General features: G+C 40.0%; 1 protein-coding gene across 1 annotated transcript; it reads right to left on the reverse strand.

Moving 5' to 3' along the window:
• Window positions 1-2,172: 2,172 nt before the first annotated feature.
• ARHGAP8 (Rho GTPase activating protein 8) lies at window positions 2,173-86,791 on the reverse strand. Its single transcript, XM_065638176.1, has 14 exons — window positions 86,737-86,791; window positions 62,094-62,205; window positions 58,700-58,837; window positions 47,558-47,645; window positions 44,691-44,822; window positions 41,506-41,592; window positions 37,662-37,760; window positions 36,421-36,531; window positions 25,750-25,823; window positions 13,171-13,248; window positions 12,497-12,625; window positions 9,402-9,505; window positions 7,158-7,214; window positions 2,173-2,370 (listed from the first exon to the last, which is right to left on the reverse strand). Exons 2-14 carry the CDS (start codon window positions 62,128-62,130, stop codon window positions 2,173-2,175), a joined length of 1,332 nt encoding a protein of 443 aa, XP_065494248.1. The 5' UTR covers window positions 62,131-62,205; window positions 86,737-86,791.
• Window positions 86,792-110,556: the final 23,765 nt, after the last annotated feature.

Genomic DNA, 110,556 nt, shown 5'->3' on the forward strand with positions numbered 1-110,556 from the left:
TTGATGTTGCCAGATTTTTGGAAGAGGACATAGAGAAATGGAAAACAACCCTTTTACAGGACTTCTCAGCATTTAATCCCAAAGCTCTTTTCTAATGCCAGGTGCTCCTTCCTTTTACAGACAGCAAAACTAAGGCATATGTATTATGAGCAAGGTCAGAAATTAGCAAAATACCCAGGTTTTGCTGATTCCCAGCCAATGAGGGCAAATTCCTCCCCTGTAAGAACAGGGTGCTGATTCACTCAACCATGCTGCCAAGTCACTGACCAGCACCAAGTGTAATTGTGTTTGTTTTCTGTAATACAATGGGCTATGGTGCTGCCACTGAGAACTCGGGTATGAAACTGATGAGCTGCAATACAAAACTATGACAGCTTTACCCTTGGTAATCTCATTTTGCTGAAATACAACAATCACGAATCCTTGTTAATTATTCTCTTCATATTATGCACGATTTTATACTTAAATAGGAGTCATAGGTGGTTACTACTTACAGATATTCAAAGCCAAAAAGTTGTACTTAAGACATTTGAGGAACTGGGGAAAACGCACAACAGTGACGTGAGAAGTTGGTCGTAATACATCTTGTTCTAAAGCCTCTGTATTTTTCAAATTTTAATCATTGCCTAATGCTATAGATGACACCTACTGGGCAAATGAAGGCCTGGCACACCAGCATTCCACAGCCTTCTGAATACTTAGTTATTTCCCTAAACTGCTGACAGGAACAAATCCTCTTTACTCTCTGCAATCAGATTTTGTTGCACCCTTTACACAGGCAGGCAATTTGTAACTGCTAAGAGAAAGGCCAAAAGTACAAACCCTCAACTCACTAGAACCTACAGGATAAAAAGTGGCTTTGTGTCTGCAGAGCAGGGCATGCCTAAATTGCCCTCCTGAGACTATTACTTTTATTGAAGTCTAAATAGTCCCTCTGTTTTGTAAGCTTTGTAGAGAAGCAGGAAGACCAGAACATTAGGGAAAATACCGTTTACTTTTTCTTACCACTGGTTAATTTTCTTCTGTTTGTCAGGCAACTATAATGATAACTTCGTTAAAGCACCCCATTACCAATCAGTGTTGAAAAATGAAAGAAGCAGTGTGTTGGAGTTCATCAAATACAAGCAATATTAATGGCATAGTTAGAAAGAAAACACTGAAAATTCTCCTTCTGTGTTGGCTAATTATTCACATTGGGACTAATAATAGACTTCCAATGTATAAAATTGATATTAGGTTTATTATCCAAGTTGTTGCTCTTACTGTTTTCTAGAGAAACTGATTTGAAGAGCAAATTTCTATCAACTCAAACTGCAAAAGTATGCAGCCCAAACATCAGGGGTACTCTTCTCAAAGTTAGTCTACATTCTATATTATGCACTTACTGATATAATGCACTGATTAAATTCCAAGTACTCAAAGAACCCCATAAGATTATTGCTCCCCATTTGAACTTATAATGAGAAAAAAAATCTTCCACATACTTTGCATGTGCAGCTACAGTGATTAACTGCATATATTAGATATTTGCAAGCATAATTAGTTAGCTGTCTGCACAACTCAAATTACCCAGGAAACACTTGATACTCCATGGTAATTGCAAACCTGATGTGCCACAGCTGCCCACACCTTTTTGTGTAAAACCAGACACTCAAATATATGGAAAAATAGTTCAGAAATTTTAGTATCTTAAAAATTGATTCCGTCTTTATTAACTTAATAGGGAATTTTCTAACAAACCTGTATTCAAATTAAAAAAAAAAAAAAAAAAGAAGAAAGCTGTAAATTCAGGAGTGGTCCAAAACTTAGCTGTGCATGGTCCCAGAAAACAATGCCACACATAAAGTCTCCAGATTCCCAAAGAAATGACAGATTGGCACGTAGTGTCATGATTTTTTTTAACATACCAGTGTTTGCCAACAAGGGGATTCACTTTGACCTATTGGTCTTTGAATGTTCCTGTACATATTCTCCCTTCTCCCCCATGTGATGAGAATATATATGCTTCTCCCAACGTCTTTGGTATTTGGAAAGCTATAGAAACTTTACTCTGTATTGAAAGTTTTCTCGGCAGGAGAGAGCCCTGAATATAAAGGTCCCAGCAGCTGAGGCACAGAGGCCTTTCTTTCCCTCAGGATTTCATACTCTACTCCATTTTCCTTTCTGGGAGTATTAAGGTAAGATCTCACCAGGCACTGTTCGGGAGTTGAATATATTAGTGTAGAAATCTATCAGTAGTTCAGTGAAGAGATTCAGAGGTACCAGAGCACTCAGGGAGGCTGTTCCCTTCGACGGCCAGATCAGATTCAAACCAAAGACACAGGCCAGGCTGGATGCTGTCATTCTGTTATATATGCTCTCCTGTGAAACCTGGAAAAACATAAACATAAACAGGTACATGCAGACACGTGCCCCAGAGAGTAAGAGACAACACAGGGTCCTGTATGGAGGATGAAGCAATGATGGGAGTAGAGCCTGGCCACAGGTACATCACATTGGCTTCTTCACAGCCTCAGGGCCGACCATGCAGCTGAGAGCCATGAGGCCGCTGGAGTCTGTGTTTCTCAAGTACAAGACAAGATATTGGTAAGTCAAGCAAAAAGGCTGAATTGTTTCCTTATGGTAGGAAAACTAATTGTTTTCAATCCTTCTATATGGAATCTGTTGTTATCTCTGCTGGGGGGCAGGGAAGGACAGCAGAAGCAAACAGCTGTCCCATCTGCTTCAGTACAAAGTCCTCTATAGAATAAACCTCTAGGACTTCTAAAGTTGTTTGCAAGGATTTAGAAGGATTTTTTTTCTCCCACTGACACATCACTTCCAAGTACCTCCACATCCACCCAATTCTTCTGAAGCAATGGAGGTGAAAATGGACTGTAAGTAAAAAACACAGCGCTGAAATCTGTTCTGCAGCTGGATGATGTGTCCTACTTCTGTCTGTGGATGTGAGCCCAGAACTGGGTACCAGGAGTATTTTTTTCTCTCTGTGTGAGCTTGGCAGGGAATTTGTGTGTGTTTTGCTCTCTTGCATTGTATAGCTGGTATCTGAAGCTCAATATGGTCTGGGTGTCCTATCTGACAAGTTCTCTGTTATTAGAGAGAGAGAGCCAAAAAGCTGAAAGTGTTCTTGAATCCTCCTGACCTAGCTAATTCAGCCAGTTCTTCTCAGGCTGATGGTTGCAGTTGTTGATCAATAATCTGTCATGGGAAGACCACATAGTCAGGCTCCTCTGAAGCTGTCATCTCAGCACAGAATGTGGAATTACAGGGCAAAATCTCCTGTGTATTCTTTCTGGCTACAATTTCAAGTGGAACGTGAAAGCTAAAACTTCATTTCTCAGTGCTCCTCCATTTCTGTCTTGCCATAAGGCCTCCTGAAAAGGCAGCTCTGTAGTGCTGTGAAACATATGAGGGCACTAGAGGAAAACCTGAGAAACATTATGATTACGTGAAAACTTCTTACCATAGGCATGAACTCCAGTTGCTTCTACCCAGTAATGCAGGTTTCATTCCCCTCTATCTCCTACAGCACAGTCCCAACCTCCTCGGTGTTTTACCTAGCAAGGAGCTTGTTTGCTCAGCCATGAGGGGATATAACATCCTTTAGACATGCACAGGATGGAAGTCTTTTACTTGGGGGACATGAAGAAGCACTTACATGCCCAAAAACGTAGTATTTTCTTCCTAACTGTATTAATTTTTCCAATAATAGGAATTATTTTTCCCTCCGTGATGCTACTGCTGCTACAAATATTAAAGGCTTCAACTGTTTTTAAGGTCATGAAGCAGGGCTGGATAAAGGAAGAGGTATTAATAAGGAGATATTGGTACCATAAGCACTGTTTCAGAGGACTGACTTCACAATTTGAGAATAAAATGCCGTCAGATTGAACGGCAATGCCTGCCTCATGACCTTATGCAAAACCCTCATCATTCTCTCTGAAGTACGAACCACATACAGCCTGCTGACCTTCACATACTGCTCTCAATGCACTATTTAACTATACAGAAAAACCAACAAGCCCATCTTGTTCATTTAATCTGCTTCAGATGAGGTTAGCTCCAACAGGAGTTCATAATACCACAGCAATATCGCAAAAGCTAAGCTACTATCAAAATAACTGGTGAGGGAAAACAATTAGAACAACAATAAGTACCTTGTTAATAAGGAGACAGAGACCTAGGTATTACCCTGAAGGTAGCTGGACAATGAAGCTGGCGTTTGGATGCTGCCAAATACAACAATATTAGGGACTGCGCTCCAGCCCTTGAGTCAAGGGGTTCACACTGGCTGTATCCACACTGTGTAATGTTGTACTGTGAAAGCCCTCCAGATCGAGGACAAATTATTTTTTTGGTGTTTCATTCAGTTGGAAATATCTAAAATAACATGAGAGCAACAGTCCATCACATTGTGTTTTCTATAGCACAAACCCAAAGATATGTGCTGTATATTCTAAGGCAAGTACCTTAAATTTATACAGGGCAGGTACCCTGTGATGGCACAGAAGCATGTGGTGTAGTCCTGGAGGACAGTGGAGGGTGGAAGGACCCAAACCTGCTGTGGCTGTCTTTCCCCAGTTTTTGGGAGTGCTCCCTAACACACTCCATTCAGCAAGTCAGGTACAGTTGCTGTCTTCAAGCGCTAGTTGAAATGCACCCAGCTTAACCCAGCTGCTGCCTTTGAATGCCAACGTTTCAGCCCAAAGCAACAGCATTGCCACTTGCTGGTAGAGCTAGATTTGTTTTTTCTCTTTAAGTCAACTATTTCAAACAATGCTTCCAACTCCAAGATGAAATAATTTCTTCCCTTATCGCTCTCTACAACTCCCTGAAAGGAGGTTGCAGCATGGAGGGTGTTGGTCTCTTCTCCCAAGTAGCAAGTGACAGGACAAGAGGAAATGGACTCAAGTTGTGCCAGGGGAGGTTTAGATTGGATATTAGGAAACAAAATCTTCACGGAAAGTTGTCAGGCACTGGAACAGGCTGCCCAGGGAAGTGGTGGAGAGACCATCCCTGAAGGTGTTTAAAAGGCGTTTAGACGAGGTTCTTAGGGACATGGTTTAGTGCTAGAGTTAGGTTATGGTTGGACTTGATGATCCTGAGAGTCTCTTCCGACTGAAATGATTCTATGATTCCCACCTGCCACCACTCTGTGAACAATTCAAGGAGATGGTCAATGTTGAAATGATTAACATAACTACCCATGACACAGTCTCTCCCGTGAGAGAGAAAATCCTTAAGATAAAATATATGTCATCTGAAGCAGAGCTACACTGAGCCTTATCTCTGAGTCATCAATCAAGCTGACACTTAGGAATCCAAGGGAGACACGTTTCTTCACTCCAAAATGCAAAGCAATCCCTTCCTCAGCAGATACTAGAAAAAGTGTGCAACTGAATCCAACTCTCTCCACAATAACCTTTGCTGGCTTATCAAGGGCTGCAAGCAAGGAAGTCTTGTCACACCAGTCATAATGGTTTCGTTCCTCCCCCAGGGGATCAGGCTTCACATCCTCTCACCCCCCTCACTACTCCAATGCCAGATTTCTTTCTCAAACACCACAAATGCATCCACTTCGTCTACAAGACTATCATAAGCAGCTGATGCTTTCTTCCAACAACAAACCATGTTAAGGGCAGCATGCAGTCAGCCAACCTCTTCATGGGCTACCCCTCCAAATAACTGTACTCCAACGCTAGGTTCTAGCTAAGAAATACCCGTCAACTCTGTTTCAAGTGAAAATACACTTGCTCTGTCAATTTGACAAGATAATAGACGACATTTCTCCAAGGACCCAGATCATATCTTTGAAGAAATCCTCTGAACATTACATAGAAGTACTGCAACAAAGTATTACACAGCTCCAGTTTGTTGTTTTTTTCCCCCCTTTCATTGGAACATATATAGAAAAATCATTAAATAATGACAGCCTATAGTGAAAGTCACCTAGAAAGATAAAGCTTGTACATTGCAAAACTCATAACTGGGAATAAACACAGAAGATGTAGTGCCATATCAACAAATGCAAAATAAACATCTTCAATATCTCACAATAAACACCCAGCTCCCTCCAGCAAAACTGTGACGATTTTTGGATTCCACATACTTGTATTTCAGCACCCTCGTGGATACTGCAGGAGTGAAACCAGACAGCCACCACACTACCTAAAGAACTTAAACACTGAAATGCAGAGGGTAGAAACAGCCAATTACCACCATGTTTTAAAAATATAAGGACATCACCATCTCTTTGGCTTCTCAGTCGCAATGCTGAAAGGAACCTCACCAAACATTTTCAAAAGAAAATTACTGGATATTAAAACGCCCCCACAAACTGACTGGGAATATAAGTTTCTATCCCCCACTCTCAGCTGCCGTGCAGACGTGCCAACTGCTTGTATCTGCTCATGAGGCTTAGTCATCTAATCCTTCCCAATGTGCCTTGTCATCTCCAGCCACCCCCAAGCTTTGCTGTTGCTAATTACACTTTTCAATTGGACAAGCAATTGAGACAAAATATTAACTCAGAGTATTTTTCTTCCAGCTGGTACTTGGGTTTAACTTTGCTGCTTTGGCTACATATCGGAAGCACAGCACATGGGCCCCCAAACCTTGTCCATTTTTTCTAGTTGGTCCAAGTTTGACGTTTTGAATTTGGCAACAGGCGTGACTGTAAGGACAGAAACAAGCAGCGGAGAGGTAGAGGGTGGAAGCACAGGGAGGGGGCTGTGTCAGCTGGTATCATAATCAAAGACATGGTTGCAGAAGCACAATCTAGATAATATTATTGCCTCTACAAATTTTGCCGATTGTTTAGCTGTAGACTGTCGTGGAAAACTACAATTATAGTTTTCTACTAAATGGTTTCCGGCTTCAGAACTGGCTAACTGTGTCCCTCAGTATGCTTTGCCAAGTAATTTGCAAGAAGGCTTCTTTGAGCCCTTTAAGGTCTGCCTGCATGTTCGTAAATCCACTTCACTGCATGTCCAACATGAGGGTTGTAGAACACAAACACTTGTTTGTGCACACTCGTGTCTTGGGAAATCGGCTGAGCAAGAATGAACATTTTTTACAGACATAATTCAGGGACTGACTTGCGAAAACCAATCTTTGTTTCCCCTCTTGCACCTGGTTCCCTAATTCTGCCCAGGGACCTCAGTCCACTGCAACCCCAGGGGATCCTGCCAATCCCTCTCTAGCGGCCAGACACACTGCCAAGTGGAGACAGACAGCTTGGACCTTTCACAACACATTGGGCTCATTACTGGGAAAATCACTGCTAATCTATGGTTAAAGAATTTGGATCCATTTATGAAATTCAAGTCTTTTACTTCTGCAGGAGTTGCATTGTCTTGCTGTAGCACCCTTGGACTAGAAGGAGCTGTTTCATTAAGTAAGGGGGTTGAGACTGCAGAGAAAATGGGGAATTTTTTTTTCTTCTTCCACAAGCCTGCATCAAACCTGGAGTGTTCAAAACCTGTATCTAGTGATTACAATTCATCCCACTTCATGAAATTACCACAAGTACCTCTTGCACTACTCAAGGCTGAGCTCATGGAAGAATTAAATTGCCTCTTACATCTAAGAAGGTTGATGCTTGCAGGTAAAAACTAGGATTATTGGTAGAGTGCTCTGTTAAAGTTTGAATTGTGGCAGCTTGTGCAGCATGCCGATCTGCAATGAATAGAAATCTCTAGCTCCTAGATTGTTTCATGTTCCCTTGACCTTTCCAAATGCAAATATTCCCTGAGACATTAAGTGTGTAAAGCCATGGATCAGCAAAAATTGCAGATCTGAGCGCTAGTATCAACTTGACGCTGTGCTTTACATAACAAGGCACACTCAAAAATAACGCTGTGTTCTGGTGCCCAATTACAGAAAACACTATGTAGTACTTTTGCACACCTCATTAACACCTCAAGTGCACCGCTCTTAAGAAGTGCGTTGAGATGGTGCATCTATTATTGGAACAAAGTCACTTACACGATTCATAACGCTGAGGAGAGATATCAGTTGCTAAAATAACAGCAAACGAGGTGCGGATTTCCTTAATAGCTTTAGAGTTCAGCTAAGCAACAGTAAATGAACATGTGAGTATTACAGGAACCTTGCAAATGCTGTCTGAGTGAGGGTCAGATCAATACGTTTCCTTTAATCTTGCTTTTCTCTAGTGTTTTGATAGAAGAAGGGATTAAATGTACTTCTTTCTGAAATACGCTACTGGCTAGAATATGTAGCCCAAGAACAGTAACTGAGGGCTAACTCCCCCACTGGTGAAAATCAGCATCATTCCACATACACGATTGCTTTGGTGGGCTCTTAGGGCTTCTGAGGGCTAGACTCCAGCAGGGTTAGACTAGATGACCTTTAAAGGTCCCTTCTGAGCCAAACTATTCCATGATTCTGTGATCACTTTATTTAGGTGTCAACTACCCCACGATCCTCAATTTTAGGCCCCTTGGTTTGAAAAATGCAATCTGGAAAAGGCAATGCATTGGATAATGTAGAAGGGAGGGAAATTTACACTCCTGTTGCTGGCTTTTCCTGCACGTAAACTGGCAACCAAAGGATGTCACTAGGCTGACTGTAGAACTATTTGTAATGGATGTTCCCCAAACCCCCACACTATTGGGGTTTCCAGAAATGGGTTGAAAAAAAAATCAGCAAATTGAAAAGTAAGACAAAAACCACATGACTTTATTTATCCTGAAGCAGACCAAAAATCCTTGCAAAATGATGTCAAAGTTTTTACTTTGACACTGTAGTAAATTACAGCATGAAAGGCTATTTTAAACAGAAAATGTTATTTGTAAGATTTAATATAAAATGTTTTGCTGATTGTTGTTCTAAAGCTCATTAATATTTCTATCATTTTCTAAAATGACACTAATTTATTTGGTGTTTTAGTTGCCCAAGATCTATACTTTGGAGAAAAAAGGTGATTACACCCAGTTTTTCTCTGGCACTGAAAATTATACGACCACTATTTTCAGGCTTTTCTTCACTCCAAAATGGGAAAAAAAAACCAAACCCAAACTAAATCAATACTATATCACATACTTTTTTGAATGGAGTATGAATGTAGAGTCAGGGAGACAGGACTTTTAAATATTCCAGCACAGGCATAGTTCCATTTGAATTTACACAGTAGTTTTCATTAGATGTAAAGAATTTCAAGGTGAAGGGATGGCCAGACCACCGTTTAGCACTGACTTCCATTAGAACTGGAGAGTTCTGCATCCTGAGTTCACTCCACTGGCATGTACTGGACAACCACCTCACCACATTTTTTAAATTCTTCAGTGTCATTTTCTGTGGAGATTTTCAATGCTGAATTACCAAGAACAGATTTAGAAAGAAAAGACTGGCACTACTTTGGAAATTTTGTGTATACTCACCATATGGAGAAAGCATATCAGATATTTCAGAACAACGTAATTGTGTTCAGGAAGTCCTAGAATGATTTGTTTACATCTGGTGACTCGTAAACTGCTCTCCACACCTGCAATGTCAAAGTCAGTATTAATTTCACTCAAAAACATTGAAATATTGCCAAGAAATAACCCCTTATTTATATCTGCTGGAATTTAGATATCCATCTGTAAAACTAACCACAAAATTCAGCTCTACTAACCTCCAACACCAACATAACAGTTAGGGTTATCCCTTTAAATGACCCTACCATATTTTCTAGTAGTATATATATGGCTAAGACTAACTTTCAGAGTGTTTTCTTGATTCAGGGAAATTGCCAAAATATTTTTTTTGCCTGAGAGGACTTTCAAAGGTCTTGATTTAAATCTCATTATCTCTCCACGCACTGAATCCAGACATCTACATTTTATGCCCTGATTTTGTTCGTGCTGACACACAGTCCTGTCCAAAATGCTCTTTTGGCATTCTACTAACTTCAAAAACAGTTCTGCAGGAAACTCTTCCATCTCGGCAAAGATTTCAGATGGCCACTTGGGTGGGTAAGAATTTTCTGGAGATGAACCTAAGCAGGTTCATTAACTCATTTTTACAGATGGGCAAAACCAGAACCGGACCCCAAACTCCTTGCATCATCTAGACAGCCTGGGTGAAAGTTACACTAACACTGGATTATATTTCAAATGCTGTTCCAAGTGACTTTTTTTTTTTTTTTTTGTGGAATATCGTAATTATTTTAGCACAGGAATTTTAACACCAATTGGAACATGTCTAATGACGACCACCATGCCAGACTTAACCAGCCCATTTGCCCTGATGCTTTTTCTACATGTTCCATTTCTCTCTCTCCCTGTCACAGCCAGAGGTGCGCATACGTATGTGTGCATGCACAAAATTCCAGCACGGTAAACATTCCCTTCACCTGAATGAAATACATGAAGCTATACTTTGGTGAGCTGACATTTTTCCTGCCACAAAGCTATCAGTTCCCATAAAACACAATAATTTGAATCCAAAGAATTTTTTGTCAGCCTTCTGCCCAGTAAATAATGCAAGAAGTGTAGCAATATTGGGTAAAGGAACTCTTGTTAGCACTTTTCATGACCAAAGAAGTTCTTTGCCAATTATAAGCTTCAAGGTTTTATTATTTTTTTTAGCCAGTCACTCAGCTCATTTATTTCACAGCTCCCATCAATAACTCTTTAAAAATACATTTCAGATTAGACACTGAAAATAAAAGTTTCACTATAATTTCTAAGTACTGTAAAGAAGAGTTACTGTATTTCTGGGTTTGCAGGTTGAGAGATGTAATAGATACATCACACACTGCTCTGGCGTCTTCCAGAAGACAGAATGAAAATTTTCAAATCATCCCAAGACAGCTGTCTGCAATCACACCTCCTCAAAGCTCCCTTTCGCACTGTCTCCGCAGAGAACATGCCTTTGCTGCAGTCCAGCTTGGCTCTCAAGCTTAAGATCTTTTAAAATCTGGATATCACCACAGCAACAATACGAGACAGTGGACATCACACCGCATAACAAGAAAGCCCAAGGAGAAATTATCTTAAACCTCCACTTTTCGACATATTTGTCAACATTTAAAACACCAGGAAACAAAAATGACATGGAATGAACACTTCATAGCCGCTTTGCTAAGCAAAACCTCCCAGTGTTCCCAGGACAAAGCAGTGCTCTCAGATTCTTTTCAGACTTGTTCTCATTTTTCACTTTGCTCTATCACAAAGTAATATTAATATCATGTCCAAAAAGTCAGCACAAGATTAATTCAGTAAAAATTAGCATTTAGACGTCCTTTTTCCAAATTTCCCCTATTCATTCCTTTTCTGAGTGACTATCCTTAGTCCCTCCGTTTCTATCACCTTCCTGTGAACAGATCTGTTTTTCTCAATGCCCTGAGATATTTATTGAGTGAACAGATGAATCCTCGATTTGGAAGGTGGTGATCTTGTAAAGAGCAAAACAGTACAGAACTTCAGAGGATTCTGAACTTAACCTGATTAAGTATTTTAATGGAAATACAAGAATAAAATTAATTATATGAAACAGTATGTGCAGATGCTAGTGATGGGCACAGTATAAGAATTTTACCTAGAATACAGAATATCTAGGTACAGTAAACTTCCTGTATTTCTACACTTTGCAAACATGTAGCAATTGAGATTTATCCCCAGTCTGAAGTATTTTAGTGCCTTACCCCAACAGCAACAGTCATTACAGTGATGATAACCTACACTTTGCAACAGCATCAGCCCATGGTTACTAGAGGTATGCTAACAAACTCTGTTGGAAGCCATACTGCATTTAGACATAATTTCCTGAAAAAAAAATAGGTTTTGGAAAAATGTGTGCTTGTGACTGGAAGCCCTATGGGTGGCAAAATAGCAGGCTCTACAAGTACTGGGTACTAGCTCCCATATATCCTGAGACCTCAGATATTTGAGCCCCATATATTAGAGGGTTGCATTATAAACTTCTACTTCATGAAAAAGGCCACATAATTAAAATTTTATAATTCATAGTTCTGTGTGATATCAGATCTTTAGATAATCAATGTCTTCTCATGGCTTTAGATCCTTTCTTCCCCAATATTTTATCCCATGGGAATAGTTGCAATAAAAACGATCCCCTCCCCACAACCAAAAAAAAAAAAGGAAGAAGCATACAAATAACCAACTAAATCTTGTTTTCACAATTTTGCCAATTCTGCTGCTAAAACTAAAGCTGCTTTGATATAACTTGTACCACTGAAACTGCCTCATTGCTGTGCCGTGACATAAAAATGAAGTGAGAACTATGATCCAGTTCTTAATAATATGGTATGATATGTAGATAAACCAGTAAACCTTGTAAAAAAATGGGTCTTGGTAACCCTGACCACCTTGCTCTGGTACAGATTATGAGGTTGTCCATCCATGGTTGCAGTGAGGCACTAATAATATTATATACCCACAAATGTGCCATGGTTACCAAAGAGCAGTGATTACGAATTAGCCCGGTCGGTTCAACTTGCTGTATAAATTTTTCTAAAATTTATACTCACTGGTGATTCCAAGGACATGGTCATAACACTCAAACGTTAGTAATGGCTGAGGGAGTTCCCTAAGGAAAGTCTTTAGGATAACAGCAGGAATATGGATATCATGATAATCATCAAAATTCACAGACTTGCCTAAAAGGAGAAAAGGAAGAAAAAAGGTGTTCAACCGTATGTTTTACTTTTTCTTCAAACTACTACTTAAAAAACATTTCACAATACATTTTGAGCAGAAAATCTCTTGGCTTTCTGCTGCCAGTAATTCCTGGCGTTCTATTAATCTTGCTGTAAGAGATTCTCCCCACAAAGGTATTTCATAAAATGACTTCACAGGGAAATCAGTGACTTTCAAAATTACTTCACTACATTTCATAAATTATAGGTAAAATAATATTTCTTTGCCATAACCATGGCAAAATGACACAGAGACGTTGTACTTTGTAACTACAGGCACATGCAGGCAATACAAATGTTATGAAAAAAGAGACCATTTTTGACTCAAACCTTGTTTTTCATTAGCTGCCACGGATTTTGTAAGCTCTGGTCAGACATCAACTGATGACTTGCAGCTCAGTAAGTGTTAAGTGCCTGTTGCCATCTTTCAGGTTTCTGTACTAGTGCTCTTATTATTTTATGTTACAAATGGGTTTTATGATTAACTAATTATAATATAAGCTTACCCTGATTGTAGAGTTTCTGAACATCTTTGATAGTCTGGATGCTGGCTGACCTTCTGAAGAGGCCCTCTACTTGTAGTCCTGAAAAAAAAATTAATGCAGGCCTCATCTGTAAAAGTCGTCACTTTCTTCTTTTTCTGTATAGGTTCAGTCAAAAACAGAACACTGGGAGAAAGTTTGGGAACAAAGCCACTTGATACACACATTTTTTGGAAATAAAGTCCTTGAGAATAGAATGTAGGATGGAATCGTATTTCAGCAGCCTACAGCACTTTCTTTAACGTGTCTCATAGAAATACTACCACTCTTCCTTAAGAGTTTTAGAGGGCCTTGCTAACTATAATTTTTCTTTAAAAGTAGCTTTCAACTGCACCTAATGACATAGAAGCAGGAGATTTAGATTCACCAGGCTGCTTATGTACCCACTCTCAACTAAGCTTCTCTGAAAACTGAGCCCCATATCGTGCCTGTAAATCTGCTATTCTCCTTTTAAATTAAAGATTTAAACCTTCAGCAAGCTGAAGAGGGTATTTGCAAAGACTTCCTAAGCTCCCCCTTCTGTCAGTGGGTGAGACCACCCATTAGGCTGAGGAATGTTTCACAGGATCTTTGGATGGAGGAGCCTGTTTCTGAGCACTGGAGGGATACTGGCCTCCCCAGCCTAAGGGTATTTTGGGGCAGATGGCTGCTCCTTCCACCTCTCTCTGAGTCAGTGGGACTTAACAGTCTGCCTGCCCGCGGTATTTTGAAATACCGGATTCTAGTCTTGAGGCACTTCTGAAATATTTATCGTACATCTCCTGAAGGGCATCTATCTAATTTGCTTTCATGTCTTGGAGCAACTGAAATCTGACTTCAGCTACAGAGGAAAAACTTCAATAAAATGCATCCAATCAAGGATCTAATTTGGACCACAGCTTTCAAGATAAGTTATTTATCTGAATTACTTTGCAAAACAGGATGAGGACAAGAAGCGTTACTTTTCTTGAAACTTGTAGCAGTTCTCGCTTTTGGAGTTGGTAAAATCATCATGTCTCTATCGCTCTTATTTTCTCCAGTTTGTGCTGTTCCTTCCACCCAGCAGGTAATGCAATTTGGCTCACATATAGTCTCACTTGGAGATTGCTGCTGGAAGCAGAGTAATCTAAAACATCAGCCTGTGCCGGTCTGACGCAACACAAAATTGCTGATGTTTTGAGAAGAGTGGCAGACTGCCCACTGACTTGGAGGGACTGCTCTATGTGTCTTTATGTGCGTGTGGAAGATCAGACTGACTGTATTTTTTCATGCTTATCTTTCAGAAGGTAAGCAGTCAGACTGAAATCAATGTTTGTGTATTTCAACTAAAGCACACATGCACGACCAAGAAAACTTTATAGTGTTCTAGAAAAATGTTGAGTGATACATTAATAAAAGCTACCTAGTCATTCTTGTAAATTCACCCAGGTTGCATGTATATTTTATATAGGTAAAATTAGTAAATTAATACAAAATTTCTTAATGAACTCATTCCTTACAGAATAATATCTCGTTGTTCATATGAATTTAGATCAGTATACTAAAATAATTATGTACTATTGAAGTAAATTTTCATAGATACATTTCTGAGGCTTTTGCAAAGAACCCCAAACTCTACTTCAATGTGCTCCACTGACCAGATTTAGGGGCTCAGCTGGAATTCAGTTGAACACAGCTCCTAGTTACTTTCTAAGCATTTATGCCCTTGCTTCTTAAATTCCAGGATGAATATTAAAACTTTAGCCCATGTACTCAGTTCTGAGGGAGTATGACATCTCAAACTACAATATCCAAGAAGGACACGTGTGGTTACTAAAGGAACTAAAGAGACAATAATTACGATCTATTTGACCGCTTGCTTTATTCCCAACCACGTCATGTTTCAGTTGAATAAAGTTACAGCAAATGGCATCACTATAGTAAAACTGTTCCATTAGATTTATAGCATAACCTGTCTAAAGACGTGGTTTTGGAAGTGGCAGCTGTGAACAGCTGTTTCATCAAGGCATTGCCCCCAGCAAACTAGAAATACAATAATTTCTTGAGAATCTGTAGAATATTCTGCTGGCTGTCAGTGGACTAGAGGTTTTCTTTAGAAACAAGTCTTTCAGAAAATGGACATCATAAATGCTTGCAATTCAGTTTGCAGGAACTGGTTTAATAGTTAATGCTTTAATCTGATATGACTCTCACTATATAAACCACAAAGTAATAAATATCAATTTTTAACATGTTTATGCCTTCATTGGCTAAGCTTGTCAAGAGTCTAATTAAAGACATTAATCTGTAGTGTAGACAGCAGCTTGTCTGGCCCGGCATCCCATCAATGTTACTGTAATAGAATATAACACTAAACTCTTACTGGATATGTTTCTTAGAGGTTTGAGAGGGAAAAAAACAACTTCTATCCTCATCTGCAGAAATCTGGGATACGGGTGATACCTGTGCTTCTACCAGAACTCATTTTTCCAGGTCAGCTGAAACTGAATCAATATAAAGCAATTTGTTTGATCACAGGTGGCAATAAGCCAACTACCAAAGCAGATATCTCCAATGCTTCTTACATTTGTGGGTAACCTATCCAAATGACATGACACTAATTAAATGTATGTTAGTTCAATTGTTAGGAAAAAAGAAGCTATATTCTCCTTCTAAAGTAAAAGAACTACAACAGTAAAGAGCCACATTTTTTTTCCATCAAAGATGCTCAGACAGAAAATAATATAGCAATCTTTAAATAAAGTATGGGTCATAACTTCAGCCTACTAGTAAACAGAAATATGAGTCAACAGCAATTATGCTATTGAAGGGCAAAACTGATGAGCCTGGGTACAGAGACAGCCCTTTTGCAACATATTTTTCTGACTTCTGTGAAGCATATGAACTGAGCAGGATGATTTTTTTTTTGAAGTCTGTAAGTCTATTAATTGCTCTCAGTGCTTTCTGTGTTTAGGCAGGGCACAGAAAAGCTCACTGGAAACATGGTCTGAATTATGGTGTTTCCCACGTCACATAACCTGAACAATATTAGTGAAGGTGCCCAACCGGAGTCCCATAGTAAGAGATCGGGGAGAAGGAAACGGACATGAAGCCTCTCGTTGGTTATTCTACTGTGAGGGATAAATACACAGCCTTATATACAGTCAGGTAATACATCCTCCAAACTTGCCTCTTCCTTTTCAGACATGAGGGGAAAAAAGCCCCAGTTCTTGGAACTACCATAATTAAACTAACACAAGGTGCCCACACTAAAATAAAATCTATCACTTTGGTCTTCTTTTTCCAGACAAAATACATGCCAGAGCCATCAGAGTTACAGGATGAGGAAACAAAACTGGCTGAAGACAACCACGGTCATTGCAGCTCAAAGCATTCCTTTTTGTCCTTAAACAAAAAAAAAAATTAAAGTAGCCTATTTGATTTTTGCCAGTAGTGTTCTTCAATCAAATCCAATTTACAGCGTGACTCATGTCAGCTGTGTCTTTAAAGAGAATTTTTGTGTGTGTGTGTGTGTGTACTATTTTGCCATTAATAGCATGGGTAGCACAGTCCATAGAGAACACCAGCCCTGGAGCAGCAGCACTTGCCAGAACGCTGCTGGGGGATGATTGACATGAGCAGCCAGCCTGGGTTTTCCAGTTCTGATAAACACGCAGCTGCATGTCACTCACATATCCCATCAATGCTGCAGAGCCTCTGCTGAGATAACTCAGCACAAACTGCTCCCGGCCCCTCAGCAAAAAAATATAAATAGATATAGAGATCAGTGGACTTTTGCTACCGTGCACTAAACTGTCTAGACCAAAAAGAGGGAAATTTTATTTTAAATATTAAGTACTATACAAAAAGACACAGTATGTGACTAGTGAGGGAACCATCTGTATTCAATGAAAAGTGATTCTGCGATTGAGAACTTAACTGAGTAATTATTTAAATGTCAGTAATCATAAATGAAAACAGGCAGGCACTTCATTCCACATTGAAATAGGATGGCTTTTACCACAGTCGACAAAATTTCACAACGCAATGACACAACTGTGTCACATTCCGAATTAATAAACTGTTGCTAAAAATACTTCACCCCCTTCTACCTCCCCAATCAGTTGTCCCACAGGAAAGACACAGAACATCAAAACTGATAAAGAGAAATTAAAGCAACACATGCAGTTACATCACTGAAAACTTGTCAAAGGAAGAGAGATGAGAAAATGACATTCTTTTTCTTTCAATCATCCTTGATTTGAGGGTTGCTCGCATCAAAATTCTTTGTTAATTTGTCTGCTTTCAGAAGAGAAGTAGCAAAGAGTGAGCATCTGAATTCCTTCTGTCTCAAATTGAGTTTGGAAATTTTGTTTGTTTGTTTTTGTCTGGGGTCCTGCCAAATCTCAGGAAGTGTCCATCCTGATTTGGAAGAGGTTTTCATTCTCATTAATACAAATGATTTAGACATCTTCTGGCAGATTATCTAATTCTAGTAAGATTCCTTTTTAAAAATTAGAACAAATTTATTTCTAATATGAGGACTGATGAGTTCATTGCATATTTTAATTGTTTCTAACAATTTTCAGTGTAACATCTTAAATGCCCAACGTGGTGGCAACTGTGAACTTTTAGGCTTAAGACAAATTTGAGATTTTTTTGTTTAAAGGTAGAATACAGTACAAGTTTGAGGAGGAGATTGCACAGCCTTCCTTTCACTTGTACTCTGTGCAACGAATACAGAACAAGTGAGCATGATGTCTGCAACTCGTGAAGACGATTTGCACAGCAGGAAGGTGCCCAGCAGATCAAGGGCAGAGGGCAAGAGCGGGGACAGTTCCAGCCCCCCGAAAAGCTGAGCAGCAGCAGCAAGAATGTAGAACTGTGCATCCCCCCCCAGAACCCAAAGTGAATTTGTGTCCTTACAGTTTTGAACAGCATAGTGTCTAGCCTTTGGATTTATGAATGAATATTCTCAGTCTACACTTGGCACCTCAGAACATAATTTATTTACAATGCCTCAGCACCAAAACCACAAACTGTGCTTATGACAAGGGTCATTTTTAGTTGATGGCACACGAACCAGTCTTGGGATTTATCTCATCCCCACGAACCCTAGGTAAAAGCATTCATAAGAAAACAAAAGAGCCAAGAACTCAGAAATGTTTATATGGCCAATGTCAAGCTTTCCCCGTGTTGCATTTTTAAAAGATATTTGATTGATCACAAGAAGTGGAGGCCAGGAGGCAAACTCGCTAAGCTGCAGCAATCCAAACATATTCAGAATGCAAAACCATCCATCTCTACCCATTCTGACAAGCACCACCAGGATGTATTCATTCACATTAAAAAATGGAACCAAAACTTTCTCCGTTCAGCAAGATTTGTTGTGCTTCATGGAGGGGATGAGGAGGAAAGATCAATCACTGTTTATCACTGCTTCTGCTATCGAACAGATAAAGTACAGGTTTAGTTGTCACTATAATCATACCATAGCACATTTATTACTTTATCATTAAACTTCTATGGCATGGTTATTACCATTTCATTTAGAAGTCTTAGTCACCACCCAGGACTCTCCTGTGGTATCACGAGCCAACACTGAACAAAAACTTTGTGCTGCAAAGCACTTCCAGTCAACAAAAGAGATGAGGTAAGAGAGAAAGACCAGACAACATGGGCTACTGTGAGATAATTTTCCTATAGGGGACAGTTATCTTTTCTGCTTTATAATTCTGTAGTGCGATTCCTTCACTGTGAGTTTATTGTTCAATCACTTCCAAGCCACTGCTGATCTCACATGGTCTCTCTAGTGATCAGTTCTCTATGCAATTTTTTGTAGCTGTTTCCTTATATGGCCATTCTACAGAATGCAACTGTTATCAAATTTTGGAAATTTTAGTAATAATCCCAGCAGGTTATCTTAGGCTTTAAATTGTTTAAAACACAGACAACCATGCTCTCTAAAACAAACCACATTAATAATCCTACCTAAATATTTCAAATGCTATTTTGTATAAGACCAATACAAATGGCAGTATATTAATATTTAAGATAGGCTTGAGCAACATTCCTGTCCTTTGTAACCTATCCAGTATCTTCATGCAGGTTTGAACAGTGACGTTTATATCTGCCATAATGAATCAAAACTTCCCCTTCAAGCTATTGTCCGACCTCCAGATGCTGGGGAAATTGCAACCAAAATATGGATTTTGCCATGCAGTTTTATTTTTAGTGTGTACCAGTGTGTGTACATTCAAACTGCAGGTCAGAGTTCAAAAACTAAGAGAGTGTGGTGACTTGTACTAATACAGACCTAAATAAACACCAAAACTACCATTCACACACCACCAAGCTTTTTATTTATTACAATACCTTATATCCAGTCTGTAACCTGCTTTTCTAGAAAAAAACACATGTAAGTAAAAGACATGAAAGGCAACTTCTGCTGTGACATCTTATTAGAGTGTAAGAGCAGAAGTGCATTTCTGAATCCTGAAGCCTAGGAGGGATAAAACTGCTGTGGAGGCTGGGCAGCTCTGAAGCGTCGGTCTGAGCAGCACCAGCAGCTTCAGCCACCGGCAAAACCCTGTCCCTGGGCACTTTGGAAGCCATACACACAAAGATGCATCCTCTGTAGCGTGGCATTACTTATATCCCTGGTTACCAAAATGTTTGGTTAGAAGTGTGTCACGGTCTAACCCAAGCTAGCAATACAACCACGATATAGCTGCTCACTCACCCCCCTTCCCACCTCCCAAAAAGGGGACAGAATCGAAAGGGAAGGGAGAAACCCAGATTGAGATAAACACACTTTAATAAAATAAAATTATAACACACTACTAGTAAATATATATATAAAATAGAAATAGAACATAAAATAAAAGACAGTCAATGCAATTCCTCACAAACTCCGTCCACACCGAGCAGCCAGTCCCAGGAAGCAGCACCTGGTCCCAAAGCCGATCCCGGAGAGAGAAGAGAGGAAAAAGGCAGAAAGGCCCAGAGGCCTCTGCAAAACAGCAAAAGGCCAAACTAAACATCCCGAACAGAACTCTCCCGGCTCCGACAGAAAGACTGAAGAGAACATGAGGGAGACCAGAAGATTCCAACCCTCCTTAAATATAAAGCATGACGCTAATGGGATGGAATACTCTTATTGCTCAGTCTGGGTGTCAATCAAGCTCTGCCCCATCCATGCCCCCCTTCTCGATGCCTCACACCTGTGGGCAGAGCGCTCAGAGTGTCCTTGGCTCTCAGACCGGAGCAATTAAAAACATTAGCTCTGTGCTGGAGTGTTATCTGCTTGTTCTCAAACTAAGTCCAAATAATGACCATGTTAGTTATGAAAAAGAAAGGTTTCTAACTGCATGAAGAAAATTAAATCATTTACAGTCAAACCAGCACAAAGTGACAGCCACCATTTGCAGTCTCCCTTCAGCACTGAACAGGTTGCTGAGGACACGTGGGGGCATATTTACCAGAGAAAGAAAATTACTGCCCTGTGGCATAAACCGGGCTTTTTGGAAGAAAGGGTCTGTGAGCAAAGCATTTAGATCATTACTGCCAAAGGAATGACACCAGGTTAGAAACACTTAAGGATTGTTCTGACAAGAGAGTGAATATTTAATTAAGCAAGGTAATTTCTCATGGCATGGTAGAGATAAGGTACTATATTAAAAAAAAAACCAAAACTTATTTAGTGCAAGTCAAGCCTTGCATTTATAAACTAGACAGATGAACAGGTCATTGTTTTGAGGCTGAGCATAGGAAAAAAAAAACATCCTCTGGTTTGTTGGTTACTATTATAAGAAGATATAGTCACAAATGTGCTGTGGTAAACCTAACCTTCCTTTTCGGCCTGACTAAATCATCAGGTGGGTTCAGGATGCTACTGACACATTATTTCTGAAACTAAGAGCACTTCTCTGGTTTAGTCCAGAGGATGAACTCTGGAGCTTAATCTTAATGAGCTGATTATTTTCTTAAACACTCAGAACTCATTTTAGGAAATAAATTCTTACCTGTGGAGGCTAGCAGGAGCTGAAATTAAGCATTTAAAAAGTTCAGTATTAAAAACTTCAAAAACATTTTTCACTCTAAAGTGGAGCTAGAATGAAAGTGGTGAAATGGCTGCTTTCTCTTCCTTTGTTGACAAAATAACATGAAAATTATTATAGAAATTAGGAAACTCAGTTTATTGTGTTTATTGTAATAGTATCTGAGCCACCAGCCATAACAGATCTCATCTATATAATACAAACGGATGTAGAGGAATCTCTGCTTATGGCAGATTCTTTAGTCTCTGTTAAGGTACTGGGTGACTTACTAACTGGACCCAGTGAGAGTTATCTTGCTCAGAAACAGCTATCTAAATATGCAGTCAGATAAGTACATGAGGAAGAAACCCACACTCACTGTCATAACGCAAATTTGGCTGCTGGAGATGAGGACATGCTTGCTGCTGTCAGAGCCCACTCAATAACTTGGTACAAGAAGGGGGAATTGTACAGATGAGGATGCCTCCACGCTGGGAAGAACACTTCTGCCAACTGTATTGTCTGAAACTGAGGCAGAAAATGTAAACATCAAGCCAGAAAAAATGTGACATGAAGCAATCTGTCAAAGGGATCGGAGTCATTAAGGCGAAAAAGGCTGGATGAACTTTAGAGACTAAAAGTTTCCTTAGCCTGGTAGCACACTATTGCAGGTTGGTGCCTAGCTTGAATACCACCACAGCTCCTGCATCAGATCTGTTCAAGAAATAAAAGCCTGAGCAGTACAGAATGCACTTAACAGGTGACAGAGGGTCCCTGATGATTCAAGAAATCTTAGCCCTGTCGATGAAGCATGATTTTGCAGGAGCTTCTGTGATCTAAGTCATAGTTTTGGAAACTGATTTCAGGTACTTAGACATGAGAATGTAGCAATGGGAAGAAAGAGTGGAAATACCACACCCAGGATGAAGAACAAAACCCTCTCCTTGCTAATCCTGTGAGGCTGGAAACCATGCCAAAATCAAATGGAACAGGGTAATGACAGTGAATTTTTGTCACTTCCGGATGATGAACTGAAGCTTTCTCTGTGCTCATGGCCACGTCTGGAGTGCAAAGAACGCTGCCAGTCAGCCTCCCGGGGCTGTCAGCACGGAAACTGACACTCGCTGACACTGATGGCAGAACTGAGATATTCCAGATTTAGAGTTAAAATCATAGCAGACAGCAGGTACAACAGATACCTGCACACTTATAATCAAGTGCAAAAAAATGCATGTCTATCACCTACTGCTTAACAGCCGTGCCATGGCAGGTACTTGGCTTTCAAGCATCAGCTGGCTGAGAATGTCAGAAAACACTCTACCTGACAAGCCATCTCTCCTTAGAAATCTGATTTGTGGAGATCTCCTTATGATGGGGAATATGACAGCTCCAAGCAAACTGGGCTTGGTTGGAAAATGTCCATGTTGACACGGCCCATGTCCTTCTTTCCTGGGGGCACAGAAGGACAGAGAGCTGGGGTAAAAATGAGACAGTCCGGCTGGCAAGTGCATGGGCTGGGCTACGAGTCAGTGGCCAGCATTACCACGCCACTGACTTGCGTGGATGCCCAAAGTAGGACAAGGGCTTCGTTGGGGAGTATCATCACATTTCCTCAGAGACTACTCTTTACAAACTGTGCTGATACTGCACTGAACAGATGCATTTTTAGCCAAAAAATGATGAAGTTTGGAGAAAACCCAAGGATGATTACTGCTTTCAGAATAACAAACATTTCAACTAGGAAAAATTCTGCAATGATAAGGTTGAGCCAACTCTTTCTTTTACCACAACCATAAGAGCTAAAATTTGTTTTTTTTCCCTGTACTGCACAGTTGGCGTTGCTGCTTCAGAAAGCTGTGGGTATCTGAGCTGGACTCAGGAACTGGTGAGAGGGATGAGTATGGGACTCATGCAATAGTGATGGGACAAAACACTCAGAAAGAACAAAAGCAAGATATGGAGGAGGTTTTGTGTCAGATCAGTGTAAGAATTACTAGTTACTGATCACCAGCAGAATATAATGATGGGCATAAACCTCCTATTTCTTTAAAATCTTTAAATAGGTCCAAGGAAGTGTCAGATATGCAAAGCCCTCCTCCCAAGCACAGCCAAAATTTTAAATCAATTAACGTTTTAGTGACTAAATTTTCACCCAATTTCTAAATAATAATAGCTGTGAGAAGTAAAGATGTTAGTGCACATTCATCCTCATTTAACTCTCTTGACTCCTGTGATTAGTTAGGAAGAGGTATTTGCCTATTAAGATAAGCTAAATATATGTAAGGATGATTGTTTCGTAACAATTTAAAACATGAAAAAAGTCTGGCTTTCATCTCCAGATGGGGCATGCACCGATACACTACACAAGCTCTAATTATCCACTTACAATTATAATTACAGGGATTGTGTCAAGCTGCCAGTCACTTGCCTTCAGCAGTCTTAGCAGTGAACTATTTACATTCCCTGTATCCAACCACAATATCTGATACAAGCTACACCTGCAAAGTTTTCATCATTAGCACCAGCCTGGAAACAGCACATCCAAACAGTTTTATAGTAGAACTCCTGAATTTGGACCAAGAGTCTTTCGGTGAAGTCTACTAGGAACTCTTCATCTACTGCAGATCAGTAGATACCTTTAATAGCAGAACTGGCCTCACTCCAGCACTTGGCCTTGGCTGCTGCAGGAATTTTGAAGATCAATCAGCTATTTTAGGAGGCGAGGAGCATCCCTACAGATGCTCTGCTCCACTGCTTGCAAACTGTAAGCAAGTATCCACTGCCGTGGATATCTCTCTCATTCTCCTATGCATACCATTAATCAGCTTCACTCAAGGTATGAAATCCAAACAAAAATAAAACGGGCAGTTATTGAAAGTTCTTACAATATTTACCATGGGGGAAGGTAAAATATGACGAAGCATAGCCCAGCAATGAGGGCAAGACACTAAGTATCTAGTTTGTCCTCATTTAAATCAGTATGAGCTTGCACCGATTTAAATGAAGTCAGGATTTCTCTTGAGAATCAGCAATAAAGCTGAGGAGCAAAATTTTTCTTGCCCCACTCCCCCCTTCTGTCTTCACAAATGTGAAGCCTGTTCAGTACAAGTTTTTTAAAAGTTTGAAATTTCTCATGTATGGTTCAAATAAACTCAAACTTAGGCCAAACCCTAGTGGCAATAGTTAAAATGAACAGAGATCAATGACACATACTATTTGAATACTGAATGAAAAATTTACCTTGTTCAGGATGACAGCTCAAGGATGCAAATTAAGAATTGGGATTATTGTGGGATATAGGTTTTGGGTGAGCCTGTCTACAGAAGAATATAATCTACTCAAAATTCATATTTTATATTAATTGCGTGCTGTCAAAACAAATAGCTCTCTAAATGAGGAAAATCTCAGACAAAACTCATTTAACAGCAATACAGAGATCTGAGTCTGGTTTTTGTCTTAACAAAAATCATGCTGATCCTCAAAATTTGTTCAAACATTAACCAAACTTAATGGAAAAAAAAACCCAAACCAAACACATTTTATTTTCTTCACTTGACATACCTATTAAAATGTCACGCCCTTCTTGTAGGGTTCTTTTGTATCATCCCCAGTTCTACCACTGTCTACCACAGTCACAAGACTGTGTTATGCTGTTTCTGTTCTGTCACCTGTAACACAATGCACCTAGGAGGCTACAGATTTGGTATCATGAGATTTATTATAGCAAACATTTGTGAAACTCTGAGGTTTTGGAGCACAAAGGGCTATGGAAATGTTGCTGTGATTGCCTTAAAAATCAGAGACCAAAACGTAAAATCACATTATACTGGGGAAAGGAATGTCAAGACTGCAATCTTATCTCTGACTTTATTCCTGCATGCAGCTTTGTCCCTATGTAGGGAATACAGTGCACTTATCCTACAGATAGCAACTGGTATTTGGCCCTTTATGTCGGTCAGGTATGCATTGGGGAGCTCAGTTATATAGCCAGCGGCTCGAAGCCTACCTTCTCATTGCCCTGTACATGAAGGTGATATAGGGAACTCGGATTTGGGTGCTTACATTTTAAATATGGGTCTTTGTAATCTTTATCTCTATATAATATAACTATAGATACACAAACTGCAGTCAAAGGGTCTGTAAATGCCAATAGGAATATTTTGTGAAGGGAGGACTTCAGGCTTACTCCTGCAAAACACATTTTTTCAATGTGTTTTTATGGCTACTGGTTCTATAAAAACAGAACTTCTCATTGATTTTTCTGGGAGTTCTGCTTAAAACTAACAATATGATATAGGTTGATGATGTGTATTTCAAGACATCTTCTCTCATTTGCTATTCTCTAATTAATCCTAAGGGAATTTTTTTAACAGTGGTACAGTAATCTGGTAATAAGTATTTCCTACCCATTAAAGCTCTCAAGGCAGCGCCCAACCACCACTCAAGTTTTCAGGATATAAATGCAGAATCAGGCACTGCACGTTATACAGTTTCATACTACTATCCTTGTTCTGAAAGACACGTCCTCTTTTGACACAAAACTCACCTTTTCTTTTTAGGTAGGATACAGTTTCCTTCATTACTGGGGGGATTAGTTCACCTTTATTTTTGTCCTTGATACTGTTAGGAAAAAAAAAAGTAACAGCATTTAAATGGCATTTATAGACAAAAAGTTAAAATCAAGTCAGAAGTCTCAGCAAAACCCGAGAGATATCTAAGAGAATATATTAAATTCCACAAATTAAGGAGCCTGCACCAAACACAAGAGTACTCCATAAATCTAACAGGTGCTGAGTGAGTCACTCAAACAAGTGACTTCTATTCAAAGAGTGATTCCTAAACATCTTCTTCTTTCTATAACTGCAATGCCAGGAAGTAATAAATAAGTGCTATTTACTATACTGAAGGGGAGCCAAGGACAGAGCAGCAGAACGATGTTCCAGGCTAACTTTGCCCCTTCTCAAGATGGGTTTTGCTCTAATTTTGTTCCCCTTGCTTGACATGCCCCAGCTGGTCTGCGTTTAACCATAACGTGGTGACAGTGGTGGTGGCGGCTCTGATGCGATCTGGTCGGACACTGTCAGAGGAATGGGATTTCAAGGCAGCTCAGAGGCTGGTGAGGAAGGAGTTTGCCACGAATGCTTCATAATGAGTCTTGATCAAGGGATGCTGCAAGTTTAGGAGCCTTTTATCATGCAGATTTTTCTTTGTCATTTGTCTCTTTTTAAGCCACAGTGTATGTATAATTAAAAGGATATTGTACTATTTATTTTGAAGGCAAAGCGATGCAGCAAGATTATTAACGCTTTGAATGATTCCCATGAAATGAGATTTCTTTCTCTTTCATAAGTGAACAGTTGAGGCAAAAAAAACGAACGTAGCATTTTATTGATCTAGACAGTGCAGAAAATTCTGCAATTATCTTCCTTATTAAAAATAAAAAAGTCTTTGGCAGTTTAAGAAGTATAACAAAAGAGATGGTCAGTATCTGCTGAGTATTCTGCTACGTTTTTATAGTAATCAACAACAAAATCAAGGACCAATCTCAGATTTTAAAGTAGATGTAATATGTATTTATGTGTACAATTTCATATTTGATATTTAAAAGGTGACTAGCTTTACTGACGAAGTCTAAAGCACCAGCACAAAACAAGGCAGAGATCTGTGCCTGTATCATGAGAGGCTGCAAATACTACAGGCTCATCCACAGAAAATGTAAGATATGTTTATACAACACATAACATAGCCTTAACCTTGTGCTGCTAGCTGAGGTTGCACCTGCCGAAGACAATGATTCTTAGAGTCTTTTTCTTTTCCAAGTACTGTGATTTCTTCTCTTTCTGTCTAGGCTTGCGTATTACTTTCTAATATAAAACAACTGATAATAACTGGACTGTATTTGATAGTGCAACCCAATATTACGTGTTTGAACTACACATGAAAACTACTTTAAAATCATGGAGGGGTAGGGAAATTGTCAAATCCTCCCCTTCTCCTTATATTTGTTTTCCCTATGCCTATGAAAGGAGTTAGAAGAGGACAAGTAGACTGGTCAATTTTAGACCCCAAGCTCAAGGAGGCTGATCACTCTCAGCTTCAGATAGGGCGGCAGTGGGGCTGTTCCTCCAAGGGGAAGACTCAGAGCAGGGTCCTGACTTTGATACTGAATCACACTGTGGTTTTGCTTCTCTTACCGATAAACTGACAGGAGAACACACTTCATGCTATTCTGTCATTCACACATCAAACATTTTGACGTCATTCATCACTCCAGGGACACAATGCTGAGCCACCAGTGCCATTTCTTCCAGTTACACTTTTGTTGCCCGCCCAGTCCTATTCTTCCTCTTTCCTATTTTTCCTTCTTCACATTTTGTGCATCGCTTCCCCCAGTGCCATATAAAACAATACAACTTGTTATATGATTGCAACAAACTTGTTAATCCAGCTCCCAGAGCTCCTTCTACTCTTTCAAATATCTAGACCACCCTGCTGCTGGAAGGAAATCAATAGTTCCTTCAGCTGCAGAACTAACGAAGTTGATCTGCTACAGATTTGTATACTATGTCCTACCTGGTTCCTCATCATAGTAATCCTAGATCATTTCCTTTTGTCTTCTATAATCTCACTTCCCTTACACAATATTTTCATTTCCCCTCCTCTTTACCTTGTTTTCCTGATAACGTAAGGAGTATCTCATAATTAATGCCCTCTCAACACAAACTGGTATACCAGAGGACCAAAGACAACAGAAAACTGAATTTTTGCTCTAGTTTCTTTCCTTCCAGCCACTGATTTTTAAAAGCTTGTAGTATTTGTGAGAGCTCCACTCTTCTGTCAAATTTAGTTGACCTAAGCTCATAGCTCTTCTGCGAACCTAACTAAAAATCAATCAATTGAACAATTTTTTCCTGCCCTTTTTCAACAAAGTATCCATACCAGAACGTAAAGTGTAAAGAATTCAACACTGCTCTATGTACGGGTTAATACTACTGTGTGGATGCTACTGTATCTATATCTAACAGGAACTGTTTAGGAAACTTTCCTTAATGTAAACAAACATAAGAATTTTGATAGAAAATATAGCCAAGTTTCACAGAACCATGTTCATAACATGATAATTTCAGACATTTGACCAAATAAATTCTATAATGTACGCAATGCATTTGCAGAAAGAAAGACTAACAGCAAGGAATGAGTTTAATTCAGATAATCCTAAAGTATGATCTTTTATATGTTAGTAATTCTCATCATTTGCTGCTGCTTGCAAGTACGATCTTCAGATGAAATGACACAACTTCTGGTCCTTACAAACTGGTACCATTAATTTCAATATGAAATGGTACTGGACTTGCTGGAGTAATCATTCTCTGTAGTATCATAACAACATGATAATGGCCAGAAGAAAGATTTATGACCTGACTTGTAAGACCAAGTCCAACCTCAATCTTCCCCACTACTAGAGACATCTTATGAGAGCTAAACCAGAGGCCATAAGTACTTCATGAAAAAAACTCACTGACTAGAGAAGGCCATGGCTTGAAATGCTACCAGGACCAAGTTTATGACATAGTCCTCGGAGCAGCAGCCTCTTCTTACCCACAGTGACAATCAGGCACCTCCATAAAATAGCCTTCCTAGCAGCAAAATCCTCTCAACTTCTTTCACGATATGTATCCTCAATAACCTGACAGCAGAGTCAGGCATGCTGGTGACACTGAACTACGGAAAGTCAGTGTTAGTGTTACAACCATGCAGAAGTTATCACAGAATCACAGACTGGTTGGGGTTGGAAGGGACCTCTGGAAATCATCTAGTCCAATTCACCTGCTAAAGCAGGTTCACCCAGAGATCACACAGGAATGTGTCCAGGTGGGTTTTGAATGTCTACAGAGAAGGAGACTCCACAGCCTCTCTGGGCAGCCTGTTCCAGTGCTCTGGCACCCTCAGAGTAAAGAAGTTTCTCCTCATATTCAGATGGAACCTCTTATGCTTCAGTCTGTGCCCGTTGCCCCTTATCATATCGTTGGGCACCACTGAAGGGAGTCTGGTCTCATCCTCTTGACACCCACCCTTGAGGTATTTATAAACATTGATGAGATCTCCTCTCAGCTTCTCTACTCCAGGCTGAACAGACTCAGCTCTCTCAGTCCCTCCTCATAAGAAAGATGCTCCAGGCCCCTAATCATCTGTGTAGTCCACTCCTGGACTCTCTCCAGAAGTTCCTTGTCCTTCTTAAACTGGGGAACCCAGAACTGGACACAGTACTCCAGATGCGGTTTCCCCAGGGCAGAGCAGAAGGGGAGGATAAACCTTCCTTGACGTGCTGGTCACACTTTTCCTAATGCACCCCAGGATACCATTTGCTTTCTGGGCCACAAGGGCACATTGCTGGCTCATGGTCAACCTGTTGTCCACCAGAACTCCCAGGTCCTTCTCTGCAGTGTTGCCTTCCAGCAGGTCATTCCTGAGCTGTACTGGTGCCTGGGTTTATTCCTTCCCAGGTGCAGGACCCTCCACTTGTCTTTGCAGTGCTCTCAAACCAGCTCCAAGATGCAGGTGGTTCTCCTCTTCCCCCTGCCTTCCACCTAGACCCTAGAAAGGCAAAATTTATAAGTAACTTTGCCTCAATAGCATGAGCTCTCATACCAGCTTCTGCAGAAGTTGGTCACAGCAAAGGGAACAGAGCCATGCAAACACAGAACATGCGAACCCCCTACCCTGCTCTGAAAGGCAGCTTCTGTATCTGAATTATTTTCTCTCGCAGCAGATCAGTGTTGCATAACAACTCTTCTGCAAGAATATAGAGCAAAACCAGGCAGTGACTGTGCAACTCTGTTAATAAATTAGCCTTGCTAATAAACCACATGGGGAAGGAAGTTCTAGGGGTTCTTTGCACAGCATGCAAAGTTGAAATTCCTGGTGAAATTATATCCCCTGGTAAGGGACTAAAGAAGAAAAGGGGGTGAGAGATGAGGTCAGTAGCAAGGTCAATCTTGAAGAGCCTGCAGCAAATCAAGTTAAGGGGAAAAAAGCCAAAACCAAACCAACACATTTATTTTAGCCTTTCTAATAGGGGAGTTGTAAGACAGTCCTTGTGTGCCAAATTTTGTTTTGTGTATTCAGAGCAGCATCTTAAATATTTAGGGCAACTTTTATTAAAATTAGTTGAAAGCCTAATTCACTTGAATGGGAACATCATCAAGACTTTAATTTGCTCGGAAGCTGTTACATCTTTATTACTGATGATTTAAGCTCATGGAACACATTCTCAGTCTCTCTGAAGTTGCACTGATTGTTTTTGCTTTCTTACAGCTGCTCACTCCAGAGGCACCAAATAGCTACCCAGCAGCTCTTTATAAATGTTATCTAATTATTATTGTTACCCATAAATGTGTTTCCCATTTCAGTGTATAAATAGCAAACTGATTATTTACAGCACTTGCTCCTGCTGAGCACTAGTTTATCTGTCAGAGAGGTGAGACAAATAACTCGGCTATAATTTGTAATAATAAAACCTACACATCATTTTTCTTCTTCCAGGAAAAAAGATAGAGTTTCTGCACATCTACCATTTTCTAGAGGATTCCTGTTTCCCTTGAAGGAAGGGTTTCATGCCCAGTACAATGAAAGAGGTCCTCAAGATAAATGTTATTTTAAAATAGAGTAGGATATTCACTGAAAGGTTTGCTCTGTTTTTCGAACACTGGGGAAAGCTGGGATGGATATTTTCATAGCATTTCACAATGTGGGACATAGTGCTCAGTTTACTGGACTGAAGGTAACAGAAAATAATAGGGACATTACCTCAGCTAATGTAAATCAGACCGGCTCAGAGGTCAATGAAATTACACCTCTGACCTCTCTCGGTGAATCTTGTCAAGTAATCTGCATTTTTCTTGCCTTGTTCGGGATGGTGTGATGAGCAGCTGTGCTTTAAGATGGACAATGCAAACTGACATTGTAGATCAAGAACTACTACAGGCAATTTGAAATGAGAGATCTCTTAGACTTTCTGCTTAGGAGACAAGCTTAACAGAGCATTTCAGGGCGCAGTATAGTTTTCTGTAACTGATTCACAAATCTGAACTGTATTGCTGCAACATGCCAGATTCAAGAGGGATCTATTCCAGTAAAAACAGTGGCCAGGGAGAATGAGTACTCCTCACTATAGGATACATTAGTTACTGCAACACATTATATACCCAATGATTCATTTCTAGACAGTGGACAGTTATCACGAAAGGCATTTACACATTGTTCTGAAGTGTCATTAAGTATTCTTGGCTGACAATCTTTCTCTCTCTCTGCTTTTCCTCCCCTTTTCATTTTTTCCCTGCTGAGACATGCTGAGATTTGGTTTAGAATACATTCTTCCTCCCTGGTCACGCATGCACAGCATGCACAAGTGGAAAGATTATGACCAAAAGGAAAGCATCCTGAAATGTTTATGATAACAATTCAACAACAAAAAGCTGTACAGTTATGGCAATTTTGTACATTTTCTCTGCCCTTTCTCCCCATCCATGGCAACAGATAGAAAAACAAAACATTTTCTGTCTTCCCACAAAATTTTAGATTTTAAAACCAATCGGAGAAAACAGAACAATGTCAACAGCTAGTCAAGGTCAACTCTGTGCTCTGTGCTGGAGCTTTTCTGTAGCCTTCCTTGCTTACAGAGGCAATTGGGTGCAGCAACAGGGGTTTATAGGAGCTTGCTGAACATACAGCAGAGGACAATGATGCCGCTTGGCCCAGGTAGTTAACTTTTAATTCCTTTAAAGTATTGCAAATTTAGGAAGCTTTATTCGTGCATTTTAACCATATTTATCTGATTAAGATAAGCAGAGGGTTCCCCAAATTTTTCCTTGCCTTTTTAAACATAAAATCTTTACTAATGGCTTTTAGAATAAAAATACTATTTTTCACCCTGACACGCAGTGCAAACTAGCGAGGATATATTCTGAATAGCTAATTCCTTCTGTGCTACATTTTGTGTGTGAAGGTAGAATTGCTGAATGAAGAATGGTCTTGCTATATCAACACAATACGTGAACATTCTTTGAAATGTCTGGATTTATAAAAGCGATAGCTACTGGTGAGTAACAGAAAGTCATTTTCATAGTACTGTAGTACTCTCCTCTGTCAGTGTCGGATCACTACAAGCTGGGATGTTATACTCGAGGAAGTAGCACCGGATATTTGCCCTGCTCTAATACGACTCCCTGCTAACATCTGCTATTGCCCTCTATTGGAGACATGATGCGAGGCTCGATAAACCTTTGAACCAGCTCATTACGGTTGCTATTCTCCTCACTCTACCTGCACATAAGAAGCTTGAATTAGCAAGTTAGAGAAGGACATAATAACACTAAACATTCAAGTTATCCCATCCACTCTGTGTGGGGCGGGATAAAAACAGGTACATTCTCAAAGACCAGTCAAATCTGAGCATGGATTCCCATTAAATTATAACAGAAAAATTAAGTGGGGACAAAACTTCCTCAGGACGACTGTTCTGTCTGATATCCCCATGAAGATGAACATTAGTTTCAGTTGTGTTATTCTGTATTTTCCAGAAAACCACATAGCTTTCATCATGAGTTCGAACCTTTAAATTTGCAATTTGGTAACCAGGCAATCAGGCTGGGGATCAGAAGTGCCATGGAAAGACTATCACTCAGTAAACCAGGCAAATCTGCTCTGTACATGTAGGCATAAAGAATCAAAGAGGGAGACAGACAATCTTTTTTGGTTCCTCCTACTTTATTCTAAAGACATCCTATAAGCCGCCTTTGGATGATTTAACTGCCTTTACTAAGCTCATTTATAATTGTTTGAATTAGTGTAGTTTCAGGGGAAACTGCAGGACAACTTGGTACTAGATTCCAGTTCTAGCTGCAAAGACCCAATTATTGAGTCCTCACAGTGAGGAAGGTTTTCCACTTCACATCTGTGCCTAACATAATGTACACGCTTAAATCCCACACAAGTAAATGTAAATAAAGCTGGATGAACAGTTAAGATGAACCCAGCTTGGTGCGTGTTTATGTTTTCCTCCCCACAAAGAGTTTAGGGTGACACTGAGGGGTTAAAGAGATCAAATGCTGCCATTTTAATTTCAGATTTTGGATCCTGAGTAGACAGGGGTAACATCAGAAAGAAAAGATTTGAACTAACCTGATAATAAGCCCTTCAGCTCACTCGTAAATTAACCCAATTCAGTACAGATCACATTTCAAAGAACTTTACTCCCAGCTCTCACAGACCTTCCATGATTTTTAAATGTCCAGTTGTTTTATGTCATTTTGAAAATCTGACTCCATGAGGTTAAAAATGTCTTTGTGAGTTAACAGATTCCTCCAAGACGAGGCACTGGTCCCAGACAGTCATTTTTCAGTGTCTATATGGCAACTTCTTTCATCTTTGTTTTGCTCTCCTAACAAAACACGTTTCCCCCCTGCCTCGTCCCACCTGTTGGACAAAAGTCAGATATTTTGAACCAACATTTAGTCACTTTTTGCTCTTCTAGTTTTTAATTATAGCTCTGGAAAGCAAATGCATTAACTAATATAAACTGAGAAAAAAGTTAAATGAGGAAGTGCTACCAGAAGCGGCACTGCCCACCACTTTTAGGAAGGCACATTCCAAAGGGTATGGCTTTACCACCTTCCACACCCAGAAGGCATCAGGATACCATTATCAAACATCTTATTAAAATTAGGCTACCTATGAGAGCTTTGAATAAATCCCATTCACCAACCTCGTACTGACTGAATCACACAGATTCATCCCAGAAGTACTGAATCTGATGAAACCTCAGGCCTATGTGCCTTATAATTTCTTTTCTTAAACTAAAGAAAGATTCCACAGAGAAACGTTACTTTAATGACAGTAGCTCGCTCTCAGCAGCATCCCTGACAGTACAATCTTTACTAAGTGTAATGAAATACACAGCACACATATTCCCATTAGCCTATACAAAATAAAATCAGGGTATCCCTGTAGCTCTCTTCAGGAAAGTGGAAGAGATTCACCCAGGAGAAGACTTCAAACCCACCTCTTTGCTAGACAGGTCGGGAGGTCTCTGTCAGTTTGCCATTACGGTCTATAGAGCTCGTGAAAGGAAAGGGAATTAGCAAAAGTAATTCATTCATCAAGATGAACGTTGATACTTTTTTTAGTTCAGATTTTAGAAGCTCTCCACACACATCATTCCCTCTCCTCTGTTAAGTTTACTTTTCTTCACAAACACGGTTTAAATTAAATCCTTTCTTTCTAATTTAGAAGTCACAGAGGATTTTTTAATTTGTATTTTTTATAGGGTGATGCAGCACCATGTCTTCCGAAGAGGGAATTTGGACAAGGGTGGGCAGACAGAAGGAATGAATATCCCCACGTACATCTATTCCAGACACCTGAGTGCTGTGAGCTGCACCCACACAGGAAGGGCATCTGTCCATCAGTGCCAGCACTGGAATCCTCTGGGTCAAATATCATAGAATCATTTTGTTTAGAAAAGACCTTTAGAATCATCAAATCCATCTGCTAAGCTAACACTGCCAAGTCCACCTCTAAACCATGTTCCTAAGAACCTCATCTACGTGTCTATTAAACACCTCCAGGGATGGTGACTCCACCACTTCCCTGGGCAGCTTGTTCCAGTGCCTGACAACCCTTTCCAGGAAGAATTTTTTCCTAATATCCAACCTAAAACTCCCCTGGTGCAACTCGAGGCCATTTCCTCTCGTCCTATCACTTGTTACTTGGGAGAAGAGACTGACAAGTTACAGTAATTGCCTTGCTCTGTGTTTCCCCACCAACAGATCTTCCACAGAAAAGCTCTTCATAAGTAGCCACCCTTTTTATATTATACTTGGGAAAGCTAAGGATGTGTTTTGCTGATGGCAACGGACCTGGAAAGCAGTAGAATCAGGAAGGGTGGCCACCACATCCTCACCATGGGCAGCTCAGTGAAAGACACTGTTTAGTGTTTAGGCACAGTCAGAGAAATAAAATATGACCAGCAGATGGTTAAGAGTGGCACACAACATGCTGTCTGATCGCATAAGCCTGTGAGAAGTTCAATAGAGCCACCCGAGCAGCCAGGCTGGGCTGATCCCTGATCCCTGCAAACCGTCTCGGTTTTACTACTGAAGTGGTGGCATAAAACATTGTCCTTCTTAATGACCCAGTGGAGCCCACCTAAAAGATATTCTCTGAATTAGGGAAGTGAGTTATCCATGTTTCAAGGGTTAGGGTGAACTCTAACGAGATACCATAAAAGTTAATGTCATAGTAGTTCTTACGCAATAGATATTGATTGTACTAATTTCAGGCCTTCCAGAGAGGACTAATGCTTAACATTTAACCAGGGGAAAATTATATTTTATATCTCATTTACAGCTGAATCATTAGAACCAGAAAAGTAGACTGAGAGTGGGAGGAGATTCGACAAATGTCCATGTATCAGACAGCCTAAATTGCCTTTGCTGAATGTGAACAATATTCTTCAGCTGTTTCTGAGAAGGATGCCACAGAAAGATGACAGAAATGACTGTGGGTAGGAAGCTAGAAGGTTTTGTGGCTTTTTTTGTTGCGTTTTACCAAAATTGAATCTTGCCATCCCATTCCTTGTGCAAAGTAAATAATTTTTCATACCACATACAGTGCTGTAATCTACGTAAACAGCTGTCAGGGCATTTCTGGAAGAGAGTGATTTTATTCATTCCATAAAACTCTGATCAGAACAATATGTGAGCAACAAACCAACAACATATAAAAGCTCAAGCATCCATTTTAGCTTTATGCAGCCATTTTGGAGCCTGAAGCTTTGTTTTGGCTTTGCTATCCACCACGTAAATATCTCCAAAACACTATGATACTGCCAGCATTCACCAGCAACAGATTAGCCTGGGGCTCTGTCATATGTTGGCAAACTTCTGTTCACTGGGAGTAAAGTTTTGCAGCCATGCTGGCACTAACTACCACAAAGATACTGTAAACATGAAGACCAGGCAGGTCACAGGGACCAAGACACTTGTCCTGAATTCATAAAACCCATTGTCTAGCCTCATCGTTGCATGGCTTTCAAAGAGAATGTGAAACTACACATACAATAAACAAAATATTTGCTGACATTCTGTCTGGTGAATCTGCACTCCAGTGAAGGCTGCAGAGTATAGAAATCTCATATTTTAGAAATCTTATAGCTTACTATTGCAGGCTGACTCCAAACTGCTGAGTAGGTAGAGGTGGCCGTGGTGGAGGAACCTTAACCACAGGTGGCAGTTTTCCCTTCTGTTTGCTCCGAAGATTTTCATCATGTCTGCAAAAATCAAGAAATCATTGACTTTCTGTGCACCACAGTTGACAAACTATCTATATGAACAGCCATCAGTATTGCATATGATGCTGATTTCCTGACAGTAGTGTATATGCTGCTCGTCTTACAGAACTTGCATTTTATTTAAGCATCGGGGAAATCTTTAAGTAGTATTTGTGGTAGAATACTTAAGCAAGACAAAGAAGAGCTCTTTTGCCACAGCCAATAGAGTATAGTAATAAATGTGTCCAAAAAATAGGAACACACTATAATTTAACCACAAAATTCAAACATATTTGTTACTCAAAATATAACTCCCCTTTCTTTGGCAACCATGCTATCCAATTTGTAACCTTAGAGCTCTAAAGTATTTTTCTGTTATTCCGTATTTACACAAAAGGTGTGTAAAAACCCACCAGGCATCAATAACAGTCATAATCAAAGCTTTCAGTTACTTTCATTCAGCAGTGACATAAAATCACTTCCTGTCAGTACATCAAAGCATTTCCATGTAAAGTGCTGTGTCGAAAAGACTGTTATTGATACTAATACCGGCACTTGACAAATCCAGCCCTATGCATTTCTTTTTCTTTTCCTCTCCCACCCCCTCTCCGATACTCCTCCCTAACACACATACACACACGATATAAAAGTAACGGATCTGCTAACAATAGATGTATCCATAAAGTTTAAAATCAATCAACACTTTGCTGACTGGGAATGCTCTTAGCAAAAGGAAGTCAATGTGTTACAATATGCAAGCAAAGAGGTCAGGATTACATTTTTACCCATGAACTTTATGTGATACTCACAAGTAGTAATGACATATGGATTGGTTTTTTTAAACACTCACACAGAAGTTGCAATTATACTAAGAAAATGCTCCATAACTGAGATGGTGATGTTCCAAATCTGTAGAAAACCATACAGTGTTCTCTCCAAACCCCTGATGCACTTCAGCATGCCTTTGATGGCACTGCAGCTTTCAGAATTAAATCCAACTAAGCACAAATAGGTAAATTAGACTTTTAATCACTGAAGAAATAGGATTAGATTCTGCTTGGAATACAGTGAAGAGTATGCAACTCTACCCGAGAAAAGGTGAGACAATGTATTTTAAACGTGCCACATACCGGATGACTTCCTGAGGGATATTTAGCTGGTCATATTTGAGATGCTCTCTCAGGTCACTTAAATAGTTCAAGTAGGTGATTTTTTTCCCAAACTTATGGCTAAAACGAACAAACAAACGAACACAAAGAAGTATAAAAATCAGCATGGGAAGAAAATTTACGAAGGGTTTTGTTTCTGTTACAAAAATGTAAGTGCTGATGCAACTCAAAATTATACTGTAATTGAAGCAGCAGGAGACATAAGATGTATTTCATTTCATATGATCAAACATATACAGTGCATGCCTGAGAGTCTGATTTGAATAAAAATAACTGACTTCCATCTGAATGTTTTGTGATTTGCATAGATATGAAAAATGCTGCTTTAAAAGCCACTGAAAACCAGCTTTCACACAGCATTAGAAAGCTCACTAAAAGAACTGTTAACTTTGGACAAAATGTTACATAGCCAACAGAACAACATGTTTGTGCTATTTAGCTATTCCTTCCTGCCAAAAGACAAAATAATGGAGCTGTAGACACAAACTATAAAGTAGCAAGTGACAGGCCAGAAAAAAGGCTGGCTAGCTTCTAGGAAACATCCAGAATAACAAGATTTTTCTACAAGTTTTACAAAACAGACTTCCAAATTTGATGCACCAAGTATCACTAGTTAGATCTTCCATTTCAGCAGGAATACACTACTTATAGGCTGAGGAGTTCAAACAAGGTTCAATGATGCATTTATACACGTGGTCTGAAATAATTTCATATTTTTTTCCACAACACAAAATATCTGTCCTGCAATGAAGTGTGAAGCAAAATAATAGATGTTTATGATAAAAAGAATACTTTGCTGCAACTTACTTTTGATAGTAAACCTGGAGGAAAATTCTCTTGCATAAATAAATTCATCCCTGGAATGTCAAATAACACATACACACACTCCCTCTAGTGGGAGAGGTTTACAAATATAAGTCATTTCAGCATTTTAGAAGCTTTTTAATTGAAATGAGCTAAATTTTGCCAACAGGCAAGCAATTTCGGGACACTGATGGATATCAGTCTGCACACGTACAACTTCAGAGCTCTTCAGTGTGTCTTTTACCCCAAATAGTCAGCAGTTTCAATGCCTTACCTAAGCCATCAGCTAGCACAGAATTCCCTGTAAACAAACACGCCTGGTAATACAGGACATGTTACAGAACACATAATTTGTTACTAAGTCATGAGCAGTTAGGAATTGCTGTTCCTTAAAAATGCCACATCACCACCACCACCACCTAAATGTGTATTAATTTGGTAATAGGTGGGTGGCTTCTGTTAGCTCACACATAGAAATGTGCTCTTCTTACAGTTTTTTTGCAGTTCGGAAAAAATACATGTGACAAGACTACCTTCTTGCTCATTTCTTTTGGGATTGGAAAGGAGATCTGGAGTATGAAAAATTTTAAGTATTTACATTTTCTTAAATACTTTCAAATATTATCATGCTAAAAATATTACTTTTGCTCTTCACTCTAACAATTATATTATTCATCCACTTCTTAGCAAGCACATTGTTCATGTAAAAGTACTTAGGCCATTTACTAACAGGTACAAAATGTACTAACAGACCTCTGAAAAATAAATACATGTTTCTTGATAATGAAATTTATTTTACATCTGTGATTTTTATTGGAAATACTAATTACAAATGAGTCTGGCCTGTAATTCAGCAAAGCTAGGAAACAGAAAGTCCAGAGGATTTTTATCCCCTCTTTTTGTGAACTTTGGTTTAATATTGACATTTAAATAAAAGTATGATCTGCTAAGATAAGAGTATTCCAAACTGGAAAGAAAAGGTACTGTGAACAAATTTTAAATTGTACTATTCCAGTAAAAAAATAACATTAATAACTCTTAGTCGTCAGTGAGAGTACAACTTAGACAAATTGTACACAGGCACTTTCGCACTTGAGTTTTAAAATTATATCCTGATGGTTTCCCTTACTTGACAAACCAAAACTTGAGTCAACCCAAAGCATAAATGCATATGAGCATTTGGCAATTAAAACATTTTAAGGAATAAAGAGGGTTTCTTCCTAGCTTCAGCTGATTCCCACCTTGTGGCTTATATATCTTTTCAGAGTTTACTCATACTTTCAATTATTTTGTTGGTCCCAGTGTACAAATATCTTTGTTTCTGGTTTTCACATTTTAAGAACAGAGTAGAGTTGTACTAAATCAGGCACTGAGCAGTGGTAAAAGTCGAGTACAAACAGGAACAGCTAATCCTGAAGAAACCAGGGTGTTCAGAAGGTCGAGATGATGATGCATCTAAGATGACAAGCCCTGGTTTGAATTTTCTATGCTAGATATGAATGCTTAAGCTTAACGGGATCACTCATTTTCACATCCAAAGTAAATAAGGATTTAATTGCAGATGTATCATACTGTTCCAAGAAAAAAAAGTATTGATCTTATTTACACAGATGTGGTATGATTCAGGGAAAATAACTATTTGGAACAGGTACCTGTAAACTTTTATTTTGTAAGAATTAGCAGCTAACTATTACTCTAAGTCAAAGAGCACAGTTATTGTCCAGCTGTGGCTCCACTGAGTGCATTAACAGGCACAGATTGAAAACCATCTGTGTCCCAAAACCACTTGCCTGGAGCTATTCCTGAGGAGCTCTCAGCTGCCTCTGAGAAAGAAGTTGGTTTCACCTGCGTGTTGTAATGTCCATCAAGAGTTTTCCTAGTTTTATAATTATGTTTTTCCCTACAAAGCTCTCCATACAGCATACCCTCTTTACTCCTACAGCAAATCAGGAACAACAAAAAAAATCCATCCCCATTCCTGAGTTACCATAAGTTACTGGACATCCTGCTTCTGTCACGCTTTCCTCACTATCGGTTCATGTCCTGGATCTCTGGCATTTATATTACTGCCACTTAAAATAAAGATCTACAGTTGGTCTTCTTGTTTCTAGAACAGCATGTTCTGGAATTACTTTTAGCTGTAATTATTTTGATTTTTACATGTTCTGATCTGTCTAGAAGTTAGACTTCCCCTTTCTAATAATTAGCTTTCTACCAGTCAGAAATTGAATCAATTGCAAGTTACTGTAATGGACATTTTTAGTTGGTTCATCACGGCTTCTCAAGATAAGCTGTTTTCAACCTTCAGCCCTGAGGACATTACTAATATAATCTGCAAAATTTTAGAATTACTTTGAGAGTGACAGAAGTACTGGAGCAGAAACTAAGAAAGCCCAACCATCCCAGCACCTTGCAGTAACTGCCCATTGTTGCCAGTTCCTTATAGACACCATCAATTTTTACCATGCAAAGGCAAAGAGTGCACCAGTAAAATATATCCACCTTCACCATTATACCCTCCATCTCAAATTCTTATGGGCACTTCAGGGCTTATCCATTAACTTTGAACACACAAGTAGTATCATTCCTATTCATCTCAGCACTTAAGATCAGACTGAAGGTTAACCATTTATCATCTGCTTTACCGTACCACCTAGTAACTCCAGTCATGGACTCAGTTCTATTGTGCTAAGTGCTGTCAAACAGGACAAAAAAGTCATTCATGGTCCACAGAATAACTATGTTTTAAAGTGATATTTACTTTAACACACAAAAAATCCTACTATGAACTGAGGCTTCTTTTTCTTAGAAAGAAAAGAACTCTACCCTATTATTCATACCCAAGCTTAAGCTCACCTTACTCATTAGTTCAAGACAGTTTAAATGGCTATTGTGCTGTTACCCGACATATTTTACCTCAAGCTTTTTCAAAAGCAACTTATTAGAAAACAAACCGTCCTTAAACTAAATGGGAAAACGTGTTGAATAAACTGCCAAGTACCTTATAAGAGGCTTAAAGATATTCCACAGTATTTTTATGAAGTTGGTTGGATGTACAACATACAGTGCTTTAAGGTTTTTCTTATACCTAGGAAAAGAAAAATGAAATTGTTAGAAGACTTTTGAATATCACAGACAGTAGAATTGAATAGCTACAATTGAATGGGAGGTATTATTACAGAACATTATACAGCATTCTTTTCAAATACATTAAAAAGACCTAATTCAGAAGAAACTGAATGTAAAATGAAAAAAAAAACCGATTTAAAAAAATCTTCAGTTTTGATGATACAATAGTAGGCAAAGATAACACTATTATGTTCCTAACCAATGCCTGCTGTCTCACAGATTTAATATCGGGGGACAGAAGGGAAAATAGGCAACTTAAAAAAAATAAATTGATAAGAGAACGAAGAGTCTACAAAAAAATCTGTGATATAAAAAATTACTTCAACTCCCTTTATTTTCTGCTTACAGGAGTTTCATGTTGGAGAAAATGTCTAAATTTTCAGATGTAAATTTTTCACATAATATTTTATTTTTACCACTACTTTTGTCTTGTTTTGCCAGCAATTACTAATGGTGAAGCCTGCTGCATGCTGGTTTATATTGGATGGTCCCCTTTGTATGAAACAAAAACCCTTCTCCATTATAGCATTGCTTGATTCTACAGTGCCACACCATGATACATAAACAACAGATTCTGGTAGGATGAAACTGAAACAGAAACCAGGCTACACAAAAAGACTCTGCTCTTATTCGACATAATTACAAAATGAAACTGAGAAATGCATAATGAAATATCCTGCTTTTATATACAAATCGTTGCTTATTACTTTGCCAAGTTTGCTTCCCAGTAGGGACCACCCTTCACAATTGTTAACCATTCATCGTTAGAAAAACAATGATCATGGAAAAAAATGATGGTGGTCTCCTAAGAAAAGCTTTCTTGTAACAGGTTACGGTAGGAGTAGAGCGAAAGGGACCAGCTTGGCAATTACAACAGTTTTTCCTTTTGGGTTTTAATTGGGCCCATACATCTTTGAATGAAAAAGGCATCATTTTCACAAAGCCACCATTATATACAAGCAACCAACTATTCCTATGCAACAGGCAGTACTGTGGGTAAGAACCCAAAATCAACAATAAAAACTAACAGGCAAAACACCTGAGTTGCTTTACTGAAGTTTCCATTTTAAGTTTGTTTTGTACCTGCAAGCAATCGACATTAACTGTTGCTTCTATGGACATTTATGTACTTCATAGTTTCCTAGATAACAATTAAATACCCACAAGACTTCACTGAGCTTCTGCTGTAAACCTTCAAAGCTAGAACTATTCTTCTGAAACTATTGCTATTAAACATTTGCTTTCATGATGCCAGCTAATTGCTATCATCCCTTGTACTCTCCTTTGCTCTCTCCTTCCTTTGACCCCCAAAACACACACACAGAATAACTCTGAAAGGTACTATTTATCCCCCCTTCACCCCTGGCTAGTACAGCAGAACATACATGTTGGGCTGTGAATATTGCTTTGAGCTTCTCAAGGACAGTATGCTAAGATGTCCCAACTGTGAATAAAATGATGGGTGCACAGTTGCCTGGTTTTGTCCAGCTACCTGGGCTTCACTGGCCCTCTTTGGTTCTCCTGCTTTCTGAGTCTGGGTGGGGAAACAGAGAAAACAGATTTCTGGCATAAATGAAAGTGACTCTGTGCACTTGAGACTTCTGCATGTCAGAAGGCAACAAAACTGAAGAAGACATTGCCCTCATGATGCCTCTCCCCATACAGCAACTTTAAATTTGGCTTGGGATTCTCCTAGAAGGACAACAGTATGGTAGGGTAGGCTTCCATATAGTACTTTATTTTCAGGAATTGTCAGTGCATAGCAAAAACCAGCATTGTAGTCCAAATCTCTCACCAAAGACAAAAAAGAAAAGATCCTTTACCTTTCTTCTCCCTTACCCCAACCCCGAAAAAAAACAGATGAATGGTGCTAATCAGATTCAGAAACCTACTAGGAAAACCAAAAGGCTTCCCCAGTCTGTTGCTGAGTGGAGAGCAACATCTCATGAAAGCAGCTTGTGGCTTCAGATGACAGCTTCCCACCACAGCTCTAAGGGCTGCTATGCACAACCTCATCTTCTTGCTTAGTGGGTTTAGAGTTTCGGGAGGTTATTGTGTGGGATTCAAAAGAGTCCAAGCTCTGCCACTAGACCACCAAAAGGTGTTGTGCCTGTCTCAACCTCAATTTTCAAAGCAGGGTGTGCAGTCCTGTGAAAAGCTCAGGCATTTATATCCCACTCTAGTCTAGAAACATCCAATAACATTTCTCACAGCATCTTTTATGATATTTGCTTCTTGTTCCAGCTCCAAAATTGAAAAAAATCAGATATGTGTGATCCATCCTCCCAAAATGCACATGCACATACAGTCTTGCTATCAGGAAAGAGCTACTTGTGTCTATTTTTGCTTTCAGTCATGTTGCCCTCTTGAGGCCAGTTTATAAACATTAGATCAACTAACAACGTGCAAACAAGACTAAACTTCAACATGAACTTTCAGCTCTACTGCTAAGTGTGTATTTTCAGAGAATAGGCATCAGAGCTTTAGATTACGTTGTTAAAATGCTATTTATCTAGGAGCTTTGGCCTCGACTGCACCTTAACCAATTAAAATATGAAGTCATGTGCTGTAGCCGTTGTTACGCCAAAGGTCAGGCATATACAAGCATGTCGGTCCCTTTGGGGCTTCACATATAACCACCAACAAATGCTGCAAGGTTTGTGAGATATGGACTGTTGAAACCTAATCTTTCCTTTTTTGTACACAACATAGCCTTGGGATGATCAAAGGTTCAAACACAACTGTGAGATAATCAAGAATGATGACTAATAAGTTGTCACAGGTATCTTGTTAAATAGTGCATAGTAAAGGCAACGGCTCTTGGTTTTGTTCCCAAGGCTTTTCATAAATTTGGATAACCAAAGCAGCACTCAGGCTGTTCCTCAGTACTTCACAGAAGACACTTACAAGAAAACCAACAACTATATCATCACAAGAATTTGCAATGGCAAAATGAACTCAGCTGTGGGGAGATCAGGAAAGATACGTTTCCTTCATGGAAGCTAGTTACAGACATTACACAACCGAAAGAGTAAACCAAATATTTTGGAGACATACTTCCTATCAAATTCTTTGTAGGCTGTTTGTAACCATTTCAGAGATGGTTTATTCAGACTCTTCAGGCCATAGTGAAAGTAGACAACTGTATAATCATTCTCTACATACTGGTCCAGAGTATACTTTAAGTACCTGAGGAGAAAAATAACATTTTAGTTTTAAGACAGTTTACTGGACGAGATTTTTTAAAGCAGCAGCTGAGAAACAAAACGTGCTATTTTTGCACAGAAAGCTAGTGACTGCAAATTCACGTTCGCTTCAATGTATTTATCTAATAAATTAATCTTCCTCTAGTGGCAGTGTTGCAAATAATTCCACATCACTACAAAGCCCGAAATTTGAAAAGAATGCATTTAGTTACAAAAACTATGGTGCTCATGACTCGCTAAGAGATGAAGATGGAACTGTGTTTTCCAATAATTTTTTAAAAAGATGCATTTTAACTGACAGCAATTTCTATTTCACTTTCTTCTGGTCTTCATAAATCCCTTTCTTTTTGCCAAGCAAACACTGTCATTTTAACTTGTCAAAATTAAGAATAAATCTTGGGTTTTCCTCTCAATTTTAAACATTTTAAATTCTTGAAAAATCCATTAGCCCTAATTATTGCCAGAACGACTTGTTACTGTAAACTTTTTTCTTAAACATATTTGCCTTTCTCTTGTTGTGGGGACTGTGTTCATAGATCATTTCCCTTAAAACTAATTTAAAGAGCTACACTATTTATCTCATCTTGAAATAATACTGCATGCTTTATAAGCAGATTTCTGTGTGTTCATTCTGTTATGGTATAGTTTAAGATGCTTTTCTCTTTCTCCTAGAACTGAGAACACTCTATGCCCTATTACACAGCTCAATGATTCAAATAAAGCAATGATGGAGAAGTACAGTCTGGCCTCATCTCTTGCTGTGTCAGATTTCAACTTTCTCATGTCATTCTCAATGCTATCTTATTATTCTGTAACAGAGCTCCAGCTACTGCTCGTAATTGTATATAAGAGATTTTCATTCAATGAAATAGATAATTCCATGTGCCATTCATTAGGCTGTGGCTATGTGCAAGTATCAAGGCCACTTAGACTATCCACCTTTGCGTGGAAAAGCCCATAACTTCACTCTTACTCTTTACTCCCACAGTCTCACTTATCTGCTTATTTCCTCAGCCTCATTTATCTGCTTATTCCCTCAGCATACTGTACAACTTAGACTGCAAATAGCCTGGGACAAGGACTGCCACTGCAATTAATATAATGCTGTTTTGATCCCTGACTGAAGTATTAACAGTATGTAAATGGAAGAAGTAGTAGTCATTCAAGACTTTTTAAAAAAGAGTCTGAAATTAAAATATATCTAAACAGATATTCTTACATACAGAGTGCCTCGTGTTATCTTTTACAGCATATAAATTCATTGGCACATTGCATACAGGAAAGCCTGTACTTGTAAAAATATTTGAGTGTGGGCATAAAATAACCAGTATTTTTGTACAGTCTATTAGCTGTTCCAAGGCTGTAACAGAATTGCAGGGACATTACAAAAGCTTTACCAAATCAATTATTTAAGTGATTTCATCACAAAACACCTACCAGTCTGGGCCTAGTCTGCGGTTTTTCCTCAAAACTCAACATCTGGGTCTAACTACCGAAAAGCAGATCACTTGACAGTTAAATTGCTAGCTTCACGTCCAGACACGTGACTTCAGTTCTCTCTTAGCACTGACTTTCCAAGTGAATTTGATGTGGGCTCAGATACAGGAAAACATGTCAGTGTTCAAGTCCAGAAGAGTCTAAGGGCTGGAAATCTTAGTTTCATCAAGGTGCCTCCTCGCAGAACTGAGGAAGGCTCCTTCGATCTGGTAGCAATGTGGTTTGTCACACTCCTTTCTGTGGCATTTCCTAGAGATCACTGCAGGTAGCTCCTCTAGGTGAGGAGCTGACTGGTGTGGCTTTTCCTCCCAGGGGCTAACGCCATCTCTCTGCTACACAGGAAGCTCTGGCTTAAAGCTGTGGAAATACCCTAGGTGTGAAGAGTGTACCAATGACGCCAACATGGTCTCCATCCCATCTCTTAAATAACCTGCCTTCTAATCCCTCCCTGCTCCTGAAGAGTTGAGATAACAGCACTTCGGTCCTTCCCAAAGGTTGAAAGGTGCTCACACATTTTGGCAATGGAGGCTGCACAAGAGCTCCAAATAGGTTTAAAATGCTTAATACAGACAGGACCCTCACAGCAGAACAGATCTTGCAGTGACAAACTACATGTTCTGGTATCTTGCTGCAACAAGTTTATAAGGAAGAATGTTGTGATTTTACATATTCGTAACTTCTTTTAATACAAAACCCCAAACATTACGAAGTGAGATACATATAAAATGTTAAGCGTAATATACTGTACATAATACAGGTATTTTTATAAAAGAGGAAACCCACTAAGATTTAAATAACTAGACAACGCTCTTGTTGAGTGACTTAGGATATAAAGTATAGCAAATTAAGGCAAACACTGCTATTCATGAGAACATATGTATGGAGCACTAAAATACTAGAAATTCTCTTTCATTGGTCCTCATCATAAATTTGATTTTTAAAATACGATCAGAATTCGTTAATAAAAATCAAGATGACAAGTTAATTTCAGTGCACAGTGAATTGCTTCTTCTAGTCAAGATTCCAGGTGAAGTAACTGTGGCAGTTCCATCCACATCTCATTCACTTAATAGTAACACTAGTAGGTCTTGCATCCTTTTTTCATTTCATTCCTTGCCTCCTGCTTCTCTTCCCTGAAAGCTCATTCACCTGGAAACAAGCTAATAGAAGTTCACATATAAAATGTAAAGCGGTCCACACAGGAGATTGAAATAAACTTACTCCAGCAATCTGGTGTGATTGAGCTGATGGGAGGGGGGCATACGGCAGCAACTGAAGGTAATCACCTTCCTTCCAGAATTGTCATCACCTAGTGAAGAAAACAGTTAGTAAAGACAAAGCTCATTTACTTATGCAATGGGACCTCAGTGATCTGAAGGGGAATGGCTTGTATCTTGTGATATTTGGGGCTACTATCTCCCATCATTACTCAAAACATATTGCAAAACTTCACTGTCAAGTCATATGTTGCCTACAGGAAGTGATTTGGCCACGGCTGCAGTGACGTGGAGCAGCTGCTGGGCAAATGAGGAAGCCAAGGTGAGAAAGTCATATTCAGAGGTGGTTGATGGCACCCAGCTCCTGACAGGGAACACTAAAGCCCACCTGCAGCAGTCAGTTGTGGAAGAGAACAGGCCTGCTTTCTCTGGTAGTCTTGGAAGTGACCCGTGCTCCAACTCTTCATGCTTTCTTTCTGGAATTTATCAGAATACCTCTCTGCCTACAAGCACTTTGGGCATCTCCTTTGTCACACATCTAAGTCACTTTTTTTTTAAACTAACTTAAGCTTTCTTAGATACTCTTTTCCAGAAGCACTGCTACATTCAGATCACAATTAAAATAAAACAAGCAAGGCATACAAGCATGCTTTTCATAACCTGAAGACCCCTAAGTGTCCCTCTCTTAGTTCCTCTGGCAAAGCACATACTGCTGCACTCAAGTTCATTTACTCTTTGACTCGTGACAGCTTCACCCACACTGTGTGTATAGGCAAGGCAGATGTTCATGCCATGGCCACCCACACTCAAGTTCCACTATCTGGAAAGCCAGGCATGCAGGTTAAGTCATGATTGTACTGAAGGTAACTTGGCACTGGAGACTGTGAGGTGCTAGGATTTTCCTTTTAAAGAAATACAGAAACATCCCAGAAAAAGTTGACACTGCATTCACATTTCAGACATTTTTGGTATAATTTCAATGTTCAAACTAAATTATATTTAATACTTGCTTCTATTGCCACTAAAACATCAAAGTTTGGCTTTGATACCTATAGGAGTACAATAAAGTTCTGAATTAGGCATTTTTTATAATTCTGTTATTCCCCTTCCGCCCCTAATTAACTAAGTAGCTGTAGTGAATAAACAAATACAAAAAGAAGTAAAATGGGGGAAGTTAAATCTGTAACAGAGACAGTTAATGAATAAATAAAATTATAGGAGCATTTCTATGAAAACTGGGCAGAACAGCTTCAGACCACTTGTTAAGATGTTCTAATTTGTATTACTGATGTTGGTTCTGAATGAACGCTCCCCAGCTTTGCAAAGACACATTATCTAGGAAAATCCACCACAGATGGGAAGTAATATCTTTTCTTTCATCCAACTCAGGAAGAGGTGGCTGTCCTCACCTGGCAGGTTCCACGTTAAGAAAAAAAAAATCCTGTATTTGCTTTGTCCAGTTCCTACCTAGTTGTGCTAAACAGAGGTCATGATGGGACAACATCTATTTAAACCCATTCCATTTTAGGTGCAGAAGGAGAAAAGGCAGGGAAAAGGTGAGATTAACACTGAATGATTTAGCATGTATGAACACAGACTGGAAGACATCTGCATTATCAGTTCCAAGCCTGTGTTATCACCAGGAACTGCACCATACAATCCTTCCACTGATTTGTTGAGTTCTATCTTAAAAACCAGTTAGGTTTTTCTGTTTCTTGCGCCTCCTGCTCACTGCTTTGACAACTAGCAACCTGCCTTCTCAGTTCCAATCTAAAAGTCATAGTGAATTTGTACAAATCTGTTTGTGTGACAATGACATCATCCAGCTTCTCCTTCAGTACTATTTACCATTCCAAAGGACTTTCTAGACAATAATCACATCCCCAACCCCCAGCCTGTATTTTACTGCTTGCAGTAAGTTAGATCCACGGTCTCTTCCCAAACTCGCTGTTCCTTACCCTGTTCCAATCTGAATGCATCTTTTCTAAACACAGGTGACAAGAGGTAGATAATAAATCGCAAATGGACATCACATATAGGACTTAAAAATACTTCCTAATAATATAAACATCATTGTCTTTACTGAAAACCAAGATTAAGTATTAATTTAGCCTGACAGCTACAGCTGGATTATCTCTGATGGTCACTCCACTTTTATTCCACGGAAGATCCTCTCTTTTTTATTTATACAACCAGAGAACCTTTTGCTATTTGCTTTAACAGCTTTTAAAGATTTAACTCAGCTTAAATTTTGGCAATTATCACCTTACTTATATAGTTTTGACTTCCAAACCACAACTTTCTCTGTTGGCTAGATCCTTCTTCCTGTTCTTTTTTGGCTGACTGCTTATTTTTATTGTCTTTCTCAAAAGTGTTTTTTCATTCCACAAGGCCTGGTGTCCCTTCCCACACTAAAAATAAAATCTGAGTCCTGGGTTAAATAAGGTGCTCCAGCACAAATAGAGGAAGAATATGCACAACACCACAATTATACATACTCACGTATGTCTGCATATTGTTCTTAAACAGACCATAATTTATTTTCTGAAGTTATTTTTAAGCATCTTATTTGATATTCTCAGAATACTTATAAAAGCATTATAATATGACATGCATTAATATGAATGATGTACTAAAATGAAATTAAAACAATAATAAAATATTGTTCTCTAAAATGTGACTTATTTGTGAAAATACTGCTGTGTTACTATGCACTGTAGAATATTTTATTTGTTAGAGACAATCATTTTTATGAGCAAAATAAATCTAAGAAAGGTTTCCAGTTAAATTACTAAATGAGTCACTAATTGTTACTGTTGGTCGCATTCGACTGCTCGAATTAAAAGCCAGAGAAAAATAACCAGCTTTATAGAAGACTGCAAACAGATAAACTTACAACGTAAGTAAACATAATTGCTCAGTTTAAATAGAGGGAAAACTGAGGCAGAGAAAATTTCTCAAAATTACCAGCAGATTATCTCATTCTCCCTCCCAACAGTGCCACACAGGCAACAAGAGCACACCAGAAAAAGTGAACGAGAACATCAACTCCATTAAAAACTGAATAAAGCAGTGCCAGCTTCCCATTAGTGATGACAGCTGATCATAGAATCATAAAACGGTTTGGGTTGGAAGTGACCTTAAAGATGATCTGGTTCCAATCCCCTGCCACGGGCAGGGTCACCTTCCACTAGACAAGGTTGCTCAAAGCCCCATCCAGCCTGGCCTTGAACACTTCCAGGGATGGGGCAGCCACAACTTCTCTGGGAAACCTGTTCCAGTGTCTCACCACCCTCATGGTGAAGAATTTCTTCCTTATATCTGATCTAAATCTACCCTCTTTCAGTTTAAAGCCATTAGCCCTTGTCCTATCACCACACAGAATCACAGAAACATTTTAGATGGTAGAGATCCTCAGGATCATCGAGTCCAACTATAACCTACTATAACCAACTATAACCTAACTAAACCATGTCTCTAAGAACCTCGTCTAAACACCTTTTAAACACGTCCGGGGATGGTGACTCCACTACCTCTCCAGTTTTCTTGTAGGTCTCCTTTAAGTACTGAAAGGCCACAATAAGGTCTCCCTGGAGCCTTTGCTTCTCCAGGCTGAACAACCCGAACTCTCTCAGCCTGTCCTCACAGGAGAGCTGTTCCAGCCTTCTGATCACCTTCATGGCCCTTCTCTGGACTTGCTCCAACAGGTCCATTTCTCTCTTATACTGGGTGCCCTGCAGCTGGATGCAGGACTCCAGGTGGGGTCTCACCACACACAGTACAGTGGGAGGATCACCTCCTTCGATCTGCTGGTCACGCTTCTTTTGATGCAGCCCAGGATGAAAGGAAATAGGCAATTCTTTATCCATAGGCATCAATAATGTTTTGAACAACATCAAATTTTAACATGACCCATGGAGTGCTGATCAAAACAGAAGGAGGCTATCTCCTTGCCCTCTATCAGAAGAACTGTGACTCAGCACCCTAGGAAATGTCCATTGCATTTGTCAGAGCATTTGCTTCCCAGTCAGACACAGTTTGGATCCCATGACCTTGTGAATAGAATTTTTACCTAAATATGTGGAAGTGAAGTTTGAAGGGTAAAGTGGGTAGTTATCTGCACATTCAAAGGAGAGTGTAACCGGAAGTATGCCGATTTTAAATCAGCACTGAGTATATTTTTATCCCACAAACTCTGTATTTCTCTACTACTTAGACTTGAACAAGTTAGAACTGAAAGATGCTTTATTTTCTACAGGGGAAAAAGCAAACAAGAAGTGCAATTTCAGCTTTGCTCCTTGATGATTTTTCTTTCAGGTCAAAAATGTAGCTTCGTATTAATCTATTTAATCCACAGTCTAATGTCATCAAACACTTTTGGATAAAGGCTGGTAACTTCGACCCTCTCTGGAAAACGTGCTCCTCCCCTTATCTTTCTGTGCCGGTTTCGAGCTCCAGATATTCAGGAGGCATTCCCAAGACCAAGTGCCTGCACTGCTTGGGTACTCACACTCCTCTAGCCACCTACCTATGCCTTTTTAGAAGTCACTGGCTCAGACTCAGCCCTCATGCACAAAAATGTCTGAGGGACTTCTCTTGCCTAGGGGTACGAGGCTCTTGCCTTTGGATCAGGCACTTGCTATCATGCAGACGCATTCCTGGGCAGCCTCAAGATTCTTATCGGCCAGGATTATTATCAGCCTCAGGATTATTATCAGCCGTGCTGGCCATGGAGCTGCTCCTGGGAACGCAGCCTGGGGAAGCCAGACTCCTCCTCTATGCTCGGTGAGTAAAGAGGGGTGTGTAGAGCACACTATCCAGAATAAGATTTATGCACATTAAAATTCAAACTATCTGCTGGGGTTGTATTTGTCTGGACTTCAATGAAACAGACATGAATCATACATCGCTTCTGAGATCAAACTTTGCAGTAGAAAAAAACCAGTTACAGTAGGACACAGGAAAAAGCAAGTGGGAAAGGGGATTGTTCTTAATTAACAATTCGGATGGCACAGCACTTTTTAACTGCTTCTTGCAAATGAGGAGGGTTTTTTTCTAATGATATAGCTCATTCCAATTTGCAAATTAGATCTTTTGAATGGTGTAATTTTAGCATGACTTTTTAAGAGCTTTTGTTCTGATGATACTAAACATTGCTATTTTATAAATGAAAAGTGAAATACCACTTTACTTCACTGAAGCTTGTCATTATCACATTACAGCAAAGCGACATCCTAAAGTCAACGGAAGTTTTGCCATTGGTTTCAATGGGAGTAGAAGCAGGGTCAAAATCCAGGAGACTTGGCACGACAGTGAAAACACTTGCTCATATCTTTGTTTCTTTGATAGATTTTAAGCCAGAGAAAGTGAGCCTAAACCTAAATTACACTATGTTAAACGGCCAGACAAACTGTGCTTTCGAGCCTCCTCCTACTCTCTGCAACTCAGGGAAATAAAGGGTCACAAAAAAGCCACCATGAAGCTTCTGTGTTTTGCCTAGGCTGACTAATGGACAGCAAATACATTCACAACTAATCCACTGTGGGGCTCTGCCCCTCCATAATGGCAAACTTGTCAATCGGTTAAGAAATACACAGCCAAGATAACACAGCTGACTCCCAACATTAGCAGGAGAAGCTTATACCTTCGGCTGTAGAAATTTAAGTCCTCTCTCTCCTGGCATTGATCACCTCAGCTGATCATATGGAAACACACTACAATGGATATTAGCCATCTTAAAGATGAAGCATTAAAATACTCATTGTAGTGTTTACCCTTTGGGACAGAGACTGGATCCACCAAATAAATACAGATAACAACACTAACCCTAAATTCCACAAGTCAACTTGTCTTGATTTCACAAATTTCCCTTTTTGCGTTCATTGCTCTGGATTCTACTCATGTCCACCTGTTTATTTAAAAAAATAACTTTCTGTGAGAGGATTGCACCTGTACTGCATCTGGCTAATTCTGGAAAATGCTAAAATTGCAATTAAAATCAAGTACATGCTCAGGTGGTTTTCTAAATAGAAATGGCTATAAGTGAATGTCCAGGAGATTTCCTACAACAGGAACTGTGTTCATTCCCCTCAGAAAGCAAAGATTGCCCATCAAAGATTCCTCCATGAGCAATTTTTCTTTTTAATTTTGTCTAGGAAAAATACTTTGCCATAGCACATTTTCTTCAGATCAGCTGAAAGCAAAAGCATAGCTTGCTTCTTGATGTAATTAATTATAATATTTACATTTCATCTATGCTCCTCTGAAACTATGTGAAGTAAGTCGAAATAAGAGCAAGTTAAATCCATTCCTGAAGGTAACCTCTCTAACATCAGTATAGTTATATCTGCCTGAGTTTCTGGACTAGAGCAATGCTCTAGTCTTAAAATGGGCACTGAAAATCAAAACTGCTTTCAGTGATGCAAAACTAAGTATTCTGATAATTCACAGAAAGTGTAAAAAAAAAAATTAAGGAAAGTAAAAAACCAGCAAAATAGTCAAACAGAAAGGGAATATTATTTACATTTACTTGGTAAAGGGGAAATAGTACTAGGCTTTTCTTTTTAATAAGGTATATTTGGGTGTGGAATGAAGTCGTATATTGTCAGAACACCCAAAACTAGAAACCAAGTTCACATTCACATTTGAATTTGGCACTTTGAGCCATCATTTGTTTTAGCAAGCCTGTTGCTCTATTAAATGATGTTTAAAGTAGACCTGTTATATTTTCTCCCACTCAACAAGAAAGCACGTTCATATATTTTGATATAATTAACTCAGTTTTGTCTTTAAAAGAGACACTATTACTTACAAGCTGATGTTTGAAGAGGGGAATGCAGTAAATAAGGATTTAATTCCTTTCACATTCTGAGAAGAAAATAATTGGAGAAAGAAGTAGGAGGAAAACTGGTACAGAACGTGGAAAATAGAAGTTCAATTCCTGCCTAAAGGAACCGAACCCATGTTTCCATCACTCAGGCAAGTTCCCTCTTCACTAGAGAAGGGAATATTTTTTATTGATGTCGACCTTTATTTTGGAGCCCCTCTCATAGCAATTGAGAAAAAGACATGCCAATATTCAAATGGTTAGGACACGCTTTGTAAAGCACAAAGCCCACCTTAGAATCCGCTCTTGTGCTGCAAATAGGTTACGAACCAGAGCCCTCAGCTTCCTGTTTCAAAAGCTGCCAAGTCTTTGGTCTCTCTAGTTGATTTTTTGTTTTCCCCAAAAGGGTAGTCATGAAATGTCAGAGATACTGATTTCATGAACACCCTTTGGAAATATTAAAAAAAAAAAGAAAATATTTTAAGGAAAAAAATAATCTTTAAAGCCCATTCTTCCCAGTGGCAGTGCAATTTACAGACCACAGATCTGTTCCTGAAGGTATTGCAAGAAGTGGCAAAGCTGTCACTGAGATGGACTGAAAATTACTAGGACTTGTGTCTTAGGCTTATTAGGTATTTCATTGGAGTTTCTCCTTACACGCTCCAAAAGCTAAATTACAACTTCACCTTTCAGAATCTGATTTACATAATACTATTTTAATCAGTTGCTAATGCACTGGTTCAAAATTAGAAAGGGGCATGAAATCAACTGGATCTTGAATAAAAATATGGACAGTCTACAAAGACCCAGGCTGGATACCTGAAATCTTTAAATATAACTAGAAAAGCCATAAAAGGCTAAGAAGGGAAATATAGATTTAAAACAACTATGGACTTCAATTCCATTAAAGGTTTTGTCTAACACAAAAAAAGGATGTCACCGGCAGCTAACAAAAACAAAAGCATCAGAGACAGAATCCTCCTAAATAAGCATGTATTCAAAAAAAAGTACTGCAAAAAGTTGTCAGCAATCATATTATAGAAAATACGGAAGCTTGATGCGTCATGTATGCTTATATGTCCCTTCCTTTTTTACCCCAAAGAAAAATAATCTTGAGTTTCTTTTTAGGCAACAGATTGAATTTCTCCTTCAAAACAGAAATAAAAAGAACCAGCACTGCAGCACTAGTCCATTTACATATGTTTATAGTATTCAGCTGCATATTAATACTAGTGACACAAATCAGTCTGTAATTAATAAACAATTATTAAAGCTTACATCTTTTCAAAATGCCCCCTGTGCTTATTTAATTAATTGTATTTTCATACTGCACAAATACAACCCCAAAATCTCATTTGCACACAGTCGAAGGTATTGTTATGGAAAGCAGGTATGAGTCATTTTAATTTGCGAGATGCAAGAAGGAATTTTAGATTCTTTTTAAACTAACTGTTGGAGCCTAGATCACTGTAAGAGACGGATAAATTACTGCAAATATTTTCACCTAAATTCTTTCTTTTTCTTCAATCACTTCAAACAATACATCTCATTGTTTTTCAATCATAGAATTAAAACTGAAGAAACGGCTTTCAGAATTGCTTTAGAACACCTACTCCAAACACTGAAATTATGCTTTGTCTTATTCAAAGAGATTATTAAAACCATCACACACTAGGTACAAATGATTTAATTTTTTTTTTCGAAAGGGACTGGTCTTTTCCAAGATGGGAAGGAGATCTGAAGGACTCATCCCTTCCTCATTTGATTCTAAATCCAGAAAACGTTCCAACCTGACTCCACGCCAGTTAACACTGGAGACAGGGAGGTCTCATTTTGTGGAGGTGAAGCACGGCTTCCCATCATAATTCACCTGCCCTGTGTTCTGCATTCACACGCACACCTCTGCATTCTCCTGCTAAACCCCCCCATCAGAGCTGTTCCAGAGGGTGCGGGCTGCCTTCTGAAGCACGGCCCCCAGCTTGCGCTTCGCATTTAGATCGTCCAGTAGACTTGCAAAACTCCATTGTGCATTTCTGGCTGAAATTGCAGCTAAAGTCACTCTTTTTTGAGCTTAAACAATAGCTAGGGGACGTCTTTTCCCCTACAAAAGACTGCAGTATTAAGGACAAAACCACACAGAGATAACCTAACAATACAGCCAAGATCCATCTTGTGAATACTTCAGTTTTCTTCGGTGAATTCAAACCAGCAGTATACCCAATGTTTGGGCTTTATTCCAAGCAAACACTGATAGGGAGCAAGTTCCAAGATGAAACTTTAAAGGTCTCTTTAAAAAACACTATGGCTTTCACTACACTATACTGAAGCACATTCCCATTCTCTAACACAGGAATAAGGCATATGTGTAAGATGCAGCCAGGTGGGACTGCTCAGGAAAGGGCAGGCTGGTTATCATTCTGTCCCCACCACATTTTCTGTTTCACCATCAAGAAAAGTGCAAATTTTTAAAAAGAGCTGTACCAGTATATTTCATGTTCTCGTTCCAAAATCTTCCCCTTTTTTGTGTTCCCCCACCATTCCAAGTCAAATCACAGAGTCCTTCTGAGACTATGAAAGTTCCAGTTTTTGTTTGCCCTGGTAGTCAGTAAACTTTTATTTATTTATTTGAATCAGCAGGGAATGTCTTATTGGTCAGTTGAGGAGAACTGACTAAGATTTCCAACTTATCCCCTCTGCCCCTGGTAGGGAGGGATGGAGGAGCTTTGGCCAAGCACAGACTCAGGCGTTTCACAGCTCAGCACCCGGCAGCTCTGCTCATAGCTGCAAAAATGATAATGGTTCCTCCAAGGAAAATAAACACTCAAGGACCCTTTAGAATTAACACCAGCTAAACCAGACAAATGTCAAGTGTTTACAACTTCCAGGGCAGCTCTGAGTGAATGAAGAATAAGAAGCAAAACCAGACATACACTAAATAGCTGTGCATGATTAAAGTTGAAGCAGTAAATACGTGGCCCATCACAATTTGATGTCAAGTATACTAGCAGGAGAAAAAAAGTCTTGAAGATCTCTTTTAAAGCATTATCATGTAGTACTGCCTAACACAGCAGATGGAAGAGGTTCTTAGGTGGACAGTTATAGTGACTCTGGTGTATCCAGTGTGTCTATCAACACATCTATTTCACACTTTGTCAGTTTGATTTCAATGGTGTCACTAATAACCTTCACATCTTGGTATTTCCCCCATCCCAAAACTGGTGCTTTAGTGAGAAGCATCCCAGTGGGTTGGCAGGTAGTAGCTTTTGAATCATAAGAATGTGAATCTGTTATTCCCTTGTTTATGGATTTGAGTCTTATGTTGCGAGGTTAGTTTTGAAGAAGGCAAAAGGTAATTATTATCCTGTAAATAAGTAGCTTCAAGAAGAGAAGTTACTATGGGTAAAATCCTCCTCCCACTATACTCAAAGTCAAATTAGCAAAGTCAAATGGATTTCACTGCCCTAGTCAATCATAACTTCACTAGAAGACTGGTTTTGCTAAAGATTATATTCACCTGGATGGCTCACTAAAGTATGAGGTACAGAAAGTGCACACAATACAACAGAATTTAGACTTCATTAGGGTGAGCAGGGTTAAATATCACTATTTGTTTGTTATTGTATACATCTCTTTAGTTCAGGATTGTGATTATTAGTGCTATTTTAATAAGCACATTGATGCCAAAAACAAGCCAAAAGGAAAAAAATATGCAATGCATACTTTAAAGAGGTGCTTTTATATAATAAATGTGCCTGCATGTCTTACATGTTGCCAGAATGTTTTAAAAATAAATAAATGGAAACATTAAATCATCCAGTATTCAAATATGCTATGTACCCATAGCTTCTCTCCATGTCACAACAGAAAGCCAGGTGATAAATGCAGTTAACATTTACATCAACAGTTTCCTTTCTGCCTTTTATTAGCTTTCATACAGTAACCCATATCTCTTCACAGTTGCACACCCTTGCCAGGGCAGACCAGAAAAATTATTACATGGGGCTACACAACACTTCAGGCTGTTCAGAAAACAAAAGAGCTTATCAGTGAAACGAAGTATAGATCTGTTACAGCCACACTTAGACTTCAGATTATAATATATTGCTATGGTCATATTTTAAAGCAAGATAAAGCTCAAATATTTGGCTCATAATTCATCTTCAGAAAAGCACTGAGTTCACATATTACTATTCAGCTGCTTTTCAGGATGAAGGCTGAAAGCATCAACATGATTCCTATGCATCACCTTGAGGAGTAGAGTAAGAAAAATGTGGTAAGGACTCTCGTAACTGTGAAGCCGTAGTATTTTTCCAAACATACCTGCTAACTGGATGATGCCATGTCTCGCAACGTCATAGTAAGGGTGATTGATATTTAACTCCGGATCCTCAAGTGGCGGAGACGTGTTCGTTTCTTCCTGTTCTGATTGTGTATCTTCCGCTTCATCTTTCTGCAGTTCTAAAGGAGCAAGCAAGAATGCTTACAGTGCTAATGAACAAAGAAAAACTTTTGCCTCTGATAGATTATTGAAGGGTTGAATTTTAGCTCAGTTTGGCAAAAACACAGGCCTTTATCACCATTTGTTGCAGTTTCAGATAATTTTCTTGTTCTTTCCCCTTTGTAACATGTGGGAAAAGCAACCCTTTAATACCTCAAAGCTACTTTCGCATCTTCCTTAAGATTACTATCTGCTGTGATGCTCACAAAAATCTTGACAATGACTGGACAGCTGGCTAGCTGTGACCTTGCTATTCACAATGGCTGGTTTTGTCTCATCATTTCCTACATTCCCACAATCTGCTTGTTGCATCCATCTATAGCTTCTTGTCTCTTACTTCAATGTTGTCCAAACGGCGGCGTCAAAGTTTCAGTGCGCTAACGTGCGCATTGACAGCTACTCCACATTAATACCCTTTGTGAATGCTCCTCTGAGAGTGGACTCATTATTTTGCATAAGGGTAGCAAAGTGCAAACAAATTTCCATCTCACCTCCACCAAAATCCACCGTTTCCTTGAAATCCTTTCATCTCCCGAAACTGCAATAGGCATGGTAGCCAAATGTCCATCTGGCATATGTTCCAGTTAGAGGCCAAGCTAAGGTGTAAATGTCTGCTCAAAAGCCCAGTGAAATCAATGGGCATACTTCCCTCAACTTCAGTACACTCTGGACTAGATCTTCAAGTTCAAACCTATTCCGGACTGAAATTAGCAATACGTGGTCAATCAATCTTGTTCCAGAGATTTTGGGTTTGGTTTGGTTTGTTTCTTGTTGGTTCCATCCCCCACCAAGTTTTTTCCAAACCATTGTAAGATTCAAAAAGAGCTGATCTTAAGTACCTATCCAAATGAACACAGATTCTGGGATAATTACAGTCACAAACATTTCTATGCTATTCAAATGGTTTTCTAGAAACTGAGTGGAATAACATTTTATTGACACATAAACACACAAGTGTCTTGCTGGCTTAAGACAAGAAAAGGTACACGTAAAGAGAAAAATTAATGTCTGACAAGGTGCACCACCCCCTACTGTACATTAACTTATCTCTTATCATGCAAGCTTTAATAAGGAGCAATGACTAGTTTTGTCTATAACACTATTAGTGCCACTTCAAAAAGTACTTCAAGACTATTTTGCCTTCTGATCATCCACGTTTTTCATATGGCTTGACCAGCACACAAGACATTAGGTATTGATTTCAGCCAGACTTATGTGGCAGTAGCTAGTAAGTGTTAGAGAAAAACACTTGCTAAGTATTTCAGAGTGCTTTCCACTCACAGTTTCCCAGTATCTTTCTATCTTATAAACAGCCACACAAAAGCTTTATTGTCTCATTTTTATTTTTAACATGATTTGTACCAAAACCATGTTTCATAAGGATAAAAAAATGCCACTAGTGGCTGGGATTCTCAAAGACAAAGAGGAGCCAGGAACATGTGTACTACTTTTACATTTCTTTAGGTCTGAATTCACATTATAGCCTCCTCAGAAAATAAATCGGCAGTCCTATAGGAAAAAAAATATATACACCTGCTTTTAGAAATACGCCATTAGAGTCCTCCTTATACACACAAAAAAGTTAAAATTCTAATTATCATCTCCAAAATGTGTATTTTTTTACCCTTTAAATGTGTAACATACATAAAAAGCTACACTAACCTTAACTGAAAAAGTATTCTTTCACTTTGAAGAATGTGTTTGTGCCAAGAGACAGGAGGAATAATACAAACATAATGCAGGACATAAATTTCATTTTTTTCCTTTTTTGATATATTTCAGTTATGTTAAAACTCAGAACAAGAAAAACATTATTTTGTTTCGTAGCGGGTTTTTTTTTTCATGTCTGAGCACTGTAACCACCTAAAGCAACAAGAAGTTGTAAAGGGGAGGGGGAAGAAGAAATAGAAAATGCTAGTCTGTGTGGATGCAAAGCACAAGCTGTGAATCATTTACCAGAATCCTCAGAAACTTAATAGGCTTTATTAAAAGTGCTATGTATATTCAAGTTAAACACAACAGAAACAACCAGTATCCTAACTGCAGCCTTTGGTAGAGAGAGGCAGAGGCCAACTCCTTCTGTAAAAAAATTATTTTGTACTACGCATAAAAATAGACGCATCTCCAAAAAGCAGAGGTAAGGATTTGTAAACAAAGCCTGGAGATGTAGCAAAGAACTAGAGAGGCAAAGTAAAGACACACACTTATTCGTACTGCAGTTATTCACAGGGACTAAAGAAGTACCAACATCTCCTGAAAAGCTAGTTAACCCTAACCTAGTAAGAGAAGATAATTCTTTGTTTGGTTTTGTTTTGTTTTGTTTTTATTGTGTGACCAAAAGGACTGGAGCTCAAAAGCTGCTTCCTAATGAACACAAATAAAAAAGATTAATTATTCCAAACTGAGGGAGACTTCAGCTCCATTTTTCTCTTGCAAATGATAGAGGAGTTTATTGTCCTGCTCCATGAGGCATAGCAGAGGATCATCTGTTACTACTCACACTGTTACCACCATTCAACCCAGGCTGGGAAACAACATGAGAGGCCTGATCCACATGTCGCCAAGGCTGAGGGTAAAATTGCTTTCAGTGGATTTTAAATCAGGCTGTAGAAGTAAAAAGCCAGCCTGCTGCTGCTGAAAGGCGTGACATGGAGAAATCAGAACGAAGGTGAGGGACAGGGAATGGGAGGTGGAGGGGGGAAAAAAAAAAATAATAAGGGGGAAAAAAAGCAGCTCTGGAAGACTCTTGTTCTGGAGTTCAGCCTGGCATCCTCAAAAACTCCAGGAAAAAAAAAAATGTAACACTGATCTTTCAAAATGGTGAGGCCCCTAATGCCATGGTCATATTGCTCAGCTCGACTAACATCTTTGGAGATAACATGCAATACAGCAATCTCTATGCTCATTCAATACTTGTCTCTTTGGAGTAATGACTCCCATTTGTGCCACAATATGTGATGATGGTGATATTCCAATAGCCTAGAATTGCACTAGGAACATCTACCAATAATTCATAAAAGCTGCATGTATTAAACTAACCTTCAACCCTAATGGCTTTAATAGGGTACACATCAGTACAGCAGCTGTAACTCATACTGGATTGCTCAAAGAACTATTACAAAATGTTGGCGAAGCCTCTCACTTACTGAAGATGCTCTATTAAATCACCTGTAACTCTATACAGACGCCATTTGAAGTATAATAAAAAATATTTACCTATTTCAGCTAACTTCTCATAGTCAATCTCAGCCATGTTATCTCTTAGGAACAAGTCTATGCAGATCTCGCTAACCAATTCTTGCAGGATGAAATGGTCCTTGGGTCAATCCTACAAAAATAAACACAAGTAGCTGTCATCACAATGTGGTATATTTTACCCACTATACAGATATAAAAAGAAAAAAAAGAAACAATACCCCTGAAATCCTACCACCCAATTATTGTTGAGGAACGAGCTCATCGGATTTTGGTTACCATTTTCTTAAAACATAGAGTATTATAAAAGTATTTTCAAACAGTGGTCCATAAAAAAGAAAAGCTATGTATAATAGCAAGACTTTCAACAAATTGACCTGTTTGTTTTTTTTCGGTGCGTTTGTTCTACAACATACATACATATTACATATTTTTAATGATAAACGTCAGAACTGCAGATTAATTCACTTCTGGAAACAACTTAAATCTTAATGTTTTCTTAATTTTATATCTCTGGTGAAGGAGATAGGTATACTCCATACTCTCACACCAAAGTCACTTATTCTACAGCAGTTTTAAGTTTTATTACAGGAAACATTCTATACCTCACATTTCACATGGAAGAGGTTCATGAAAATTTCAAGTGAGCATTAACATATAAAAAACCTGAAAAAACAGCAGATCCTGTGTGTAATCGCTGCTTTTTGTCAAACGCTCAGCAGAGTGCTTTGTAAACAGAATACTAAGTAACACACCCAAAGTGAGCTTCAGGAGCAAAGAATATGATTTAGAAGATCTGCTTTCCCAAGCAGCTGCTCCAAAAGGCAAAATAAGTATTTCCTTTACATTAAAAATCCAGACTCATGCGTGAAGATGAGAAAGAAATTGAGCTTTTGTGACTCTCCTTTTAATTTAATTTAAAACCATGGGTTTATACCAGTTCGGTTTCAGCTAAACATGTTAAATAAAAAGAAACCAGGCAAATTCCTGGCTTGGCTGTTGAGAAAAGGTATACACAAGCATGTTTTTCTCCTCTGAGAAGGGATATACATGTAGTTTTCTAGAAATAAAGTGCGCATCAACAAAGCAAGTAAATATCTGATACTACAGGTATGAATTAGAGACAGATTCTAACCAACTAATGCAAAGTCTATTCTTTGGGTATTTCCTTTGCATCCTAGTATATAACTACAATTCCCAAGTACTACAGTTAAACAAGTACCTGCTAAAATTCATAATATTTAAAAGAGCTTCTGATGTCTAATGAAATTTTCCCATAAATTTTCAAAACATTTCACACACCTGATACTAATGAAGTAGTAATTATCAAAGGCAACCATGCATTTCGAAAACTTGCTGCACTGCAGGTAAAATATGAACATAGTTCTACCTCTTTGAAGATTTTCTAATGCTCACCAATTATTTTATAAATAGTTAACTTCATTTACAGGAAACTCTCAATGTAAAAGCACATACACAGGGAAAAGTCTCTTCAAGTTCAAAAGAGAAAATTTCACAATTTCTCACTCAACAACACTTTCCTCAAAAAATGAAAGCAATTCTGGGCCAGATATGTTTCATTTCACTTCAATTTTACCACATGGCATTCAAAATGATAATTCCATTGTTGTTTTTAAATTAAGATGCAAACAAAATACTTTGCGATTGATATTCCAACCAGTGATCAATTTGTTTATTATTATTCTGAGTGGTATTTAAACACTTCTAAAATTAACGATTAGCAACTAGTGTGATAGTTCATGTTTTATTTAGCAAGTAAATTGTGGCAGGTATTGCACATGATTTAGTAATTGACATAGTTTGCTCGTAAGTACTTGCTGTATTATCTGATCACGAGTACCTGTGATGGTCAAGAGTAAACGGTACCTATTCACTCTGAATTAAAAAAAAAAAAAAGTTTTTGAAGTAAAATGTTGCTGCAAAATAAGGAAAGTTAACTTTTTCAACTTTATTGAAAAATTTGGTCCCAACTTTTCCCTAAACAAAATGTTTACCTTTTGTAGGAATGTAATGTTACTGAGAAGTTTTCAAGGGCCTTGAAATTCAGCCTACAGCTCACACTTGTATTCACGCCTCTTTTAGCCTCCAACTCCATCCACTGAGTATTTCAAGCAGGCCCTTCAGCTCTTTGCTGAAGCTGGAACTTGACCATAATAAGCTCTTTGTGACTTTTTTTTTCTGTTACGTTTTTCAGTTTTCATAGGCTACTGTATTGGGTTTGTGTGGCAAGGTTTTGGTAGCGGGGGGGCTACCGGGGTGGCCTTTGTGAGAAGCTGCTAGAAGTTTCCCCCATGTCCTACAGAGGCAATACCAGCTGGGTCCAAGACAGACACACAGTTGGCCAAGGCTGAGCCGGCCAGCAGTGGTGGTAGGGCCTCTGGGATAACACAGTTAAGAAATGGGGGCGAGGGGAAACCTGCTCAATTGCAACTGGAAAAGAGGAATAAGAATATGTGAGAGCCACAACTCTGCAGACACCCAGGCCAGTGAGGGCAGAGGGGCAGAAGCCGCTCCAGGCCCAGAGCAGAGGTTCCCCTGCAGCCTGTGGTGCAGACCATTGTGAGGCCGGCTGTCCCCTTGCAGCCCGTGGAGGTCCATGGTAGCGCAGATCTCCACCTGCAGCCCATGGAGGACCTTACACGAGAGCAGGTGGATGCCCAAAGGAGGCTGTGACCCCATAGAGAGCCCACACTGGAGCAGGCTCCTGGCAGGACCTGTGGCCCCACGAAGAGAGAGGCCCAGGCTGGAGCAGGTTTGCTGGCAGGACTTGGGACCCCGTGGGGGACCCACGCTGGAGCAGCCTGCTCCTGAAGGGCTGCACCCTGTGGAAGGGACCCACGCTGGAGCAGTTCATGAAGAACTGCAGCCCATGGGAAGGACTCACATTGGAGAAGTTCACGGAGGACTGTCTGCCATGGGAGGGACCTCACACTGGAGCAGGGGAAGAGGGTGAGGAGAAGGAGCAGCAGAGATAACGTGTGATGAAGTGACCGCAACCCCCATTCCCCATCCCCCTGTGCCACTTGTGGGGGGACGAGATACAGAAACCAGAGTGAAGTTGAGCCCAGGAAGAAGGGAGGGGTGCAGGGAAGGTGTTTTAGGATTTTGTTTTATTTCTCATTACCCTCCTCTGAGCTGATTTGTAATAAATTAACTTTCCCAAGTCAAGTCTGTTTTGCCCATGACAGTAACTGGTGAGTGATCTCTCCCTGTCCTTATCTCAACCCACGAGCCTTTTGTTATATTTTCACTCCCCTGTCCAGCTGAGGAGGGGAGAGATAAAGTAACTTTGGTGGCTACCTGGTGTTCATCCAGAGTCAACCCACCACAACTAACACCTGCATTCAGCCAGACATTCAGAACCAAGAAAGCTAATGTTCACAGACTTCATCCCAACCAAATATTCCGCAAAGCTCTTGTAAGAAAATCGGGCACTATCTTCCTTCTAAAGTACCTATTTACACCAGGCCTTTCCATCCTATTGAATTTTAACTGTAAATTGTAGGTGAAATCATGTCACAAAAACTAGGCTATATCCTTGACACTAGAATGCTTTTCAGGTGACGTAATGAAAGTCTCAATGAACTGATGGAACAGGGGGAAAAAGCTATCTCTTTGAGCCCCCACTTGAAAAAAAAAAAATACAATCCTTCTGCTGCATAGCATGGAATAGAATCTAATTTCTCCTTCACACTAACTGCTAATGCTATGGTTAGAAGCAGTGGCTCAATCTAAAGAGGACAGATTTAAATCTCTCCCAAAACCTGCTGAAAAACATCTGGCTTTTGAACAGCGAAGTTACTGTACAAGTGAGAGCAACTATGATAGCGTTAAAACATTTGCAAACATTTAATGCACAAAGTTACGAGGAAGCTAGAAATAATTTAGGTGGAATCAAAGAAGAAAGGAAATGAGGAAGAAACCATCTGCCTGGTTTTCAGCTTACTGTTCCCTTGAGGCAGCAATTAGAAAGTTTCCAGTTACAAGACAAATTTACTGTAGCACCCTCGGAAATTGATTTCCCGTTGACCGCAGCATTCTCTGTTCCTAGGAGATAACATAATCTCCTTAATAGCGTTCCATGCCACGTATCGCCGTTTCTAGTAAACTGTCAGATTTAGTGCCTTCCCCCACCTCACCCCACCAAAAAGGCAGTAAAAAAAAGCCCCAGAAAGAGCCAAACTACAAGCCTTTCATTAAGAATAGAAATTTGGAAGTATTTTACAAAATACCACATCCTATACCCCTCCACAGGCAAGGTTGTTACTTACTGACATCACTAAAAGAGCATTACGTTATTGAAAATAAAGGCAGTCGCACACTAGAACGGCTTGATAATGAACTCGCATCTACAGATAGTCCAAACAAAGGTGAGGGATTCCTCCCAACATTTGGCAAAGGTGCAGACATCTTTGATGCCTATTCTTTTTGTTTGCTCAGCTGTCAGATATGTTCTTCTTCAAATATAAATAGTGTGCTTCTCCTCTTTTTTTTTCCCCCGATATTCTTGCCTTCCACTGATATTATTTGTTACTTTTAAAAGGTGTGACACAGCTCGCTGTGTAACATCAGTCTGCAATTTACATTTTGATAGCATGAGAATTCTACGTACACCCAGTATTTGCTAAGGAGTATTGTCTAAAAAAACAAGGTGAAGTGGTTTCAGAATATTATTTTATTATATATAATACTGTGGGAACTTTGCTATGGAATTTATAAACACAGCGACGCATGAGCTGAGTGAACAATACACTCATGAGAAGTGTATTCAAAGCACCCTGCTCTTCTTCCCAGAGGTTGTCTGTACCACATATTTTTCCTCAGTGTATTTCCTACACAATGGCTACCAAACCAAAATCCCATGTCTTCATCAGCAGTTTGTTTCAGGTATTTGACATCACTGATTTTCACATTCTTTATTGACCTACCATTCTTTGTTGGCAATATGTTGGTGAAAATCAGATAAAACATGTATAGGAAGTAGACATCCAGAGGATCAAGTGCCAGGGAGAATCATATAATCATAGAATATCCTGAGTTGGAAGGGACGCACAAGGATCATCGAGTCCAACTCCTGTCCCTGCACAGGACAACCCCACAGGTCACACCATGTGTCTGAGGGCCTTGTCCAGTCTCTTCTTGAACACTGTCAGGCTTGGGGCCGTGACACCTCCCTGGGGAGCCTGTTCCAGTGCTCCACCACCCTCTGGGGGAAGAACCTTCTCCTAATGTCCAACCTAAACCTCCCCGGCACATCTTCCTGACATTCCTTTGGGTTCTGCTATTGGTGGTCAGAGAGAAGAGTTCGGAGCCTTCCCGTCTTCCTCCCCTTGTGAGGAAACTGTAGGCAGCGATGAGGTCTCTCCTCAGCCTCCTCCAGGCTGAACAAACCAAGTGACTTCAGTCGCTCCTCATATGGCTTCCTCTCCAGTACACAGGCCTGTGGTTCTTTAAGCCCCCTTCATTATAAGGACTGACTTAGGTCTAGTTCTGCTAGTGTCAAAAGCCTGCCTTGCTATTTCAAGGTACCTAGACCAATTTTTGTGTCAGAAAATAAAATCAAGCGGGTTACCGTATTTCCACACATACAATGCATGGATTCGCTTTTAAAAAGGCAACTGGCTCAGCAGCAGAGCAGTTGTACACCCAAGCAAGGAACAGGAGCAGTGCAGGCGATGGCAGCGTTCCCTCGCTGCTCACTGCCTCTGCACAGAGCTCCCTGTCCCCGATCCCGGCCAGCTCTTTTTGTTCTCCCAGCTTCTGCTCCCCATTTTGTGCAAAAATGCTGTGGGGGTGGGCAACCTGAGGGAATGGAGTACACACTGACTCATTTTAAAATACCAGTACTTTTTAACATTGGAGTTATTTGAGATCCACGTCACAGATGAAAATACGGGAAATCCTTTTCTTCGGAGTTTCTGCAAAATACCAGACCATAGAAACTCTTAAGTTTCACTTGGCAGCAAGTAGTGGTTTTGTTTTGGGGTGGGTTTTTTTGTTTGCTTTGAGGTTTTTTTTGTTTGTGGTGGTGTTGTTGTTTTGGGGGGGTTGGTGTGGGGGTTTTTTTGTTGTTTTGGGTTTTTTTGTTTGGTTGGTTTGGTTTTGGTTGTTTTGTTTTGTTTTGGTTTTTTTAAATCTGTAGCTGCCCTACTAAGACTTCTAAGCTACTCTCATTCCTCTCTCCCACTATGCTCTCTTGCTTCTCTTCTTTCTTGGTGCCAGGCAGCTGTTTATACTCTATACGTAACCAAACAAGTAGCAGAGGTTTATAGGTTTACACATAGGACCCAGATTCCCCCAAAATATGGGAGGCGTTTGGTATAGTACTTCTGCTGAAAAAAAAAAAACCAAACAACCAAAAAACCCCAACAACAACAACAAACAAAAAACCCAAACAAACCAAACCAACCAAAACCCACAAAAACAACAAAACAAAAAAAACCCCTAACACTTTCCTGTAAAAGCTGGTGCCCCATTTGGCTTCCTAGCATCACGACAGTGGGCAATGCGCTGCTACTGCTGCACGAGAGGCTGCAGGTAGGGAGGGGATGTGGTACAGCCTTGCTTGCTGCTGCACCTTCACTCAACATCAAGGTATCATAGAATCATAATTTCGGTTGGAAGAGACCCTCAGGATCATTGAGTTCAACCATAACCTAACCTAAATCTAGCACTAAACCATGTCCCTAGGAGTCTTGTCTAAGGGAGCCTATAAACCTAAAGTGACATTCTCTGTTATATCTGACAGCAGCGTGCACCTTTTGGAGAGAATATAGGGTCTCAAAGTCAGGCCTACATGCAAGAAAAGGAAAAAAAAAAAAAAAAGAAACACAGAAACAAAATAAAAGCAACCACCAGATGAATAGATGAAACCGTTCTGAAAATAAAGGGGGGTCTCCTGTTTGTGGCAATGATTTCTCCTTCCACACTAGGAACTAGTACAGCTTCACCCTACAGCCTGGCCTCCTGTACTCTGCAAAGATGAGGTTTTGCGTGCAGCAAGCAAAGCTGCACGGCAGCTTCTCCAGCTTTGCACAGAACTGAAATACCCTTTTCAAAATGAAAATACTGGGAAGCCTGGAAAAGTAAATATTGTAGGGTTACTTCCACATGTCGATATTGCTGAGAAGCTGTTATTGAACCCTGAAATTCAGGAAAATTTAAACAGCTCAAATCCCAAATTAATTTTACTACAGTAATAAGTTCCATTGATTTGGTGCAGTAAAGATAAATATACACAAATTCCCATAACTGGCCACATTTCTCTGCAATGTCAAAACATCTTTAATCAAACTTTCCATGAAAAATTCATTTTCAAAGGAAAAAATAATTCAGCAAATTGGAGAAGAAAAAAGAATTTGAAGGATGATGATACACGGGTTGGTAAATTAATATTTACAATTAGAAAATTATTATTTCAAAAAGTTCAGTGCAAGTTCACAAAAGGCTACCCAACTATGCATGGGTATTTTGATTGACTTGAAAAGCATAATCACTATTCTTAATTGCATCTGTGTAAATTGATTTCCATATCACTTAACAGACAAAAATGTCATGCTAAAATTTAAAGCTAGAAATATTCCTGCAACTTTTCAGCATTTACCTTGTGCATAAATTTTAACATGGTTTGAGCTCTTACATGTTAACTTGACACCTCTGTTCTTCCAGACTTCACAAAAAAAGTAAAGAATTTATAATGGTAAAAACTACCCAACTCTGTACAAAGTAACACTGTGCTGAAGCATCGCTGCTCTGTCCCAGAAATAATGTAAGGCTAAGATGAAAAATATTATGTTAAAATGGAAGAGTAAAAATAAAAATTAAATGCATGTAGCCTTAAAAATAATCCAAAGACTTCATCCTTTCTCTATCACGTTAGTTTGGGGTGATTTGGAGCTTCTTTTCACATAATGATCAGGAGAGGCACACATAAAGGTTAATTCCTCCGACGGATTTAGACACAGCCTTGAAAATCAGAAAGAAAGGAAGACAGTCTCCCTGTCATGACTCCTTGCTCTATCATACCAAATTATACACTGATCAAATTTTCTACTAGTTTCATCTATTCACTGCTTGGAAAACAGGAAAACAGTGTTTACTTGGTGATGGTATATATTGTTCTAAACTTGGAAAGATGCTCAAGTTCATGCAGCAGTTTTTTCAGTATTTACTCCTGGATAAATAGTAAAGCACGTTTCTTTAATTATCCAACGCCCCGAACACCTGAATTGCTTTATTTCTTTGGAGTTTTGAAGCCACTCAGAAATGTGGCTTGGCTCCTGCAGTGCCTGGGCCACTCAGAGCATATCTGCATTGTAAATCTGAGCCACAAAAAAATAACTCCCCATGGCACAGCCACCCAGCATAGCCCAGCACCATCCAGAAATCCTGTCTGCTGTCTCAACTTGGCAGAGCAATTATTGTGGACAGCGTGCTGTGGGTACCTGGCACTTCTGTGGCGCTCACTCCCACAGTGCAGGACTTCCCTACAGAGGCTGCACCCCAGACCCCAGTTCTTTACTCCACAGCATTATTGTCTTAGATCTAGGGACTCTGGTTTTGACGCCGATCTCTGCTGGCAACTTGCCCCGGGCTTTTTGTGCTTATGCTCTGTGCTGGTTTGACTGAAAGTGAGTTAAATTTTCTTGGTGCAGTTAGAAACCTTTCTTTCTCATAGCTGGCATAGTCATTATATGGACTTAGTTTGAGAACAAGAGATAACACTCCAGCACAGAGCTAATGTTTTTAATTGCTCTGGTCTGAGAGCCAAGGACATTCTGAGCACTCTGCCCACAGGTGTGAGGCATCGAGAAGGGGGGCATGGATGGGGCAGAGCTCGACTGACACCCAGACTGATCAATAAGAGTATTTCACCCCATTAATGTCATGCTTTATATTTAAGAAAAGTCAGGACATTTAGTTCAGCTTTTTGCCATTTTGCAGAGGCCTCTGGGCTTTTGTGCCTTTTTCCTTTTTTTTCTTCTCGTCTCTTCAGGATGGGGATTGGGGTGCCACTTCCTGGGACTGGCTGCTTAGTGTGGACAAAGATCGTGAGGAATTGCCTTGAGTATCTTTTATATATATATTTACTAGTGGTGTATTAGTATTTTGTTATTTTATTAAACTGTGTTTATCTCAGTCCAACTTTCTCCCTTCCTTTTCGATTCTCTCTCCTGTTGGGGGGCAGGGGGGAGGCGATGAGTGAGCAGCTATCGTGGTTGTATTGCTAGCTTGGGTTAAACCACGACACGCTCTTAACACCCCCACTTCAAGATAGGATGGGATAATCCTGTCTTTAGTTCAGTCAGATGCCAACTCTCTGTTAAACCTGCTCCTCGCCAGCAATGGGAAGGAGTGGGAGTCAGTGACTTGCTACTTCCTGTTCCCTCCATGATGTCTTTTCAGTCATACTTCCATATGCCCATTCAAGTGGCTCTTTATTCCTCCTTTAATTCCTTTCACTTTGTCTTCCTGTCTTCCCATCCACCAAGTTCTTCCTTTCTCCTTCTTTCTGCCTAGCCTTCCCCTTTGTTCATCTCTTTGTTTTCCCTTCCACCATGACTCTCTTGTTTTTCACCTTCTCACTCATTCCTTCACTGTGGCTTAGCTCCTCTGTGCATAATTTTTCACCTGCAACTACCACCACCAAATCTGCTGGTTAACACAATCCTCTGCTTTGCTGATGTCCAAGTTCTCCTACCTAAAGCCTTTTCTCTTCTCATCTCTCCCACTCCCAGCACAATCAGATTTCGAGCTCTCAGGCTGCACAAAAACAAAGGTTGCAGACCCTCCAGGAACGAAGGGAACAAAGGTCCATAACGGCAGAAAAAGCATTTCTTTATTCTACTACATTTCTTACCCCTACTCTTCATATTGGTTAGAACAGAATTCTGTCTGAAACTTGCAGGCAGATCTTCTTTCATTTGTACAACTTCCTAAACTACTAAGGCTTAAGAATTCATCCCACTTTTATTTTCCTGCTTGAACTGTTCATGATGGAACCTGACTGAACGAGTATATGTATTTGTTTTTGTTCCCTTAGCACCTACAATTATACTGGCAACCACAACTGTAATTTTCTAAGCAATGGTTTCCATTTGTGGTATAATATTTGGTGAAGCTTGATGGCTCAATAACCTGGTAGGTAAATGATTTTCATCACTGAGTTACCAGCGTGAATTCAGTGTGAATACAAAGCAAACTCCATGTTCACCACGTGAATGTACAGCAGCAAAAATAGAAGAGACCAACAACTTAACAGAAAGAGTAAGCATTTTTATCAAAGGTGATAAATGTAATTTTGAAGCATCTCCTTAAGCCCTGTTGGTTCAAACCCTGTTTGGAACAAAAATTTATTAATGTTGAAGGGAGGGGAGGAGGTGCCTACATGCTATTTGTTCTGATGATAAATCAGACTTCAGTTTCTAGTGCCATCAACTGGGTAATTTTTAATCAGCACTGCATTCATTTAAAGCAAACTTCTACTGTACATAAAATAAAGCAACTTTTGCTACACTGTGCAAGAAAGTGATTTCTCAGCAAGGAGGATGGTAAACACTGTGTAGCATACTCGTGAAATGAGAAGTTTAGTTTTTGTTGGCTAGAATTATTTTTTCTCTCAGAGGGAACCTTCGGGGAGAACAACGTATTCATTAGGGGTTTTTTTACAGATACACGTTTGTATAGAAGAAAATTTATAACATAATTAACTAAAATAGTACAGGTGCTGGAGTGGGACAGAGATAGGAAAGTAGAGGGTTACTGCCTAGTGCAGCACAAGCACACCCTTCCTGCAGCAGGGGCTGTGTGCTGGTTTGGGATGTCCCTTATGGGCTCACCTGGGCCATCAACGACCTCCCTGGGATGCATAAACCCGACTCTGCCCGTTCCTGTCTTTCTTCTGAAAGCTGACTCTGGACTGCAGGCTGCCATGCAGACCTCGCACACATCATAAAACGTCTTCCCACAGGTACAAACTATATCCAGTCTCAAAGTGTACTGCAACTTGCCTACCTCTATAATGCTTGTGATCACCTCACCGGAGCAGGCAGGTAGACAGAGCAGGTTATACTCTGAACCTACAGACTGCCCATCACTTGTTTTCCTCCTCTGCTGGGAAACCAGTGATGCACTGTCATTCATTGACCATGCAATATGTAAGCACAGTCTCCCTCCCCTGCCCTGCCATAACTTCTCCGCTGGCAGAAGTCAAAAATCTATCTATGGGAAGAATTATGCATGTCACAGTGAAATAAAAATTGTTTCCCTACTGCTTATAAATATCTTCATGTATCAGCCATTCCCAGTTCTGAAAGCACTAATGTAAAGGGATTAATTCTACACATTACTGGCAAAGAGGTTTTGGAAATACTCTTTTGTTGTCTGAAACAGTGCAGCTATTTTCTTATCACATCCACTCGTTCACCTGGCACAGTGCGAGCACATGGAGAAAAAAAGAGTGCCTAATGTATAACCAATTAACAGAAAATCATGTAAGCTTGCTGTATCGTTAGGACAAAATTATCTGAACATGGATAAGTGGCTGCAATGACACACTACACCATCATTTTTTGATTCAGCGTAAATGTTTATTGACTAAACAAAGATTACTATAATGTAATCTAATAAACATTAATGATCAGTCATCTATGGAACTTGCTCTCTACATTAATATACTGTAACACACACTAATGTGGCAGAATTATGTTGGGCTGAACTAATGTTTAACTAGCGCTTCCATCCCAAGGGATTACGCACTTTCAATTGCAGACAAGTATATTTTTAAGACTGTGGTTTTTAATTAAATTAATCTGACAAGTTACTGGACAAAGGGTTAATGTATTATGATAAAAAAGGGGTTTTAATTGCATAATTATTCACTGGGGATTCCGCTGGCTGGAATAAATTAGGGCTTTTAAAATAAATTAATATTCTTTTTATATTTATGCAACACAGGCCAATGTTTCCAGTTCTTGTCAAGATGTAGCAATACCCACACTTAACATCCCGCCTTTCATCTCTGATCTGCACAAAAATGAAATAGTACTGTGAAGTACAGGAGGTGAGAGTTCCAAAAGCCATCTTATATGGTGAACATATAGCCCATGTTTAATTATAAATCTCAATTCGAAATTGAGTTAAATGATGATAACAGTACCTATCATTCCACTCTTTCTCCATTTGCACTGGATCATTTCTCAATCATTGCACTGAAGACCCAGTTAGTTGTTGATTTGCCCCAAACAATTATTTCTGCATTAATTCACAAGTATTAAGGTTAAACTTTTCCACTCAGACAATTTGCAAGTTATCATAACTTACTGTGCAAGGCAGGAAATTTAGTACTGTAAAGCCTGGTAGCGTTTTACTACCAGAGTTCAACACACCACGTCCACGGAGCTTCGAAGGCTGCCTGGTAGGTGCTTCAGATGAGAACTCAGTCATTGATCTGCTTGTGCTGAGGGGCGCAGCAAGGCCCAGAACGGTTCACGTGTTCAATACCATCAATATAATCAAGCAGCAACAACAGCTGCTTCAAACCTAACCCTAAACCAAGCTTCTATATTCAGTCCACCTCAAATTTCCCCTCTATTCACACTAGCACATCCCATCCTTGGAATCTTAATTTCTAAAATCACATCCCACGCTAGATTTCTATAGCTGCTCTGGAGTTACAACTGAACAAAAATTGGAAAAACTATTGTACAGTTCAAGAGCTTCAGCTGTTTTCTTTAGGATTGTAAAGACGATGTTAAAATGTTTCTTGTTCATTTTCCTACCAAAACTAAATCTCGCTAGCAAGACATTTTATTTTTGCTGGCTTTTGTAAACAAATTTTGTGATAGGTAATGTTTGTAAAGGAGCAAAAAGAATTCTTGTATGTGCAAAACTGCAGACTAAAATAATAAATTTGCCAGCCAAAACTGTGGAGTAATGGGAACTAGAAGAAGAAAAATAAATAGAAGAGGAAAAGGGAGGAAAAGGCAGACCTTTCCATACTAAATTGTAAAAGCCAAAAAAAAAAAAAAAAAATCCCACACCCAACCCTAAAGTTCAAGTTTGAAATATGGCTAAAAAGCTTCCTGTCCTATGTTCACTATACCCATGTCTTTTAGAGGTGTAATTCTCTTACCTGGTAGGGCATACATACAAAACACTAGCTCCAAAAAGACTAGCTAATATCTGCATGAGAAGTGTCTCGTATCATGGTTCAGTGATATATTAAGTGAGACTTTCAAGTTGCTGTACTGGATCAGAAAAACTGAGGTCACGTGAAAGAAAGAAATGACACAACGTAAATGAACTCCACAAATTCAAATCTGTTCAAACAATTTTGGCAGGTTAACGTTTTTATCAGAAAGATTTATGTGGTATCAAGTATCTCATGACCTCCTGAAGCTGACATAAACCAGATTTATGCTTTTTTGCTGCCTTGATGTACTTTGACTAAGTTGACAGAAATGGGACTGTGAATCACTGCATTAATTTTTATTGCAGTGTGATCTGCTTGCATATATATTTGGTAATAATGATTTTGGAACCACTGCCCATTATAAAGCCTTTTACCCTGAAGACTTCATCACCTTATCCAAATGTATTTGTCTATACTCATGCATGTTACAGAGCAGTTCTCAGGTAAAAGATTGTTGAACGAGAAGTGAAGCGGTAGCAGTAGCGTCGTGGCTGAAATGATGACTTATCATTATTAACTGCATTCTGCTATCAGACCCTTTCTATACCTTAACAAAAGTCAACTGCAAAAGAAATCTTGCCAATTCCCTACTGTTATGTAAAATTACTTGCTGTCATTGCACCTGGTTTATTACTTTCCTCTCTTTAACTGTACCCTCAAAACAGGCATAAATTTTCATCTTAAGAAAGAATCAAAATTTCTAACATCTGAAAAACAATAAATCCTATTTCGCACCTAAGAAATCTAGCACTAGTAACGTATCACAGGAATGATGCATATTAGCCCATTAATCTCCATGAAACACTACTAGAAGTCTCTTCAGTTACTTAACAACACTGGTATCCAGACCCTTTTGAACTTTCAAACATATGTATGCTAATTGCTACACAAATCTAAAAATATGACTGCATCTGTTATATACACACTTACTTCAACCTATGCTAACATCTAACAAGACCACATTGTCTATTCATTACTCTGTCAGCACATCAAAAAATGGAAAACATACAGAAATTTTATATTACTTACATGTTGAAGTAGTCTTTGGTGGTGTTACAGGCTGAAGTACTACTACAACAGCAGCAACACAAAGGTCTGAATTTAAGCAAAGCACAGAGGGAAGCATAATGGTTTTATTAAGTCAAAGAATGCAGCAAGGTTAAAAAAAAACACTCATAGGTTTTCAGGCACTCAAGCCTTTCAGGTGACCTGAAAGAGAAGCTTGTTCACACAGCAACTTACCATATTATGCATCTTCCAACAATATACCCTTTGATATGTTTAATAAATATTTAATAAGCAGCATATAAACAGAAGAGTGAAGAGTTTGAGAAAAAAGCAAGGGGACAGGCTACCCGTAAGTCAGCTATGGAAAACAGGAAGGCCATGTAGCAGAGAAGAACATACAAATTACTCATTAATGCAATTACCAGAAATAATAAGGTTGTCATAGGAGGCCCTTCTCCTCTAACTGCCATAATCTGAAATTTAACGTTTTAAATAAATACCTAGTTTTTCTTGAGCAACATTTATACCCGTTCTGAAGATGTGAACGCACAGCTTACCTCACCAGAAAGTCTACGTAACACACTTGCTTTACTGACGTGATTGGTAAGAAAAACTTTATTTTAGACTGATTTATTTTTCTAGTGTCTTTGTCTTAGTTTTTGGCCATAATCAATAAATGCCATATGAAACAACTGGAATGACTATTACTAAATGAGGTTTATGGGTTTTTGTTTCTTCGTTTTTTTTTTTTTGTTAAGCAACTTAGCTGCCAAACCCTGAAAATAATTCAGGGCCAGGATGAAGGGCCATTCTCTCAGAGGGTCAAATAAAATTATACATCACTCACCCACACACAAAAAAACCCCACCAAAACAACAGAAATTAAAAAAACCCCCACAACACAAACCATAAAAACCAAACCAAAAAACCACACGCACCCCCCAAAAAAAAACAACACAAAAAAACAACACCACACACAACCAAACACACAACACCCAAACTACAACAAAAAACCACCACAACTTTGCACATTGCTTACTAGATTAGTTTTCAGGAACAGTGACACAATCATAAACTTTGAGAATCCCACCAATGCAACAAAGCATTTGACAATGTATTCTGCCTCCTTCCAAACATGGATTTTTATCCTTTTCTTCAATTCTATTTACATATTAAGAACAAACACTTGCCATGCCTCAGTGTAAATGGCTGTATATCCCTATTAGGCCCAGGGTGAAGAAAACATCTGGGACAGCCACAAAGCACCAGCTCACATATACACTGAACAGAAGTCCAGCTAAAATGAATTATGTGCTCAAGGTTTTCATGAATCAATGCCTCAAAGAAGTATTACCTGCTTGATTAATTGGGAAGCAGTTCTGCCACTCCTCAACTGATCAGATCTTGCCACTCTTAGTTCGCACTGAAATATACTTTGCTTCAAGGTACTTTCACAAGTACTAGGATTACAATGAAATTTGATTTCACTCTCCCCGACTACAGCGAATACAACCAAAACCTTCTTGCACCCCATCCTGTGCCCCTCTGGTAGATACTTGGTGAAAACAGACAGGACTCTTCGAGGAGAAGCATACTATTCCATGTCAGTAACCATATCGCAGCAGAGCTCCTTATGAGCTTCTGTTGAAAAGTGTCACTTGAGAGTAAACTGCTACAGCTTTTTCATCCAGTCTTTGGTATAGGACTTGCAATGATTCCCCTCTGTCTTTTTTCATACATTTAGTCAGGCTTCTGTAGGCTTTCATGAGGTTTCTTAAACATTAATTTAATTTTTTCTTGTCACCTGACTTTAAAATCCTCCGGAAAAAAATGCTTTAAGTAAGTTATCCCAAGGGCAGATAAGGATCATTTGGCTCTAGAGCCAATTCATTCACACTTCTTGTCTGCTGGGAAAGAAAGAAAGAAGAGAGAGGAAATAAAAAAGAGAGACTGAAAGGTGAATTTATAATAATGCCATTTATAATAATTGGGCCCTACTAGGTTTATGGCTGCAACAAGAGGCTATTTTAATCATTCAAAGGCATCTTACAATTAAAATGGCATTTCTGTCAAAAAACTTTTGCCTACTGTTAGTACAATTAAGAGCAAAGATAGCTACAAGAAATTAAGGATAAAATTTTTCCCCAGTTTACAATTTATTTCTTTTAGTTGGTACTTTTAATGGTTCCTAGTTGATACCATTCTATACTTGGATATCCTCACAGGTTTTTCAGCAAATGGCCAGTTTCTTTTCATGGGTCTTTTGCAGAAGGGAGAGAAGCCTTTTTTAAGCGATATAAAAATAAGGGATGAGAAAAGTTACCAGGAAATAGGAAATGCAATATGTGAATCTAATTACAATTAATTACTTTAAAATTACTAGCTTTCATTGTCATTCTTCTTTCTATTTTAACTGCAGCAAATCATTAAATATTTATACATGGGATGTCACTAGGTTACAGTAAACAATCAATGAGACCACCATACCCAGAACTAAACTCAATACTCATAAAAGAGACCTATAATATCACTTGCATTTGTATAAGACAAATATGCAGTAATACAAGCTCTGCTTGCAAAGACAGCTGTTGAATCAAGCACAAAAATTTCTTTTTTTCCTTTTCATTTTTCCTGCAGCACTTTCCTTTGCAAGTCTTAATAATATATCTTTTATCCTCACTCGTAGACTTCTGACTGCAAAGATAAGGTTACAACTGCGAGTTTGTCAAGTCTGCTTAATCTTCTGTCAAGCAAAACGGTATGTATATTAAGTCCAGATGCAAAGACAAAGCTGCAAACACAACCACAAGTCACTCTGCTACCTGAACACTGTTGCAAAAGAATTTTCCTACCATTAGGCAAAATCAAAAAAACATTGCCAAATAAACAAGACACAACGGACATAGCAAAACATGGAAGATGATACTCAGCCTTCAGGCACTAGTTATTTCTGGCCTCAGAGTTTAACATGAAAACTCACGTACTGGTTTAACAGCATTCTTGCACACACAAAGTAGGATTCTGTGCCCAAGGAAATCACCACCATAATATACTGACCTTGACTGAATTGGGATAAGATCCACTTCTGTGTTGTCAGATATTTTCCTCCCAAGCATAGGATCACTGCTTATATTAAAAACTCTCTTCTGAGGAGTTCAAGCACTATCCATCTTCTGTGGCAAGTCACCCCCACAGCACCCAGCTTCAGCAGGGGACTCCCCAGCTTCCCACCATGAACAGAATCCTGGCTAACATTCAACAAGTAGGTTGAAGCTGCCAGTTCTCAACTTCTAAAACACGGGGTGCAAACACCATAAACCTAAACCAAGAGAATATTTTTCAGAAAAGTGACCTTTTCATTCCTGTTTCATTACAATAAGCGCTATAACCATGCAAAAGAGCATGGTTATATCGAACTGAGATTTAAAACTAAATCTGCCATGGTTTCCATGCTAACACTTACTGAAGCTAAATATAAATGCACTGCTGGGAGCATCAGTATTCTCTGAAGCTACAGAGATAAGCCCTTAGTGAACAGGCTTTTTTCAAAGTCAGCTTTGTAGGGAACACTCCAAACTTCCGAATTTCAGTCTCAAACTTAAGTTACAAGCAAAGGGCTTCTCAAGCTTGGGACAGCTTCCATGCTTTCATTAGTAATGTCTACCAGAAGAGAAGGGAGAGTGCCATTTAGAGGAAAAAAGCCCATAAAACTCAACTTTAAAAATTGTTTCCATTTATTTACATATTTTGTATGAGTAAACACATGAAAGATTACTTATATAACAAATAAAATGATTTGTGGGGTTTTTTTCTGCCTCATGTAGTAGGTTAAAATACTGAATGATAAGAGTGAAGATGGATATGGAAAATCTGTGAATGTAAATACCTTAGGTCTTTCCAATTTCTTGTATAGCAGGTTATGCATTTTTCCCTAAAATTCAATACCTTCTTGAAAATAAAAATGGACTCACTAGCTTTATGTTCTCAACCTTCTCTAGTTCTTCTTAGTTATGTGATAAAAAATACCAGGAAGTATTTCAGGATGTAGCATCACGCATTTATAGACCTTATATTCAGTCATCTAACAAACAACATGGAATAGGTTTTCTTTAATGTTCACACAGAGGTGGCTCTACAGCTACTTTGCTGGTAGGCATCTTGGAATATTTTTAGTAGACATACATGGGTGTGTGTGTGTGCATGAAGCAACAGAGGTTTGAGAGAGCAACATCAGACAGTAACAGTGTAGGTTATATGATATCAGGAGAATATTAAGAAAATGCAGATATTTATAGAGATATTTCCTTGGAGACTGGGAGTGGAGGTGGGGGGGAAAGGCCTATTTCCTTGTAAACAACCTTGTAATGTTTTTCTGCGCATCCCTTTTTGCACCTGGCCCAAGTTCCCCATGCTCATCAGCATGAGCCTATGATGGCCAGCAAAATGCCCATCAAGGGCTACCATGAGAGCATGCAAATGCCTGAGAACTCTGAAAGGAGTTTACAGCTTAGTTTAAATGCTTTTGTTTTGTTTTCAAGTGTCTATCTACAGACACTCAGTATACGTTGTAACTCTTTATGTTATCTTCATTGCACTATGCTGTCACCATATGTCACTAAGTCAGAGAATGTCACTGTATGTCACAGAACAACTAATTCCTGGTGAAAGTTCTTCTTGAATCTCAGATGTTCAGCTTTATCACCACGATCCTGGAGCATCACACCAAAGGCAGCATATTCCCTGATGGCTGTGGGAGCCATATAGAAGCCCAAAGTCTTCAACAGACTTACTCGCAAAGGTAGAAAAACCTAGTGAAATACAAGTCCTGCACAGCACACATCAGCTACAGTCTTACTAACAATTTAAAGTTAGAAGAATTATTCCCAGAATATATTAATGTAAAGAAGTATAAAAGACACCTTTAGAGTGAACAAATCAAAGAAAAAGCCTCTAAGGCAGACATTGCTGAAAGGCAATGGAGTTACACTACTGGGGATTTTCTTTACTATGGACAGGACTGGGATCATAGTCTAGCTGGTATCACCTGAAACTTCCAAGTCTGAGACCCTGTTTTCAGTTCTTCTTTGTGGTCTGAAATTTTCCAACCTCAAAAGAAGCATGACAGTAAGATGGGAGTTGAGGAAGGGTTACTGAAAAGGCTAAGTGAAAGAAATGGGATTTGAACAAGACAAGAGAGAGGAGATGAGATAAGAGAGAAGTTGAATGAGTCCCAACTGGGGATAATAAGCAGAAAATCTGTGCTCACTAATGTAGCTTGAAATGAAACTCAAGGTTTTTCTGTCCCACCATTTTTTTCCTATCATCACATCAGCTGTTACATCCTCTTACATTGCTTGGCCTCAGAAATAGCAACCTACAATTGCTATCAGTTATTCCATCACATCGAGACTTAGAAGTCCATACAGCTAATCTTGAGATTCAGCCTTGATGATGACCTACACTGGTGTCAATATGATCCTACAATAGAATTACCATGTTTTTTACAATTAAAAGTTTATATATGGATACAAAGCCACAGAGCTTGCTACAAGAATTTCAGTGCGCTCCCTAGGCTTGGCACACAAGCCTTCAGGAGTGCCAGAGATGAGTTTGCCTCAATGATGTGATTATAGGTCCCTACGCATATGTGCAAAGACTTATTTTTAATTACAGGCTCAGAACAGTATTTTTTTTCTTTCCATATAACTCTTTCTTTGGCTTCTGCATGGGATAATGTGATCTGAAGAGCCATCGTTCATTTCTAATGAAAAGATGATTGTCTTTCCTTCTCATTAAGTAATGTGGATGCAGTCATAGAGGCAAGGCTTGCATGCAGGGAAGCGGATAAGGGATAGTCTCAGAGCTAACATGGATGATCTGGAATCCACTTTTGCCTCTGCCAGTGACTTCCAGTGAGAAACTCTGCAAGTCATTATACAAAACTTTTCTCTTAGATGGTTTGAAGACTACCTATGAGTTAGCCAAGAGACATGTAAGTAATATAAACACAGGAGTTCCCTCAGGAGACCCAGTCCTAGCTTGCTCCCCCTGACTGACAGATCTGCCATGCTCCCTGAACGGTAAAACCAGAACTATAATCCTTACTTTTGGAACAGTTTAAAATAATGAAAAAATAGCTTAAAGGAATTATCTACATATAGTTGGGTTTCCCTGAAACCATTTGTGTATGTATAGATGCTTTGCTCTCCAAAGAACTAAGAATATGGAGACTAGCCTGACATATAGAATAGGCTTGACAATAAAAGCAAACTGAGTATAGCCACACATCTACAGAAAAATCCAAATAACATTGGAACTCAGTGCTGAGTGCCTGGCATCAGACACATAGTCCTTGATTCTCAGAGGCACCTGTAGCCCCAAGTGTAATAAATGTCAGCACTCGCAGGATTCAAAAGTTCCTACAAATGCATGGTTTGACCTATCGTATCCCATATTTGCATGATTAGAGGATTGTTATTTCTTACGTGTTAGTCAGCTCATGATACTTATTCCCCATCTGCAGCCACTGTCTGCACATGCTGTGAAAATTACTGTCATCATAGATCAAAGCCTATGCTTCCAAAAGACAGAGTGCGCAGGAGGAGGAAAAAAACTCTCAAAGAATATGGACTGCATCAGTATCATACAAAGTGAATTCAGTAACAAAGGATGAAGGATTCAGTAAGTGTGAACAAAGTAAGACTTCTACTACAAGCAGAGAAGAAATAATAATTTCTTCTTTATTTTTTCTTCCTTCAAATATTCTTGTTGCTTAAACCAGATATTACAAGTCAATGACTATATTTAGTTCTCTTTTAAAATTGCCTTATATTTCATAAAAGAGCTTATTTTAGTTAGGGTTAGGGAAAATTTGATGGTTCAACTAAGCTACTCTTTAGTATACTGGTAATACTAACTGCCAGCCTCTCATTTGATGCAAAGAAAGCTTTTTTGATAATTGTCTCCTTGAAAAGGCACCGAGTTGTCAGTTTTTAAGCTGTCAGGCTTGAGCAGTGTATACCTAAAACACAATTTGTGCCTTATCACAGTAATATCCAGCAGCGTTGCTAAAATAAAGGTATTTGGCAATACTTTTACAATTACTCTGTACTTTCATTCCTTTTCAGTCTTTGACGTTGCTGATTTAAACTTTACCATCATCAGTACTTTTACCCACACATTCTAAAGGTTTGTTTTGTTTTTTGCCCCCACACACACTTTTTTGGAGGGAGGATAAGGGAGAGGGATAAGGGGTGGGAGTGGTGTCAGTTAAAACCAGTGGGTTATGATGGTGTGGAGGCTGAGAAGAAATCTGAAAGCATTCCTGAGCAGCTACCTGCCTAGACCCCTTATTCCACCTCTCAGAGATGCATCCTACATCCCTAGCCACAGCAGCATCTTGGACTGTGGTTTATATGGTGTAGGGGATGAGAACCCTTATCCTGGTCTGTTAAGTCTCATTAAAAATAATTGAAACATTTGTAATTTTTAAAATGTAAATTATAGTTTCAATAAAACAATGCCTATTAAACAATGACTGCTCTGTTGTATCTGAATTTCAAAATTAAACCAATCCAGTCAGCATGGCATAAACACTTACAGCTATACTGCACACAAAACCTTTACACCAAGGACTGTTTTGACTCTGAACAATTTATCTGAAAAAACACTGTTAAAACCAATAAAAACCAATACCCATGTAGGATGTAGAATACTCAGCTTAGTCAGACAATGACTTCATGGCTCTATTCATACTCTTGAAGAAAAAAAAAAAAGCTTAAGATTTCATGGGGAGTACAAAAAATACTGTTTACAGATTTCCCCAGCGGTACTATTATGAAACATTTACCCAATCCAGAAGAACTTTAAAAATACAGTTTACATCTCTCCATGCTTATTTACTTTTTCAGTTCCTGCTCTAACAATGAAGAAAACCACACAGGGAATTCAGGTTCATTTCACTTCCTAAAGTTAGTTCCACCTACCTTTACTCCATATTTTTGTCTGATGACAACGGAATAAGTGACTTGTGTAAAAGCAACTTCAAAAAATAAATTATTTTGTTACAGGAAAAAAATCACTGCCTGACTTAGATCTATTCAGAGACCTCTCAACAAACTGCTAGATTTGAGGCTAACATGGCTCGCTCTTTCAGGCAGCTTACCAAACTCCATAACACACCAGTGGCAAAAATCACACTTACGTGCCAAAAAACCACCCAAAAGCAGGGGTCACTCCTTCTTGGAAGAGGCTTTGGTGTCAGAAGCAAGGCTCCTACTTTCAGCAGCCCTGACTACTGCTCTATGAGGAGCTTTACTCCTGCAACCAGCCACCTAGGACGGACTTGCAGAAGTAAAAGACCAGATGAAATGAAGTTCAGCAATCATTCAGCTCAGAGACTGAGTCATAGGCCAATAGCTCATTTGTGTTAAAAAGAAAAAAAAAAAAATGCCCAAACCCCAGCAAAGTCATCAATACAACACAGAGCATCAAGGACAGGAAACTCCCAGCTGTGCACTCAGTTACCCTTGTGGGAAAGGCACCTAGAGGGGAATGGGCCTTTCCCTTGCATGTCAGGGGAGCTGCTTACCTGCTGTGCAAGTGTGGGATGAGAGGCTAATCTTCTTTTGTCTGCCCTAAAGGATTTCACCCTTTTGGTGGATGACTTCTTGGAAGGGGGGGCTGGATGTGAGGAATTGCAGGAATGCTAATGGCAGAGAATGAGAGGAACCGGTTCCAGTCTGTACTCCCAGCCTACCACAGCCCTACCAGGAGTCAAATCGGCCTTAACTAAACCTGGTGCCACCTTCTGCCTGGAAAACTTACTGCAAAATAACAAGGTCATTGCTCAGACATTCAGAAAGGTCAAAACCAAAGTTTCACATACAACATGAATTCAGCTCCTTATGCACGTGCACACCAATACAGATTTTAGCTACATGCCAAAAAATATGATGCAACACACATAGAAAGAATGCTGAAAAATGAACAAAGAATATATCTACACCTACTATAATGGAGGTGACAAGGAATTCATTTTCAAAGGACTGGTAACAAAAAAGACGAAAGAGAACCCTACACGTACAACATACCAATATATAGCTAGAGATGCTCTTTAAGAGTTGTTTTACAGCTTATAGTATTGAACCTCAATCACATAATGTTTACCGTAATTTTTACCCTGGACACAGAAAAGTGTTTCTTGTGAGGTTTTACACTGACACGAGCTCCAATTCTGCAATAGGACTCACGGGCAGAAACGTTTCATCCTATGAAGTTTTCCCACAAAGTCAGTGGGGATGACCACAAGAAGACAAATTCACCTACCTACCATCAAACCCAGCAAACTATTTCACATGTTTTTAATGTAAGAAATCCTATTTGGCTGAGTCATATCCTTGTGCAAATAACCACTAGACTCAGCTTTCAGACTAAAATGTAAGCACTGGTGTAAACCGACAGCCTCATATCATACCTATTAGAGTATAAACCCATGTCTTGTTATGACCTTTGAATCTTATTAGTGTGAGAAACAATAAAAATGAAAACAGTCCATGGAAAGCACACACCAAAAGCCTGCCTACCCAGGCACCTTCTGTGGCGTGAGCCTGGTACAGCCACTACCCGATGGGCAAAAAGGGGGTGGGGAAATCCCAGACCAAACAACTGGTTGCTTTGCCTTTAGACAGGGCACCTTTCACCCAAAGGGCAGCACAACAGGTTGTTACAACAAGAAGCACAAGAGCACTTGGTTTGACATAGAATCATAGAATCATTTGGGTTGGAAGAGACCCTCAAGATGAAGTCCAACCATCAACCCAACTCTAGCACTAAACCATGTCCCTAAGAGCTTCATCTACATGTCTTTTAAACACCTCCAGGGATGGTGACTCCACCACTTCCCTGGGCAGCCTATTCCAAGGCCTGGCAACCCTTTCTGTGAAGAGATTAATCTTAATATCCAATGTAAACCTCCCCCGGTGCAACTTGAGGCCATTTCCTCTTGTCCTATCACTTGCTACTTGGGAGAAGCGACCAACACCCTCCATGCTACAACCTCCTTTCAGGGAGTTGTAGACAGCGATGAGGTCTCCCCTCAGCCTCCTTTTCTCCAGGCTGAACAGCCCCCTACACCCACATATACCCGTACACATCTCCCAAGCGCTCTCTGGAAGAGCCCCGGGGGTCTCTGCGAGGAGGCCCGGGCCGCGCTGCCCCGCCACCCCCCAAACCCCTCTCGGCTGCGAGTTTCTCTCCTCCCTCCGCGGGCAGCTCGGCTGCTTTCACCTTCCCTCAGCAGGAGGAAACCGCTGCCGCCCCGGGCGAAACCACCGCGGTCCCCGAGGATAAGGAGCCGGGGCGCAGCGGGTCCCCGGGGACAGACGAGCCTGGGCCCCCCGCACTCCTCGGGGCGAGCAGCCGGGCCGGGCCGGCCTCACGTACCTGGCGGCGGTGGGAACTCGCAGGTACCACAGCTGCTTCTCCCGGCCGAGACCAGGCGGGCGGGCCGCGGCAGCGCCGCCCCGGGGCCGGTCTCACCTGCGGGCGGCCGGAGGAGGGACGAAGCTGCGGGACGGGGCCCGGCGGGCGCCTCCGACGCCCAGCAGGCAGCGTGGGGGGCGGGCAGCTGTGGGGCCGCGCTGCGGCCGCCCTCACCTCAGGCCCGGGGCGGGGCGGTGGCGGCCCCGCTGACCCAAATGGAGGCGGCGTGAGGGCCCGGAAGGGGCTCCGCGGGGGAAGCGATATCTGCCCCGGGCTGGCGGGGCGGGGTGCCAGGGGTTCGGGCCGCACAGGTGAAGCGGGGCGGGTGGGAGGCAGCTCTTGGCAGAACTGCCGGCGGGTGTCGGAGACACAGCCCGGCCCTGGCCTTTCGGTTTCGTTTCCCGCAGGAGCGGGACAGAGGCAGCTCGGAGCCCCCCAGGCCTGCTGGGCGGCTGAAGCGGGGAGACAAAACCAGATGCCAAAGGAAGATGTGTAAATTAATCTCCTTTTATTGCCTCTTTATTGTTGGGGCGGGGCGGGGCTGGGGGGGGATAAATCAGTTATTAAGTTTTCAAGCTTCACCATCTGACTACAGTGGGGAGCAACGAACGTAGTGACAAAGCGCTCCAGGGGAGACCTGCCCTTTGTAATTCTTTTAAGTGATTTAGAGGAGCCAGACATTCGCTGCAAGGCCCATGTGTGCTGGTGGGTTCTGCGCTGCGAACGTTCGGTGCCACTGCCTCTCTGCCCAGGGAGCAAACAGGCAGTACCTGCCCGGTGTCATTTTGCAGGGCCTATGACCTGCATTTGTTCTTCTCACACACACCTTTTTTACAAGCGTGTGACACCAGTAGCTCCTCTAAGGTCTACCCGAGTGTCCCCATGCAGTTAGGAGAGGTCCAAAGTACCATCATCATCATCCTGACAAAAGACTTTTGTCCCACAATTCCACTGGGATCGTGCTGTTTTCTTTATACTGCCTCAAACTCGTGCTAGGAAATTGTCATTGCCAGTAGAGGAGCGGGAAGTAAGATGAGATAATTAATGCCAAGTTAAAAAAAAAAAAAAAAAAGGCAAAACCACAATTAGAGGCACAAGGAAACTACCTCACTGAGTCACAAGTTAGAATCATAGAATCATTTCAGTTGGAAGAGACCATCAGGATCGAGTCCAACCATAACCTAACTCTGGCACTAAACCATGTCCCCAAGAACCTCATCTAAATGCCATTTAAACACCTCCAGCGATGGTGACTCCACCACTTCCCTGGGCAGCCTATTCCAGTGCCTGACAAAACTTTCCGTGAAGATTTTGTTTCCTAATATCCAATCTGAACCTCCCCTGGAGCAACTTGAGGCCATTTCCTCTTGTCCTATCACTTGCTACTTGAGACAAGAGACCAACACCCTCCATGCTACAACCTCCTTTCAGGGAGTTGCAGACAGCGATGAGGTCTCCCCTCAGCCTCCTTTTCTCCAGGCTGAACAGCCCCAGTTCCCTCAGCCGCTCCTCATCAGACTTGTGCTCCAGGCCCCTCACCAGCTGGATGCTTCCACTGTGCCGGGAAAATCCTTCCAGCCTTGCCTCCCACAGCTTCTGCTGGTGGCTACTGTCAGAAAGGGGGTTATGGGATGCAGGGTCTGACCCAGTGTGACTGCCCTTACTGCTCTGGCTGCATGGTGCACCCCTCGCGCTGCCCCTTCCAAACAAAGCTCACTGTGGATGCACTCCTGCTTCTGAGTGATTAATTCACGCAGGATCTTTTCTTTCTTCTGTCCATCTGGAGAAGCCACCTCTTCACCTCATTTTACTAGAATTAATAGGAATTTCTGCTAAGTGCACAAGTTTGTATTCCTACTATTCCTGCATGTTGTTTCTTTCTCCTGTCCGCAGACTCATCCAGTTCTTTCCATAGGGCATTCCAATCCTTTTCTGTTGTAACAGCAGGTCTTGCGTTTATGTCATCAGCAAATTTAATTAGCACACTCATGGTTTTTGTGCCAAGGTCACTAATAAAATTTAACTAAGATTAGTTCTGAGATCAGTCCCTATGGAACTGCATTAGTAACCTCCTTCCATCTAGAGTTTCTCTTTCAGCACAAGCTATTGTCCTTACTTTTCATTTCTTACATTCATTCACATCTCTCCATCTTAATTAATATTTTCTCGCATGGCATCCTCTCAAATGTTTTATTGAAGTCCAGATAGATTTGATATACCATATCTACATTGTTTGAGAAAATGATTTATCAGACAAAGGTACTGGCTTAGTCTGGTATGTTACTTCTTTGGTGAAGTCCTGCTGCATTTTAACTAGTTTTTCGTATACCTCCACATCTTTAATTAGTTTTTCCTTCAGCACTTGTTCTAAAGCTTTGTGTACTAATGAGGTCAGATGAAAGAGCCTGTAGTTGCTTGGATCAGTCTGTTTTCTCACCAAGTACAAGGCCTCCACAAAAGTCGGTAGACTTTTCAGCGTCTTTCCTGGGATGCTGTGGCCACTAGGTCTGACCTGAAATTAAAGCACAGCATGCCTGTGATTGATTTTTGACTAACCCCTCAGGCTGAAAAAGCCAAATGTTATATTTTTTTACTTCGAAGCCTGCCTCACAGGTTTCTTCTGTAAAACCATGCATTCAGATTGCCTAGTTTCTAGATTTATTTACAGTCATGCCTTTGAGATTTTATGTACACAGCCTGAATGCTTGGGCATTGCTTTGCATTTACCTCTTTTCCATTTCAAATGCGTTTCTCTATAGATGTATTTTTATTGCATTAAAATTTTGTCTGCAACTCAAAAAGTTGAAGAACACTGCTTCTACTTTCCTCATTGTGAACATGTCCAGTCAATGGATTCAGAATAAATCTTATTATTTTGAAACAAAATAATTTTGCCTGTCTCTGATTGCAGCCAACTGCCACCTCAGATGTAGAAGTCAAGCTTATGGGTAAATGAAGTGTTACAGAGCCCAGAGAGAGCTTTTTCTCTAGTGTTAGTTTGGTCTTATAAGAGATATCTTTCTATGGACTTTGCCACTTTCTTAATTAGCTCACAATTGATACAAGACTCCAGGCTGCTTTCTTCCAGATAGTGAAGACCATGGTAAAGTCCTTTCTGAGAGTGGCATGTAATTCCTCAGAGCAGTAGCACATACGAGAGGGAAGGCAGGCAAGTCCAGATTTTTGTCTGGACCGCCGTACTTCCATAGTGTTCACCCGGCATGAAGCTCTCCCTTTTTGTACCCAATATGTCCTTTTGCATGTCTGAATAAATGGGTTATTTAGCGACAGCTTTACATGGACCCCAACCAGCAGCAGTGACCTGAATTTGTAGAAGGAGGCTATCTAGAAATTTTGAAGACAAGAGCTGCCAGTCCCTGAGATCTTCTGAGCAGCAAAATTTAAATCAGAGCAGCGATGACTGTAAGGACTGTAGGATCCTTGCTGGAAGACTTTGGTGCTAACTCAGCTGTTCATCAGCTCCTGTTGGCAGACCTGTGCAAGATGTGTGTCACTTGTGTTATTTTAACTGCGCTGGTAGATGATCAATATTCTGTAGGTGGGGTCTAAAGCTAAGTGTAGCTAAGTGACTTAGGTCACAAAAAGCAAGGTTTACTGCTAAAATAGTGGAGTAACATCAGGCTGCAGGTTTTTACTTAGTAAAAGATCACCTCTCTTTTCTCTCAAGGTGCAATAGGTTTGCATGGTGGGTGTCTAAGATAAGACTCAGCATTGAGGCCAGCTGACCTTATGCAAACTGGAGGAAAGATCAACAGAAACAGCAAAGTTATGTTTTTGAGTAAGTCTGTGACATCTCACCAGGTTAAGCTCAATAAATCATGCAACCTTTTTTTTTTAAAAAAAAACCCAAGAGAGTACTATATAATAGACTGTATGCAATTTGACTCTGTTGTGTGCATATATTCTAGCCTTTCATTTCATATGAACAAGAACCAAATGTATGCTATTTGTCATCTCTGAACCTGTAATTTATATACAGGTTAACTTAAGAAACATAATTCACTATTGTTAAAATTTGCTTTAGAGAAAGTTGCAAATAAGGGCCCTCTAATGCAAAATGACTTAATATGGGGCACTGTGTCCTTTAGTATTAGAGTTATTTATGATGTGTTATGTATCAGTTACCACAAGGAAAGCAACATAAATACATAGATTCAGTGGAACCTCCAGTATTCTTTCAATGTGTCTGTAAATTCTAAAATGGCAGTGCAGTACTACTGTATGGATAATAAAGCAAAAATATAATTTAAAAGGTGAAAAGAAATTCCTGTCATACAACTTAGAGCATAAAATAATGTATGTCAGTAAAAAAATAATTGATTGTTTTCTGGTTTTGTTTCTTTAATACTTTCCCCATTCATGCAACTTGTCAAAGCCTTTCATTGCTACAAAATAGAATTGAATGTCGAAGCAAAGCTGCAAATTGAAAGCAAGATTTAATGGAATGAAGAGTTGCTTGAATTTTGTTTTTCCTCTCCGTTTGCTTTCACACATGTTTATGAACTCACAGTTGGATTTCCTCAAACAGGAAATTCCACAGTAATTATCATTAGTGAGCTATGGTAATAACAGTCCTGTGAATCCACAGGCTCTTTTCAAAGTCATTCCCTTTTAAAGGAAATAAACGCTAATATGGGCCAAATCCTCCTTTGCTGGGTTAGTGTCACTGAATTTAGAAGCAAAACAATTTACTTTGGCAAATCATCCATATATTCATTCCAAACAAGCTTATTATGAGACACAGAATAACCACAAGAGTGTGTTGTATGACCCAGGAGTACTACTGAAGCACTGCTGTACAAATACAGTTGTTGCTTTAGTAGATAATGTAAATAAAAGGCAAAGTGAGCCTGGCTGGTAATTCCTGGAGGGCAGAGATAAGTAAGGATCAATGGAGAAAGATTACAGATATGGATTTTTCTGAGAAATATCTTCTGCAACCACGGACTTCAGAAAGAAGCACACTGGCCCCAAACAGTGGTCCACCCAGCCAAGGCCCTGTCTCTCAATGCGCACCAGATGTGTCAAAAAAGTCATAAACTTTCCAGTAGGAAGACATAATGAAATCTGTCCCTCACTAAGATTTTAATGGAATCCATAAGGGATCTGGTCTTCAACCAAAGTGTGAACTTTAAATCCCTTTCTAAGTTTTGTAAGAACTGGTGAATAATCTCAAAACCAAGTTATTTTTTTCAGTTTCATCCTTGTCTAGGAACCTGTTAATGAGTTTCTTTCTAACTCATCTTTAGCACCTATCTGAATTACACATAAGGGGATGACACTGTATCCCACAGCATTCTCCTGGAGAAGCTGGCAGCTCATGGCCTGGATGGGTGAACTCTGCGATGGATAAAGAACTGGCTGGATGGCCAGGCCCAAAGAGTCCTGGTGAACGGAACCAAATGCAGTTGGTGGCCGGTCACAAGTGGTGTTCCCCAGAGCTCACTATTGGGACCAGTTCTGTTTAATCTCTTTATCAATGATCTGGACAAGGGGATTGAGTGCACCCTCAGTGACTTTGCAGACAACAGCAAGTTGGGTGGGAATGTTGATGTGCTGGAGAGTAGGAAGGCCATACAGAGGGATCTGGACCGGCTGGATTATTGGGCTGAGGCCAATTGTATGAGGTTCAACAAGGCCAAGTGCCGGGCCCTACACTTGGGTCCCAACAAACCCATGCAATGCTACAGGCTCAAGGAAGAGTGGCTGGAAAGCTGCCTGGCAGAGAAGGATCTGGCCCACGAGCCAGCAGTGTGCCCAGTTGGCCAAATGGCCAATAGTGTCCTGGCTTGTGTCAGAAATAGCACGGCCAGCAGGACTAGGGAAGTGATTTTCCCCCTGTACTCGGTGCTGGTGAGGCCCCACCTCAAATACTGTGTTCAGCTTCAGGTGCCTCACTACGAGAAAGACATTGAGGTGCTGGAGAGAGTTCAGAGAAGGGCAATGAAGCTGATGAGGAGCAATTGAGGGAACTGGAGCTGTTCAGCCTGGAGAAAAGGAGGCTGAGGGGAGACCTTCTCACTGTCTACAGCTACCTGAAAGGAGGTTGTAGCATGGAGGGTGTTGGTCTCTTCTCCCAAGTAACAAATGATAGGACAAGAGGAAATGGCCTCAAGTTGCGCCAGGGGAGGTTTAGATTGGATATTAGGAAAAAATTATTCATGGAAAGGGTTGTCAGGCATTGGAACAGGCTGCCCAGGGAAGTGGTGGAATCGCCATCCTTGGAGATATTTAAAAGGCATTTAGATATGGTGTTTAAAGAAGTGGTTTAATGGTGGACTCGCCAGTATCAGGTTTACAGTTGGACTCTATGATCTTAAAGGTCTTTTCCAACCTAAATGATTCTATTATTCTATGACTTAAACTTGGCTTTCTGACATGCATTCATTCATCAGAATTTGTTCGCAAGTTATGGACAAGAAGAATCGGCTTGTTTCAGGCCACGAGCTGCTTAAAACTGCATTTCTGCCAAAGCTTTTCATCAATTTGCATCAAGAGCTCCCTCTCAATAAGCACAAGTTAGAAGTGTGACTGTGAGCACAGTCTTTGTATAAGAGGACATTATTGTCATCAGAACAGAATTGAGAACAGAATTATTTCTTCCCAAATCAGTTTCCAATGCAAATAAACCAGCAAACTGTAGAATCAGCACATATGGCAGTACATTTTTATTAATTGGTTAACAACTCCAATAACATAGATGCCTACATATCAAAGTCATGTAAACAGAGCTCAACTACCATATGGAACTAGACCAAGACGATAATGGGCAACAAAGCAAGACAATCCTACTCATGTTCCATATGGCTTCTGTTGACTTCTGTCTATTATGCTAAAACTTCTCTGTATGCTATTATGGAGTATCATATTTTGCTTTTCGAAATGGGTGTATGAAATTAGGAATCCAAGTGTATTATCAGTGGCCTCAAAATACAGAATGTATGTAAAGAGAACATAAACTAGATTTTATAAATATTTTTTTTCCATATCAGTGTCATGCTTTCATGGAGTCTACTTAATATTTTTCTATTTGATGAAGATGGTTAAGCTAAATCTTACTCTACTACCAGAAGAGCCCCTTCTACACCAATGAAAGAGGTCCTTTTGTTATAGCACTACTATTGCAATATTGAACCTTAGGAGAGAAACACAAAGGCTGATGGCAGCAAATACACATTACTTTATCTGCACTGTTCCAAATGTACAGTGCAATGCAGATTATTTTCCTCTCTAGCAAGACAACTGGACATAGATTTTTATTCCAAAGTGAAAGGGATAGAAAGACATAGATACTTTGAGGAATCCACTTGGGAGAAACAAATCACTGTTGTGAAAAGCCTGATGCTTTTTCTGCTTTCAGCCTGCATATATATATATATATCATTCGGAGCTAATAATTAACAGCTTGGATTTTTCAGACAGATGTGCCAAGTACACCTTTTGAAAATCAGACATAGAAGATGTCCCTCACGTTGCACTGGCAATTACTCTGCAAGTGCTTTTCCAAGTGACATGGGGGTACAATCAAAGCACAGTGGCTTTCAGGGCTGAGATTCAGCAAGTATGGGGAAGAGATCATAGAATCATAGAATCGTTTCAGTTGGAAGAAACCCTCAGGATCATCGAGTCCAACCATAACCTAACTCTGGCACTAAACCATGTCCCTAAGAACCTCATCTAAATGCCTTTTAAATACCTCCAGGGATGGTGTCTCGGACCGACTCTCACAAATGGTGACTCCACCGCTTCCCTGGGCAGCCTGTTCCAATGCCTGACAACCCTTTCCATGAATAATTTTTTCCTAATATCCAGTCTAAACCTTCCCTGGCACAACTTGAGGCCGTTTCCTCTTGGCCTATCACTTGCTACTTGGGAGAAGAGACCAACACCCTCCACATTACAACCTCCTTCCAGGGAGTTGTAGACAGCAACGAGGTCTCCCCTCAGCCTCCTTTTCTCCAGGCTGAACAGCCCCAGTTCCCTCAGCCGCTCCTCATCAGACTTGTGCTCCAGGCCCCTCACCAGCTTCCTCACCCTTCTCTGAACTCTCTCCAGCACCTCAATGTCCTTCTTATGATGAGGGGCCCAAAACTGAACACGGGATTCCAGGTGCGGCCTCACCAGTGCTGAGTACAGCGGCACAATCACGTCTCTAGTCCTGCTGGCCACACTACTCCTGATACAAGCCTGGATGTTGTTGGCCTTTTTGGCCACCTTGGCACACTGCTGGTTCATATTCAGCCAGCTGTCAATCAACACCCCTAGATCCCTCTGCCAGGCAGCTTTCCAGATGAAGAGAAAGCAGAAAGAAGAGTCTTCCATCTAGTGGAAACTTATTTTTTAACAGCTGATTCAGAACTGTTTGCAACTTTAGTAGCAATGTCATTCTAATAACTAGCACTCGCAGAGCCCTGTGCTTCTGTGTATCACAGCATGTAACTATAGATTGGGGTGCTCTACTGACACATGTTCCAGCCTCAAACCACTTCCTCACCTTCCCTGGCATGACCAAAACTCCTATTAAGCAATCAATGTTCAAGTCTAAATTATTTCAGAAATGAGGTCTGGGAAGAGTGGTATTGCCTTTATTTTTCTTCCTAAAATAGGAAAGTGATTAACTGCAATAACTGTTTGAACTTGGAGCTGTCCTTCAGAAATCAAGAAGGGCCTAGAGGCTGGCTGTTGAACCACATCTTTATACACTACAGGACACAAGTCTCATGGTTGGTTTAACTGGTGTTGCCCACTGTTTTTATTATTTTGACTGGGGTGTTACTGATTTTTTACCTGTATCAAAGCCAGTTTGATGTCTGGTGACAAAAGCATGGCAAAAAGTGAGTGAAAATGGGACAGCTGCTGTTCAGGAATCCACTATCAAGCGAATGGGTTTTCCATCCTCCTACTACTGAAAAATGAAGTGAGACAACAGAAATTCTGGCAGTGGGAATGGCCCGCAGTGCAGAATGAAGAAGGCATCACATGCAACTACCACAGCCAGTACTGTTTCCCCATAAATAATTATCTACTTGAACAATTAACTTTAGTGCCCTGCAAGTAGTTCATTTTGACTCAGATCTGGTGCCTCTCCCATGGTCAAGTCAGAAGAAGGTTTCCTCGGTGATCTTGTAAACCTGAAGTGTGTAACTGCGAGGGATCACCTCCCACTAGCAAGGCACAAAAAAGAAAACTGATCAGCACCATAAAACACACACCACTGGGCTTTTTCCTCTCTCCCTTAAGTGATAGTCTTCTGAACAAGAAGCAACACTTACATGCTTCATTTCCCTAAACAGATTTATAAACTGCAGCAGCACCCTAGCAGGTGCCGAGGTTTGAAGTCTCCCATTTGCCTTTTTTTTTTTTTTCTTTGAGCAAAGGCAGCTGGTGAACTATAGGGAAATTGCAAACTTTTAAAGAAAGGGCTTAATCCACCATCTGAAATTCACAGAAGCATTAAATCATTATTCAAATGAAAAGCTGCTTTTACCCATTAACATATTTTCATCAACAACAACAACAAAAAGCAAAATGCTGATATGAGGAGAGATATGCACGTTCTTATTTATATGGTAATTGAATGGTCAGGGAGTTTGCCTGTTATTTTTCTAAGACATGGTATGTGTCAATTAAAACTATGTTGCGCTACTCTTCTAATGGAACCTGGCACCATTAAGAAATCTTTTCTTCTTCCGAAGATGTGATGGGGAAAGAGGCATTGAAAGTCAACCAATTTATGCAACCTACTTTGTAACATGATTGCTGGTTTTTGCCTTTCTACAGACAAAGCAAAATTAATAATTCTTCTCTGTAACAAGTGACAAGAGAATTATTTCTGTCTATCAAATCCATCCTAAATAGGAGTAAAAATATTGCTTCCCCTCCCATAAATTTGCATATTTAGAGTGTTCTTAGTAAAATCTGGTGCATTATAATTCAATAGCTCATATCCTTTGTCAATCAGGCTTCTTTCAAGAGTGAAAATATTTTTAAAAGCCAGCGTATAACTGCAATTCTCTTTCGTCCAAGCAACATGTGCTGTAAATCACGGTGCAAAAATTTCCCACTTCCTTTAGATGGGCAGAGTTCCGCTGATGCTGGTGGTTCTGTGGTTGGGCTGAGCTGGGTCCAAAAAGTCCAGCACGCTCCGCTGCAAATGCATTGTTAACAGAGATAATTGTCAGTGCTGAAGAAGCACCCTGCAAAAACATATCTTACCATTGTATAAGTATCATTGTATACCTTTGGTTCATCACTCAAGGTGGAGCTGCTGCTGAGCGTTCAAGCCAGGGGAGCCATTTGTCACTGTTTTATGTCTACTTGTCTCTCAATTTATGCAAACTCCCTAGGGCCTTGCCAAAAAGAAACCAAAAAGACAAATCACTATCCAGTGGTGTGGGGTTATTAGCATTTTTTTCTGAATGTGCTTACACACATGGCACTAGTTTTCCTACCTCTGCAGTCTCAGCCTGGAAGTGGCAAATCAAGGCACAAAAATTTAAATACTTTAGTGCTATGGAACTACAAAGGTCAAACCCATAATTTAGAAAGGGGTTTGAAGGGGTGGTTGTAGATAACATGTGAACCACTCGTTAGAAGTTTCTAAAAGGTGAATTGTCTAAATCTCAAAGTAGCACGTCTAGATAACGAAGATAATATAAAAGGACATAGCTCAGACTCACAGTCTGTCCAACACCCCTCTGCTCTGGATGAGTTTCCAGCATCCCGTGACAAGGACATGTCAGAGCACGAGCATGGAAGATGAAATGCTTAAACACCTGGCATGCTAAGCACAAGACCAGTCTCTAAACATAGACTCTGTAATCCTGAAGAACAGAATAAAATATCTTCCCAAATAAATTTGTGCTAAATCTGTATGATGCCTATAACCTATCACATGTTTTGGCAATGGAACATCTTTCTGCAAATGTAATCTGGAGAGGATTTTAGATTTGGGAGTGACTGAGGTATTTTGGCAGTTCTCCTTTTCTGGTATTTAAAGAATAATGCAATCATCAGACACAGCCAATGTAGATTCACAAAAAGAAAGTCCTGTTTAATTTGGTACACTTCTATGATAGGGTCACCTGCCTAGTTAATGAAAGGAAGGTGGTGGATGTAATTTTTCTGGATTTTAGTAAGGCTTTTGATACTGATACTCACAGCATCCTTCTGGACAAGTTGTCCAGCTGTGGGATGAGCAGGTTTACAGCGTGCTGTGTGAAGAACTGGCTGAAGGCAGAGCTCAAAGGGCTGTAGCAAATGGGCTACATCTGGCTGATGGTCAGTCGCCAGTGGTGTTCCTCAGTGTTCAATTCTAGGATCAGTTCTGTTCCACATGTTTATCAACAATCTGGATACAGGAGTTGAATGCACCATTAGCAGGTTTGCTGATGATGCCAAACTGTGACATGCTGTTGACATTTTTAAGGGACGGGAGGCCTTGCAGAGGGATCTGGATAGACTGGAGCATTGGGTTATGTTCAATGGGATGAAATTTAAAAAGTTGGACTGCTGGATTCTGCACCTAGGATGGAGTAATGCTGAACACATGTATAAACTGAGAGAGGAGTGGCTGGAGAGCAGCCCTGGAGAAAGGGACCTGGGGGTGCTGGTTGACAGGAGGCTCAACATGAGTTTTCAGTGTGCCCTGGCAGCCAAGAGGACAAACTCCATCCTGGGGTGCATCAAACACAGCATAATCAACCAGTCAAAAGAGGTGATTATCACACTGTACTCAGCATTGGTGCAACCTCATTTTGAGCACTAATTTGAGAAGGATGTGAAGGTCCTTGAACATCTCCAGAAGAAGGCAACAGAGCTGGTGAAAGGGCTGGAAGGAATGTCCTATGAGCAGTGGCTGAGGACTTTCAGCTTGTCTAGTTTGGAGAAAAGGAGGATGAAGGATGACCTCATGGCTCTCTACAGCTTCCTGAGAAGGGGATGTGGAAAGAGAGGTGCAGAACTCTTCTCCCTGGTATCCAGTGACAGGATGTGCATGAATGGCTCAAAGCTGCACCAGGTGAGGATTAGACTGGACATTAGGGAGCATTTATTTACCAAGAGGACGGCCAAACAGTGGAACAGGCTTGCTAGGGAGGTGGTCAGTGCCCCAAGCCTGTCAGTACTGGAGAGGTGGTTGGACACAAGGCCTTTAACAACATGCTTTAACTTCTGGGCAGCCCTGAATTGCTCAGGCAGTTGGACTAAATGATCATCGTAGGTCCCTTCCAACTGAAATATCTATTCTATTCATGTATTGTCCCTGTACATATTCAAGAACCCTATTGGTAGTCACATGTACCAAAAGGAGAAAGTTCAGACTTAAGCTAGATGAGGTTTTTTTTTTAAAAAAATATATATAGCACAGATTTGCACTAGGATTTGAATTCTCTCAAGTAACAAGACTGTAGATGCTTATAACATGTAAATTTTAAAATCATAATTCATTAAAAAGTGAATTAGCATAACGCATTTTTCTTGAAAACATTAAGTCCAAGTTCCACACTATTACGGAAATATCCCACTTTCCAATACCAGAGTTTTTAATAAAAAATAATATGAAAAGCATTTCATTTCATCCATTTAATCATGATCTAGAGATACCACTGTGGAAATAAGTATAAGGGAAACCCAAATACAAGAGAAAAATAAATGAGTACATTTTGCTTAATGAAATAATATTTTTGATCAGGGAAAATAGGAAATGCTAGCTGAGAGGATGCAACCCTGCCTCCCCTTCAGCTCCTGAGGGAAATATGTTTGTTATATACTCCCTCAAATAGGTAGAGGCTATATGCAAAGACAACGTTGGGGCTTAGAGCAGAGCTGGATATTAGAGCCGATGTACTGGAAATAAGCTTGCTGACAGTTAATGCTCATCAATGTCTGCAAGTGGAGCAAGGAGGCAGTAGGAATACAGCAACAGAGATTGTGGGCACCCACTGCAGTTTTCGATGGCTGAAAATCATTTTTTATAACCAAGGAGCTCGTGGGGAGGAAGGGGCTTCTGGATCAGAAAAATGATTGCAGCTACAAAGCCTGGCAGAGCAGTGTGGGGGTTACGCTTTATTCATGGAAAGGTTTAAGAAATCAGTGAAAAATGACAGAGAGTCAGAGAAGACAAAATGATGCCATAAAAGAACTGAACATTGGAAAAGAGGAGTTTATGTTTTTTAATGGACTTTTGCATTTTTCATGCATATTTTCACTCTAAGCCCTTGTATGCACTCCCAGAAATCTGCCAAGAGAGAAGAAAATGAAACCAACCCTATTTTCCCACCTCACCCCTGCATAAGAGATTTTTTTGGTCCCTTCTGCTTTTATCCCAGGCTTTCCTAATGACTTATTTTTCTCATTCATCATGTATGTCATTCTGCCTGCCTCTTGTTCATTTATACATCTCATTGCGCTGCACACCTTCCAGGATACAGAGGCTGCCAGAGTGACAATGCATATTTCAAGGGTGACAAAAGAAGTCATTCATTTGAATAACACACAAAAACTTGTGCTGAATATTCCCAAACACATCAGTACTTGGCAGATAATCATTCTCCCTGACAGTCTCTGAGTAAGGTTGTACCAAGTGAAGATTATTCAGAATAGGCTGTAAATGCAAACTGAGTTGTGTTTGAAAACCAGCAGAGTCAAGGCAGCTTGATAATGTATAGTTTGGAGCTCCTGTAGTTATAAGACCCTGTGGACCAATTTTTTGAATCCCTGGTCCTATTATAAATTCCACAAACAATATTCCGCTCCTGGATGTTAACATGCTGAGTGTAGCAAGGAATCAGTTTACAGAAGTCCCTGTAGAAAGGGTGATGATATTGCAAGCATCTGTTGTATTTTCAGAAGCATTACACTGCCTTTTCTCTTAGGGGTTATTACTATGAACAACCACTGCACATGAAAAAGCCAAAAGCCATTTGGAATAAAGCAGGAAAAAATTAAAAGGAGGGTGTGTGCTTAGAAGTTCTCTGAAAACCTCTGTGCTTACACGGAACCTTCCTTCAGAAAATCCCAACACAACAAGAGAAATTCTGTGTACTCTATAGATGGTATTACTCAAACTCTCGGCTATAGCCTTTTATTTCTTTATATGCATTGGAGGAACTCAAGCCTCAGGTTTCACTGTGCTAGGATCTTCATAAATGCAGAATAGAAGGGAACCAGGCCCCCAAGAAATTACAGTCTAAGAAACATACAGAAATCAAGCAGCAAGGCAGAGGCAGTAATGAGCTGGGCTATCATACTAGAAGGTCTTCCAAACAGTGCAGGCCAAGTACTGTCTTCTAGCTCATCCTACCAAAAAAATCTCCAAACCAATGCAAGTACAATCTAGTAACTTGCAAATACACTTTGGCCTAAAGGAAGGCTCATCTGTGTGTCATACTAATACTCCTTATCCTGTATTATGTGTGCCTGCATTTTACTGTATGATAGCAGGTTTTGGGTTGGTTTGTTTGTTGTTTGGTTTGTTTTGGGTTTTTTTAAAGTTTGATTCTAGCAAGAAAAATATCTGGAGTTTCCAGTGATAGCAGATAACAAATAGCCTTCCGAGTAGTTCAGTAGTATGTCTGATGAAGATCTTTGCACAGAAGAGAAAGGATTTTGCAAATCTGCTTATTGCGATTACAGGTAGTTTTAGAGCCCTTTATCCAGTGTCTTTAGAAGTTGTAAGCTAGATAAATTCCTCAGTACCCAGGAAAAAAGGCCAAAACAAAAAGCAAGACTCCAAACCTGTGCAAATAAACCTTTCAGTTTGCACTAAAATCTCTAAGCCTATACAGATAATCAAGCATTGTATGGTGAATTTCAATTAGATTTTCATTCAAGATGTGCCTAGTATGCTTTGATATATTTTCTTTGTGATACTTTACATTTGATCCATCTTTGACAAAAAGAGAGGGGAATTTTTAGGCACAGTGTATACTTAGTGCACATCTCTGTAAGCCCATCAATCAGTATCTATTGTGTCTGTTGCCAATTGGGTATTACTGCTAAATAATATATGCACATTAAGTCCTCTGCTCGGGAAAGTCATTAACTCTGAGATGATCAAAAATCTCCAGACCTAGAAGCAGCACTACAGCAGCTTTGTCAACAGAGGGGAATTGATACGTTGGCTATCTTGCTATCTCAAATTGCCAAAAAGCCAGCACCGTGTGTGCTTCTACACTGAGCAGCTGAAACCTTTATAGAAGTAATTGGTAGCTTGCCAGTTGAAAGCTTAGGTCAAAATCAATGGCACTGCTGGCTTTCTAGGAATTGCTGCAAATTATGATCGGTCACCTTGAGAAAAGCACTGAAAGTTGAAGAATAGACCAAAAGCCTATTTAAGTCACTCATGATCAATTATATTTAGACAAAAACCCCTGGACTGAGTTCACTCATCTTTCAAGTAATTTTAGTAATGCTGAACTGAAAGGAGTCTGTAATTATTTAAAGCCGAAGTGCATTCATCCTTCATACATTACATAGATTCTAGTGAAATATTTGGTTTGTCTCATTCATTTATGTTAACACTTTGTCTCTGATTAATGCTTTAAAAGGACAAGACTCCATGTCTTTGAATCTCTTTTTCCATATTTAAGATGAAATGCAATTTATTGAGCACTCTGTAGCTTGTAAGAGAGGGCAGACAGGACTAGAAATGAGAAGAGAGTGCTATCATTTCCATACTATCAATTTCATTTAGAACTGTTATTTTTTGGCAAGACATGGGCACAGTTGAAATAACTTGTCCCAGGATGTAAAACACTAATCTCTGTTCACATGTTGCTGTTCCGGGGATATTTATTTTGCTAAGTAATCTTTAAAAACATTAAAATGCATACCATGAAAGGCAGCATTATTCTGAAACCCATTTAAGAAAAGCAATTTCTTTGCTGGAACTCATACAGCATCATTACCATGATCAAAAGTTAGAGGAGGCTTTTTGATGATGTTGCAAACACCCCTGGCACAAAGATGTTGCATGAAGCATTGTTACAAATAGAGGGATCCTTAAGCATTGGAGACTGTCGCTTGCATTCATGTCAAGTGAAGTACACCAAGCTACTCCAATTAGTGCTAATAATAACATCCTCAGCTGGCATAAAGTTTTATTACAATGAACGTTAGGGTAGCAGCACGTAACAAACACACAGGGACACATCCTTGCCTTGCAATGTACTTGGCAGAACACATTTATAACCCACTGGGCTAAACAGACAAGGTGATGGCAAGCACCAACTCCACAATTATTGCTTTTTCCTCTCGTGGGTTTACTCAGGAGGTGAAGTGGTATGTGGAAATGAAAGGAAAAAAAAAAAAAGGGGGAAAACTAGAGAAACAAGTGTGAAGAGAACAGGAGAGAGGGCTTGAGCAACAGCCAGGTAGGATGAAAAGAGAGAAAACTGACTGAGAGGTGTTGTTTGTGAGCTCCTGCTTTCCCTGTTTCTGCCGAAATAGGGAAATTGCTGCTTGGTTTCTCCACCGCCACGTGGGTGAAGGTTGGATCCAAATTGCCGCTGAGCGCTGCAAAGGGACTGCTTTCCCTGTTGCTGGATGGAGAGAGGTGGCACCCCTGCTGCCATGCTTACCCCACTTCTTTTAGAGCAGCTGCAGAAGACAGTAATGAAGGGCTGGTTGTAATGCTGCTGAGGTTTCACCTAGCGCTGGAGTAATGACCTCTGAAAATGAGCACCCTCGTATCATCCAGACTGTGTTTCATTTTAGCACATGGTGGGTGGTCTCAGTACTGCAAGGTGGAAAGCATCGCTCAAAATTAAATAGCGTTCACTGGCAGGAGACAGCTCAGCATCTCACTGGACTGAGCTGGATTTTGCTTTATGCTAAACAAAGCCAGATAAAGGTAGAAGTGAAGCAGATCTCAGCTCCATCGTAATAAAATAAAATAGACTACACACAGCTCATGCTACAATGCGCCAGTAAAAACAAAATTGTCAATCAGCTGTTAAGGTAATACATGAGGAAGCAATCTCCAAAACTGAATTAGGAAGCTAATGCATGCATTTCCAGGAAAGGGAATAAAAGGCTTTACTGAGTAGTCCTGAACTTCCAGGTAAGCCCTGGAATTCAACTAGATCTCAATTTTCTAACTACATTCCCCATAAAACCATATAGTGTTAATAAAAAATAAATATTGGATAACAGGATTTGTACTGTACCCTGCATCTCAAGATCTAAGATACATCACCTAGAATTCTAAAATTCTAATAGTTTTTTATGCCTCAAAAATGCAGCTTGTTTCATGTCATTATTATCTATTTCAGAATCAAAACTTTCACATTAATTGAAGACTCTTTCTGTCAATTCATATGACATCAAATTATATCTGGTCTGAGATTATTACAAAATACGCAAAATTTTGCTTTAGCATTTTGGGACAGATTTTTATCTTCAGTAAATCTGCCTCTGGTTGTGCAAGATCCACTCGGTGAATGCCAAGTTGTTATATTGAGCCACTAACAACAGCATGCAGAGAGCATCACTGTGGCTCTGAATGTTACTCAAAGTCCAACATACAAATTCAAAAATAACACACAGTTCTGCCCATGTCAGGGGTCAAAGCAGCAAACTGGAAATCCAGAGTCTGACATGCATTAAGAGCCTGTATTTTGCGGAGTAGGTATATGTATGAATGTAATCACAGTTATTTGCTTTGAGAAGAACAAAAAATAATCTGCTGCTCTCTGCATGGCAGCACGTTGAATTTCCTCTCACACATGTGCATTCACATACCCCAACCTGACAAAGCAGAGTTAACACCGTGTATTTATTAGACAAAAAGATAAGGACAATTGAACTGATCTCAGTGTTTATATATGCCATAACATTTCAATGTCTATAAATCTTGTAAAACAAAGTCGAGAAAAATTTAACAGCACTGAATTCATCTGTATACAGTGAGGCTGAAAAAGGCTTAGCTGATATTTCCTGAATACAAGGTCACAGGCACTGTGGCTTCAGAGGAGGAAAAAAACAACCAACCAACCAACCAGCCCAAAAACCAAAAAACCAAACTTGCGGGAGTAGGAAGGAAGCACCCATTGCAAGACAAGACTATAAAGAAAACACTCTCTAGTAAGAAAAAAACCCCAACATAACAGCATTTAAATTAAACTATTGTCACTGTTTAATGCAGGGCAACAATAAACTATGGCAGATGCTCTCTGTCAACCCCCTCCGCCTTGCCCCCCACAGCCCTCCCTACCAAGGAAAAGGCGATAGGAGGAAAAGAGAGAGGGACTTGCAAGTTGGAAAAAGTTAAAAATGCTTTACTAATGCTACTAATAAAATAGAGAAAATAATACAAAGTATACAAAACCAATCTTGAATTTTCTGGTACAGCTCAGCAATGGAGCCGGCTGCTCTGGCAGCTGCAGGGCAGGCACCCGGAAGTCCTGGGCTGGACTCTGCAGCAAACTGGAACTGGATTCAGGGATGCAGGGTCTGGAACCAGGCCTCAGATCGCAGGCACAACAGGCAGGGTCCTCTTCAGATGCCGGCCATGGTCGAAGAGAGCGAGACCCTTGTGATCTCCCACTTTTATATGGTGTATGACATGTATGGGATGGAATACTTAGTTGGTCAACTTTGGTCAACTGTTCTGTTTGCCCCGCCTTGCAAATACACACCTCTCACTTATGGAATGTGCATTTTTTTCAGTGACCTTGCATACCTACATTATCAGCTGCTGTCTGCAAAAACAAGCAGCCAAATTCAGAAAAGTGCAGTTACTTAGAAGAACGTAGGTGAAAGGAAAATTCACTAAAAGGGAAACTGGTCTTGTTTTTAACAAAACCAGGAAACTATTAATAACTACTTAGTTTATAAATATGTAACCTGGATCCTGGATCCTTCTGTCTTAATTTTCTTCCCATTTTTTTGCTCTTGCATTTTTAGCTTTCCTGTCTGTAGACAGCCCTCATTCCTGCAGTGAAATCCAGAGACCATCCATCATAGTTTAACCCCAGCTGGCAGCTCAGCACCACGCAGCTGCTCACTCATTCCACTCCAGTGGGGTGGGGGAGAGAGGTTGAGGTAGAAGTTTAATAGGTAAAGCAAAAGCTGTGCACACAAGCAAAGCAAAACAAGGAATTCATTCACTACTTCCCATGGGCAGGCCAGTGTTCAGCCACCTTCAGGAAAGCTGAGCTCCATCACAAGTAATGGTTACTTGGGAAGACAATCTCCAACACTCCAAACATCTCCCATTCCTTCTTCTTCTCCCAGCTTTATATGCTGAGCATGATGTCATATGGTATGGAATATCCCTTTGGCCAGTTGGGGTCAGCTGTCCCTGCTGTGTCCCCTCCCAGCTTCTCATGCACCCCCAGCTGACACGCTGGTGGGGTGGAGTGAGGAGCAGAGAAGACCTTGATACCATGTAAGCACCGCTCAGCAGTAATGAAAACATCCCTGTGCTACCAACACTATTCTCAGCACAAATCCAAAACACAGCCCCACACCAGCTACTATGAAGAAAATTAAATCTATCCCAGCCAAAACCAGCACACCACTGTAGGATCAGGCCTTTCACTCTTAAGTATTTCATGTAAATGAGGTCTACCAAGATGTATGACTTCTAACAGATTCAGTCAAACCTGTGCAAAAGGCTGGCTGGGTGCTTGTTTTGGTTGAAAACAAGTTTATTTTGGTTCAACAGTTTTGCACAGTTTGTCCTAGTCTGGCATAAATGAAAATAAAGTACAGCGCAAATCAGAATTTTAAGTGTTAGAAAAAAAAGTGTGCACTTCAAACCAGTGACATTTTTCTTCTGGTCTACATGACTTTGATTAAAAGGTACTAAGAAAAAAGCCAGGTCTGTTATTTGTATAGGTAACTCTTATGTATGGGATCTAGGATAACAGCAAAAAAACCAACAAAAAACAACCTGTAGAAATGTTGTTTAGATACAGATAAACAGTCAAAAGATATGTTGTCTCTTGAAAGTAAAGAACCCTGCAGGAGTAACAACCATAGGCTATTCCTTTTGCTATTCTTTTCAATGCTGCAGCATCCTTGAGATGCCCTTAGTGCTTCACAGTGATTAGGGAAATGGGGCACTGTCTTCATTTACCACCAGCCATGTATTATGTACCCCAGAGGAGAAACTCCACAATAATGCAAATACAGAAGAAGAGCATTTTTACGTTCTTACTGAAATGCATCATTTAGGGCAAAGAAGTTGAACATCCGCACATATTATACCTTGACATTTTAAAAATTATTCCTTCAATGTGGAAAAATGAAATCAGCAAAATCCACTTTGTTACAACACGAACTAGTGCAGCAGCCCTCATTGCTTTGAAGATGCTTTCAGATTCCCCAACGATTTTGAGTGGTTTCTTCTTTTCTCTCTCAGAGGTAAAACAAAATAATTATTGAAGTTGTTAAGAAAATCTTCGTTACTTGCCTATCTTGAGAGGTTCCCTGCTTTGCAGTTTACATCCTTTGTTCTGCAGTTGATTTGTGGTGAAGGCTGATACTGATGTTGCAGAGTATATATTTATCTTTGTGCTTCCCACAAGCTGAGCACAGGTATTTTATCACATCCATTTCAAATTAGAGGGTTTACCTGTTTCTTTTCAGGAGATTGAGAGACTACCAGTGGCAAAGAATTGCTCGACAAAGTTCTGAACAGCATTGCTACTAAAAGAGGATTTTTTTTTTTTTTTTTTTTATGAAGTGAGAGAAGTATAACTAGAGATGGAAGATGAAAGCATCTTTTGTGCTTTGGTGATGAAAGAGAGATACATCGTAAGAAGTTTTCTGGAGAGGAAGCAGCATATTAGAAGAGATAAATATTTCTTTACAAAAAACCCCGCAACCCAAAACATTGCTGTGCTTCGATGTAGAGATCAAAACCAGGCCTGCCATTTAGAAAATAACAGGAATGGGTCCATGCAGGCAAGGAGCACTGGGGCCTTGTCCTTCGAAGAGATTCTTGTATGCTCGTGTTAGTGCTGGCATGTTATTAGTGCTACTTAGGTGGAATTACTTAATGGAGTAAAGGACAAAGTTTTCCATATTTCACCTCTGCCCTGGGCTTCTTGTGTACTTCTTTGCACAAACATCAAAGAATGAGATTTTCTTCCTCTGCATAGTGGCCATTGAAATCTTGCTGGTTTCAAGAGAATCAACACAGGATGAAACCCAAATTTTTTTAAAACTTCCATCATGGTATGCCCTGGTTCATGACTGAAGAAATGCATAAAATATTCTTTTTTTCTTATAATGTACTGCCCGCTTAAAAAATCAAGGCAGGGACTTCATTCTGTAGTTTGTAAAAAAATGTTGTGAAAATTCCTCCCAGCTTAACATGTCACAGAATCACAGAATCACAGAATGTTAGGGATTGGAAGGGACCTCGAAAGATCATCTAGTCCAATCCCCCTGCCAGAGCAGGAACACCTAGGTGAGGTTACACAGGAAGGCGTCCAGGCGGGTTTTGAATGTCTCCAGAGAAGGAGAATCCACAACCTCCCTGGGCAGCCTGTTCCAGTGTTCCGTCACCCTCACTGTGAAGAAGTTTCTTCTCAAATTTAAGTGGAACCTCTTGTGTTCCAGCTTGAACCCATTACCCCTTGTCTTACTGTTGGTTGTCACCGAGAAGAGCCTGGCTCCATCCTCGTGACACCCACCCTTTATATATTTATAAACATTTATGAGGTCACCCCTCAGTCTCCTCTTCTCCAAGCTAAAGAGACCCAGCTCCCTCAGCCTTTCCTCATAAGGGAGATGCTCCACTCCCTTCATCATCTTTGTGGCCCTGCGCTGGACTCTCTCCAGCAGTTCCCTGTCCTTCTTGAACTGAGGGGCCCAGAACTGGACACAATATTCCAGATGAGGTCTCACCAGGGCAGAGTAGAGGGGAAGGAGAACCTCTCTCAACCTACTAACCACAATTTACTTGTGTCAATGTCAATTTACTTTTATTCATAACAGAGCAACATAGCCCAACACTGGTGAAAATCATGGTTTGCCCCCATCTCTGTTTCTGCTTATGCTTTCTCAAAAGCTAACCATAGCCCACAAATGCCATATTCTCTTGATTTCTAATGATCCATCTGACCATCTGGAGGAGCCTAACAACTCTGGATGGGAAGCTGTATTGGCTGGTAAATCAATCTGTTGTTTCAACACACAGTAGTCACTTGCCTCACCTCAAAAAGTTATGCCAGCTATGGCATCTGAAAGCTTTGGCTCAGGGGCTATGAAAGTAATCAGTATGATATCAACTAGATAATTAAAACACATTTAATATTATCTCTTTTGGCATCAATCCAGTTCTAGAAGGCTGTAATCTATACTAGAAGAACCACAACCAACAGCTACTGGAGCCACCTTAGTAGGGAGACCAAAGGAAAAACGGTCTCTTGTACCATGTTAGACTGATACAGTTTGGGCAACAGATGAGATTTCCTCTACTGTTCTTCTCTGGATAGAAATCTTAATTTGCTTCTTCTTCCCAAAGGGCAGAATTCACACTGAGAAAAAAAATAAACCACAAATCCTCCAAGTGATGAATCGTCAGCAAGTTATTTGTGGTTGTTACTTGACATATAATGTAATGCTGATGGAAAATAAATACACCTTCCCAGTCATTGTCAAAAGTCACTAAGTCACTTTTACAGTGTCTTCTAGTGATTAAAAAAAGTCTGTACATAAGAGATGGCCTTACAGAAGTATAATCCAAACACATGGTACTTTGCAGCCAAATATTTAAAGGGCAGGAGGAAAGGCTGTGTAGCATGTAGCAGGCAAGAATCCAAAAGGGAATCGAGCTTTGATAATATCTCTCCGTCCCTGCAGTCTGTCTCCAGCACTGTCCCTTCTTGACAGTGTTATTTCATCTTTAGAGCGCGCTTTTTATTTTCTGCAGATGAATGCCCAGAGACAGGCACCAGTGAGCCTGGGGCACAAGGCACCGGGCACCATCGTTTAGCAGTGAGAAATAGGGCGGCTTTGCTCTGCAGCTGGAAGTCAGCGAGTCAGCACAGAGCCACATGGCAGAGCGCATCTCAAAGCTGCGTCTGTGCAGCTGGAGCCTGAGAACAGGGAGGCGAGCTCTCCAGAGAGCCTGGTATGCATGGATATTTCTTGCCCAAGTACAGTATGAAGCAGAACACTCATAGGTAAAGCTTCTTTGCTCAACATGGTAGTTATTGAAGGCCATTTCCTCTCCGTTCTGAAGTACCAGGTGATGCTTCTAGCACCTAGGCTTCTGGTGAAACCCTAATAATTTTAGTACTGTGGGAAAAGCAAACCAACCAACCCCAGAAAGTTTAAAATAGGGACTGAAGGTGAATTATAATTCTTTAGAAATCTTGAAAGAGTGAAGAAGTGTCCTTACAAGAGAAGGGAAGAAGAGGCTAGTACAGGAGAGCTCTGAGCAGAAACGTGCTGTATGTAGTAACCCTCACACACAGCCATACTCTGCTCCAAAACATCTCAAACTAGATTCAGAACAAGAGGCCAAAAAGAAGAACAACAGAAGGAAGTAAGATCAAATGGTCTTGAAGGTTAGCTACTATGTAAGTCTGTTGGCCCAAAGGTGATTTCAGTTTTGGTCTTCACATGGCTTTTTAGGAAACATCTGCTCTCAATAATTATAGCTTATTTTGGCCTGCTGATTTCTTAGAGATATTTTTGCAATAAAGTAGATCATGCAGAAAGATGTGGAGGAGAGATGTATGGTTTTACAGAGGAGTACCAAGAAGAAACCACGGTTCTCAAGGACATCCCACTGTGCCT

Source organism: Caloenas nicobarica, chromosome 1 (genome assembly GCF_036013445.1).
Source record: "Caloenas nicobarica isolate bCalNic1 chromosome 1, bCalNic1.hap1, whole genome shotgun sequence".
NCBI classification, from domain to species: domain Eukaryota; kingdom Metazoa; phylum Chordata; class Aves; order Columbiformes; family Columbidae; genus Caloenas; species Caloenas nicobarica.

Bases quoted from the DNA above. Each gene is read 5' to 3' on its own strand.
- ARHGAP8 (XM_065638176.1), bottom strand. From the start codon at position 62,130: ATGGCTGAGATTGACTATGAGAAGTTAGCTGAAATAG. The intron at 47,646-58,699 runs GTATGTTTGGAA...TTTCTTCACTAG, and splicing joins TGGCATCATCCAGTTAGCAG to GTGATGACAATTCTGGAAGG. The intron at 9,506-12,496 runs GTGAGTATAAAT...TTGACATTGCAG, and splicing joins CCATGTCCTTGGAATCACCA to GTGTGGAGAGCAGTTTACGA.